The 106,115-nt window shown below is 56.8% G+C and overlaps 5 protein-coding genes and 1 non-coding gene across 8 annotated transcripts; 4 read left to right on the top strand and 2 right to left on the bottom strand.

Annotated features, from left to right (window-relative positions):
- The first annotated feature begins 4,201 nt into the window (after positions 1 to 4,201).
- On the top strand, positions 4,202 to 43,713 carry DGCR8 (DGCR8 microprocessor complex subunit). Its single transcript, XM_055323425.1, has 14 exons — positions 4,202 to 4,402; positions 9,104 to 10,104; positions 10,580 to 10,739; positions 13,057 to 13,199; positions 13,362 to 13,644; positions 16,365 to 16,562; positions 16,821 to 16,922; positions 17,701 to 17,799; positions 19,375 to 19,457; positions 38,237 to 38,337; positions 38,681 to 38,787; positions 39,336 to 39,463; positions 41,062 to 41,175; positions 42,182 to 43,713. Exons 2-14 carry the CDS (start codon positions 9,385 to 9,387, stop codon positions 42,263 to 42,265), a joined length of 2,322 nt encoding a protein of 773 aa, XP_055179400.1. The 5' UTR covers positions 4,202 to 4,402; positions 9,104 to 9,384; the 3' UTR covers positions 42,266 to 43,713.
- Positions 43,714 to 44,557: 844 nt separating this feature from the next.
- Positions 44,558 to 49,162, bottom strand: TRMT2A (tRNA methyltransferase 2 homolog A). Of its 2 annotated transcripts, none has more exons than XM_055323426.1 (12): positions 48,875 to 49,162; positions 48,108 to 48,670; positions 47,737 to 47,845; positions 47,268 to 47,449; positions 46,978 to 47,092; positions 46,770 to 46,885; positions 46,580 to 46,691; positions 45,937 to 46,059; positions 45,691 to 45,766; positions 45,309 to 45,425; positions 45,100 to 45,196; positions 44,558 to 45,022 (listed from the first exon to the last, which is right to left on the bottom strand). In XM_055323426.1, exons 1-12 carry the CDS (start codon positions 48,908 to 48,910, stop codon positions 44,788 to 44,790), a joined length of 1,881 nt encoding a protein of 626 aa, XP_055179401.1. In that variant the 5' UTR covers positions 48,911 to 49,162; the 3' UTR covers positions 44,558 to 44,787. The 2 variants fall into 2 exon arrangements, with proteins under 2 accessions (XP_055179401.1, XP_055179402.1); XM_055323427.1 differs by having other exon boundaries at positions 48,899 to 49,162.
- Positions 49,163 to 49,473: 311 nt separating this feature from the next.
- Positions 49,474 to 57,161, top strand: RANBP1 (RAN binding protein 1). The gene is made up of 6 exons (XM_055323428.1): positions 49,474 to 49,630; positions 50,883 to 51,019; positions 52,914 to 53,071; positions 55,290 to 55,418; positions 56,131 to 56,196; positions 56,738 to 57,161. Exons 1-6 carry the CDS (start codon positions 49,616 to 49,618, stop codon positions 56,857 to 56,859), a joined length of 627 nt encoding a protein of 208 aa, XP_055179403.1. The 5' UTR covers positions 49,474 to 49,615; the 3' UTR covers positions 56,860 to 57,161.
- LOC129508462 (small nucleolar RNA SNORA77) lies at positions 56,229 to 56,354 on the top strand. Its single transcript, XR_008664196.1, has one exon. It is a non-coding gene; the product is annotated as a small nucleolar RNA SNORA77 (small nucleolar RNA).
- A 3,558-nt stretch (positions 57,162 to 60,719) lies between the features above and the next one.
- Positions 60,720 to 75,971, top strand: ZDHHC8 (zinc finger DHHC-type palmitoyltransferase 8). 2 transcript variants are annotated; one of them, XM_055323102.1, is made up of 11 exons: positions 60,720 to 60,884; positions 67,369 to 67,490; positions 67,670 to 67,827; positions 67,921 to 68,093; positions 68,230 to 68,332; positions 68,740 to 68,831; positions 68,998 to 69,139; positions 69,344 to 69,464; positions 69,536 to 69,645; positions 70,959 to 71,959; positions 74,941 to 75,971. In XM_055323102.1, the coding sequence occupies exons 1-11, from the start codon at positions 60,781 to 60,783 to the stop codon at positions 75,164 to 75,166; spliced, it is 2,352 nt and encodes a 783-aa protein (XP_055179077.1). In that variant the 5' UTR covers positions 60,720 to 60,780; the 3' UTR covers positions 75,167 to 75,971. The 2 variants fall into 2 exon arrangements, with proteins under 2 accessions (XP_055179077.1, XP_055179076.1); XM_055323101.1 differs by lacking the exon at positions 74,941 to 75,971 and adding an exon at positions 73,103 to 74,312 and having other exon boundaries at positions 60,722 to 60,884.
- Positions 75,972 to 76,581: 610 nt separating this feature from the next.
- CCDC188 (coiled-coil domain containing 188) lies at positions 76,582 to 78,978 on the bottom strand. Its single transcript, XM_055323100.1, has 9 exons — positions 78,445 to 78,978; positions 78,166 to 78,273; positions 77,923 to 78,027; positions 77,779 to 77,835; positions 77,612 to 77,671; positions 77,407 to 77,471; positions 77,157 to 77,214; positions 76,851 to 76,900; positions 76,582 to 76,768 (listed from the first exon to the last, which is right to left on the bottom strand). The coding sequence occupies exons 1-9, from the start codon at positions 78,976 to 78,978 to the stop codon at positions 76,582 to 76,584; spliced, it is 1,224 nt and encodes a 407-aa protein (XP_055179075.1).
- Positions 78,979 to 106,115: the final 27,137 nt, after the last annotated feature.

Raw genomic sequence — 106,115 nt, 5'->3', positions numbered from 1 at the left:
GGGTTTCAGGGCAAGGGGGCAGGTAGAGTCCGTGTCAACCGCAGGACCCTGGTTTTGGGCAAGCACCTGGGAGTTCTTGTCCCTCGCCCAGGTTGAGCATCAGGGGGTCCCATGTGTGTCTAGTGCTGACCTGCAACTTTGCCTTCTCAGGGCCAGTGACAGCTTGGGGTGGATTGTGGACCTGCACCAGGCCCCACTTGCCTCAACCCTTCTCTCCTCCCACCTGAGTACCCCTCAGGGGCCTGATGCCCTCTCTGGCTCACTTTAAACTCAGAGAAAAATTGCTTGAGCATGGTCAGGTTTGAAGGGGGTCCCCAGTGGTGGCATAGCCCACACCCCCCAGGCCAGGGCAAACTGGCCCCACGTCCCACACTTGTTGGCTGAGCCACACCGGGCCAGGTTTTCAGCCTGGGCACTGCTGATCCCCTTCATCTGCCTCAGTGTCCCACACCAGCACCCACCCTGGCCAGGCATATCTGCCCCCGTGGGGCACCATGGGGCTGGTGTACAGCCATCTGGGGAGCTTTCCCTGATGTCTGTCTTTACCCCAGGGAGAGCCTACACAGGGTTACCCCTGCCCTTAGCCTGCCCTGGGCTCCCCAGGTGCCTGAGCCCTCTGAAGAAGGGGCAGCCCAACATGTAATTCTGTTGTTGTGGGTTGTGTGTCCCCTGAAAGATGTCATCCTGGCCCCCGTATATCAGAATGTGACCTTATTAGGGTATTTACAGAGGTAATGGAGATAAAATGAAGTCATTAGGGTGGGCTCTAATCCAGTATGACTGATGTGCCTATAAAAAAGGGGAAGTTTGAACACAGGGACAGACATGCATGCAGGCCGAATGCCCTATAAAGACTGGAGCTAGGCTATCTCATGCCAAGAAACTACCAGAAGCTGCGAGAGAGACCCGAACAGATCCTTCCTTGGTGCTTTCACAGGGAACGTGGTCCTGCCAACACCTTGACCTCGGACTTCTGGCCTCCAGAACTGTGGGGTGATAAATATCTGTGGTTTAAGCCATTCATTTGCGGTGATTTGTTATGGCAGCTCTAGCTAACTAATACAACTGTGAGCTTCATTTTACAGATGAGGAGATTGAAGCTTGGGGAGATAACATAACTGTGTCTCAGTCCCCAGGCAGATAGGGAGGCAGAGCCATGAGGCCAGGAAGGAGTAGGATGAGGACAGGTGCATCTTGTAGTGTCTTCCCTTGTAGGCTCATGGTCCTCCCACTTTGGTTTCACCGGCTGCCCTACACTGCCCTTCCTCCCATCACCTCATTTATCTTGCCTCTGCCACTGTCCTTGGCAACACTTTCTGCACAGCTTCTGCCCCAGGGTCTTGGCACTTGATGTCCCTTCTGGTTGAAGAACTCTTCTCCCCCATATATCCAAACCTCACTCTCCTTCACATCCTGCAGCTCTTTGGTAAAGTGGGGAGGCATCCCATCTAAAACTGCAATCTGCCCTACCTTGGTCCCTGCTCTATTTTCCGTAGCAGTTAGCACTGTAACATGCTAGGTGTTTTGCTTGATTGTTTCGTGTGTGTCTCTGTCAGAAGGAGAGCTTCAGGAAGGCAAGGCCATCGTTCCTCTTTTGCCCATCACTTTATCCTGATGCCCAGGCCAGGTTGACATTTGAACCAATGATGACATTGCTGCACTTCCCGAGTCCCCGTTTATTTAAGCCTTGAAGTGAGACTCTTGTGTGGTTAGAAGGGACCCTAGGAAGCTGTGCCCTCTAGAAAAGCTTCTGGCGTGCCACACAGGAAGGCCTGAACCTGACCTTGGCATGGTTTAGCTAGTCATCAGATGCATTGGATTCCTGAGTCCCCAACATGGGTTCTCTTTTCCCAAATGGATGGGGAACTCAACTCCTTTTCAGATGCCCCTTCCTAAATGAGCTGCTTCTGCTCTCTGGCTCTAAGACAGCCAGCTGAAGTGTGTTGGCGTGGACGCTGGTATGTGGAGCTGATATGGAAGCCAAGTGTATGAGTAAACAGGACCAGCCCAGGAACGCAGCCTGGCCTTGAGGCTTGTCCTGGCTCCTGGTCTTCTGCCTGCAGAGACACTGCCCCCACCTCCCCACTCATGGCCACCCTTGCCCTGCCACCAACACCTGATCTTTTGGCCTCATCTGCCAGCAGATAGCATCATCCAGGTCCTTTAGCAGAGACTGGGCTCAGGTGGAAACACAGGATTCCAAAGGGAAAAGTTTCCTCCCTCAGCTAGGGCTAGAGTTTCAGCTTCTAGGCATCCACCTGAGGCTGGAGTCGGTTGGGGACTGTGGGGATGTCATGTGGGAAGGCTGTATGGGAGGCCAGCTGTAGTGTGTTGGTCTGAGGCCTCAAGTCTGAGGCAACTCACCAAGCAACAAAATGTGGAGAGTTCGCTAGGGCTGGATGGCGGCATGCCAAGGATTCCCATGAGCTCTAACCACTTAGCCACAGGGAGACTGGCCTCCCCTGGCCCAGTCCAGAAGCCAGAACCTCATGGGGCTTGATCACATTTTTATTGTGAAGTGCCTGGTGCTGACCACTGGGGCAGCCAGGTGAACAGCAAGGGGCAGGAAAGGAGGAAAGGGCCTGGATGGGCCTCCGACTTCCTCACCAGTAACATCTTTTCATTTTGAAATGAATTCAACTTACTAAAAACTTGAAAAAAATAGAACAAAACATTCCAGTGTCCTTTACCCAGTTCCCTCGAGCCACAGTAAAATGACTACAATCAGGAAGTTAGCATTGATACAATACCACCAGCTAATTTACAAACCTGATTTGAATTTTACCAGTTGTCACACTTATATCCCTCTCCTGAGCCAGGTTCCAATCCAGGGTCCAGGTCCCACATCACACGTAGGTGTGTCTCCGGTAGTCAAAGACAGCTCCTCAGTGTATCTTTGACTTGAATGATCTTGACACTTGAAGAGCACGTGCCAGCGTTTTGGTAGAATGTCCGTCATTTGGGTTTGTCTGGTCTTTCTGTATTCAGATTTTGCTTTTTGGGTAGATATAGCCACAGGTGATGCATGTCCTTCTCAGGAGGCCAAACAACAGTTTACTGGAACTGACTATTGTCTTTGTTTTCAGCAAGGTATCATTAGTATACGATATAGTGTACATTTTTAAGGTATAAATCTGATATGTTTGTATCCGTATACGTTTGCTGGTCACCTTGATCACTTGGTTAGGTGGGGTCTTTCAGGGTTTTCTCCACTGCAGTTACTATTTTACGTTTGCAGTTAGCATCTTGGGGAGAAACTTTGCAACTCTGTAAAGCAACAAAAAAACTTGCTGCCAATTCTCATACTTCTGCCTGCTATTTCAGCATCCATGATTTTTGTCCGCAGGTTTGTGCAGGCTGCCAAAAGGGAAATTTTCTACTTCCACCATTCCTTTTGCATTTATTCACTGGATTTCTGGCTTAAGGAAGAGCTGTCTCTGTCCATTTACTCATACCCTCCTTTTCTGAGGTTCTTGAAATGGCATTAGCAAGTGGAAAGATGCGGGACAGTTCAGCCTATTTGTCCTTTTATCCTGATGATTATGCTTAATGCTTTTAACTGGAAACGTGTAATGCCTGGGTGTGTGTGTGTGTGTGTGTGTGTGTGCGCGCCTGTGTGACGGACGTGGTTGTATATGTCTCTGTGTATATGTATGCACATGTACAGCCTCCTGTGTGTGTGGTTTGAGTGTGTATGTGTGTCTGAGTGTCTATCAGTGTATGGATGGTGTGTCTGCACGCACACGGACGGCCTCCGGTGTGAGTGTGTCGGTGTGTGGTGTCTGCACGCACGCGTACGGCCTCCTGTGTGTGTGCACGCACACACGTACGCTCTCGTCCGCACCCACGTAGGCCACAAAGGCGACTTCAGCTCCCGGCGTCCACCGCGCCGCCGGCTTCTCGGCGCCTCCCGCGCTCTCCCGTTCCCGGCATGCCCTGCGCTCCCCCTTCCCGGCATTCCCCGCGCTTCCCGCGCTCTCCTGTTCCCGGCATTCCCCGCGCTCCCCGTTCCCGGCGCTCTTCGCGGCCGCCGCCCCCCGCGCGGCGAGCCCCGCCCCGGCGGCGACCGTTAGCGCGGCCGCGGCCTGAGCGCCTGGTCCCGCCCACGCGGCCGCGCTATTGGGCCGCGTGCCGTGGCCGCGAGCGCCACGCGCCGCCGATTGGCGGCCTCCACAGCCCGCTGCGCGGTTCTCCCAATGCGGGGCGGCCGCGCGCGGGGATTGGCCGCGAGTCGCCAAGGCCCGCCCTCCGCTCGCCCCGCGCGGCAGGCGGGTCCCGCCGACCGGAGAGAGCTTGGTGGCCTTCCTAGATGGCGGCGGCGGCGGCCGTGGCGGCTAGGCCGTGAGGGTCTCCGTGCTTTGGTCGGGCTGCGGGCAGCTCGGGCAGGCCGCGGGCGCCGGAGGTAGGTGCGGGGCGCGAGGGGCGCCCCGCGGGGCGGGCGGGCGGGCGCCGCGGCCTCTGCGCGAGGGCGCGCCCTTCCCCTCCCTCCTTCCCGGGCCGAGGGCTGAGGTTCCCGGGCGGCGGGCTGGGGCGGGGCGGGGCACGGGGGCGCGAGGCGGGGCGGCCACGCGGAGTCCCGGCCTTTGTGAAGCATCATGGCCGCGGGCCTCGGAGGACGCGGGGCGGGGGTCCGGCCGTGGGGGCGGGGGGCGGGCCCCGGGCTCGGGTGGCGCCGACGCCGGTGGCTCTCCGCGGGGATGAGCAGGCCCCTCGCTCTGCGGGCCGGAGCCGTAGCGGCGCTTTCAGGCGGGAAAGGTATGAACGCGGCTAGTGCTCGCCCAGGATCCTGCCGGGCGTAACAGTTTGGGAAATCTGAGAAGTCGCCCAAGTCTTTCTTCCGCCAAATGCTCATGGATTGAACGTCACGTAGGGAAGCGGGATGTGGTTTTGTTGTAACAATGGTCGTAGTAACGAATGGAAGGTTGCAACCTGTTGATAGTAATACCTGTCAAGTATTATTATTCGGTGGACTTGGGTTGCTCGTGGTAGGAGCCTGATTTGCTGTTCTGCATGCTTGCATGTACCTCGTTACCTGATGCACGGCAGTCCAGGCTAGGGCTGGTGACTCTGAGAGGCCAGCCACCCAGCGGAGACCCTGTTTCCTGGCCGAAGCCTGGACTCCCAGTCAGGGGCCTCAGGCACAGTGGCCCAGACCCTGCCGCAGGCTGTCCCTCACCAAAGGGAGTGAATGGCCAGTCAGCAGTGCGCCTGTGAGTACAGGATGTGAGGCCTATTGGAGGATGACAAAAGGAGTGGATGAGGTCATACTGCTGCTGGGTTGGGCGGGAGGCTGCAGTGTGAGAGGCTTGACCGAAAGGCACCAGCCCCAGCCCTGGACATGAACGCCAGGGCCTCGATGCCACCCCAGCTAGTGGACTTGAGTGAAGGGTGCTGTCCAAGCCTGTTGGATTTACCCCACCTACTAGGGATCCAGGGGAGCCTGCTGCGAGTCTGCTGCTGGCTTACAGTCCCCTTGGCAAGCAAGGTTTGCATCCGTGTGTTCAGTCAGCTGAAGCAGCAGTGAGGCTGCTGGTGGAAGAGTCCTTTGAGCCCTTGATGGCCAGGCACTCTGTAGCGCACTTCCTGGGGATTGTTTTATAAAACGACCGTGACCTTGGTGGTAGAAAACAGGAATCTCACTGCATTACCTGGTCTTGGTCCCTCTTAGTAGCTGCCCTTCCCCCTTTGGCGGTCTCATCCAGCTTCCTGGCTTTAATGCCCTCTCTCCTTCACATCTCCAATCACCTTCTCCAACCCTGGCCTCCCGTCTGAGCTGCTGTCTTTTCCATATCTCCATATGTTACTTTGATGCCAAGTATCCATGTCCAAACCTAAAGCCTTATCTTCACCCACCCCACACCACTTCTCATGATGCCTTCACCACCTCAATGCATGACAGCTCTGTTCATGATTTAGGGTCACCCGGATTCCTCTCTTAGGCTTCCGTGCAACACTCAGGACCATTTCTTACCACCTCCAGCTTAATGTACTATTTTGAACTGCCTGGTGAGCCTCTTAATTCCTCTCTTTGCTCTCACCCTTGCTCCTTCCCCCACTCGCCCATGATAGTTTTTTTGGACACAGAATGGTTCTTAACAAACTTAAGATAGTGTAAAACTGGGGAAGTGAGCAGGGGAACCAGCTTGCCTGGGTGATAAAGCAGCTTTACTACTTTATAGCTGTGTGACCTTGAGCAAGTTGCTTAACCTTTCTGTCCTTAACCATTCTCTCAGTGCTCTCTGAGAACCGGTGAGTGAAAATGCGTAACACTCTTAGAGCAGGGCCTGGCAGAAGGCTGGCTGCTATTGCTGTCCTTGGATCATTCAACCTCACTGCTTGGACCCTCCTGTCCAGTGGCCCATCTCTTAAGGGCCACAGTCCTGGTCTCACTCCCCCTCAGCATGTTGCTTTCACCTGCTGCACTACACTTCTACCCCAGGGTCTTTGCTCTTCCGCCACCTGAATGTCTCCTCCTACCCCCCTAGCTTACTCTCTGCTGCCTTCAGATGGACTCTGGCTGTGCAGCCCTTGCCGTCTGCCCTTTCTGAAGCTGCCCCCCCGCCCAACTCCTTGTTTTGTTTTCTCTTGAATACTCCTCAGCTTTTCCTATTTGTTGTTTGTCCATCTCTCCTACTAAAAAAAGAGCTCTGTGGGGCAGGAATTTGTCCATTTTGTGTCCTTAGCCTCTAGAATGGTACGTATGCCACATGGAAAGTGTTCAGCAAACACTTGTTGAATGAGTAGAGTAAGCTTACCAGGGAAAGTAAGGCACTTGCTAAGGAGGGCCCTCCTGCGGAGCTCAGCCTTGAGCTGCTGCCCTCTGGGGCTGGGTGGACTTTCCTGATCTCCCAGGGAGAAGGAACACTCTTTTTCTCTACAGTTCCTGACCCCACCCTCTGCACCTCTTCCAGGCCTCCCTGCATTGTTGTCATTATCATCTTTGCTTTGTGCTTTGATGCTGGCAGCTGCTTGGTCTTTTAATGTGGGTAGCAGGTGTCCCCATCCTGTACCACCCTTTGTTTTTAACACCTCCCCCCCTTCAGCCACCAGAATCACAGATTGGCTCTTCCTAGTATCTCTACAGACCTACCAGAAACTGAAGGTTTTGGTCCTGATTTCTGTCTGTGTTCTGTAGCACTGGACATGCTGACCTGTCTGTCCTTCTCTGAAACGATCTTTGTTGGTTGCCAGGAGACTGGCCTTATTTCACTTAGTGCTCCTCATGCCTGTTCAACTGCAGCCTCCTTAGCGTTTACCTCGGTTCTGAGTCTTGTTATCTGTATGCTTTATTCCCTTGATCTTCAGCACTTTTGACAAATACACCTTTGGGGGAAGTATTGTGTTAAATTCCCATTGAACTTAGGAATCTAGAAAATAGCTCAGTGGTCATTGCCTTTCCAGCTGTGTCCAGGTGGTGGGGACCTTGTTTCTTTTTCATGGTAGTACATCCCTTAGAATAGACCAGTGAATTTGGTTGAATTAATCAAATCTAAACAAGTCTCTGGTTTTTATGTTGTGTCTCCTTGAAAGTGCAACCACCATGCTCTACTCCTTCGCTGTAGACTTCTTAAATGTGTGATGTCTGCTGTCTTCTGTTTTATCCATGCAGCCAGTCAGGCCTGCCTTGTGTGGGCATGGGCATGCATGTGTGTATCTGCACCCATGTGCATGGCATGTTCATGTGTGTGTGTGTCTGCATGGTGTGGGAGTGTGTTTGCATACACATTTGTGTCTGCACGTGCTTCTCCTGCTTTGATGCCCGGCTGTCCTGCAGACCTCTGGGTTTTTGGATTGTCCCTCTGACCTGCCTTTTCATGTCATCCCTTTTTTGTCCTTTCTCTGAAGGGAAGCTTCCCAGAGTTGCATCCTCAACCCTCTTCTTGGTCTGTGTTGCCTCTCTGGGCAGCCTCTCTCCTGTGGTTTTGGTGACTACCACCTCGCTGATGTGTTCTGGCCTTCTGTTTCTGGGCCAGTCACAGCTCCAGAGCTGTGGCCTCAGCACCTGTTGGACAGGTCTGCCTGGAGGCTCCATCCGTTCTCCTCTGCAGGCTCCTGCCTGAATGCTGGAACACGTGTATCCCTCCAGGGGAGAAGCTTCATTCGCCTTCAGTTCCCTCTTGTCTCTGCTCTCCACCTCTACCCGGTCAGCAGTGTGGTCAGTTCTATGTCTTTACTGTTCTTGAGGGCTCCAGCCCTGTCAACAGAGCCTCTTTCACACCTTTGTGCTCTGGCCTGGAGGACTGCCCTCTATGCCTTGGGCTTAGGCACTGGGCCTGGCACAATTGTCAGTCTCCTTTTCTAAATAGGGACTGAATTATGGCATGGGAATCACTTCACCTTTGGTGGCTCCTTATTGCCCCTAGGATGGAGCCAGGCTCCAGATGACCCCCAGGACTTCCTGTGCCTTGGCTCCAGCTGTCTCCTGAGGCTCCCCGTACCAACCCTGGCCAGGTTCCCTTCCCCACAACAACCTCCCCCCTCCTCTACCGGGAACAGAACCACGCCACCTCTGGCGACCTCAGCACGCTGCATCACTGTCCTGGTCCACGTGCCACCTTGTGGGCCCAGGACAGTCCTGGGGTCCCTGGGTAGCAGAGCGCCTGGCTGTACCTCTGAGGCCCTAGTGCTGCAGAGTTGAGCTGAGGGTCTCGCACTCGCCCTCACCCTCTGACTGACCCAGCCCTAGCAGGTGAGTGGATCCATGTCGCTCTGATGGCCAGAGGGAGGCCACACACCTTATGTGTGTTCTGGAAAGGGCAGCCTTGCACCGCGAGCTTGCTTACCGAATAAATTGAGTTAGGGGAATGCTGCGGTGAAGCTTAACCCAGTTTTTAAAAATCTTTTTTGAGCCTTAAGATAATAGTTTTTTTTGTGCTTCTGAAGTAGGAATTACAGTGGACAATTAAGTAATTTAACTTGGGACTAAAATCATAATTCAGGTTCTGAAGGAAGAACGTAGAGTTAGTTTGTTTTGAAGCCTAGAAGTTTGTCTAAGGCAGTATTTTAAGTTCTTTACTGCATTGTTAATGGCACTTGACTCTCAATACCAGGGAAGCAGAAGGTTTCTGTCATTTTGTGACGATGTTTTTAAATCTCTTTGCAGGTGGAAGAAGAAAGGTGCCACTTTGGCATGAAGACAGACTCGCTTAGTCGTCAGTCATTTAAGCTGAGTGCATTGTGATTTCCAATAATTGAGGCAGTGGTTCTAAAAGCTGTCTACATTAATGAAAAGAGCAATGTGGCCAGCTTGACTAAGCCGCCAGCGTGTGCAGCGCGGGCAGGACGGCACCCGGGTCTCAACGGACTTGTGCATGTTAGCTGTATAGATTTATGTAAGGTTTTTTAAAACTCTGGTCTTTTAAAATAGTCTTAACCACTTTTACTATGGAGACATATGAGAGTCCCTCTCCTCTCCCGCGTGAGCCCGCAGGAGAAGCGGTGATGGAGAACCGAGCTTGCCCCCTCCAAGCGCTGCCCCGTGAACAGTCTCCACCACCTCCCCTGCAAACGTCCAGTGATGCAGAGGTAATGGACGTTGGCTCTGGTGGTGATGGACAGGCCGAACCCCCTGCTGAGGACCCACTCAACTTCTACGGAGCTTCTCTTCTCTCCAAAGGATCCTTCTCTAAGGCCCGCCTCCTCATAGACCCGAACTGTAGTGGCCACAGCCCGCGCACCGCCCGGCACGCACCTGCGGTCCGGAAGTTCTCCCCTGACCTTAAGTTGCTTAAGGATGTAAAGATTAGCGTGAGCTTTACCGAGAGCTGCAGGAGTAAGGACAGGAAGGTGCTGTACACAGGAGTGGAGCGCGACGCTCGCGCAGAGTGCGGTCTGGCCCTTAGCCCTGTCAGTGGAGATGTGCATGCTTGTCCCTTTGGCGGGAGTGTTGGGAATGGGGTAGGTGTAGGGGGTGAGAGTGCTGATAAGAAGGATGAGGAGAATGAGCTGGATCAGGAAAAGAGAGTGGAGTACGCAGTGCTCGATGAGTTAGAAGATTTTACTGACAATTTGGAGCTAGATGAAGAAGGAGCAGGCGGGTTCACGGCTAAAGCAATCGTGCAGAGAGACAGAGTGGATGAAGAGGCCTTGAACTTCTCCTATGAGGTATGTCGGCAACCCCTCCTTTGGAGCACTCTTAACAAAACCCAAAGAGAGGTGTTGGGAACTGCAGCATCTTTTGAAAGCTGATGTTGCAGAGGAAAAAAAACCCATATGAGGTGGGATAATGTTAATGTGGAAGAGAAAAGGCTATAAGAAGTCCAGGTGTTTACATTTTTCTAATGAAAGGTTTGGCTGAGCAGTCGACCTTGTACCTTCTATGCAACCTGAGTTGGAAGGTGCTCCTGAGAAACGCTTCCTGGTGGCATGTGCACCTGTACCAAGCATCAAGTGTGTTGGTTGCAGTTGTCAGTTTCTTCCTGTTTGTTTTTCAGATGATCACGCAGCATAAAGGCATACCTAGGCCCCCACTTGAGAGTGCCTCATTTCTGTGTGTGTTCTCACTAATGCTGTTAAGCTTGCCTACGGTACAGGAATGCAGGCTCTGGGGGCCGTGGTGTCTGAACAGCGTGTTTTGCAGGATGATTTTGACAACGATGTCGATGCTCTGTTGGAGGAGGGCCTTTGTGCTCCCAAAAAGAGGCGAATGGAGGAGAAATATGGGGGAGACAGTGACCATCCATCTGACGGAGAGACAAGTGTGCAGCCAATGATGACCAAGATTAAAACCGTGCTAAAAAGTAAGTCAGCCAGTCAGAAAGTAGTGTGTTTGTGGGGTGGCAGAAGTACAGGTTTAAGAGCCCTTGGGTGCCAGGCAGTGGTCTGGGCAGTGGGCACATGTTTGAGGGAGGATGGGCACACGTGATGAGGGGGATACAGACAAGACACAAGGATGCACCAGATGCATGATGACCTGGGTGCAGATTGTAGTGTTTGCTGTGGATACACACCATAGAGCAGCTGGTGTCGTGCAGGAGAGTGGGGAGGGCACTTTGATGGGGTGAGGAGGGGGAATGCTGTTGCTCAGAGATGACAAGATGGGCAACTAGAGGCCAAGGCCAGAGGTGGGTGCAGCATTCCTTTAAAAGTACAACTTCTATGGCTGCAGCTTGGTGTGTGTACTTTAGGTGGGCAGATGGGAGCTCCTGTGGTAGGGATGAAGGTATTCCAAAGCTGCATTTGGATTTTGGGGTGGTGGGTGGAGCAGTTGGGAGGCACCCAGAGCTGTGCCCATGCTACTCCTTTGCCAGTGTGCTGCAGATCTGGGAGCAGTCGGTGTCAGTTTCTATCTTTTCCTGGCCTGGAGTTGCCTGTGAGTGTCCACGTAGAGATGTTGGGCTGGGGATTGGGCAATGGGAAGGGGCTGAACAGATGTGCCAGGGACTCGGGCACATAGTTGAAACCTTAGGCTAAGGTCTGGAGTGCAGAAGGTGGCGTGATGGGAGGAAACCGAGGGGCAGGTGATGTGCAGTGTCCCAACGCAGAGTGGCCAGTTTGGTTGTACTGGGTGCCACATGTGTCTGCCCATGTTAGCTAGTGGTGGGAACAGGATGGGCGTTGGGTTTATCAGCTGTAGATGGGGTAAGTCTGGGGCGCTTCAGCTTCTGGGAAGACACGTGGGGGCAGGCTTTACTTTACCTCCAGAAGGTCTGCTTTGTACTTTTCCTGTGGTTTCAGCCTTCTGAGCAAACAAAGCCTTGTCCATCCTGAGCGGCCCACAGGTTCACCGTATGCCTGGCCATGACTACAGGCATGCCAGTGGGCCTGCCAGCACTGGGCACTGCTGTGTCTTTCCTTCTGCAGCCTTCTGTTCCATCTCACCCACCTGGCAACCTACCCCAGAGTGCTGCCTCCCACGAGCTACAGCATGGGCCTCAGACTCACAGGCTATGTGTGAGCTGCATGTGAGCTTTGACGGCTGGGCCAACTTTCTGACTGCAGTTGTCACAAATGAATGGCTCACGTGCACCTGTGCCCCATGTTGTACTTTGCTTGCATTTTGTTTGCTTCTCCTTGTCCTGACTTAGCCCACAGTTGCTGTAAGGCAGCTCCTTGACTCTACCCTGGGTAGGGGAGAGTGTCTAACATTGTCTATGCACCTCTGACGTGTAGTGCTCCCTCCTCAGGGCCACAGCCAGTATTGTTGTGTTCTGAGGTCAGGCCAGGAGTTAGCACAGCCGGGTAGGGACCTGACCCTGGAATGCTACTCCCTTTTCCGTGAGAGTCACTTAGGCCATTTCATTGTGTGTGTGTTTTTTAGATTTCATTTGCTTGTTTCTTTTGTCCTAAATTCTGCACTTGCTCCCAGTTCCTGTAAGAGCATTAAGTTTCAGTTAAATCTTTGTGTTTTTCCTAGTCACCAGGCCTGCCAGTGGCAGGTGTCAAGTGAGTAACAAGTCTTGAGCTTTTTCTCTATGACTGCCTGTAAAGGATTGGGAGTAGTGTCTTAAAACTGATTTAGAAATGTAGAAATTGGAGGTAGTGTTTCACGGGCTGGTGAGAGTGTGCAGCTTGGGTACAATGAACACTTGTTATCTAGTCACAGGGAACAGTGGACAGCAGACCTGCAATGTATTAGCAAAGCTTACTCAGCCCCTGGGGTGCCTCTGGCCACAGCCAAGGCAGCCAGTGAGGGATTGATGTTCGTCATGTCTGTAGCTATGCAGATAACAGCTGAGGCTGGAACTCATGTCTTGCAGACCCTTTCCCAGGCACTTTCGTGCACCACATATTGTTCTAGGCCTGAAAGTACAGCAGTGAACAAGATAGCTTTCTGCTGTTGAGGGGGAACTTTTCTCTGGGTTGGAGCCATATAAATAAGCACAACAATTGAGAGCAGAGTTTCATGCATGGGAGGTCTGAGTCGTAGGCGGGGCTGGCAGAAGCTCTGGTGGAGGGTGGGGTACTTCCCTACTCTTCTAGTTCTTAGAGGTTCGTTCTTTTTAGTTCTTGGTTGACTTTACTATTTTTATCTGCCATGTGTCATAAGTTTGAAGACCTCTCTACAACTCAGTGTGCTTTTGAAGTGATTGGGGGATGGTCTTGTCTTCTGTGCAGGTCGTGGCCGTCCTCCTACAGAACCATTGCCCGACGGGTGGATCATGACATTCCATAACTCTGGAGTCCCCGTGTACCTACACAGAGAGTCTCGGGTGGTCACCTGGTCCAGGCCGTACTTCCTGGGAACGGGAAGCATACGGGTAGGGGATGCATCAGTCATGAATTTAGTCTTGTAAGTTTGCAGACTGAACATGCACATGTTGTGTTTGCATGGTAGCCAGGCAGAGGCGAGTGGAAGGCTTCAGATATTCAGAGCTTTGGGGTCATCCTTTTAATCTTTGTTGCAATTTCACTATCCACAGAAACATGATCCTCCTCTGAGCAGCATTCCTTGTCTGCATTATAAGAAAATGAAGGACAATGAGGAAAGAGAGCAAAACAGTGAACTCGCCCCCAGTGGGGAAGTGTCTCCTGTCAAGCCCCTGAGCCGATCTGCAGAGTTGGAGTTCCCTCTGGAAGAGCCTGACTCCATGGGAGCTGACTCAGGGGCCCTGGATGAGAAGGACCCACTGGGGGCTGAGGCTGCCCCTGGGGCCCTGGGGCAAGTGAAGGCCAAGGTTGAGGTGTGCAAAGATGAATCGGTTGGTAAGTTTCTGGGGTGAACTTTCTTCCTTGCTGGCTGGGATCCATCTGCAGGGATTTGGCTGCACTCCACACCTTCCCTGGCATCACGTTTCTTCTGCTGAAGGCCACCTATTCCTGGTTTTGTCTGTGAGGAAGGGACTTCTAGAGACCTTTTCCACTCATGTGGTTGGAAACGTCTGCCTCCCTGATCTTAGAACCTGCCTAGGTCTGCAGGCCCTACATGGCTGGTTGTGCCATAAAGATGGCTACTGTCAACGCAGAATGGCATTTTTCTCTGGTTACTTATGTGACCTTTCCTGAAATCTTGGTTTTTCAGTAGGAGGTGCTCATGTGGCATTGTTTTGATCTGCTTTTTTTTTTTTTTTTTAAAGATTTTATTTATTCATGAGAAACACAAAGAGACACACACAGGCAGAGGGAGAAGCAGGCTCTATGCAGGGAGCCCGACGTGGGACTCGATCTCGGGACTCCGGGATCACGCCCTGGGCTGAAGGCAAGCGCTAAACCGCTGAGCCACCTGGGGGGTCCCCTGAGCTGTTTTGATACGCTCAGAATGAGCTGCTTTGATCCACAGACTCAGTACTGGGAGACAGCCACCATTCTGCAGACATTTCCCACTTCAACCCCACAATTGCTTTTGGCTGTGTGTCGGTGTTTCTCCTTTCTCCTGTGTCTTTTATTTATTTATTTTTATTTTTATTTATTTTTTATTTACGACAGTCAGAGAGGGGGGGGGGCAGAGACACAGGCAGAGGGAGAAGCAGGCTCCATGCACCGGGAACCCGATGTGGGACTCGATCCGGGGTCTCCAGGATCGCGCCCTGGGCCAAAGGCAGGCGCCAAACCGCTGCGCCACCCAGGGATCCCTCTCCTGTGTCTTTTAGCTTAGGCCTACCCATACAAGTCTCAGTTATCTCTACAGTGGTGGCATGGTAGCAGACCTCTCTCAGCCCACCTGCTGAATCTCTTTCAAAGAGGACTTTGTGTTTTCAGGATTTTTGGTTATTGCTATTTGGATATTGTCTGAATGTTGCTGCCCAGCCTTCCTCATAACTCATAGGGGTGAGGAGCCTAGAAAAGCTGGAGAGGGGATTGGAGTGACACCACTGCTGAGAGTGGGGAAGGTGCCTCAGAGAGGGACGGCCTCTGTGGAGAGGGCCGGTTGGAACCTCAGGCATCTGGGGAAAGGCAGGGTCTGACACTGGCCCTCAGCTTCCCCCACAGACAGACTGTCGTCTCCTCCTGACCTGCCTGCCTGCCTGTTGCCTCCCTCGGCATCCACATCAGCTTCCCCTGTCTTCTGTCAGTGTGTCAGTCAGGGCTTTTCTCAGGACCCAGCTGGAAGGGAGCTTTTGCTTTTAAGACTTCAACGTATTGGTTTTTGTCCAAATTCATCTTTTATGCACATGGAACACCTGAATGAGTTCCTGTTTTTCTGAAAACATCTGCTTTTCACTTCTAACTTTACTCCCTTGGGAGAAGTGACAGCTTGTTTCTAGATTCACTTCCCTGCATTAATGTGTAAAGAAATACGAGGTTTTAGTGTATTATTATTATTTTTAAATATTTTAGTTATTTATTCATGAGAGCTACAGAGAGAGAGCAAGAGAGAGGCAGAGACGTAGGCGGAGGAAGAAGCAGGCTCTATGCAGGAAGCCCAATGTGAGACTCAATCCTGGGACTCCGGGATCACACCCTGAGCCCCAATGTGAGACTCAATCCTGGGACTCCGGGATCACGCCCTGAGCCTGATCACGCCCTCAGCTCAACTACTGAGCCACCCAGGCATCCCTGGTTTTGGTGTATTAAGTGGGTGCAGATTTCACAGCCTTGAGTTTTAACTACGTATTCCTCAGTCTTACACATGAACCACCCCCTCCACATCCACAGGTGCTGCTCTTAGGGCTGGGCGTAAGCCACAAGCGTCCCTGCCTCAGGGCTGACACTTGAGTCAAAAACCAGTGAGGGTGATGTGGCCGTCTAGGATATCCTGGGAGAGAGAAGGCTATAGTGCACAACATTAAAAGCTGGAGGACCCTTGGAAATTCATTGAATTAGAGATGGGTGGTGAGCTGTGGGGCTGGGCCAGGAGCTGTTGCGAAGAGGCATGACAGGTATGAGGCCCCCCAGCTTCCTGGGTGTGTTGCTGAGTGTGCAGGCAGCCAGCTAGCTGGAGGGGAGAGCGCAGGGTACACAGTACTTCCACTGCTGTGGTACTTGTTTTGATAGAAAAGTCTTGAAGGCCATCCTGAGTTTTGTGGAGTTTTTTAAAGCTTTTTTCTTTTTTCTTCTTTTTGTTTCAAAAAAATTAAAAGCATTGCAGAAATTTGTCCATAGGGACCTGCCTGAGTAATTTGAGTGAAAGAACGTGATTCTTTGCTTTCTTTGCCCTTCAAAAGGAAAAGGGGAATGGGGATGGCATGGGTGGGACCTGTTTGATGGGCAGCCCATCACCATCCTACTCCCTGGACAGAGGAAACATAACTCTTTTTTTTTTTTCTTTAAGATTTTATTTATTCATGAGAAACACAAAGAGACACACACAGGCAGAGGGAGAAGCAGGCTCCACACAGGGAGCCTGACGTGGGACTTGATCCCGGGTCCTCAGGATCACACCCCAGGCTGCAGGTGGCGCTAAACTGCTGCGCCACTGGGGCTGCCTGGAAACATAACTCTTATGTTGGACGTTAGCAATTTTGTTCTCTGATAAATCCACACAGATCTTGAGGAATTTCGGAACTACCTGGAAAAGCGTTTTGATTTTGAGCAAGTCACTGTGAAGAAATTCAGGACTTGGGCCGAGCGGCGTCAGTTTAACCGAGAAATGAAACGGAAACAGGCAGAGTCTGAGAGGCCCATCCTGCCGGCCAATCAGAAGCTCATCACTCTGTCTGTTCAGGATGCACCCACAAAGAAAGGTGAGTTGGGGCATGTAGATTTTATCTTTGGCAGATTGGTTATACCGTTGTTTTACTTGGTGGTCATAGAATGTATGATTTGTGTGTAAGTTGTATTTATCTCAGAGCTTACGTTTACCTTATGAATGCAGAGGTGTACTCCGTTCACGGTCGTGAGCCCCTAATTCAGTGAGTCGCTAACTTGGATGGTGCCAGGTCCCAAGTGCTAGCTTGCGGCAGGTCCTCACGCTGTTGCTGAGTTAGGCCTTCTTGTCACAGAGTTTGTCATTAATCCCAATGGGAAGTCCGAGGTCTGCATCCTGCACGAGTACATGCAGCGCGTCCTCAAGGTCCGCCCTGTTTATAATTTCTTTGAATGTGGTAAGTTTGACCTCCCCTCCCTCAGCCCTGAAGAATCCTACACCTCGCTGGGGTCATGGCTGGGGAGGCGGGAACTGACCAGTAACCACACTGTGCTGGGTTAAGAGGTGAAAGGGCAGGGCAGGGAGAAGCATGCTGTAGGTGGGGGGTCGTTTTCAACAGCAGTGTGTCCCATCTGAGGGCAAATGCCCCTGCCTCCCTCTTCCTCTGTCCATATTCCCCCACACACACACTGTCCTCTCTTCCCTTGCTCTGAGAAAGGACCCCCTGCTGTGTCTCCACCTGTTCCCCCCTCCACCTCCCTCCCAGTGGATGAAGGGGCCTCAGGCCTGTGCTTCCCACCAGCCGTCTCCTGTGGCCTTCCTCATCACACTTTTGTGAAAACCAGTTTGTCTTCCCCTTGTAATCCTGAACCTAAGAGTCACTCGTTTGTATGTCGTTTCCTTGGCTTCCTGCATTTGCGGTCTCTGCTATTCATTATCCTGTGTCCACCTTTCACAGACACGCTCCCTGTCCCTGGTAGCTTGGCCTCTGACCTCTTATTTTCTTCCATCTTACTAACCCGTGCTCCCCATTTTTCACAATTTTCCTGGCAAGCTCTCTGTCTGCTGACCAACTCTTGACCCTATCTCCAAGCCTCAGAGAGCCCTCATCTCTGCCTTCCAGCAGTAGCCCTTACCCTGCCTTGTCTGTTGGTGCTAGCAGATTGTATGTGTGCATGTGTGCACGCTTTTAATGTCTTGGCAAGTATTTTTAAAACCGTAATTTTAATTTTAAGAGAACCCAAGTGAGCCTTTTGGTGCCTCGGTGACCATTGATGGTGTGACCTATGGATCTGGAACTGCAAGCAGCAAAAAACTTGCGAAGAATAAAGCTGGTAATGTGCCTGCTTGTGTGTGTCAGACCCATGCTGCCCACTGTCTGCCTCTCCCCTTGGCTAGGGAGGGCTGGGGATGGGGCAGATCCATTCGAGTTATGTAATCATCTAACTTGGTTTTTTAAAAGTATGTGCTCATTGGAAAAGACTCCTAGAGGAAGTAAAACGTGAGGGGAAAAAAAACTAGGAAACTCCAACCTTCTCTGCTCTCTGGCAGCTGGGCCAGAATCTCTTGCCCTTGTCCCCACCGCCCACAGCTGACTGGGTCATGCTAGCGTGTTCTGGAGTGGGCTTGGTAAAAACTGAGCAAAACGTGGACATGCTAGGAGGTGACAAAGAGGTAGATCCTTACATTGTTGGCATTCTTAAGTGGTTTTTACACGTTTGAGGATGATTTCCTGAGTTCTTCAATCTCTAGATTTGGGACTGCCATTCACAGAGCCTGCGAAGGCCTGTGTTTTCCAGTTAAAATGGAAGCTTCTCTGCCTCACCATCAGGGTTACTTGGCCTCTTTTTGGGAGTGGAGTACATTTTAGGGTGGGTGTTGGGTGCACCCAAAGCTCTGGTGCCCACAGTTCGATTCTTACGGTTTCTACCTCTGCTATGGTGTCTTCCAAAGCAGCTCTGCCCTGTACAAAGCATGAAGTCTATCAGTTTTATCACATTCTTACCATGTTTTGGGATTGGTAACGGTGCTTTTGTTCACAAGACTCAAGAGTTTACGTTGGTGTTGCTTTTTGTGGTGTATGCTGAGGATGATCGGGAGGATATGTTACTTTCTGGCCTGCCTTCTCTGAGGCTGTACTGGGCTCACATGCTCCACCTCTCTCCAAGAAGGCCTGCTGTCCATACTAGAGAGATTGTACCAAAAGGCTTTTAGCTTAACACATTGGTACTACTAAGGTCATGGGGCAGATAGCTCACGTGGGGCCCACTGTGAGAGTGGAAAAGTCCTGGCAGTAGGCTCTGCTCTCCCCATGTGTGAGGATCTACTTCCTCTGTCTAGACCCCAGTTACTCTTTAGATACCTCACTTGGATGTCTTGCCAGCACCTACGACTCTATAGGGTCAGACTGCTGCCCCTCCCCTGTTCCCCAGCGCCCCACACTGCCCCACCGCAATGGTGAGTGGCAGCCCTGCTCAGAAATCTGTACTCAGCATTGAGCCATCCTTCTGCTCTGTCCTGCAGACTCTTTTTCAAGAGTATCTGTCCAGTCTCTACTTTTCCCTCCCACACTCAGAGCAGCCTGCTCAGTGCTCAGGCCTCACTGTGTGGCCTGGGTCCTGGTGAGCCATTTACCTGCACACCATCACCGTGATTTCTCTGAAGCAGATTTCTCCTGCCTTGTCTGCTACAAGTACCTCAGGGCAAGAGTACGTATAACCTGGTGTGGCTTATAAGGCTGCTCAAAGCCTAACACTTGCCCCACTGCATCCTTTGCTCAGGATGTGCTCCTCCATCTTCTACTCTCCCTGCCTCTGAAGTCCTGCACAGGAGCCGACGTGCAGCTTGCTCTGGAGTTGGGAAGCGAGCTGGGCCCAAGCCCTCACCCTTGGAGTTTTTCTTTTTCATAGCCCGAGCTACGCTGGAGATCCTTATCCCTGACTTTGTCAAACAGACCTCTGAGGAGAAGCCCAAAGACAGTGAGGAGCTTGAGGTGAGTGTCAATCCTGCCCTGTCTGGAGCTGTGGCTCCAGTGTCTGCTCCCTGTCCCCCCTCCCCGTCCCCACCCACCCACCAGCCTATGCAGGTTATAGATTTAACCATCCAAACTCCAGGTGGTTTCATTTGTTCATATTTCATAAAAGGGTAAACTTGTTTTAGTTCCGGCAGGGGGAGATGTCGCTTTTGTCAGATTTTTGTGTTCTGTGTCTTGTAATTGGTAGTGAAGAACGTGCAGAATAAGTGTATTTGGAATGAAGGCTGGCTGTCTCAAAGACTGGCTCCCACCACAGATCTATAGAGTCTCTAAGTTACATTGTTTTTTGTATTAAGAACTGTTTAAAATTACTTGTAAATCCTTCTGGGAAATATGACTCTATGGTTACTTGTAGTGAGGGCTTTTCAAACTCTGAAGATGGTATTCTTTTTTATGCCGGCTTTCTTGATCTCTATATACCATAAATTTTGCTCCTTTAAAAAACCAGACTGTTGAGTGAATTTTTGTATATTCAGAGTTGTGTAATCATCACAATGGTCTAATCTTAGAATATTTTCATCTCTCTAAAAGGAAACATCATACCAGTTAGCAGTAACTCTAATTTTCCCTGTCTCCCAGCCCCTCAACCCCTGGCAACCACTAATCTCCTTTCTGTCTTGCTGGATTTGCTAGCTTGGGACACTTCACATCAATGGAATTAAATGCGACATGTGGTCCTTCATTGACTGGCTTTTTTCACTTAAAACATGCTGTGTTAGCTGTGGGTTTTATCTGATTGAGGAAGTTTCCTTCTGTTTTGCTTAGTCTTCTTTTTTTTCAGGAATGGATGTTGGATGTTGTCCAATGTTTTTTCCTGCTTCTATTTAGATGATTGGTTTTTGTCTTTTACTTTCCTCATAATGGTGGTATATTGCATGGGTTTCTGAATATTAAACCAACCGTGGATTTGGGAAATAAATCCCACTTGGTCACGGTGTACGTAAGTTTTATGTATTCCTGGATATAGCATGCTGGTGATTTATTAAAGACTTTTGCAGGTATATAAGGGATACTCACTTGTCTGTAGTTTTTCTTGTGGTGTGTGGTGTTGGTGTTGAGGGAGTCTGTCTTTACAGAATGAGGTGGAAAGTTGTTTCTCTTCTTTTGCGTGGAATAGTTTGTGAAATGTCGGTATTGATCTTTAAACATTTGGTAGAATCCACCAGGGAAGCCATCTGAGTCTAGACTTGACTTTGAGGTTAATTACCAATTCTGTTTTTTCACATTACTTCTCTCAGATTTCCGGCTCCTTTTTGAACTTATTTGGGGACTTTGTGTCTTTATAGGAATTTTTCCATTTGCTCTAGGTTATCTCATTCATTGGGATACATTTGTTCATAGTATATTCCCTCATGACTTGCTGCATTTTGGTAAGCTTGTGCTGCTCCTGCCTTTATTCCTGATTTTAGTAGTTTGGTCTCTTTTCTCTTGGTTAGTCTAAAAGTTTGTTACTGTCTTTGATCTTTCAAAGATCCAACTTCTGGTTTTGTTTGTTCCTATTGGCTTTTTAATTTTCTGTTTGATTTCTTACTGCTGTTTCATTTATTTCTGTATTTCCTTTCTTTGGCCAGCCTTAGGTTTGGTTTGTTCTTCTTTTCTAGTATTTTCAGGTCAGAGTATTGATTTGAGGTGTTCTTTTTAAATACTGGAATTTATGGCTATAAATTTTCTTCTGTGTACTACATTAACTGCAGCCCATAAGCTTTAGTGTGTTTTCCTGTTTTCGTTCATCTCAGAGTGTTTTTCTTTTCTTTTTTTTTAAAGATTTTATTTATTTATTCATCAGAGACACAGGCAGAGGGCCAAAGGCAGGCGCTAAACTGCTGAGCCACCCAGGGATCCCCATCTCAAAGTATTTTTCTACTTTTCCTTGTGATTTCTACCTTGAATCATTGGAGTCATTTTAGGAGCATTTGTTTTTCATATATTTGTGAATTTCCCAAATTTCCTTTAGTTTTTTTTTTTTTAAGATTTTATTCATTTATTCATAAGAGACACACAGAGAGAGGGAGAGAGGGAGAGGCAGAGACACAGGCAGAAGGCAGGCCCCATGCAAGTCCATGGGACTCGATCTCGGGACTCCAGGATCATGCCCTGGACAGAAGGCAGGCGCCAAACTGCTGAGCCACCCAGGGATTCCCTTTTTTTTTTCCCCCTTTAGTTGTTGATCTTTAATTCCAGTGTGGTTTGAAAACATAGTTTGTATGATTTCAAACCTTTTTTTTTTTTTTAAAGATTTTATTTATTTATTAATGAGAGACACACAGAGAGAGAGAGAGAGAGGCAGAGACACAGGCAAAGGGAGAAGCAGGCTCCATGCAGGGAGCCTGACGTGGGACTCGATCCCAGGTCTCCAGGATCACATCCTGGGCTGCAGGTGGCGCTAAACCGCTGCGCCACCGGGCCTGCCCGATTTCAAACCTTTTAAGTCCTTTTAAGTTCATTGAGACTTGTCTGATGACCTGTCTGCCCTGGAGAATGTTACATGTGTGCATGAGGCGAGTGTACTTCCTGCTGTTACTGGGTGAAGCAGATGTCAGTTAGATCTAGTTGATGTATGGTGTTTGGTCTACATCTTTATTGGTCTTCTGCCTAGTTCTTCTGTGGTGTTTTTTTTTTTTTTCCTAGAGAAAGCGCATGTGTGCCCATGGTGGGGGGGAGGGGGCTGGGGGCAGAAGGAAAGAGAATCCTAAGGAGGCTCCACACCCAGCTCACTTGATCTCACGACCCTGAGATTACAACCTGAGCCGAATTCAAGAGTCAGATGCCACCCAGGTGCCTTGTCTTCCCTGTTACTGAGAGTGGGTATTGGAGTCTCCAACTGTTACTCTTGAATTATTTCTCCCTTCAGTTCTGTCCATTTTTGTTTCATGTATTTTGGGGTTGTTAGGTACATATATGTTTGTGGTATTGCGATATAATAAGAAATGTGTGGTCTTTGTTCTTGGTTCCTGGTACAGAGCATCTACAATATATTAGTATTTGCTTTTTGTTCCTAGTGTTTGTTATTGTTGTTGTTGTTTAGATTTTATTCATTTATTCATGAGAGACACAGAGAAAGAAGCAGGCTCCCCACAGGGAGTCTGATGTGGGAGTTGATCCCCGGACCCAGGATCATGCCCTGAGCCAAATGCAGATAGACGCTCAAGCACTGAGCCACCCAGGTATCCCTGGCCCTAATTCTTTAAAAAGCTGCAGGCTGATAAAGTAAATGGAAGGGTTTTTAAAAAAGATTTTATTTATTTATTTGAAAGAAAGAGAGCAGAGTTGGGGGAGAGGCAAAAGGAGAGGGAGAAGCAGACTCCTTGCTGAGCACGGAGCCCAACATTGGGCTGGATCCCAGGACTCAGAGATCATGACCTGAGCTGAAACATGCTTCACTGATTGAGCCATCCAAGCATCTGGAATGTCTTGTTATTTTTAACACACTCCTTTCTTTCCTCCTCCTCCTTCTTAATTTTATGTATTTAGTTAATCTCTGTACCCAGTGTGGGGCTCAAACACAAGACCCCAAGATCAAAAGTTGCATGTTCCACCAACTTAGCCAGGCCCCTTTCACACATGCCTTTCAGCCACACCTGAGTTTAGGATAATGAAGTGACTTTGGACCATCCCTTTAAATGGAAGCTGGTTGCCCATGGAATCTACCATAAAATTAGAGGGTTAGAGGTTTCAGGCTGCTGCCACCAACACCACTTCCCCCTACCCCCCCATATGTGTGGTGGGGAGGGCACTGGAGATTGAGCTAATCGCTAATGGCCAATTATGTAATCAGTCATGGCTATGTAGTGAAGTCTTCATAAAAAAACAACCCTAACTGTGAAGGGGTTCGGAGAGCTTCTGAGTTGATGAGCACATTGAGGTGCTAAAAAAGATAGCATACTCAGGAAAGGCACGGAAGCTCTGTACCCCTTCCTTTATACTTCACCCTATTTATCTTTTTAATCTGGCTGTTTCTGAGTTATATCCTTTTGTGATAAACTGGTGCTCCAGTAAATAAACTGTTGTCCTTGAGCTCTGTGAGCTGTTGTGGGAAATTATTGAAGCCGAGGTAGGTTTGGGAACCGCCGTTGTACAGCTGCTGTACAATGAAACACAGGAGAGGGGTGCCTGGGTGGCTCAGCAGTTGAGTGTCTGCCTTCAGCTCAGGACATCATCCCAGGGTCTGGAGATCGAGTCCCATATTGGGCTCCCAGCGAGGAACCTGCTTCTCCCTCTATCTCTGCCAATCTCTCTGTGTCTCTCAGTAAATAAATTTTTAAAATCTTTAAAAAAAAATAAAAGACACAAACATAGGCGACAACCTGGACTTGAAGTTATTTAGCGTCAGGTGGTGGCAGCAGTCTTGTGGGACTGAGCCCTTGAGTCTGCTCCAACTCCTGGCAGTTAGTGTTTAGAACTGCTTGTGGAAGCCCACACATTTGGTGTCACAAATGTTGAAACTAGAAGTCAGTTTTTTGTTGTTGTAGTTGTTAAAGATTTTATTTATTTATTCATGAGAGAGAGAGAGAGAGAGAGGCAGAGACACAGGTAGAGGGAGAAGCAGGCTCCATGCAGGGAGCCCGATACGGGTTCGATCCCGGGTCTCCAGGGTCACGCCCTGGGCTGAAGGCTGAAGGGCTAAACCGCTGAGCCACCCGGGCTGCCCCAGAAGTCAGTTCTGTTTAATGTTCATATAGTTAGGTCATTTTGATGGATAGACCCTTTATCATTATTAAATATCCTTTATAGTAACATTTTTTGTTTTAAAGTCAGTTTTGTCTGATATGGTCACTCAAACTCTCTTATTCTTTGCCATGTCTTTCCTTTTTACTTTTAGCCTAATAGTGACTTTGAATCTAAATCATGTCTTTTATAGGCAGCATATAATTGAGTTTTGTTTTTATCCTCTGTCAATCTCTGCCTTTTGAGCAGAGGGCTTAGGCAATTTTTTAAAAAAAGATTGCATTTTATTTTATTTTTAAAGATTTTATTTATTCATGAGAAACACAGAGAGGCAGGAACATAGGCAAAGGGAGAAGCAGGCTGCATGCAGGAAGCCTGATGTGGGCCTCGATCCCAGGACTCTGGGGTCACACCCTGAGCCAAAAGCAGATGCTCAACTGCTGAGCCACCCAGGTGTGTCTTTAAAGATTTGTTTGAGAGACGGTGTGAAGGAGAGTGGGGGGAGCGGCAGAAGGAAGGAATCCCCACACACACTTCCCCACTGAACCCAGACCTGCCCTGCTGGATCCCACCATCCATGAGACCATGACCTGAGCCAAAACCGAGTCAGATGCTTAACCAGTTGAGCCACCCTGGTGTCCCTAAAGATTTTATTTTTAAGTACTCTCTGCACCCAGTGGGGACCTCGAACTCAACAATTCTGAGATCAGGAGTTGCCTGCTCCACTGATTGAGCCAGGCAGGCATCCTTTTGAATTCAGTTTATCAATTTTTTTTTTTTTTTCCCAGGAGGGTTGGGGTGCTTAGTCCATTGAAATGTAATTTCTGGGCAGCCTGGGTGGTTCAGCAGTTTAGCGCCACCTTCAGCCCAGGGCGGGATCCTGGAGACCCCGGATCAAGTCCCACGTTAGGCTCCCTGCATGGAGCCTGCTTCTTCTCCCTCTGCCTGTGTCTCTGCCTCCCTCTCTCTCCCCCCTCTCTGTGTTTCTCATGAATAAATAAAATCTTAACCAAATATTTTAAATTAAAAAAAATGTAATTTCTGATAAGGTAGAGTTGGTATATGCAATTACACGGTTTGTGTTCTGTTTTGTGTCTTTGTTCCTCAGGTTCTCCATTATTGTATTCTTTGCCTTAAGTTCTTCAGTTCTTTTCTCAGAGGCTGCCCTAGGGAATTTCAGTCACATCTAAACTGAAAACAGTCTAGTTTGGACTGATGCCAACTGCAGTTACATACAGAAACTTTGTTCCTATATGTGTCTGTTAATCCTCACTCTTTTTTTTTTTTTTTTTTTTTAAGGTGGAGGGGAGGTAGGGAGGGGGAAAGACAGGCAGAGGGAGAAGCAGGCTCCATGCAGGAAGACAGAAGTGGGACTCCATCTGCGTCTCTCCAGGATCATGCCCTGGGCCAAAGGTGGCGCTAAACTGCTGAGCCACCCAGGCTGCCCTATCCTCACTTCTATGCTTTGTCACAAATGACCTCTCCATTATGTTGTATGTCCATAAACGTGGATTTATAATTATTGCTTTATGTAGTTCTATTTTAATTCAGATAGAAAAAAAAGTTAGAAATAATGTGTGTTTATATTATCTTTTATTTACTGTAGTTAACTACCTTTTGTAATATCCTCAATTTGTTAACAATCTGTAGTGTCCTTTTACTTCAGCCTGAAGGCTTTTAGTATTTCTTGGAGGGCAGTTCTACTACCAGTGGATTCTCCCAGTTTTTATCTGAGAATGTCTTAATGCCCTTTTTGAAGCATAGTTCTGCTGGATATAGAATTCTCGGTTGACATTCTTTTTCTTCATGGGAATTTGTCATCTTATGCGTTCTGGCCTCTACAATGAATGAGAAGTCAGCTGTTTATTGTAATGAGACTCGTGTTATTTCTCTTAATGTTTTCAGGGTTTCCTCTTTGTCTTTGGCCTTTGACAGAAATGTGTAGGTGTAGATTTCCTTAATTTATTCTTTTTGGAATTCGTTGAACTTCTTGAATATGTAATATTTTTCATCCTTGAGAAGTTTTAGCCTTTATTTCCTCAATTTTTTTTCCCCTTCTTCTTTCTGGGCCTCCCATTATTATGTAAGCTGATACATTCCCATGGTATCCCACAGGTCTCATAGACACATAGACCTCATAGACACTGGCCTGTTTTTGTTTTTTTGTTGATGTTTTTTTAAAATATTTTTCAGACTGGGTATTTTCGATTTGCCTGTCTTCCCCCCTCCCCACCATCCCCCCTCCCCCAAGTAGGCTCTGCGTCTAGAGTAAAGCCTAATAAATTTGGGGCTTGAACTCACCACTCTGAGATCAAGAGTCAGAATACTCAACCAATTGAGCCACCCAGGCATCCCTTCAATTTGCCTAAGTTTGCTGATTTTTCTTCTGACTGTTTGAATCTACTTTTGAACCCTCTGGTGCATTTTTAATAGTTTTTATGTGTTTATTGATATTCTGTTTGGTGAGATATTGTTCTTGTGCTTTCTTTTAATTCTTTCAACATGATATTCTGTTTGTTTCTTTAGTTCTTTGAGCATATTTATTATAGTGGATTTAAAGTCTTAGTAAGTCCAGTTTCCTCAGGGATGGTTTGTATTGACTGCTTTTCCCTATCTTGTAGGGAGGGCATATACATTTGTGTTTCATTTCATGTCTCATAAATTCTTTTGTTGAAACCTAGACATTTTAAATAATGTGGCAACTGGATAACAGGTTACCTCCCTTTCCCAAGATTTGTTGGCTTTGCTATTTTTGCTGTCTATTTAGTGATTTTGTTAGTTTGCTAGGACTGGCATAATGGCTATCACAACCTGGGTGATCTAAACAACAGAATTTTTTGGCCTCATGATTCTGGAGGCTAGACATCTAAAATCAAAGTTGTCAGTAGGTTTGGTTCTTTCTGGGGCTGGGAGGAAAGGAAGTCTTTTAGGCCTCTCTCTGTCATTTGGAGATAGCTGTTGGAGATAACTGGTTTTGTCTCTGTGTGTGTTTCTAGATCTCCTCTTTATGAGAATAGTCAGATTAGGGCCTACCCTAATGACCTCATTTTAACTTGATTGTCTCTGTAAGGACCCTGTCTGCAAAAAACGTCACATAATGATGTACTGGGAATTAGAATTTCAACATATGAATTTGTTGGAGGGACATATTTCAACCCATAGCAGTGACTCTCCTAGACTATTCTGTGAAATCCAGATCAGAGATTTCCTGACCTAAACCAATATGTCTCCTAGCCTTTCCCAGTGGCCTCTAGCGCTGTAGTAGTGGACAGCTATATTTTAGCCTTTATTTCCCACTTGCACAGAGCTTCTGAGTCGATCGTGTGAGAGATTTGGGCCTTCTTGGGTCTTTCCTGGGCATGCATGTGGCCATCTAGATCCCCAGATAAGTTGGAGCTTTTCAGTGTCCTTTATGGGCATCACATTCTCTAGCTTTCCCCATTTATGTTTTCTGACCTGCCTCTTGCCTACCAGCTGGTATCCCAGCCTCAGGCAATTGCAATATGAAACAATTGCCACTGATTATTTTTGACAAATTTCCTGGGGAATTGGGCTGTTCTGAGTGAGCTCTGAGTTGGGTCATGCAAAGGCAAGTTTTAAAATGGGGCTTTTCAGGTGTGCCTGGGTAGCTCATTTGGTTGGATGTCTGCCTTCGGCTCAAGTCATGATCCCAGGGGCCTGGGATTGAGCCCCATGTCAGGCTCCCTGCTCAACAGGGAGTCCACTTCTCCCTCTTCTTCTGCTCCTGACCCCCCTCATGCTTGTTCTCTTGCATTCTCTCTCTCAAATAAATAAATAAAACCTAAAAAAAAAAATGGGACTTTTCTATAGAGCTGCCAGCGCCTGGGCCAGATAGCAATGGTTCTTTGGGGTTGGATTGTTGGGGAACCTTCGTGACTTTTTCAGTGGCTGTGAGGCTGCGGGTTCCTCAGGCTACCACAGAGCTGGGAAGAGGAGACAGGAATGGGTCAAGTTAAAATGCTACAAAGCTCATTGACTTGCCAAGATTCAGCCATTTTTCTTGAATAAATGCTTCTCAGATTGCCTTTTAATTTCCAGAATTTTGAAAAAGTTGATTCTGACAATTTTAGTCAGCATTCTTGTTGATTCTATGGAGGAACAAATTTTAGAGGTCCCTTATTCTGTCCCTCTGTAAGTGCTTCAGGATGCATTAAAATTTTTTTCTAATCTTTTTACACAGATGCTGTTATAAAATATGGTAAAGTGCCCATCACAGTGTTAAATGTGTTCCATGCTTCATTGTTGTAGATGAGCGACAGGTCACAAAGCCCATTCAGCAGACATAATCTCAAAAGGATTAGCTCCTCCAGGAAAAATCACATTTTCAGCCTAATTTCTAAATAACCCAACTGTGGAACAGTGGTGTTCAGGGAGGCTTCCAAGGCATGTTGGAGAACCTGTTACCAAGACCCCTCCTCACAGCCTGCCAGGGCCCTTAGGGTCTGTTGTCGTGCTTGATGATACGTGGGCTCTGTTGGTTGCACTGCACTGTCCTCTGATACAAGGTAGCAGAAGCTGGAAGGGTAACTGTGGTTCTGGTGCAAGGAGTCCACCTGTCCTGGGCCGAGGCCGCCTTTTAGGAGGATGGAATTTTGCTTTGTCCCAGCAGCTGATCTGAGCAGGCTTTGCTGTTGATCCCTGGTCGGGAGGGGGACAGGGGTGGGGGGACAAGGTTCTGACTAGTCTCAGCTTACCGGACCCACACCCCCTCACCTGTGGCTATTATTGGCTTGAGAAAGTTTTGACATGTTGAGATAATAGTAAATTCTCCAGGGTTAGTAGAACAGCAAGGGTTAGGAATGCCTTCCCTTGGCTTCAAGATAACATCCAAGACAGTCTCTATTTAGTGTTTTGGCTTCTAAGGTACCAGCATCTTGTTTGGTTGGTGGTTGAATCAATAAGCAGTTCAGTCCAGTTTTTAATCTAGAAGTCTCTGCTTGCTCTGTCTATGGTTACTTTAGTGTTTGGCACCATTGTATTTCCCTAAGCAGGGACCACCCAGTTTCATTCTGGTCAGCACGAGGACCCAGGGGTGCGTTCCATGCTCTCCCACCCTTGACAGGACATGTGTGTTGCAGAGTGGCCTGTTGCTCCAGTTCCTGCTCTGTCCTAGCTGCCCTTTGTAGTCCTTCCACCTGCATTGTGGCCTCCTCATATGTGACCATGCAGTGAGATGTGCACCTGGAGGGCTTCAGCCTTGCCCCAGACTGTACCACCAACCCTGTCGCTGCCTCACACTTGGTGATCAGAGGACACTTGGTGATTAGAGGCTGGTAGTTCCCTCATTTGTTGGAGGCGCATGGTTTTGATGATGACCGGCTGGCAGTCTTTGTGCTTGGTTCTTTCATCGTCCGCCTTTCTTCCTGCCCTGAATCTGTGAGGTCACTGGGGCTACAGCCTCTTCCTTGGAGCCTTTCCCATCTGGGCCTCTAATGAGGCATTTGCCTTAGGCATCTGCCATGACAAATGCTGTGGGTTTCTGGAATTTGTGCCTCAGGTTGTACTGAATAGTAGTTAAAATTCAGGCTCTGGCCATGTACTCTGGGGCTCTTCTGAAAAGTGAGGGATCTTTCCAGAAATTATCTCAGAATGTAGCCTGAGAAAGAATTTCCCAGGTGGAGGAGGCCACATGGGCAGCTTGGAAATCCCAGGTAAAAGTTCCCTCGTACATATAAGGGGCTTTTCAGTGCTGGTTCTCCAGTTCTCTAACACTAGTGAGGTATCTACAACTCTGCTCAGTTCTCACAATGTCTACGTGGTACTGGCTTAGTCCCACAAGACTGCACACACTTCACATTCCAGCCACAGATGGGGTGCCCAGGCCAACCACATTACCCAGCCTACTGCAGATTCATGGGTTCCCATGATTTCCCTCAGGCTCATTAATTTGCTTGAACTAGAACTTTTTTAGAATTTGCTCTCAGAACTCAGGGAAACACCTTATATTTACTGGTTTACTATAAAGGATACAAATGGACAGTCAGGTGAACAAGTCCTTAATCGTGTTTGGTCTTTCTAATGACCAGTCCCATCATAAAGGTCCCATCCTGAAACTACCAGGGTTCCCCACCTGCCCCTGCCCCTAGCCTTCTCATTGCCATAAACTCAGGTGAGGTCCAGAGGCTCTCTTAAATAACCAGAGCTATTCTTGTCTTTCAGGAAATTCTAAGGGTTTTTAGGAGCTCCATGCCAGGAACTCGATACAAGTACCAAATAAGAGTCCAGTGACCCAAAAATGTCCTCATCCTCTTTTTTCTCACTTGGAATTTAATTGTATATGTGCACGTATACACACACATTGTCTTTTTCCCTTGTTTAAAATTTTTAAAGATTTTATTTATCTATTCACGAGAGACACAGCTGCAGAGACTCAGGTGGAGGGAGAAGCAGGCTCCATGCAGGGAGCCTGATGTGGGACTTGATCCTGGGATTGCCAGGCAGACGTTCAACCGCTGAGCCACTCAGCTGTCCCCCTTGTTTTAAAATTTGTCAGAGAAAAAAGTAGCTTCTCTGTCAGGTTGGATGAGTTACAGCAGCACAATCCTGACTGATACGAATTGCTGTCTTGCTCCTAAAGAATTGTGACAGTGTTTGTATCACACTCTTCTGAGTAGCTCAGCAGGTGGTGACTTATCTCCCCCATGATGCTTCTCTGGAGGTGGGGGCAGCTTTTCCTTCTTGTGTGAGCTCCAGGTGTGGATGCTGGTTCTTTGGGAGTTCTTGCTGTGCACTGCTGTCCTTGAGACACAGTGACACAACGTCCACGCACAGTGGTGGCATGAATATAGAATGTCTGGAGTTTGAGAGCTGCCATGGAAGCAGAGGCTCAGGGCAAGGCGTGTTTGGTGTTCATTGAAAAGGCAAAAGCAGATGACCAGAACTGGCACCATGCCTCTTCATAAGATCTGGGGTGATTTCTTCTCAGTATGTTATTGCTTTTCAGATAGCTGTTGGAGGTGGTTGGTTCATGGTTATTCTAGAATTTACTTGTGAGTGATCTGTTGTTTTTGCCTTTTTATTTTTTTCCCCAATTTATTTTTTAATTTATAGAGAGTTACAGGTACTTTTTAGGAGTTTTGAAACGTGTATAGTTTTGTCACATAACCCACAGTACAGTCAAGCAGAACATTTTCAGATCTTCTCCCATCCCAGTTCTCTTCTTTTCACCTGGTAGGCGCTGAGCTGCCTCCCTAGGTTAGCCAGTTCCCAAATGTCTTAACAGTGGAGTTACAGGGCAGATGGCCTTAGAACCAGGCTCCAACTCAGTGATGCACCAACTGTTTTGGTGCCTGTGTCAGTGTTTGGGTCATTTTTGCTGCTGAGCATGCCCACCACAGGGCAGTGCTGGGTGTGTTCTTCCTTCTTGACTGAGGGGTGTTGGATGCATTTCCAGTTTTGGGTGGTTAGCGCTTGTTTGCTATGAGGCTGTCCAGGTTTCCATGTGAGCATAGATAAGCACCCAGGATGGCTTTGCTGGGCTATTCGGTAGCTGTGTGTTCAACTGGATGCCTTCGCACATCTGTAGGGAGCAGCATGTATGTGTGGGTCTGTCTCTGTGCTCAGTTCTGCCTCCTTGATCTGTGTCCTTTTTTTTTTTTTTTTTATAAATTAATTTTTATTGGTGTTCAATTTACCAACATACAGAATAACACCCAGTGCTCATCCCGTCAAGTGTACCCCTCAGTGCCCGTCACCCATTCACCCCCACCCCCCACCCTCCTCCCCCTCCACCACCCCTAGTTCATTTCCCAGAGTTAGAAGTCTTTATGTTCTGTCTCCCTTTCTGATATTTCTCACACATTTCTTCTCCCTTCCCTTATATTCCCTTTCGCTATTATTCATATTCCCCAAATGAATGAGAACATACACTGTTTGTCCTTCTCCGGTTACTGTGGCCAAGTTCAAAAAGGGTGTTGCCTGAGTTCTTCTCTGGGATTTTGATGGAATCTTGTCTCACATTTAGATCTTTCATCCATTTTGAGTTTATCTTTGTGTATGGTGCATGAGAGTGGTCCAGTTTCATTCTTCTGCATGTGGATGTCCAATTTTCCCAGCACCATTTATTGAAGAGACTGTCTTTCTTCTAGTGGATCGTCTTTCCTCCTTTATTGTATATTAGTTGAGCATAAAGTTCAGGGTCCACTTCTGGGTTCTCTGTTCTGTTCCATTGATCTATATGTCTGTTTTTGTGCCAGTACCACACTGTCTTGATGAACACAGCTTTGTAGTACAACCTGAAATCTGGCATTGTGATGCCCCCAGATATGGTTTTCTTTTTTTAAAATTCCCCTGGCTGTTTGGGGTCTTTTCTGATTCCACACAAATCTTAAAATAATTTGTTCTAAGTCTCTGAAGAAAGTCCATGGTATTTTGATAGGGATTGCATTATACGTGTAAATTGCCCTGGGTAACATTGACATTTTCACAATATTAATTCTGCCAATCCATGAGCATGGAATATTTTTCCATCTCTTTGTGTCTTCCTCAATTTCTTTCAGAAGTGTTCTGTAGTTTTTAGGGTATATTTTGAGAACCATTTGAATGGTAAATGGTTCTCCAACCTTTTATTTTCAGGTTGTAGGTGTCCTTCTGTCTAAAATGAGTCTCTTGTAGACAGCAAATAGATGGGTCCTGTTTTTTTATCCAGTCTGAAACTCTGCGCCTTTTGATGGGGTCATTAAGTCCATTCACGTTCAGAGTTACTTGAACTTCTTCTTAAAGGGGAGTTTTAAGAGTCCCCCTTAAAATTTCTTGCAGAGCTGGTTTGGAGGTCACATATTCTTTCAGTTCCTGCCTGTCTTGGAAGCTCTTTATCTCTCCTTCCATTTTGAATGAGAGCCTTGCTGGATAAAGTATTCTTGGTTGCATGTTCTTCTCATTTAGGACCCTGAATATATCCTGCCAGCCCTTTCTGGCCTGCCAGGTCTCTGTGGAGAGGTCTGCTGTTACCCTAATATTCCTCCCCATGAAAGTCAGGGACTTCTTGTCTCTTGCTGCTTTAAGGATCTTCTCTTTATCTTTGGAATTTGCAAGCTTCACTATTAGATGTCGAGGTGTTGAACGGTTTTTATTGATTTTAGGGGGGGATCTCTCTATTTCCTGGATCTGAATGCCTGTTTCCCTTCCCAGATTGGGAAAGTTTTCAGCTAGGATTTGTTCAAATACATATTCTGGCCCTCTGTCCCTTTCGGCGCCCTCGGGAACCCCAATTAAACGTAGGTTTTTCTTCCTTAGAGTGTCGTTCATTTCCCTTAATCTGTCTTCATGGTTCTTTAATTGTTTAATCTCTTTTTTCCTCAGTTTCCCTCTTTGCCATTAACTTGTCTTCTATGTCACTCACTCGTTCTTCCACCTCGTTAACCCTCGTCGTTAGGACTTCTAGTTTGGATTGCATCTCATTCAATTGATTTTTAATTTCTGCCTGATTGGATCTAAATTCTGCAGTCATGAAGTCTCGTGAGGCCTTAATGCTTTTTTCTAGAGCCACCAGTAGCTGTATAATGGTGCTTCTGAATTGGCTTTCTGACATTGAAGTGTAATCCAGATTTTGTAACTCTGTGGGAAAGAGGGCTGTTTCTGATTCTTTCTTTTGAAGTGAGGTTTTCCTTCTAGTCATTTTGCTCAGTGCAGAGTGGCCAAAAACAAGTTGTATTGGAACACGGGGGAGTATCACTGGTCCGTCCAGCTGGTCTTCTGGGGGAGGGGCCTGCTGTGCTGATTTTCAGGTGTCAGCACTTGGGGGAGCTGCTCTGCCCCTGCCTGCTGCAGGGCTCAGCGGGGGTTGTTTACCCCGTGGGACCCAGGGAGGAACAGCCGCAGTTGCTATGGCAACTCTGGAAGCCTGGATTCAGCCTCCGCAGGAACTACGGGGCTCTCGGCTCTCTATCCGCAGGGCCTGGAGGCTCCGGGGCGGGGCCGCTGATCTGCTCAGCTCGGGGCAGGAGCGTCCTTGCTGTCCTGGGCCCTCCCGGCCTCTGCCTGTCCCAGGGGGAGGCCGGATCCTGGGCTGTGTCCCGGCGCCCTGTGCTCCGGGGCCTGTGTTGTTGGATTCGCGCTCCCGCCCCGCAGCTCCCTCCCTGGAGCCGCTCCCGAGCCCCTCCGAGCTGCTCCGGCCCGCCTGCTCCGGCCCCGCCGTGCGCGCTGCAGCCCTTAGGGAGCTCGGTGCACTCTCCTGCGCTCGCAGGTGTCTGTTAGTGTCCCCGGGAGCCCGAGGGCATCCCCGCTCTCCTGGGTCCTGCTCCACCTCCCTGCGAGCCCCTTTCCGCCCGCCCGGGAAGGTTGGTGCAGCTCCTGCTCCTCCGGGACGGGGCTCTCCTGTCCTGGGGACACTCGCCCCGGCCTCAGCCCGGCTCCTCGCGGGGCCCCTCCCCCTCGGAGGCCTTTTGTTCCTTTATTTCTTTTTCCCCGTCTTCCTACCTTGATAGAAGCGCGAACTCTTCTCACTGTAGCATTCCAGCTGGTCTCTCTTTACATCTCAGGCCGAATTCGTAGATTTTCAGGATGGTTTGAAGGTTATCTAGGTAATTTGGTGGGGACAGGTGACTCGGGGACCCTACTCTTCCACCATCTTGCCCCTCCCTCCTTGATCTGTGTCCTTTCACCAATGTCACATCTTCTTGAGGACATAATTTTTTTTTTTTTTTAAAGATTGGTTTATTTAAGAGAGAGCAAGCCAGTGAGTGTGGTGGGGCAGAGGGAGAGAATCCCAAGCAGATTCCATTGAGTGTGTAGCCTTGTGTGGGGTCGATCTCAAGACCCTGAGATCATAAACCCAGGAGTCAAACGCTTAACCGACTGTGCCACCCAGGTGGCCCCGCTGACATGAAATCTTGAAATCAGTTAGTGTAAACCCTCTAACTTTGTTCTTTTTCAAAACTACTTTCCGTTATTCATGTTGCTTTGCCCTTCCATACAGAAACAGTATGTCAGTATGGAAAGTTCTGTTGGGATTCTGATTGGAATTGTGTTACATCTGTAGATAAATTCGGGGAAGATGGACTTCTAACAGTATTGCATCTTTCAGCTCACAAGCCCGGTATGTCTCCCCATTTAAAAAAAAATACTTATTTATTCATTCATGAAAGACACACAGAGAGAGGTAGAGATATAAGAGGGAGAAGCAAGCTCCCTGTGGGGAGCCTGATGCGGGACTTGATTCCAGTACCCCGGGATCACGCCCTGGGCGAAAGCAGACACTCAACCACTAAGCCACCCAGGCGTCCCTGTCTCCCCATTTATTGAGGTTTTCTTTCATGTCTTGTATTGCTGCTTGGTCATTTCCAGTGTGTAGATCCTGCACTCATTTCCTTAGATTTAGATGTAAGTATTTCCATACAGGTTTTGGAGCTATTGTGGGAAGCACTTTAGTTTCAGTCTTGACTGTGGATTGCTAATATAGAGAGATGGAATGTTCTGTCTGTATGTTGACTGTGTGTCTTCCAGCTTTGCAAACTGTGTTACTAGTTAATAGCCAGTAGTTTTTCTGGAGATTTCTTTGGAATTTCTGTGTACAGACCAGGTTGACTATGATTAAAGATGGTTTCCAATCTAGATGCCTTTTATTTCTTTTTCTTGGATGATGCTCTTACTGCAAGCTCCATTACACATTGAGCAGCATTGGGGAGAGTAGACATCCTAGTCTTGTTCCTGATCTTTGGCAGGAAGCACCCAGCCTCTGACCACTGAGTGTGAAGTCAGTTGTTGGTTTTTTGTCAGTACCTCTTAGGTCAAGGAAAGGTTCTTTTTCTGTTCTTGGTTTGTTGAGAGTTTTTATCATGGAAAGGGTGTTGCAGTGTGTCAAGTGTATCTGTATCTCTTGATATGATAAGGGTTTTTCAAACTTTTAAGTTGTTGATAATGAATTATGTTAATTGGTTTTTAGAAACTGCATTTCTGGGGTAAGTCCTCCTTGGGGACAGCATATATTTGCTTTTATGTATTGCTGGTTGTGAATTGCTAATATCATTGAGGATTTTGACACCTGTGTTCAAGGGAAGTCAGTTTGTTGTTTTCTTTTTGTCTGATATTAATAATGTGTTGCTACTAACATAAGATAAATTGGCAATTGTCTCTTCTTGAGGTTTTTGAAAGATTCTCTATAAGTGGTGTCATTTTTTTTCCCCCTTAAATGGTTGGCAGTTATCACCAATGAGGCAGGCCATCTGCACGTGGAGTTTTCTCTACAGGGAAGTTTTTTTTTTTTTCCTAGATTTATTTATTTATTTATGAGAGAGAGAGAGAGAGAGGCAGAGACACAGGAGGAGGGAGAAGCAGGCTCCATGCCGGGAGCCTGACGTGGGACTTGATCCCGGGACTCCAGGATTGCGCCCTGGGCCAAAGGCAGGCACCAAACCGCTGAGCCACCCAGGGATCCCCTACAGGGAAGTTTTAACTACAAATTCAACTTCCTGAATAGGGCAATTTGAGTAGTTTGCATTTTTCAAGGAATAGGTCCATTTTCTCTAAATTGTTGAATTTATGGGTGCTGGGCTGTCTGTGGTACTCCCTCAGGTTCCTTCAGTGTCTTAAGCACCGAGTATCCGGGCTTCTGCTGTACTGTCGTCTGTGGGTCATTTCTACCTTTTGTGCGGTGGTTCCTATATGCCCCTCGCAGGTTAACCATCAGCAACATGTGGCTGTGGCACCAGCGCAGGTAGTTGTGGTGTGGGTGTTTGCCAGCAGCTGTTGGATGTCTTTGGCTTCTGAGTGTGTGTGTGCCTCTGCTCTTTCAAGGAGGATCCTGGGCACACAGGTGGTTCTCCACCTCTCAGCTTGACCACAGGTCCACAGCCCAGGAGCTGGCTGCTGGTTAGAGACTGGGTTCTCATAGATTGGGTGAGAGAGCCAGTCACTGCCGATGCGTCAGCTACCGGCCAGCCATTGAGGACGGGTCTAGGACCTGACGTCTTGGTGAATAACTTTCCCTGGAAACTGATCCACGCTGGTATAGATATTTGGAAATGGAGGTATCTTGTGTGGACCTATTGGAAGACAATAACCAAATGAGGGCAGTTAGCTTTTCAGCTCACTAAAGTCTGCAATCTTCCTCAGAAATAGCACCTTGCTTTCCTTGACTCAGTCACAGTGAGTCTCTGCTGGAGAGAGAAGAACCCCTGCCTCCCTGCTCTGAGCAGCAGTGTTGTGTTCTTACAAGAAGAGGGAGGGAGATAGAAATAAAGGCCATGTGGAGATAGGAGTGATGCTGCCACAAACCAAGGAAAGCTTGGGGCCATCAGAACCTGAGAAAGTCAAGGAAGGATCTCCCTAAGAGGTTTCAAGGCGGGGATGCAGCCCCTTGACTCCTTGCTTTTGGACTTCTGGCCTCCAGAATTGTGAGAAAATAAGCCACCCACTTTGTGATACCTTGTTACAGTAGCCCCAGAAGCTCAGCAGGTGCCACCAGGGAGGTGGGCTATGCTGAGTGGGCTAGGCCGCCTCCATTCACTGGCGTGGCTTGGCAGAGGCCCAAGCATGGTTGGGGTCACAGCCACTTCCTGGCTGCTGCCTGCCTGCCTCTGTTGTATAGAATTTCCCTTTTTTCCCCCTAAATGGGTTATGTGGTTTCTCATGAATGCTTCTTAGTTGTTCTGTTCTCTGGTTGTAGTGACTGGTCTCAGAGCCAGGACAGGACAACTTTGTGTTTGAAACAGGAGCCAGACCAGGCCCTTTGCAGCCTTTAGGGAGCTTGCCATTTTTAGAGTCGTTTCTGTCTGACTTACCTTCTTTCCTATAATCTCACGATGATCTTCAATTTTTTTTTTCTAAGGTTGTCTGTCTTTAGATTTCTAATTGTCTGATCAGACTCAGATTCAGAAAAGGCTTCCCGGCAGCACCAGGCTCTGCCACCGTCACAACATGTTCTCTCCAACCTAGCACAGTGCTGCTCGTCCTGTCTCAGGGGGGCAGCTGAACACTGAGGTGGGGGTATGAGGTGCTCCTTGAGGCAATAAAGAGGACAGGAAATTTCTGGAGGAAGCAGACAGCATGGGGAACAGCTCCGCGCGGCCAGTGGGCTAGGTCTAGCACTTAGGAATGGCTGCTTTGTTTTGTAGTATTTTAACCACATCAGTATCGAGGACTCACGGGTCTACGAGCTGACCAGCAAGGCCGGACTGTTGTCTCCCTATCAGATCCTCCACGAGTGCCTTAAAAGGTAGGGTGGGTGCTTCCCCTTCTGAGTAGGGGTGATGGGGGCTTCTCTTTTGGTACCCAGTGTCTTTATTAGCCATTTATCCTAGCTTAAGAGCTAGGAGGTTAAAGTCTGAGCCATTGCAATTGTTCCATGTGTGCACAGAAGCCCCTCGTGTCTGGTGGTCAGTCAGAGCCTGTGAGATCAGATGAGGTACACAAAAAATGTCCTCCCCTCTTCAGCTGAGAAGCAGTTTGGGGAGAGGGTTGGCACTGTCTTCAAAGGGCCTTTCAAGGACTTTCCTGAAGCTGCCATTTCCTCCTCCTCCTCAGCCAATGTCACCTGTTGTCTATACTTTTTCTTAAAGAAACCATGGAATGGGTGACACATCCATCAAGTTTGAAGTGGTTCCTGGTAAAAACCAGAAGAGTGAATATGTCATGGCGTGCGGCAAACACACAGTGCGCGGCTGGTGTAAGGACTGCCTCCTCCACTTCCTGCCACCCCACCACAATTTCCAATGACTGCTGGGGAGGTGGCACCCTGCCGTGTGGCCTCTCTGGGAGCCCTGAGCCTCTGTGGCTTGGTCTTGGGCCACTGCTCTGGTGTCACCCGAGCTCCTGCTTTGTGTGCTAACCGCCTGCGATGGTGTCCACTAGCATCTCCTCCTGACCTCTGAAAGCCCGTCAGCCTAAGGCAGGACTGTGGTAGTCCTGCCTGCACCATCCCCGTCCTCCTAGTCTGGGCTTGGGCTGGTTATTTGGGTTAGACCGTGTTCCCTTCCTGCCACCTGTGCCCCCATCCAACCCATGGTCCCTGTGGCTAGAGGAGGGGTGTCCTGGAATGGCAGCAGAGTTGTTGCCCTGCCACACTCTCTGTGTTGTCCTTCCCCCTCTTGTTGAACATGCCCTCAGCTTGGGGGGTGGGAGGACAGCAGGTGTGTTCCTGTTTAGGAAAGGTGGCCATGTTGACAGCTGTATGTTAGGGACTCCCTTTCCACATTTCATCTTCCTTCCTCACAGGTAAGAATAAGAGAGTTGGAAAACAGTTAGCCTCTCAGAAAATCCTTCAGCTGCTGCACCCACATGTCAAAAACTGGGGGTCTTTGCTGCGCATGTATGGCCGTGAAAGCAGCAAGATGGTCAAACAGGTAATGGGGCCCCTCTCCTGGGCCTAGGGCAGCCTCTGTTTCTCATCCTCCTCCCACCCCGGAGCACCTGTCTGGGGTTCCGCTGTCACAGGGACAAAGTTGGGCAGCTGTGCTCTTGTTCAGCACCACCTCTTAGGCTCTGCTGGGCCCTCATTGTGACCTCTGGGAGGTGGCAGGTCGGTGCTGTTTCTTACTCCCTGAGAAGCCTGGGCCTGGCACTGGCTGTGTGGGGATGGCCCATCCTGCAAGAGGTGTAGGTGGTGAGTGATGCCAGCCCCAGTGGAGAGGAAGCTTCTGAGCTGAGTCCTGCTGTTGTGCCTTCACGGTGCTGGGAGCCCTGGGTTTAATTTGAGGACCCCTAGGAGCTTGAGGGAGAGTAAGAGCTGCAGGGCAGCTTTTCTTGACTATGAATACTGGTTTACCTTTGCTAAACTGTACAGGTCATGTTTGGTATTTGCTGTTTTGCCGAGATCGTGAGATTTAAACCAATACCCTTAGGTTTGTGTGCTTTGTAGAGGGAAGTACTGTGAGGCATTTATGTTTTGTTTTGTTTTTTTTTTAAGATTTTATTTATTTATTCATGAGAGACACAGAGGGAGAGAGAGAGAGAGAGGCAGAGAGACAGGCAGAGGGAGAAATGGGCTCCATGCAGGGAGCCTGATGTGGGACTCAATCCCAGGTCTCCAGGATTGCATCCTGGGCCGAAGGCAGGCACCAAACTGCTGAGCCACCCGGGGATCCTGTGCGTTTATGGTTTTTAATTTTTCCCCTGGTTTCCAGAAACAGTCTGAATTATTGGCACCCCAGTAGGAGGAGGGGTGGTCATTGTGGCATCCCTGAAGAGGCCCTTGTTTTGGACTTGACAAGAGAGGGTGAAGGAGGTGACACTGGGCCCTTAGGGTGTGCTTCAAGGAACTTCAAGATAGGTGTTACTGAGAAAACTTGGATGCAGTGCAGATGAGGTTGACTTCTGCCTCTGTGTGCCTTACTTTTGTGCAGCATCTTGCTTGGGCTAAGATTGAGAGAGAGAAAGCCTGCTTTTTCTCTTTCTCTTTCTCTCCCCATGAATGGAAACCTTCCCTCGGTTGTAGGGCTAGGGTCCAGTCTAGGCACAGCCCAGCATGCATCTTTTGGAAGGCAGGTGGTGTCTGACACTCCAAGGCATGGCAGGCGTCCTTAGAGATGGCTTCTTACCCGAGGAAGGGTCTCGGGAAAGCTTGGTCCTGCGCTGGAAGCCATAGGGCATGCAGACACGTAGAGAGTGTGTGTCTAGGTTGATGGGCTTCCAGCTGGGCCCCAGTGCCAGGGTGTGTCCCATCTGGCAGTGTGCCGTTCTGCTGGCTGAGGCTGTGCTGTGGTCATTACATCCTGAGTGCCCAGTGCCGATGGCAGGAGTGGCGGCAGGTGGGTGCCAGGGTAGGTCGTGGCTGCTGCTTCCTGCTGAGGGGGAGGCAAAAATGAGGATGGCATGGTCAGAAGGTGAGCTGGGCAGCCATGGACTGGTTTATGTTCTCTGCGGTGCGTCAGCCTGCTGGCCACAATGTGTTGATGAGGCCTGCCCTGGGCACTCCTGAGAGTGAGGCACTGTGCTCCCCCAGGAGACCTCGGACAAGAGTGTGATTGAGCTGCAGCAGTATGCCAAGAAGAACAAGCCAAACCTGCACATCCTGAGCAAGCTGCAGGAGGAGATGAAGAGGCTGGCCGAGGAGAGGGTGAGCATGCAGGCTTGGCCGGCACCACAGGCCACGGCTCCTCCATGCCCTCATCACCTTGCCCTCAGTGGAGGGGGGGCCGTTGAGTTAAAGGCCAAAGGGGAAAAGTGGGGGCGGGGGCAGGTGCGGGGGGAATCAGCCTCCAGGAACCCATTTCTGGCTCCTCAGTACCTTGGTAGTGCTCCTCTTTCCCAGTGAGTCCTCAGCACTTCAGAGTAGATTTCCTTTTTCTTGGATTTCAGCATTCATGACACTTCATCTTTTAGTAATTATTATATAGCTCTCTGCCTGCAGTTGTGAAAGGCCCAGGCTTCTGGCCATTTCCATTCAGTATCAGCTATATGAAGGCAGAGATAGTGCACCCACCAGGCCTCCCTTATTCAGGGTCCTGTGGGCAACAGATTGCCATCCTGGACCTCTTCCTTGGGTTCTTGGCATTTCTGGGAGGAAGGAGCATGTTTCACAGAACAGTTGAACCCAGGTAAGGCTCCGTCCTGGTGAAGCTTCCTAACGCCACCAGCCTGAGTGGTTGGAGGCTAGGATCTCTTTAAGCTGTAGGATTTGCCAGGGCCTGTGTAAAACCCTGAGAAAGGGGTATCTGCTGTCTGTTTGGTCTGTCTGGCCCAGAAGATGCCACACTCTTGCCCTCGAGTTGGAGTGGGGAGAGACCCACCCATGTGGCTTGTTCCCAGTGGCTGTAACTTCCTTGGCCTTTTACTTCTGGGTGTGTGTTCTGATTCCCAGGGAAGTAGTCCTCTGAGACGTCATCCAGGGAGACCCAGCCAGCCCCCCCATCCGGTCCACTCCTCAGGCCTCCCTTCCCTCCACCTGGCACTGCAGAGCCGTGGTGCCCTCCTGCTTCAGAGGCTACCTGGCACCAGTGCGCTGAACTCCCCGTCCCCCACCGACACACCTCTACCCCCTGCCTCGGGAGCCTCTTGCCTGAGGTTGGGCTGGATCACGTGTTCCACATTGTTGGCATCCCTGACCTTTGTTGTTCTTCCAGGAGGAAACCCGGAAGAAGCCCAAGATGTCTATTGTGGCATCTGCGCAGCCTGGCGGCGAACCCCTGTGCACTGTGGACGTGTGAGGGAGGCGGCAGGGCCAGGCGCGGGGACTGGCAGCTCTGCCGCTGGGGACACCACGCGCCGCTCACTCTGCAGCCTCAGGCCTCTGATCCGAGATCCCCCCCTGCGGCCAGGCATCCGAGGCCCAGGCCAGAGGGGTGGGGCTCTGTGTGCGGGGACAGCAGGGCCATGCAGCTCTTCTTTGGGGGCTGCCCACAGGTCTGAGTGGACGTGTTCAAGGACGGACTCCGCTTGCCCACACAGGTGGAAGCCAGGAGCTTGGCATGGCTGTGGATGACCTCTGCCTCTGTGGACTTGCTGCAGACTGGTTTATGAAGGTTTCCATGAGTGTCAGTATGTTACCTGCACAGACAAGAAGCGACAGACTGAGAAGGCGGTGGCCGAGTCCTGTGGCGCCCACCTGTGCCCAGGGCCCCCGCCGGCCACCGCAGCGGTCTGGCATCCCCTCCCCTTCCCTACCTCCTGTGTTTTCCATTTTTCTCTGAAAAGGTTATAACAGGAAGGAGTAATTTAGACCTTTTTGGCTTAAAATAAACATAATTTTAGAATCAATTATTTTTCAGAGACTATAGGCGAGCCCTCAAGGTGATTCTTTTCCATCCTTGAAACATGTTGCCAGTGTATGAAGTCTGCAGGTCCCCGCCTGGCTGCCGGCCCTGGCCCTGGGCTGGCATGTGGTCCATTTTTTCTGAGTAAGTCTTAATGTCCTAAAAACACGTCTTCTTAGACACGGAGGTCCCTCACCCTCACTGGCCTCTGGCAACTTTTTACTCAAGATTTTTGCACAGTCAAGTCCATCTGTCCACCCATCAATTTTTAAAGCTTTTATGATATTTTAGCATTTGAGAAGAAACTTTTACAGTGAGAGTAGAAGGTAGATTTGGAATCACGTAGCAGATATAAAAAGTTAAGCATTTTAGCACGAGGATTTTAGAAGAAACAAGGACCCTCTGTGCAATCCATCCGTGATCACAAAGTGGCGCTCCTCTCCAGAGCTGGCACAAGCACACGGAGGGTAGCGGGCTTCCCTGTGACGATGGCTTCACTGGATTTCAAGGGCAGCTGCCCTGTGCAGCCAGGCCTCATGGCCACCTGGTCTGACCAGCAGGCTGTGCTCTCCCAGTGGCTTCTGTGGACAGGTGTTGGGTAGGTGTGTCCCTGCCTTGGGGCCCTGGGTTGTCTGCCTGTGCAAGGTAGTTACGGTAGCCATCCCCTCCCTGTCTGGAGGGCCTGTTCAGGGTGCCGTGCACTCCTGGTGCAGTGGGCTGCAGGGTCCCATCCCACGGGTGTGCCTGTTGTCCATCACGTCCCCCATGGTTGGTGTTGATGGCATTTGTTTTCAGGAAGACAAACCATCAGTCTTGTGTGCCACCCACAGTGTATCCCTCCCTTACCACTGATGTGACTGAGGTTGGCTTCTGTGTTGACCTTTATAAAACCCTCAAATCAAGTTGCTGTAATTAGACACTTGCTTCTGTCTTGCCTCCTGTCTGCAGCTGTGAATAATCATTTGACTGTGACCGTTTGCCCTCACAACAGCCAGATGCGCCATCGTGAACCAAAGCTTCGTGCACACGTGTTAGCTAGAGGCAGCGAGCCCTGCTGCAGCCTTCCCCTGTCCTTCCTTTGTACCCCCCCCCACCCGTGTGGGTACGAGTGTTGTGTGCGCACAGCCATGCTGTGGGGGCAGAGGGCAGGGAGAGCCTGTGCTGATGCCACCCACCTCGCCACTGGCCATGGTGTAACTTCCAGGTGGTGGCTAAACTATGGCTGTAAGGGTGAGCCTTGATTGTCTGAATGCATAAAGCAAAACTGTCCCAAAAGGGAATGACTGGTGTTTGTTTCTCATAACCTTACGAGGCTCTGGGGCTTCTAGATCCTCTTCTGGCCAGAACTACCCACTCCGGTCTGCCCTGCAGAGCTGAGGCATTTGGACACAGTGCTCCTGCAGCAGCTGGGCAGTGTCTGTCCTGTTCTCCCTGGCCCAGCTCCAGTGGCCTCCCTTGGGGTGCAGGGAACTTGGGACAGACCATGGGGCCCTACCCCTGCCATTGCTCCAGCCCACCTGTACAACTGGCCCTGGGCCATGAGATCCACATCTCTGCCTCCCTGTTGCTGTGGGCACACTGCTGTGACCTGCAGCTGTGCCAGAGGGTGGTAGTGGGCTAGTGGGAGCTGGGGGCCCAGACTTGGGCTGCTCCAGGTGCTTTGAGAGCCTTGTCCCTGACACCTGCAGTGGGGGGCAGGAGGGAACCCACATGCTGGAACTCTGAAGCTCTCATCACAATAACAGCAACGGTTCAGCAATTGTTTATTCTTGCTCTGTACCCCAGTTAACCCAAAAGGCACCTTGGGGTGGTTGGAGGGAACAGGTTCCAGATGGACCCTGAGTGGGTCAGCCAGGTTTTGTGTTCTCTTGGTGCTGCCCGAGCGTCCTGAGGCAAGGCAAGGACTTGAAGAACCCCTTGGCTCCCACTCCAGTGATACAGATGGCCCCATTCTGAAAGGGTCTCTAGCCAGGGACCTAGCAAGAGGCAGCAGCCCTGCTTTCCTCCTGCACAGTGTCCTCTGGGGGCCCCGGTGGGGGCTGGGCTGGAGAGTCCTGGAGTGCCAGGGCACCTGTGCCATTGGGGTGCTCCACCCTCTCAAACAGGATGAGCATCTCACAATGCGGGGTCTGCGGGAACAGGTCCACAGCCACAGCCTTGACCGGCCGGAAGGGAACACCCTTCACCCGGTTAGATGGGGCCCTGCAAAGGCTGTGGTGAGAGAGGAGGGTCAAGGTCAGCCACATGGATCCAGCAGGGCCACCCCAGGCCGCCCACCTCACACTCACTCCACAAAGTTGCCCATGGCCGCTCGGGGATTGCAAGAGACATAGAGGAGCCGCTTGAGGTTCTCAGCTCTTCGGACGGCCAGGATCACTTTAGAATCTGAGGAAGTCCAAACGGGATGGGCCTCAGGCCCAAGGCTGCGTGGCCTGGTGTGCCACCCAGACATCCCTGCCCCCCTCTTCCCCATAAGGCTCCGATGGAGGCCACTTACGCAGGCCAGCACGGGGCGGGTCCAGGATGGCAATGAGCTGCTGGGAGGCCAGTCTGTTCACCAAAGCGGGCACCAGGTCCTCAGCTCTCCCACAGTGGAACTCCACGTTGCTCAACTCTGTACAGGACACCATAGTCCTGTCACAGGGGACCCAGGACGCCTTCCCCCCACAAGGCCTGCCCGGCCAGAGGTGCATTTTACGAAAAGCCGCCTAAGGAACCTGTTCATCCTTGCTCAGCTCCGGTGTCCTGGACACACAGTGGGTGCCCTCCTGCACCCTCTGCCCTCACCCCACCACGGGCCCTAAGAACCACCCGGTGAGTCCCAGGTCCCAGGCAGGAGCATCTGCTGCCCGCCCACTGTGTGGAGGGCTGGCTTTCACCATTATCTCGGGCGTTCACCCGGGCATCTTCCACGGCTTCCTGGCACAGCTCGATTCCCACAACTCTCTTCACCCTCTGAAACCAAGAAAGGACATACTTGTGGCACCCTGCCCCATCCCACAGGCTTTTAAGACCGTGGTACAACAGGAGGCATTGGGAGTGACAAAGGATCTGGAAGGGCTGGAGGTCACTAGGGGTCACAGGGCAGGTGACAACATGGGTGGGGTGAGGCAGGGGGCACTCACGGGGGCCAGTGCCAGGCCGATGGTGCCAGTGCCACAACACACGTCCAGCACCGTGCTCCCTGTGTCCAGCTGGGCCCAGTCCTGGATGACCGTGTAGAGCACCTCGGCCGCCAGGGTGTTTACCTGCAGGGCGGGCAGGCAGCGTCCAGGAGGGCAGGGCAGCCTCCCCACCCAAGCAGCATGCCCTCCTGTACAGCCCCCGGCTCCCATCCCCAGCCCACTCGCCCTCTTCCCAGGGGTCCCGATCCCTCCCGCACATCTAGCTGTTTGACTGCCCGAGGCCCAATCCTTGGACTGACCCTCAATCCCATCATGCTGGCAACCTCACCTAGTCTCCTGGCTTTAAAAGCAACTTGATGCTGATACCCTATCCCTTACCTCTTTTCTGGGTGCCAGAGCCCTAGCATCATCCCAACTCCTTTCTATACCCCACATAGGTCCCTCTAAGAGGGTTGTCAACCTAACAGCAAATAACTGTTTTCCTACCTTACGATCCTTGTGGCTCCCCTGCTTTGACATTCTCCCCAGGTCTCCCCAGGCTAACCTGCTGTCACTGCCCTAGCCCCCTATCCCCATTCATCACTGACATCCTGACATCGTGTGAGGCCTCCATGTGTCATGATCCCCCGAGACTTGGGGCTACCTGGAAGAAAGCATGAGGAGAGATCCGGAAGGTCAACCCCAGCAGGTCCTCATGGATGCACCGGTCTCCAGCCACGTGCTCCAGGGGCAGGCCCTCCTGGCTGGGCGTCTTTCTGTTGGGTGGCAGAGTAAGTCCATCAGTGTCACCAGCCCTTGCAGGGACCCGCCCCACCCCTACCCAGGCTCCTCACCGCTGTCCCTCCTCTACAAAGTAGAGGCAGGTCACCCCAGTGGCCTTGCCTGGCCCCGCCATGAAGTGCTGTGCCAAGGAGGCCTTCAGCCCGGCCAGTTCCTCAGGGCCCAGTTTCTAGGTAAGCAGCAGAAAATGCCCTGTAAGGCTGTGTCACAGTTCACCGTGGCCCAGACACCCTCCCCCAGCAGGGCCACCCCTCCTGAGACCTGGGGGTGGAAGTAGACAATGGCCATGGCTTGGCCACGGCGGCTGGTGCGCACAGTCAGCTGCTTCCAGTGTCCTGAGTACGTCTCTGGGTTGTACGCGGAGTACGGAGTGGACCTGTGGCAGCCATGAGTGGCCCTGAGTCCCTCAGCATCGGCCAACCAGGACTGAGTGAGCGCCTCCCCACTCTACCAGCCATACCCGCCAGATCACAATCCCAGGACCCCCCCAGGCAGATCCTCTGCTCCCACCTCAGAACTTCTGGGCCTCCAGCCCAGCCATAAGCCCTCACCGAATGAATTCCTGGAAGGCCTTCACCACCTGCTTGGTGGCTCCAGGGATGTGCACGGTGTCAAAGGGGGCGGCCACAGCACATGTCCCACCCTTATACTTGCCAAGCCGACAGCCGACTGTGTTGTCCTCCCCGTCCACCCCGACGCCAACCAGAAACTCACACTTATTACGATACTCGGTCTGCAGGGAGGGTGGAGGGAGGCAGAGAGACACACCTGACCTTACTCTGGCCGTCCAGCACTTGTGAGCGGCCAAAAGAGCTCATCAAGTGAGAGATGGTGGTGAGCGAGAGGCACCAGTTTCCCCACGGGGCCTGGCAGTCCAGGGGATGGGGCTGACAACAAGTAATAGTCACGTGACGAACACCAGAAAGAGACAGAAAACAAGGAAAGCTATGGTAGAGGTAAGAGAGAAGAGCTCCTCTTAGAACACAAGGTGGATTTCTGGTTGCAGCAGCCGGGCCTGACCTGCTGGGGTGACGGCCTAACCCCCTCCAGTGGGCAGCAGGCCTTGTTGTGCTTGTGCCTCTGTGAGAGCAGCCAGGGCAGCAGGGCGCGGTTGGTGCTCCCAATTTCCCTACAGGACGAGGTGAGGCCAAGGTTGGACTCAGCCCGCTGCCCCCCAGCCCACCACCCCCAGCCATTCTCCAAATGCCCAGGTGCCTGGGCTCCTCCCTCCGGACCTCACCAGCCCCCCTGATTATACACGGGGCTTCCTGGCTTACTGCCCACGAGACTGTGCAGCCGTGAGGATGTCTGCACGGCGCACGGTGGGGGCTGGATGAGCATGCAGCCGAGCAGAGCTTCGGGGCCACCGGGTGATCTGCACCCACGCTCACTTGGCAAGCTTCTGTAGCACCTGCTCGCACTCCAGCCGCTTCCGCTCGAGCTGCTCAGCATAGGGCACGGTCCAAAGAGGGGTCACTACATCTGCGATGCAGGTGGCTGTGGGCTCACCCTCATCCTCGCGCCGCCTCTTCCTGGCCATGGGATCCGCCTTGGGCCTGGCGGGGCGCACGCTGAGTGGGCGGCCCTTCCAGAGGGCACCGTGCAGCACACGCAAGGCCTTGTCCCGCTCAGCGGCGCTGCGGAAGGTCACAAAGGCGCAGGGAGGCTGCCCAAAGAGTTTGGTCTTATGAGGCTGCAGGCCGAAGCGGCCCAGAAAGCGCCGGACGTCACTGAAGCTGGCGTGGCGGGGCACGTTCTGCAGCTCCAACTTGAAGATCTCCGAGGTGAACAAGTCGTCCCTGATGTAGCTGTAGAGGCCGGGCTGAGGCGCGGCCTCTGCGGACGCCCCGGGCGCCCCTTCCTGCTCCTGCGCTTCCTCCCGGGGGGCCGGGGCCGCAGGGCTGCCCTGGGCACCGCCGCCGTCCGGGCCGCAGCCGTCCACGGGCACAGGGCGCTGTGCAGGGGGAGACGGGCCTCGGGGTGAGGACTGGCCCCAGGGCCTGGGCGCCGCCCACGAGCCCTCCGTTAAGGCACCCGGCGCCCCGGCTCGCCCCTCCGCCGGGCTCCCAACTTGCCCCCGTCCCACGTTTTCTCCTAGCGGCTTCCCGCCCCCCCCCCACCCCGCCCGGCCTCCCGTCACGATCTCCCTTCACTTTACCTCGTTGTCGAGCTCGTCACTCACCGTCCGGTCCATCCGGTCCCGTCCGGGGCCCCCGCGAGGGCCACCTCCGCCTCCGGGCCCTGGGCCTGGCAGAAGAGAGGCAGGCGCTCGCAGGGCGGCCGCAACGCCGCGAGGCCGCTTCCCGGCTCCGCCCAGGGCGGGGGCGGGACTCGAACCCTCGCCGCTCGGGTTCGCGTCCCCGACGTGGGGTACGCCGCCCGCCCGCCAGGGGCCCGTGCCGGCCGCTCGCCTGGTTGGCCGCTCTCCCGTGAGCCAGCGCGTGCCGCCGAGGCCGCGCGTCTCTATCATCTCGACTTCCGGTGATGTCATCGCCACGCGCCAGCTCGGATTCCCAGGCCCTTAGCGAGCCCGAGGGGCGCGCGCCACCGCGGGGCGGAAGTGCGCGCGAGGGCCGCCGGGAGTGCACGTCCCCTGGCTGCCGGGCTGGCCGGGCATGCGCCGGGGGCGTTTTGGCGGGAAGCGCGGGGCGGGCAGGACAATGAGACTGTCCGCCGTGTGAGCCAATAAAGCTGCGCTGGTTTTGAATCGCGTCGCGTTTCCCGCCGCCGAGGTCAGGGGTCGGGGTTCGGGTCGCGGGGCGGAGGGAAGAGCGGGAGGGCGGGAGGCGCCGGCGCCAGACGCGGAGGGAAGGAGCTACGACGACCAGCCGCCGAGAGGCCGCGGAGCCAGCGACGACCGAGCCAGCCGAGCCGCCGCCGCCGCCGCCGCCGCGCCCCCATGGCGGCCGCCAAGGTGCGGCCGGGCTCGGGCGGGGACCGGGTGGGGGCCGGGAGGCCGAGGCCGCTACCGGCGGCCACGTGGGCGGCCCGCGCCTCCGCCGCCAACCCCCGCCGGCTTGCGGGCTCCGTGCCTTAAGGAGCCTCGGCGGCGCGTGGTCGAGCTTCGGGGAGCGCGGCCTGGGGCCCGCGGGGCCTGGGGGCGCGGGCTTGGGGGCTGCCGGGCGCCCGCGTGACCTTGGGGCGGGCCCCGCCGAGGCCAGGGCGCTCCATCCGGGCGGGGGGCGGCCCGCCGCCCAGGCTCCGTGGTCTCCGCTCGCTGTGCTGCTCGCCTGAGACCCAGGCGGGGGCCCGGCTTCCGCGGCTTCCCACCGGAACCGAGCGTCCCTCCCGCCGCCGCCTGCGCAGCGCTTCATTCATTCTGTGCTCACGTCCTGAACGGCCGCAGGCCGCGGAGGCGGAAGGTCTGGTTCCAGCCGGGTGGACGGGCCGGGCCGCGCGACCCGCGGCGGCGGCTGCTCCGGGGACCGCGGGCCTCTGCCCGGGCGAGCTGGCCGACCGCGAAAGGCAGCTTTTCGTATTTGCTGTTCCGGCTCGGGACGGGTAGTAAAGCCCCCCGGGTTCTTACGGACTGCAGATCGCCAAGCCACGTGTTTTGTGAGACTTGAACCTAAAACAGGCTCTTCTGTGGCCTGTAGTTTTCTATTTGTATGATTTCTGTCGACGCATCAACTTTGGGATGTAAGATAAAACTGCCGGCAGGACGTGCATTTCATGTAAACTCTAGGAGTTGGTGGCCACTTTCACCCCTTTCTGCTAAACAAGAGCACGGGGTGTTTTTTTTTTTTTTTTTTTTTCCCTTCAACCAGTAAACGTTGGTGAAAAGGTGACAGGCTCCATGAGGCTCTCTTCCACCATTGTGCCTTTTAATCTTCACCTAGCGCTGTCCTTACCCAGATTTTACAGGTGAGGAGACAGGTGCGAAGTGATGAGGCAGTGCGTCTGGCCAGTAGGCCGCCCACCTTGAGGGGCCCCAGCCACACTGCACACACGTGCCTGATGCCTCTGCGGAGGGCATGGAAGTTCAGCATCTTTGTGCACTCTTGAATGGGGGTGCCAGCCTTGTGTGAAAGACTGTGGGCTTAACCTCTTGCTTTGGGATGAGGCCATTCACTAGGAGGGATTGCCCACTGCGGGCACAGCTGAGCTCTGGGTGGGGGCCAGGCTCTGGAGCCAGCCGAGTCACTTCTCTGCACCTCCCTCCACAGGACACCCATGAGGACCATGACACCTCCACCGAGAATGCAGATGAGTCCAACCACGACCCCCAGTTCGAACCTATAGTTTCTCTTCCTGAGCAAGAAATTAAAACGCTGGAAGAAGATGAAGAAGAGCTTTTTAAGATGTAAGTAAGCTCACGTTGCCCCAGACCTTGGTATCTTTAGTGTAAGATTGAGGTTATGGTTTTTATGGCCATCAGGGTCTTGGCCTGGCTTGCAATTGGACTGAGACTGAGGAAAGGGCTTGGTTGGGATTGTGCAATAACTAATCCTATGTGGAAATCAAAAAGCTATTGGACGACTCTTTACTTGGTGCCCCTTCTTCTGGTGGCCAGTCCTGTGGAGAGCACAGGTGCTCCCTGGTGTCCTGTTCCTGCTGCTCTGTCCCCAGTGGGCATCGCCACAGTCCTCTGTCCTTGCCACCTTAGAGGCTTGCTGCCTTTAGAGGTTTCCAACTGCACCTTTCATCTGGTTGAACAGGGAGACTCTGCCATTGTTATCATTTCTTTTGTGCTACAGACTTTGGCATCCTGAAGTTTGTGAACTCCCAAATCAGTGTTTTTAATGCCCAAAATAACACTTGGGATTACAAATGAAAGGGGATGGTGTTACACTTACCAAAATCACTTTCTAAAAAATCATTGTACATGTGTTTTTTGGTGCCTTCAGTGAGAACCTACAAAGGCAGGTGTCATTTTTAAGTAGCACTGGCACCAGCCATTTGTTGAGATGTCTGTGACAAAATCAGCGCGCTGCCGAGACTGACCTGTTGCCTGTGCTCAGCATCACAGGGAACGCTAGGTTCTGTTTCAAGTTAACGGAAATAGGCTGGAGTGCTTTTCCTGTCCAAGCTTACGGAACTCCCCCACTCTTCAGATTCTATCCAAAAAGCCAGTTGAGGGTTCGAGTGCTTTCCTGACTCCTCCCTCTAAGGAAGGCAGATTGGGAAGACAAGCCTCTTCCCACTACTCTGAAAGGCCTGGGGGAGGAGAGTCACATATATCCCTTTGATCTCAAGAGAGTGGTGGGTCTGTCCCAGAAGATACTGGATCTCCACATGTGTGCTTTGCCCAGAAATGGTGCCACAGCCAGGGACTGTTCCCTCCCAGGAGTGAGGACTTCTGCTGGTGCTGTCACACACACACTCACCCCCCGCTCTGGCCCTCCTGCCCACACTGGACTGAGAACTGCTCTTGGCAGTCCTGAACATAGGCTCTTCCTGAGGGAGGTGAGGCCAGCAGGTCAGGCCTTTACGTCTGGGCCCTTGGGCGTCAGGTGAAAGCTCCGGTGGCATCCTTTTGAGGGCAGTTATCTCCCTTAACAGAATTGAGTTTGGGAAAGAGAGCAGGGTGTTGTGCAGGAAATGGACCAGCAAGGCTGGGGTCCTAGGGGGAAGGAAATGGAGCCTGAAGTCCTAAGGGCAGGACTGTTGGGCTCACCACGGGGGCTTTGCTGCCCGGTGGGACGGGGCTTTGGCTGGGCCCAATGTGAGGTACTATTCTGGGCAGGAGGGCAGGGTGTTGGGCCAGAGCTTGGTGGCCTGAGTAGAGGTCTACAGCTCCCTCTCTGTGTTGGGGGGCCAGGGAAAGAGGGCATCTCACAGCAGGGGGAAGGGCTGGCCCTGTGGAGGACAGGGGTCCTCGACCTCTCTCTGTTTCAGTGCTACCCCTGTGGCCCTATGGGACACCAGGGGCTGCCCTACTGTGTGATCACAGGCAAGCCTAGCGTACTTGGGGAGGGGGGTGTCTTTGCTGAGAAATTGGGTCTTTCTGTTAGAAATCTCTTTTCTCTTTGATTATTCCAAGTAAAACTTGGGATTTGGTTGTTGACTTGCTCTTTTGGTAGTTTTTTAACTAACAGTCCTAGAGGTACCAAGAAAGGAAAGGGTGTCTATGGAGGTGCTAGAAACAGCCATTTGTTCAATGCACAGAAAACAAGTGTTCTTTCCCAGCAAACATTTGGCTGTGTATTCCCCTCTCTGTGCACATCTAAGCCCTCTCTTAATGGCTTTTCTTGAAGGCGGGCAAAGCTATTCCGATTCGCTTCAGAGAACGATCTCCCAGAATGGAAGGAACGAGGCACTGGTGACGTCAAGCTTCTGAAGCATAAGGAGAAAGGGACCATTCGTCTCCTTATGAGGAGGGACAAGACCCTGAAGATATGCGCCAACCACTACAGTAGGTGACCTTTTTGGGGAGAGTTTTCACTCTGAGTCCCACATAAGGACGCCTTCAAGTCTAAGGGCAGGCTGCCTTCGGTGCCACACGGGAGCCTGGGGGCACACTGTGACATGGGGCACATATTCGCATTGTGTTCAGGACTTAAAGTGGGAAATGAGGTGTTCCAACACTCTCTGAACTCAGAGCAGAGCAGACCTACAGAAAAACTTAAGGCATACACGCTGTGGAGCCCAGGCAGATAGGACATGGTGGGGTGGACACAGCCCCATTGTGGGCTCGGGACCATGGAGGGTCTGCCCCAGGAATGGGTGGCGTGAGGACAGCTGTTGCTGTATTTGACATGCCCCATAGGAAGCTTTCCCACTCTTTGTTTTTAAAGTTCTTATTCATTTACTTGACAGAGCATGCTCACACAAGCAGGGGGAGAGGGAGAAGCAGCTCTCCACTGAGCAGGGAGCTTGACATCAGGCCCGGACCTGGACCCGAAGGCAGGCTTAACCGACTGAGCCTCCCAGGGGCCCTTACCTTCCCACTCATTGATGTGTTTTGTCCCTGCAGGGTGTCCCCGGAGGAGGACACAGAAGGGAAAAGGGGTGAGGGGAGGAGGTGGCTACCTTATCCTTAGGTGCCTGTGAGACCGAGCAGGTAGGGGGTGGTGACAGGTTGAGGCATTTGGACAGGTGTGATGCATCAGCCCTGGACTCCTCATGGTGGGGGTGGGTTCTGGGAAAAGCCACACCAGGCCTGGCCTGTGAAGAGATGACAGTAAGTTCTGGCCATATCAGTCACTTGGCTGCTGGGTTGTCCTGCAGTGCCCTGTGTCTTTGGAAGCAGTCACGTTTTGGGCTCCATTGCTGATTCAGTGCCATGTCTGCGTTACTGGGGAGAATGCGTGTCTGGCAGGGCAGGGCCCCTCATTTGGGCATACAGGGTGACCAGGCGGGAACCGGAGCAAAACCGCCCTTGAGGATGATGTGGAAGGATGAGCGGGTTTACAGAGACCCGAGGGATGGTGGGAAGGGGCCTTTGTGCCCTTCCCTTTTTTTTTTTTTTTTTTTTAATGAATATTTTATTTGTTTGAGAGAAAGCACAAGCGGCAGAGGGGCAGAGGGAGGGAGAAGTGGAGTCCCCGCTGAGCAGGGGCCTGATGTGGTGCTTGATTCCAGGACCCTGGGATCATGACCTGAGCTGCAGGCAGACGCTTAATAGCCTAAGCCACCCAGGCGCCTCTTTTATGCTGCTTGGGCCGCTTGGATGTCCTCTAATGAACCCCACCGCCCCTGCCTGTCTGCCCTGGCCCTTGACTTCCATTTCAATTTGAATTTCTCCCCAGGGGTCTTCGGACACCCTGTGCTTTCAGAGCCTCATCAGGTCACTAGGTTGTTTCCGCATTGTAGGTGGGAGTTCTGGACCCGATACATACCATAGACCCTTGATGTAGCAGGTGGGTAGTGGCAGGAGGAGGCAGTGGCACTTCTGAGCTCTCTACAGCTCAAGGGCTCTCCAGATATCTACATGGAGATGGTGTGACTTCCCGGTTAGGTGGTCTGTGTGCTTGGGGCTGGGCAGGGGCACACCTGTGGGTGCGGCATTGGGGGTGCTCTTGTTCTTCACTCAGTCTGTCTCCCCTTTCCTCCTTGGGGCTGTGCAAAGCCTGAGGACACTGGGGTGGCTGTGCTTATTCCAGGTCACAGCTTTGATTTCCATGATGTATGAGCATGTCACAAGGCCCACGGTGTCCACTTCTGGGTGCCTCATCCCCCAAGGTCCCTCGACAACGTCAGAGTGGTTTCCCTGGTCCAACCCCAACCCCTTACCACCCTGCGTACAGTTTTTGTCCCCCATCTCCCATTGGGCCAGTTGGTGCGACTGAGCGTGGACACAGTCACAGGATGGGTGCTCCACAGGAAGGGCTAAGTGTGAGTGGCTCTGTTGGTGTTAGAGCCTTGTTCTAATGGAATTAGAGACCCTTGCTGAGGTGTTTCTGTGTCAGGGAGCAGGCCACCCCGTTTCCAGATCAGGAGAGTCCTGGTTCTAAGTGAATATGAGGTGTTTGCAAAGAAACTTGTTTGAATAAGATCCATATCCCATGGGACTTTGTTTAAGCCTGGTTGGTGGACCCCAAAGCAGGACCTTGCATTGGCAACCAGGGCCTTTTGTGGTGGGGTGACCTTGAGGCAGTTGACAGGATCCTCACACGGCTCCTCTTCTCCAGTCACACCGATGATGGAACTGAAGCCGAACGCGGGCAGCGACCGTGCCTGGGTCTGGAACACCCACGCTGACTTTGCCGACGAGTGCCCCAAGCCAGAGCTGCTGGCCATCCGCTTCCTAAATGCTGAGAGTAAGCAGAAGGGCACCAGGCCCCGGGGACAGTCTGACTGCGGCTGCCTGTCTGTCCGCATAGCTTTGTGGGGAGAACTGATAGCACCTGGGAGGTGTGTGGTAAGGACTGGTCCCACCTTGCTGTCTTGTGCTGCCTCGGAGGAGGGACATAAGCCCTGCAGTTGAGCCGTGTGTTGTCAAGGCCTCACCCAGGCTCTGAGGCCACGAGCAGGGTCTTTTCCCTTTTAACCTCAGGTCTTTCCCCTGACTGCCATCCCTGGGCATCCAGTCTACCTGGGGCAGGCGTCCCCTTCCCAGAGTCTGCTGGCAGCATGGGTCCAGGCTGACCTCTCCTCGGCTTAGCCGTCTTTCCAGCCCTGGATCATCAGAGGTGCACAGTGGGCCTTGTCTAGCAGCTACTCTGTCATGAGTGGAGAGTTGAGTGTTGGGCAGGGCCCTGTCCCATGGTTGTGCACGGCCATCAGAACCGTGTGTTGCTCTGCCCAAATTGTCACGGAGTCAGATGGAGGGAGACAACCCAATATAGCCACCAGTCTCAGGAGGGACTGGAGAATATTACTGCTTGGTCCGGGTAAGAGTGAGCCTAGGGCTATGTCCTTAAGTCAGAATTGGCTATGGGATGAGCCGTGTGTGACTTTTGATGCTTCATACCCCCCAGGACCTATTCACTGTTTAGGGATCTTAGGAAGTCTCGTCTCTTCTTTCTGCAGATGCACAGAAATTCAAAACAAAGTTTGAAGAATGCAGGAAAGAGATAGAAGAGAGAGAAAAGAAAGGTGACATGGTGTCGTGGGTAGGGGACTTCCTTGCAGACTCACTCTGCATCCGGCTGCAGCCCCAGGCGGGTGCTTTTTCTGTCTGCCACAGAAACATCCCGGGGTGCTGTGACCATCTCGTCCTGTCAAGGGTGATACAGCCGTCTGGGAACACAGGGTGCCTCTTGGGAGTGAGCTGGCCATCAGGGCCCCAAGCATGTGCTCCCCGGCCTGGCCTCACAGCCCCCAGGCTGGCAGCTGAGTCACGATGTCTGGCTGGCTAGAGCCTGTGGCCAGAGGGGCCTCAAGAGGTCCTCACAGTCGCCTGGTCACTTGGGGCCCAACGATGGCTGCCGTAGCTGGTGACCCAACATAACTGAGCTCCCTGACTGCCGTCCCAGGCATGAGCTCTTCCTCGTTAGTGTGACCCTGGAGGCTGGCTTGGCTGGCACACTGTGAAGTGACCTGTCCTGCGGCCTCTGCCCAGGACCACAGGAGGTGGGCGGGCTGGGCCGGGCACTGCTTCTCCGTCTTCTTACTGCGTCCCCCTATGTCTTAGCAGGGTCGGGCAAAAATGACGATGCCGAGAAGGTGACTGAGAAGCTAGAAGCTCTCTCGGTGAAGGAGGAGAGCAAGGAGTCAGAAGATGCCGAGAGCAAGGCTGGAGCGGAGGAGGAGCAATAAGCCACCTCCCCTTGTTTTCTCTTCCTTCCGTTCTTTTCCTCCTTTTTTCTTTTTTTAAATTTTGCCCTGCCCCTTCTTTTCAGTTTGTTTTTATTCTGTTTTGTTTTTACAAGGGACTTTATATAAAGAACTGAATTCCAAAATTCAGGTTGTTTTTTTCTAAGTTTTTGCCCTATTGAAGAAGACTTCAGAAAATCCATTCCCCAGTCATGAAAATGTACTGTGCTCACTTTCTTTTCCATAGTGGAAACACTTATTTATAGTCATCAAAAATAGCGAATAAACGACACATTTGAAACCTGCACGGAGGGGAGGACCATGTGTGCGCCGGCCTGTCCTGGGAGTAGCAGTGTGGGTGCCCCCTGGCTCTGGCCCGTGAGGGCAGCAGCGCGGGTCCCACCCTCTGCCACTGGCTCCTCTGCCATGGGCTTGGGGGTTGGCCCCTGGGGCCGTGCTGTGTCTGAGGTGGGGCACGTGTGCTTGTGGCCAGGAATAGGTAGGCATTTTGGTTTTTGCCTCTGGGGGAGGGAAAGGAAGACCATCAGAGTACCCTCTGGCGGAGGGAAAGGCTGGTCCTGTAGCACACTTGTCTGGTGGAGTGCATGAGTGCAGGATTGGCCCACGGCCCTCCTTGGATACCCTGCTGCCATCCTCAGAGGAAACTCCTGCCCGCTCACTCGTGGCATCTCCATATGGGTGGAATTGTGGCCATCTACAATAGCTTTAAATAAAGGGACGTTTTCAAGAACGCAAATGGGTTACCACCATTTGGAGGTTCGTCTTGTAAAACAAACTGTGTCTCAGTGTTGTCCTAAGTGGGGGAGAAGCGTTTTTGGTGCACCGACACGCTTCTCAAGGCGCATGGTGACACATGGTAACTTGTCCTGGGAGGCCAAAGGAGCAGCGGAATGTGGCCATGCTGCCCTCCAGTGGGAGGACTAGCAAGTTATGACCTGGCCCTGGAGTTTTGGGGTACTCCTCTCGCTTGGCTGCTGGCCATTAACACCTGCTGGGGGTACTTTACAGTGTGGCCAGTTTACCCGCCAGCCCCTACTCTGTCCGACCTCCCAGTGTGCTGGGTCCTGGGACCTGGGTCTGGTTCTATCCCTTGGGTCGTTGTTCCCTCTGGGGGATGTACTTCGAAAGGAAGCGGCTCTTTTTTTAAAAAGCCACACTGAAGAGTTCACTGGCCAGCATTGTGTCCTGGCAGCCTTAGTCCTCTAGAGGCACAGGTCTGGGTCCTCTCAAAGTCCCAGTGGGCACAGGGGCTCTTCCCACCAAGAAAGTACATTGAAGCTCGTGCACCTCCCCTATCTTCTGGGGAATTTTGATGTAAAGAACAGTTGCTTCCCCGTGGGCTTCCTTTAGATGCACTGATGTATGAAAGGCCGGCCCAGGCTTGATCCTTCAGGGAAGGACACTCCCTTTTAGCATAGAATGGTTGTTGAACATTCTGTTTTTTTGCTTTGGGCTCCCATACAAGATAAATTCTTGATGTAAAAGCCCAGGCTGACTTCCTCTTGGGTGATGAATTGTGTCTCCCCTTTCCTCCAGGGGGGAAAACCCTGACCGCAGGGTAGGCCCCTCAGAACGGCTGGGGAGCAGGGCTGTGCTGTGACCAGGCCACATTACAGGGTGCATGTAAAGGTGTGGATTGCTGACACTGCAGTGCTGCAGAAAGGGAGGCGTGCGGTCCTGACGGTCCCACTGGGATGAGCAGGGATGCCAGCGGGGCCTCTCCCGTGCCCCTCAGCCAGTGTGTTCTTATGTGGGTTCCTCCCTGTGGCACAGTGGCAATGGCAAGCTACAACTGAGGTGCTGATGGTACTGGGGAAGGAGTGAGAAGGGACATGAACCTTTCCGTTCCAGGTCAGTCCACTGGGCTGCAGGTTGGGCAAGCCTGCTGTGCTTTCCTTTTCCTGGGGATCTTAACTCCTTAGGGGGAGGACTCCCAGGTCAGAAGCCTCCCTAGGTCTCTGTCCTCTTCCCTCCCCCCATCCAGGACTCCCCTCTGCCCAGAGAGTCTGCAGGGACCTCACCAAGGAGATTCCAAGCACCCTTTACTGTGACCAGTGCTTGGCACACTCCACAGCTCTCAGCTCTCAGCTGTCCTGGTGCCGCATCTGCACGACCTGGAGTCAGACCTGACTGGGCCTGGGCTACCAGTTGGGAGCCTGTGGGGAAGAGCCTCTCACAAGTGGGCCTGCATCCAGAGGCTTCCAGAGGCCTGGGGTCCCAGGGCTGGCTCGCAGAAGGACAGGAACAAGGGCAAAGCTTGGGTGGGGCATGCTTTGGCTGGAGTCTTCGTGAGGACCCTGGACCTTGCAGCTCCAGGCGCTGAGGCTATCGGAGGGCTGGGGTGCTGTGGGCAGAAGTAAGGAGGTGTCTGCTCTTGGCTCACTTTTGTGCCCTGAGCCTCCCACTCAGTGCAAGGGTGCTCCCCTAACCCTATGTGGGGCCCCTGAAGTGGGCTCCCCGCAGGGCAGAGGCTAAAACTGCAGTGTTATGGGGAAAAGCCCATCACCATCTTTGCTGTCAGGCAGCTGTATTAATGCCCCAGGTCTTTTCTAATGGCACACAGCCGGCAGCCTGCTCGCTGGGACTGGTGCCTTCATAAGGCCCACCTACAGGCAGGAAGGGGCTTCCAGGCCGACGATCCCCAGGGCCTGTGGCAGCATGGCCTGGGGAGGTGGCCCCTGAGCAGCAAGGGATTCTGGCCATAGAGGACCAGGTGCTCAGGGCCAAGGAGGGTGAGGACCCCTCACACGGATTCCCACCTGGGGAGGATGCTGATGGGTCTTGATTTCTGAGCAGAGGGCCCTGGGGGTGTGTTAGAGGGAACAGAGACTTCCTGGCCCTAACTGTGGAGGGTTCGGAGCATGACCCAGGTCCTACCCTCCCAGCGGTTGGGCACTGCTCTGCCCGCCTGCTGAGCCTGCTCGTCCGCACCGCAGCCGCAGCCGGGCACTGCAAGGGTGCAGGTCCACCTTAAACGGGCAGCGGCAGCCGGGCTGGAGGGTGGGATTTCCTGCAGGAGGAGGGCCTGGCCGCTGGCCTATCCCAGGCAGGGCAGGATGCCCGCTTCCCGAGGGGCGAGGGGCGAGGGCCGAAGGGCTCACCCGGCCCTAGCTCTCCCACCTACGCACACTCCCAAACCAGCAGCTGGGGCCAGGAGGCCTCTCCCTGAGAGTCCAGCGCCCCCTGCCCCCTTACCCCGCTCACCAGCTGGGCTCTGCATCCTTGTGGCCCGAGGGCTGGGAGGTGGGCCAGAGGTAAACAATGAGGGTGCCCCCCCAGTGTCAGGGGTTCCCCAGCCCGGTGAATGCCAGGCGGCTCCAGACGAGGGGTCTGGCCCTCCTCGGCAATGGCGTGGAGCAGGGACGTCACGGGGACCGCACGCACGGGCTCCCGCGGTGCTCGGGGCACACCGAGGCCCAGGAGGGCCCGACCGGCCGCCGCGCCACGGCCTGCGGGCGGGGCACCGGGAGCCCGGCGTGGTCCGCGGCGGCCTGGGCTGGGCCGGGGCTGCAGGTGCCTGACGGCGGCTGCGCGGCTCCGGAGCGCGGCGGGGCGGGGCGCGGTGGCTCCCGGGGCGGGGCGGGGCGGGGCGGGGCGGGGGGCGGGCGCGGCCGCGGGGCGAGGGTCCTGGCTCCGCCCCCCGCCCGCCCCGCCCCGCCCCGCGCCCCCCCGCCCCCCCGCCCGCCGCCCGGTCCACCTTAAGGCCCGCGCTGACATCAGCGCGCCGCCGCCGCCGCTCCCCGCGGGGTGGGATTTCCTCCGCCGCCGCCGCCGCCGCCGCCGCCGCCGCCGCCGCCGCCGCCGGTCCTGCGCCGCGTCCACCGCCCCGCCCGCCCCCGGCCCGACCCCGGCCGGCCCCGCCCGCCCGGCCCCGGGGAGGGATGCGGCGGCGCGGCGCCCAGGATGCCCCGCAGCCCCGGGACGCGCCTCAAACCCGCCAAGTACATCCCGGTGGCCACGGCCGCCGCGCTGCTGGTCGGCTCCAGCACCCTGTTCTTCGTGTTCACGTGAGTCCCCGCGTCACCGGGGCACAGGCGGGCGGCAGGGGCCGTGCGGCGGGGGGGGGCCGGCGCCGGGCCCGGGGACCTGAGCCCCCCCGCCCCGGCCGAGGCAGCAGTGTGCGCCGTGCGGGCCGCCGGGACGGGGGAGCCCCGCGGGGACCGGGTGCCGGGGCCCCTCACGACGGCGCCGGCCCTGCCGCGCGGGGCCGGGCCCTGAGGGGAGTGTGAGCAGGCCGCCCGGGCTGTGGCTGCAGCCCCCTCCCACCCTCCCACGGCCGCCAGCCCCCGGCCAGGAGCCCAGGGCGGCTCGTGCAGCCCCCTCCCACGGCCCCCTCCCGCCGGCCGGGGCCGGGGCCGGGGCCGGGGCCGGGGCCGGGGCCGGGCCGGGGCCGGGGCCGGGGCCGGGGCCAAGCTGTTCCCGCGTAGGTGTGGCCTGGCCCGGCCGCCACGTGCCTGCCCCAGAGCCACCCTCGATGCCGGCCTGGCAGTGCCCTGCACCCTCCCTTGCCCTTCCCGGGAGGGCCCGGCCGTGTTGGGCACCGGGACCCCCGAGGCAGAGGCCAGGCAGGCCCGCGCAGCCCTAACTTCTTCACCTGGGACAGGCTGCTGGTGCCCCCAGCGGGCCCCCACCGCCCCGCGCTCCCGCTCCCGTAGGGACAGGGAGGGCTTGGGGGCTCCAGGCCTTCACCATGGGGGCCGGGACCGACACCGCCCAGGTGACCAGAGGGACCACACTGACATCCTCCCTGGGGCCTCTGTTCCAGGGCAGGTCAGCCCCGGGGTGCGAAGGAGCCCGGGCCAGGCCGAGTGGGAGCCGGCTTGGCCCCCTGCGCCTTAGCCAGAGTGAGGGTGGCGGCGACGAGGACTGGGAGTCTGCACTGGGTGCCCGTGGAGGCGCACGAGCCCTACCTGGAGGCCGAGGCTGGGTGGGCGCCACAGGCTGCCAAGAGCGTGTTTAAAAAAGGCCTGTGTGGACGGGCTTATTTCTGGCTTTGGCAGGCAGCATGTTCCTGTTCCTCAGATGCCGCCGGCCGCGGGGCGGTGGGGAGAGGGGCAGGGGCAGTGGGCGCAGGGCTTCCGCAGGTGCAGGGGGCTCCCGGGGCCGGGCTCTGGGACTTGGAGGAGTCTCAGGTGTACTTCCTGGGAGCCTGGCCTCCACTTGCTGATCCTGGTTTCTCACTTCCGAAGTGCAATTCAGTGTCTGTCCTCCCCTGACATTAAAGGTAATACACGTTCTCCTCTAAGGACTTGGGAAACGCAGGGAAATCCTTAAAGGTACTGAAATCAGCCATACCCCGGAGAGCCCTGCCTCCCTTCCTCCTAGCTCGTCCCAAGCCCTTCCCGTGATGTCAGAGGGCCCTTGCACAGCAGTCTGGTGAACTTGGCCGTCCCAAGATGTGGGCGCTGAGGCTCCTGCACCTGCCAAGTTCTTCCTACCTCAGTTCCCAGAGCCAGGGTTGTGCGTCCAGGCCTCCAGCCCAGCAAGGCACCGCAGGCCTTTCCCTGGCTCCCGCCTTGTGTGGACCCACTCTGCCTGACGGAAGGTGGCATGTGCCTCTGCAGCAAGATGGAGGTGCAGGGGCAGAGCTGCAGTCCAGGCACAACGACCGCCCAGCCAAGGCAGCCCTGATCGCCCTTAGGACAGGGCTCCCATGGACCACCGAGGACACATTCCCTGGGGCCAAAAGCCCACTGGGGACCCTGGCCCGCCCCATCCCTGGCTCTACCTGACTCATCCCTGGTCTTTCAGGGCAACTGGGTTCCTAAAAAGGGGTTCTGCGGGGTGAACCGGGCCTAGTGACCCCCCTCACAGCATGCTGAATTCCAGGCAAGCAGGGGTCCCGGTGGTCCTCTCCTTGGGACAGGCCGCTGGTCGCCCTAGTAGCAGCCACACTTTTACCCTTTTGCTGGGTCCAGGCCTGCTGCAGACCTAGACATGGGCTGAGGAGGGCGCAGCCCACCCCTGTGTCTTCCCCACCCTGCCCCTGGGCCCCCACAGGTTTCTCTCTTCTCTGCCTTTACCCCTTGAACTTCACTGGACGCTGCACAAGTTGGCCCCTTTGGGGCAGGTCTCCACAGGCAGCAGCTCCTGACATCATGCAGGGTGGGGAGCCAGGAGCCTGCAAGACCAAGGACCCCTCCCTTGGGCCAGCTCACTGAGAGGGCTGGGACGAAGAACAGGATGTTTAGCTATGTTACCAGGAGAGGCTGGGGTGCGGGTGGGATCAGCAGAGGCCGGGGCCTCTCCCTCAGAAGATGGGGAGCACCCTGAGGGGCAGGTTCCTAGAGGCCCTTTTCCAGGAAGGCTTCCTGGGTTCCTGGTCCAGTTGTGTCCCCTCGGTCCCCAGAAGCCCTTCCCATCGTGGCTCGGTGCCAGGCCCGGTCAGGTGCTGGGGGTGCTTTCTAAGAGCCCCCAGGTCAGGTCTCCACCTCAACCCCTTCCTCCTCCCATTGCCACTTTGCAGAATGACAGGGAACCTGTAGACATCAGGGAACTAGAGCTGCTTTTGTGTTACTAACACCTGGAACCAGGCTGGGCCATCTTGTCTCTGTCCAGGACCAGGGGGCTGACTTCTGGGAGGCCACAGTCTGTCCCCAGGATGGGCCTGAGCCCTCCCCAGACGCTGAGGCCCAGAGGGGCCAGAAGACCCAGCATGGGACGGGGGAAGGGCAGGCCCAGGTGGATAGAGCCCCTGGCAGGGGCCCCAGGGGAAGGAAGGGAACGCGGGTTGAGTCTCACCACCAGGCCTCACTGCCTGTGGCCTAGGGTATCCTTGGTCCCCTGAGCCTTAGTTTCCCCATCTGCTCAGGTGTCTGCAGGGATCAGATGGGTGTGCGAGGATAGGGGCCCTGCCTAGCCTGACCAGGGCAGAGTGGCCACAGACCCTCCGGTCCCAGGTACCCCCATGTGGGAGCATCACTCTTAAACACAAACAGTGTTAACGAAGAACCCGATTTAAATGAAAACGTCTGAGTTAAAATTTTCCATTCCACATTTAGCTGTGGCGCGCATACTGGCCCTGCAGAACCCCCCACCCCCACTGGGTGGTGTCTCCCTGCCGGGCTAGGCGGACTTGGGGCCTCCATCCGGGTGGGGCCTATGGCAGTGGCGTGTGTGGCCCTAATACTCAGGAGGCGGGGGCTAGTTAGGGAGCCGAGCCGCCCCCAACCCAGGCATGCCCTGGGCCCCACAGCGGGGCTGCAGCCAGCAAGGGCTGGCCAGGCCCTGCCTAGGGTGTCCTGTCCCCTGGGTGGGAACCGAGTATTGTCCTCATGGGCAGAGGGGCCCTCTGGGAGCTGAGGACAGATGCAAGGTGGACTGAGCCGCACTGGCTGCCAGGCTTGCTTGCCCACCGAGTTCGCACGTCCTCATGTGTCCTCATGCTTGCCTGGTCCGTGGAAAGTGTAGCAAGGGGCACAGTTTGAGGCAGGGTTTGTCTGCGTTCCTGTGGGCTCATATGTGCATCTGAGTGTGTTTGTGCACAAACGAGGGTGCTGGTGTGCCCGGGTGGCCGTGTCCGTATTTGTGCCAGCATGTGCACAAGCGGGCATATCTATTCTCACAAATATTTATGCATGTGTGTCTTGCTGGTCAACACACGTTGGTGTGTGCTCCTGCACATGGGCCTTCTGAACGTGGCTATGGATGCAGTGTGTCTGTGTACATGCATGTACAGGTGTGTGTTCACACATGTGTGTCTCGGAGCATATTTGTGTATCTGTGTGTGCATTGCATGTGTGTGCATGCATGCGTCCCCGCGTGTTCATGAGGACGTGTGTTTGTGTCAATTCATGTGCCTGTCGGCATTGGCCAGGGAGCCAGTCCTCATTAGGCGTGACCCAGGCTTGGACCCTCTTTATGGCCTGCCTGGGGGTAAAGGCGCCCTGTGGGAGGGTGAAGGGGGCAGGACCGCATGGGAGTGCTTGATGCTGGGTGTGAGCCAAGCTGGGGGCCGGGTGTTGAGGGGGCAGTGGCCCAGGTCCCTGTTAGAGAACCTGTCTGCCCCCCACACCGCTGCTACTGCCCAGGCGCCAGCCTGCCCAACACCAGCTAGGGCCCCAGCCCTCTGTCCCCGGTATCCATGGCCCAGGCACGCAGACGGCTGGTGCCCGTAATGGACGGAGCCTGCCCACCACCTCGGTGCACAGGTTGCCCTGTCACATTGCGGATGCCCAGACACAGCCCCAGGCATCTCACTCAGGGCAGCTGTCTAGCCCGTGCAGCCTGGGGGTGGTCGCGGAGGCTCAGGGAGGACCAAGGAGGCCACCTGGGCCAGGGGAGACTCTGGTCAATGCGGCTGCGGGGGCTGCCCGTGGGATCCGGGCCCTGGCTGCCTGCATAATATTTTGAATCCCAGCCCAGACGTAGGCTCACCCCAAGGCCCTGGTATGTGACAAGCCGTCCTATACCCACTCCTTGTCTGTAAAATAGGGAAAACAGCAGTGCCCACTCCCCGAGGCCGGAAGGGTGGGTTTCGTGGTCCGCCGCACTGGGCGGGCAGCAGGCTCTCGGTATCCGCTGTGAAACCTGACAGCAGGGCCGCAGGGGCTCTTGTCCTGGCCTCTGCACCTCCCCTCCAGCCGGGTCCTCTTGCCGGGGTGCCCACCCGCCTGCCGCGCCTCCCGTGTGCACCTCTGCCGGCCCCAGCGCACCCCAGGACCTCCCAGCCCCCTCCTCCTCTGGTGCGGGCAGCACAGGTGCGCGAGAGCCCGCACTCGCCTTTGACGTTTCGCTGTCTCTGTCTTGAAATTCTTGATACTTTTTAAACAAGGGGCCCGCGTTTTCATTTTGTGCAGACTACAGAGCCAGCCCTTCCTGGAAGGCGCCGTGGGGAGCTGGCTCGTGCCACCCGAGTGGGGCCTGCGGTCCCCCCACTTCTCCGCGGCCCCCCCCCCCCCGGCGGGCCTGCTTCCCTTCAGCCCCCAGCCCCTGCTTGCCTGGGCAGCCCGTCCCCGCTGGCGCTTTGGCTTCTGCCTGCCCCCCACCCCGCCTTGCGGGGCAGACCATGCCTCGGGGGCCCGCTGTCACCTTGCTCCATGGGATCGGATCAGGGACCACCACATACATTGAGCACTGTCTGTATGCCAGGCTTTAGCACGCAGGGCCGGGGAATGTGGTAGGCACCTACTGGTGGGTTGCTCGGGCCGCCCGGGCAAGGGGAGGCAGAGGAGGGCCCTCCCCGCAGAGGCCCTCCCCGCCTGTGTCCCCAAGGAGACACCTCCACCTCCACAGCAGGTCCCAGGGAAGAGGAAGGGGTAACGTGCGGCTCCTGGCCCGCTGAGCCTGCTGCCGTGGGAAGTGGAATCTTTAAATAGCCTCTCGCTTTCCGCTAAAAATAGCGAAGTTCTGCTGCCATGGAGGTGGCTGCTGGGGTGGCGGGGCTGGCTCCTGGCCAAGACAGGCGTGGGCGCAGCCGTGTGGCCGGCGTGCGCTGGGTGGTGGGCAGGGCCATGGACGCTGCTCACCCTGCTGGAGGCCACGATGCCCTGTTCTCTCCGTCAGGGCTTCTGAGGGGGATCCCCACTGGCCTCCAAGTGCACAGGGGGTGAGGTATGGGGGGGAAACCCCCCCCAGGTGCCCCCCACTTGTCAAAGCAGCCAGCAGCCACGGGACAGATCAGGAGCCTGAGGCCAGAGGAGCCAAGTGGGTGGACGCAGGGACCCGCTGCAGGGTTGGGGCAGGGTCATAGGTCCTGAGCCCAAAGACCGGTGCATCTCCACAGAGAGGGCTCTGGTCAGGTCCCAAGAGGGCTGACGAGGACGCTTGCTGTCTGTGACTGAGCCCCATGGGGGGAATCTGGGAAGGCTTCCTGGAGAGGGCACAGCCTTGGAGGCAAGGGCTAGGGGGTAGCAAGAGATGGTGAGTGGGGGCTATCGTGCTTTTTTATTCTCCGGGTGTTGTGCGTTGTCATAAGGACAGTAAAATGAGAAACTAAAAAGAAGGGACTGCCTAGATGGGGATGTGCCCGGGAGCCCAGACCCTGAGACTGCACCCCTCAGGGACAGACGGGTGACACCTGCCGTGCATTGGAGCTCCCCATGTCCCGGATGTTCCCTGGCGGTGGGGTCTCGCTGGGCTGGGGGCTGGGCTGGGTGAGGTCGGGGCTGGCCTCTGGCTGTCATGGCACATAGGCAGAGTGGGCCCAGACCTCATCCTGGACTCCTGCCTCCTAAAAGTGGGAGCCCAGGCCCCCAAGGGCCTCTCTCGACTGTGACTTGAACTCCTAATGGGCACACCTGGGGGTTCTGGAGTCGGTGTTGGCCTGTGGGCAGCTTGCGTGCCGTACTGTGGGCCCAGCCCCAGTGGTCTAGCAGAGGAGCTGCGGGCTGATGTGCAGGGGTCTCTCCACAGCCACGCCGAGCGTGGACGGTGGCCTTCTGTGGCCTGGCCTGCCTGTGTGTGGATGTGCCTAAGGTGTCTGTCCCCACATCCTGTCCCCGCCCATCTGCTGCACCCCCAGACTCAGCTCTGCCCTGCTGTCCAACTCAGGTGCCCATGGTTGACTCGAGCTGTGTCCCCAGCTGTTCCCGTCTACAATGGCATCATCTTCCTCTTTGTCCTGGCCAACTTCAGCATGGCCACCTTCATGGACCCTGGCGTCTTCCCCCGAGGTAGGGCCCTGTGCTGGGGCACGGCATCTGTTCGCTTACACTAGAGTGTGAGTGGCTGATCCGAGAGAGCCTGTGTGTGTGAGCGGGGGTCGTGGCGGGTGGGCTGGCAGAGGTCCGGGAAGGACTCTTCCGCCCGGGAAGTCACCGTCCCGCTGCCCCCCTCTGGCCCTGGCTCGCAGCGGATGAGGACGAGGATAAGGAGGACGACTTCCGGGCACCGCTGTACAAGAACGTGGACGTGCGGGGCATCCAGGTCCGTATGAAGTGGTGCGCGACCTGCCATTTCTACCGCCCACCCCGCTGCTCCCACTGCAGCGTCTGCGACAACTGCGTAGAGGTGACGGTCCCGCCGCCCCGCCCGCCCGGCCGTGACCCCCCACCCCCCCCCCGCCCCCACCCCGCACGGCCCTGACTCGCTGCTCCTGCCCAGGACTTCGACCACCACTGCCCCTGGGTGAACAACTGTATCGGGCGCCGCAATTACCGCTACTTCTTCCTGTTCCTGCTGTCACTCAGCGCGCACATGGTGGGCGTCGTGGCCTTCGGGCTGGTCTATGTGCTGAACCACGCCGAGGGGCTGGGGGCCGCCCACACCACCATCACGTATCCTTGGCCTGGCCGCGGGCTGCCTGGGATGCCCCGGGGTGGGTGGCCGCCCGCCGGCTTACAGAGGGAGCGGCGCGTCCCCAGGCCCCCGCCCCGCGTGTTTGCCCCACGGCCGTTGGCCTTAACGGGCCAGCATGGCCGTTATGTGTGTGGCTGGCCTCTTCTTCATCCCTGTCATCGGCCTCACTGGCTTCCACGTGGTGCTGGTCACTCGAGGGCGTACCACCAATGAGCAGGTGCTGACCCCGGGAGGGCCCACGCCGTGACGGGCAGGGGGCGCCCCTGTGGGCTGAGAGGGCCGTGTGGGGGCGGTATGAGGGCAGGGCCGCCGGAGTCCTCAGCTGAGGCAGCCTGCGCAGCTTCCGGGATGGGGGGGGACCCGGCCCCGGGGTCCCTGGGGGCGCCTGGAGTGCGGGCTGTGCCTGCGCTGCCCCCCCGCTCACTCCCACCTGTGGACGCCGCTGGATCTCCCCAGAGATCCTACAGCTTCCCACCGGGGCGGTCGGGGTGAATGGGGGGGCACCCATGGGCTGACCCTGCCCAGCCTGCCTCTGAGGAACCCCAGCTGTCCCTGCCTGTCCCCCCGTCCCCCTGGGCCAGGACCTTGGGTGGCCAGGCTGGCTGAGGGGTCCCATGTCCACAGGTGACGGGGAAGTTCCGTGGGGGCGTGAACCCCTTCACCCGAGGCTGCTATGGGAATGTGGAGCACGTGCTGTGCAGCCCTCTGGCGCCCCGGTGAGGCCTGGACGGGGTGTCGAGGGGCCTCTGCCGGGTTCGGGGCGGGCAGGTGCGGCCCCTCAGCCTGGTTGACCTCTGCCCTTGGCAGGTGTGGCCGGCCTTGCCTCTGGTGAGCGCTCGGGCCAGGTCACCCTGGCCATTGACCCCTCCGCCCCTGGTGCAGGTACGTGGTGGAGCCTCCCCGGCTGCCGCTGGCCGCCCGCCTGAAGCCGCCCTTCCTTCGGCCCGAGCTCCTGGAGCGAGCCGCCCCCCTCAAGGTCAAGCTTAGTGACAACGGGCTGAAGGCTGGCCTGGGCCGCAGCAAGGTGGGGGCCCTGGGGGCAGGTAGGGTGTGGGGATGAGGGCAGACCCTCGAAGGCAGGAAGCGGCTCTGCTGGAGGAGGCCTAGAAACGGAAGGGGGAGGAATCCCGTAGGTTCTGGAGAACGGTATAGGGCCCAGGGCAGAGACCCCAGTTATGGCCCACCCCTGGCCCACGCCCTACCCACCACTGACCACGCCCCCTCCCAGTCCAAGGGCAGCCTGGACCGACTGGATGAGAAGCCGCTGGACCTGGGACCGCCACTGCCCCCCAAGGCAGAGGCTGGCACATTTGGAGGTGACCTGCAGACGCCACGCCCGAGCAGTGCTGGTGAGGTGGGGGTGGCCAGACAGAGGGAGGGACATGGATTGAGCCCAGGTGACCATGGTCCATCTCCACAGAGAGCGCTCTGTCGGCACAGAGGACCAGCCCCCCGACACCTGCCATGTACAAGTTCCGGCCTGCCTTCCCCTCGGGTCCCAAGGCGCCCTTCTGCGGGCCTGGTGAGCAGGTGAGGAGGCCTGGCCCCGCCCCAGGAAGTCCTGCGCGACCCCTCCTGGAGACCCTGCCCCCGGAGGTCCCGCTCCTCGGGCCTCGCCCCAGGAGGCCCTGACCCTGGGGCCGTGGGGTCATAGCCTGCTGGGCGCCGGCAGAACCTCACCCTGTGGGCACCCCAGCTGGGCCCAAAGGAAGCGCTGGCACAGGCAGTCCTGGCTGGCCCCTTCTTGACCAGCATGGCCCGCCGGCCTGGTAGGTGGCTGCCCCCAGGAACAGCGTGTGCCAGGATGCCTGGAATTCCACTCTTCGTCCCTCTATAAGGCCCACGGGAAGGCTTCAGAAGAATTTGAGATTGTTTAAGAAGGCACATTTATTTTTTTCTGACTCTACAATCACTGTGGAGCAGTTGGCAACCCTGGGCAGCCTGAGGAATGATCCAGAACCCTAAGCAATCCCAGGCTGCCCACCCTCCTTCATGGCCACCTGAGAGGCAAGCCCGTGCCTGGGCTGGTACGCCTGGACTGGTCGCCTCCCCTCAGGGCCGATGCCCCGCTCCACCCTGCATCTCATGAGGGCCCTTCTGGGCTGGGCAGGGAGCCTGGGCCTCCTGGGCGGGTATCGATCAGCCCTTCTTGGGAACAGGGGGCTCTAGGTGCCTTCACCTGCCCCACCTCCTGGTTCTGTCCTGGATCCCACGAGGGTTCTGGTTGGTTGGCCAAGTACCGTGAGGCCACATTTGTCCCTACCAGCACCCACTCCGGGGTGTGAGGTCCTGTAGGCTCTCGTCCCCAGCCCAAGCCTGAGCCCGCAGCCCTCAGTCCACGGAGCCTCCTTGTTGCTGTGGCTGGTCCCTTGCCCCTGCCCCAAGGTCCCCTCCCGTGTCGGCTCTGAGGGCACTGCCGTGGGTTGATGCAGCAGGCGGCAGTGCTCTGCTGCGGCAGCAACCGCAACCCTCAGCCACAAGGTGCCCAGGACAGGGCTCTGGGTCTCTGTGTGCTTATTACGTCTCCCTAAGGTCCAACTCCTGAGGCTGTCCCTGCGCCAGCCCCCTTCCGTGGGGAAGTAGAGGCAGGAGCAGTGTGCCCAGCCTTCCCTGGGGGGGTGGCATCTGGGGGCTCTGTTCTAGCCTGTCCCTACTTCCCTCTGTGGCGAGCAAGGGAGATGTGGTCAGGGGATGGGCAACTTCCAGAAACAGCTTGTCGGGTACACGGGAGGCTGCCTCTGATGTGCTGAGGTCGTAGCCTCCGTGGGGCACGGAGCACCTGGCGGCTGGGGCAGGGCGTGACGGCAGGGCGGTGGTAGGACATGCGCCCTCTCTCCCCGCAGGTCCCGGGCCCTGACTCCCTGACCCTGGGGGAGGACAGCATCCACAGCCTGGACTTTGCGTCCGAGCCCAGCCTGGACCTCCCTGACTACACGCCCGGAGGCCTGCACGCAGCCTACCCGCCATCCCCGCCGCTCAGCGCTGCGGACACCTTCTCCGGCGCCTTGCGCTCCCTGAGCCTCAAGGCAGCGGGCCGGCGGGGTGGGGACCATGTGGCCCTGCAGCCTCTGCGCTCCGAGGGCGGGCCCCCCACGCCGCACCGCGGCATCTTCGCCCCCCACGCGCTGCCCAACCGCAACGGCAGCCTGTCCTACGACAGTCTGCTTAACCCCGGCTCTCCCGGTGGCCACACGTGCCCAGCCCACCCCTCGGCCGGCGTGGCCAGCTACCGCTCGCCCTACCTGCACCCGGGGGCAGTGGGTGAGCCGCCCCGGCCCCCGCCCCGCAGCTTCAGCCCGGTGCTGGGCCCCCGGCCCCGGGAGCCCTCACCTGTGCGCTACGACAACCTGTCCAGGACCATCATGGCCTCCATCCAGGAGCGCAAGGACAGAGAGGAGCGGGAACGGCTGCTGCGCTCTCAGGCCGACTCGCTCTTCGGCGACTCAGGCGTCTACGACGCGCCCAGCTCCTACAGCCTGCAGCAGGCCAGCGCGCTGGCCGACGGCGCCCGCGGCCCTGCCCTGCGCTACGGCTCCAGGGACGACCTGGTGGCTGGGCCCGGCTTTGGCGGCGCGCGCAACCCCGCGCTGCAGACTTCCGTGTCTTCGCTGTCCAGTGCCGTGAGCCGGGCGCCGCGGACCTCGTCCTCCTCCCTCCAGGCCGACCTGGCCAACAACAACGCCCCCGGGCCTCGGCCCGGCAGCGGCTCGCACAGGTCCCCCGTGCGCCAGGGCCCCCCCTCCCCGCCCAGCACGCCCCGCTCACCCTCCTATGCAGGCCCCAAAGCTGTCGCCTTCATCCACACGGACCTCCCGGAGTCGCCACCCTCGCTGGCCGTGCAAAGGTAGGTCCCGGGGGGGGGGGGGCTGGGGGGGGCTTTCCGCCACAGGTCAGGTGTCCGGCCACCTCGTGGAGCCTCTTGGCCGAGCACGCAGAGGTCGTCAGGGAGGCCAATGGCTGCCTACGGGGGTGGGCCTCACCCTCCTTGGAGGCTCCTGGCCAGACTGTGAGGGGCGAGGGTCACCCAGCTCCAGGGATGCTGGGCACGTCGGTGGGGCGGGTACCAACTGAGCTGCATGTTCTCCTGCAGCTGGTACAACCGAGTGTCGGGGGGACCCTGGGGCTTCCTCTGGAGACAGTGTCCGTCCAGGAGGCTGAGTCCAGGGGGCATAAGCCCACAGCAGAACATGCTGCCCTGGGTGCCCATAGCCCCAGGAAGTAAGGGTCTCCTTGCTCAGAGATGGGGAAACTGAGACCCAGAGGGGCAGGCTGGTTCCAGGCCCCCAGCAGGTGGGTAACTGGAAGCTGGGCTGGCTGCCTGCCTCATGGAGTCAGGCCCAAGGAGAGTAGCTGGTGTGTGCTGGGCCCCGCCGTGAGTGCGGGGGTATTGTCTCGGTATCGCCCCTGGAGCACTGGCTCAGTTGGTGAGGACGTCCCTGTGGCGAATGTAACTGGCCCAGTGGGTGACAGCTACCTGGGCAGGTGGGGGACGGCAGGTGAAGGACGGGGCGGGAGGTGGAGTGGAGGCTCCCAGGCTCGTGAATGTTTGGGCGGCAATGTCAGAGCTGCTGTTGGTCGGTCCTGGGCAGGCTGGAGGGCAGGAAGACAGGCTCTCATCTTCCTAGGAGGGAGCAGGGAAGGAGCCACCCAGTCCCCGCTGGGCTCCCCAGCTCGGGGCACTAGGACGACGCGGGGCCTTGGGGCCTCCCTGTGCTCCGGTGTCTGTGCCGGTGGGAGGGACCAAGCGCCCTGGAGGGAAAAGGTGGCCATTCTGACATCTGTGTGTCCTGTGACAACATAGCCCCCTCCCTCCACAGGCGGTGTGCCCCCCACCCAGGGTCTGGGTGGGACTGGCTGAGCTCAGAGGCAGGGGCCGCCCCGGGCTTTGTGTGCGTCTGCGTCATCTGTCGTGCTGCCTCCGCTGGCCCGTCATGCCGTGGTCCCGTGTTCACTGTGTGTGTGCGTGTATGTGCTTGTTTTGATGCAGGGACCACCCTCAGCTGAAGACCCCCCCAAGTAAGCTTAACGGGCAGTCCCCGGGCCTGGCCCGCCTGGGGCCTGCCGCTGGCCCCCCGGGGCCCTCCGCCAGCCCTGCCCGGCACACGCTCGTTAAGAAGGTGTCCGGCGTGGGTGGGACCACGTACGAGATCTCAGTGTGAGGACTGACTGCCATCCATCCGCCGTGGAGCCCCGGGGACCAGGACCCCCAGCGGCTGCCCTCCCCTCCTGACTTCACTGCCCTGGGAGACCAGGAGGCCCAGGCCTGGTGGACACGTCAGCGGAAGAGACCACACCTCCACAAGCTGTCCCTCTTTCTCCGCCTGTCCATCCACCCATCTGCTCACCAGGGCGCGGCTGGGCCAGTGGCCGCCGGGCTGCAGGATCTGTGTGTCGGTGCCCCTGTTCCCACAGGTGGGGGCCGCGAGGGGTGTGGCACCTGCACCCTTGCACCCGTGCCCCTGAGGTCGTCCCCAGGCTGGTCCCTGCCTGCTCTCCTCACAGACGGGGCCACTGTGGCCCAGAGATGGACAGAGAGGCCTGGGTCCCTGGCCGTACTGGACCGAGGCCCCACCACCCAGCTGCTCCTAACTCGTTGCCTTTCAGGGACCCGCTGGAAGCTTGTAGCTTGGCAAGGCCAGTTCTTCTTCGGGGAGTCCAGCCCCAGCCCACAGGCACCCCGCTCTGGGATTGCTCTGGGTTCTGACAGAAAGGTGGACGATGGACAGACAGCCAGCTGTGGGTGGGGTCTTGGCTCTGTGTGTCCTGTCTCGCCCAGCTGGTGGGTGCGTCCCCGTGTCTGTGCGCTGAGCTGCCATGCCACGTCCCATGTGTTAACGCTCGGGCCCCCGCTGCCCCCACTGCCGGGAAACTCGCTTTCATTGAAGCCTTAACCAATGCTTTATGCTCTTGTGGGAGGTGACGGGGGGCAGGTGGGAGCAGGCCCGGGCCGGACGCTGCCACCGGGGCCCATGAGACCAGAAGCCCCCCCCTCCCTGCCAAACTGGAGATCCCCCACCCCAAGGCATGCAAAGTCCAGGCCCTCATGGGAAGCACATCGGGGAGGGGGTCAGAGTTTCGCCTGGCGCCAGGGACCCGAGAGTAAGCACACGGCAGCGTCTGCTTGCGTTGTGTCTGTTTTATGTTTTTATATCTACATCTATATATCTATAATTTTATTAAAAAAAGAAAAAGAGTCATTTCGATCCTTTCCTTGAGCAAGGCTAGGGCTGTTGGTGCAATGCGGGGGCTCCGGGGGCGGGGAGCAGAGTGGGTCAGGCTCTGGGAGAGGTGTTGGCCAGAGGTACGGGCGGCCTTCATGGGTGTTTCCACTGACTTAAGCTGAGCTGGAAGCTTGGGAGGTGGGGGCTGGCCGATGGGTCTTTGGCTGACGAGCATGAGGCTCCCACGGATCTGCGTCATCCCTGGTAGCAACAGGGCATTTGGAGAGAGGTTGGGGCTGCAGCTGCCCCAGGGCCCCCGAAAGCCAATCCCAGGGGCTTTTGCAGGAGACTGAGGTCCCAGGGGTTGCACTGGGGCTGCGGGTCGGCTGAGGGCCCTGTGGGGGCCGTTGCCGCCTCCTGCAGCTACATCGCTGGAACTCGCCCTCCTGGCAACCTGAGCCTCCCACTGCCAAGTGTTGGGGGTGAGGGCGTTGGGAATCCACGGTGTCTTGGGGCTGAGACAGCCAGGGCAAAGGCGGGGCCTGGGGCAGGGGCTGGCCCAATGTGGGAGGCTGGCTGGGCCTCGGACCCTGCCCTGGGCACCTCTGCCCCATGCTGACCTCCACCTTTCTGCTTCTCTCTCACGGGACGCTGCGGCCCACAGGGGGCGGATCGGCACCTGCAGCCGTGGATGGGGCCGGCGTGGCCAGCCCAGGGTGCCTCCCGGCCTGCACCTGTGCCACCTTGGCCTCCCTGAGGACCGGCCGCCGCTGCGGGCCCCCTGGAGCCTGGCCGCCCGGGCACCCCCCCGAGGGGCTATGTGCCGCCTGCACTCAGCCGCCTCCAGCCTTTTCCCCGGTCTCTCGGGGCCTGAGCGGGACGCCAAGTAGGCAGCTTTGGCGCCCGAGAGGACTGCCCGGGAAGCCAGGCAGCCACACAGCCCCTGGGCCGTGGGCTGGGGGTCCCCTCTCCACCAGCCGCACCTTGACTGACTCCCAGCTCACTGGGGCTTGTGACCCTGTGCCCACCCACCTCAGGAAGTCCCCACCTGCCGCAGGGCGTCCCACCCCCCAGGCAGGGGCCCTGGAGCTGCTGGGGCCAGCACGGCCTTCCCCGGGGGGTCGCACCAGCGCCCCGACCTCCCTGCCTGACCGAGCACTTTAGACGCCACTTCCTTCCCAGGGAGCCCAGGCCTCTGCTGGTTGGGCTGGGGCGGGGGTCTCAGGTTGTCCCTGCAGGTCACTGCACTCCCTCCTCCCCACACCCAGCACATGAACAGATGCCTTAACCTCTTGGAGCCCCCAGCCTGGTGAGCTATCCGGGCCCTGCCGGGGCGGGGAGGAGACCCTGCCAGTCCAGTGTGTTCCTGGTGACTGCTCTGCCCAGCCCTGCCCGGCAGTCTTCACTCTTTCACTCCGAGATGTGGCACCTGGGGGAGCTCAGAGGGCCCCGCTGCCCACAGCCCTGCAGGCCCTGCCAGCCAGCCAGCCAGCCAGCCAGCCAGCCAGCCAGCCAGCCAGCCAGCCGGGGCCCTGGCCATCCCCAGGGGCAGGGCGGGGCTCCGGCCAGTCCTTTTCCTGCCTGGGTGGTGCCTCTAATCCTCCCACTTGGGGATGAGCAAGCTACAAAGCTATTGTCTATTGTTCTAAAAGGTATTCCTTCCCCCCCCACCCCAATTTAATGCCCTAAATAAAATTTCTGGTGTTTACCTCCACAGCTCTGTCCACCAACGTGGTCCCCCTGTCCTCCGAGCCTTGGGGCAGTGCCAGGAGGCTGGACTGGACAGGGACCCTAGTTGGGGAGGGGACAGGAGTGGGAGGTGGGGAGGTGGTGGCCGGTCAAGTGTGGGGAGGGTGGGGTGGCAGGTGTGAAGTCAGCCGAGCAGAGCAGCCGGTCACTGAGGTCTGCTGGTTGGGCCTAGCCCCAGGGAGGAGGCCCGAGGGCCCCCAGGTCCTCACTCTGCAGAGACCCTCCCTGGTGGCCGGGGTGGGCTGGGGGCTTCTGGCGGAGGGGCTGCCCCCCAGCAGGCAGGCGGGGCCAGGGTGCCCCCCACCCCCGGAGCCCTCGGTGTGAGATGGGCCTCAAGAGCAGCGAGACCTCCTGCCCACCCCCCGTTTCCATGGAAACAGGCTCACATGCCGCGTGTGTCACGACTATATGTCCAGCAGCAGCCCCAGCCCTCAGGACAGACCCGCCGCCCCCCTTCTCCGCGGCTCCTGGCGGGACGCTGCGCGGCAGTGCTGTGGGCACCCGGGGGCTGGCCGACCGCCTGGCCTCCTCTCGCTGGGGCCGCTGGGCCTCCGGCCTAGAAGGGCAGGAAGTCGTCCACCTCCAGGCGCAGGAACGGGCCCAGCAGGGCCCGGAGCTTCCAGACGGCAGCGCGGCTCAGCAGAGGCGGCACCAGCCCCTCGAAGGGCGCGGGGTCCACCACGTACACGTAGGCGGCGGTGCAGGCCAGCAGGGCGCCCAGCAGCAGCCTCAGCGCCAGCAGCCTGCGGGCGGCGGCGGTCAGGGGCGGGGGTGCCCTCGGGCCCTGCCGGGGACTGGGCGCTGCCCGGGCACGCCGCCACCTACCAGAGCTGGCCTTTGAGGCCCTCGGAACATCCCAGCTGCGGCCTGGCCTTCTGCGGGGTGGGGGACGAGGGGTGGGGTCGGAGCCTGCGCCTGGGGTGCGTCCCTGTGCCCTCAACCACCCCCCCACCCCTCCCCACCTGGGACAGGCGCCCGTAGCCAGCCTGGTCTCAGGGATGGCCAGCCACCCCGCTCCTGCTGGGGCTCCCGCCCTGGGGTCTCTACACTGAAGCCCACAGCTCCCTGCCCAGAGGGGCCTCCAGGGTGAGGCCACCGGGAGAGGGTGAGGGTGTGCGGCGAGGGGCTTACCGCTACACACGCCATCTGCTGCTCCTTCCTGGCCTGGGTGCGGCACTGGGCACGCTCCCTGGATGGAGGGGGGTGCTGCGTAGTCAGGGCCAGGTGCGCACCCCCCTCAGCCTGCACCACCCCTTGGTCTGGTGCCCTGGAGCTGGGGAAGGGTTAGGGCTTGATCCACCCCATCCTGGCCAGGACACCTGCCCCTTCCCGGGCTCAGCCAAGCGCCCCCCCCCCCCGAGACCTTGACCCTGCACATCACCCCAGAATCTCCTGCTGAATGTCCTCCATCTGGTCTAGTACTCCCCGGATATCCTTCTTGAGGTTCTGGGGGGCAGAGGAGGTAAAACAGGCCCCCTAACCCTGACTTCTCTGCCGGATTCCCCTGCTTCCCAGTGCTCCCCTGACCCCACGCCCTCTGCCTCCTGTTCCTGTCACCCCCCGGGTGTCACCCTCTGGGGACCTACCAGGAGCCCAGTAGCCTGGTTGTTCAGGGCCATGTGTACCTCAGCCACGCCGTCCCACACCTGGTGGCGGAGGAGAGGCCGGGTCATGCTCTGAGCAGCAGGACCCCCGAATGCGTCCCACCGGGTGGCTCCCCCGGGCGGCCCTCCCACCCCGGCCAGGCGGGCACCTCGGTAATGGCCATCTTCTTCCTCTCAAAGGACAGTCGGATCTGCTGCAGCTCGTTCTGGGGAGGGGCACAGTGGGCACAAGCAGGGTCACCGAGGAGTGTTGCACGGAGGACCCCTCCCATGGCCCAGCTCCTGGGACCCACCTGAGACTGCTGCACGAAGGACTCCTCCCCCCGGCACAGCTCCTGCCGCAGCAGCTGCAGGGGCGCCCTGTCCTCCAGGGGCCGAGTGCTGGCCTGCTCCGGGGCCTGTGGGAGAGCCCTGGGGTCAGCGCCAAGGCTGGGGGCGGCGTGGGAGGTCAGGGGCTGCTTGAGAGCTGGGCGAGGCTGTGGTGCCCGAGGCCCGGGGTCATTCCCCTCGGCGGCCCTCTGTCCCCCCGTACTTACCCAGGCCAGGGCCGTACAGCTTGAGTGCTCCGTGCACAGGGGCAGGAACTGCTGCCCTGGCCCCAGGAAGGCCCCCAGCTGCTCCCGCAGATCTTGGTTCTGTCTTTTCTGAGAGTGGGGGACACAGATGGGACTGCTCATCATAGAGCTCCTTGGGCAGGAGACTGAGGCGGGGGGGCGGGGGGCTAAGGGCAGAAGCCGTGAGCCCATTGCACGGATGGGCTTGGACCCGGGGCCACCACCACCCCCCACCCCCGCCTCAGTGGGCTCTTCACTCACCAGGTTCTGGTTCTCCTGCTCCAGCTGGAGGAAGGACTGCTCTGCAGGCCCCAGGACCACGCTCTGGAGCGGGGAGGCGGCTGCCCTGGGCGAGGCCGGGGTTCCTGACCCCGAGGGCATGGGGGGGCACGGGCAGGGTCTGGGCCCCGAGCTGGGGGGCACCCCCTGCCTGGGTGCCCCTTGTTCTCGTCCTGAGTGCAGGGGCCAGCCCCACCCCAGCCTCGCCTCCACGTGTCCTTGCCTCACCCCCGCCGGGTCTCTGGGTCTCTGGCGCTGCATCTCCCTGTCTTCGCTGGCCATAAAGCCCCCGGGTACCTCGGCCCCGACCCTGGGCCCCCCGCCCCCCACCCCCGGAGGTGGGAAGGGCCTGGCAGATTCTATGGAGTGAGTGGAGCTGAGAGGCACCAGGCAGGGCCACCTTACAAAGCCCTGGCAGGGTGGATCCAGGCATCCTCCGTGGCTGCTCGAAGCTTGAGCCTGGGGGCACTGGGGGTGGGAGTGGCCACAGGGGCCTAGGGTTTTGGGCCCCTCCATGCCTCCCTGTAACCCCTTCCTAGCCCTGGGTCCGGGCTCTAGCCTGGCCCGACCTGCCACCCTCCTATCGAGGGCCCTCTAGGTGTCATGGCTCGCAGGTCTGCCTCAAGGGTGCCTGTCACAAAGGCCTGGGCACAGCCGGGGAGGTCACAATGGGCCAGGTGGTGGCCAGAGCGGGGCTGGGGGCTGGCTGGGCCCCTCCCACCAGCTCGCTGGTCCCCCCTGGGCACCTTGCCCTCCCCGGCTTCCCCACCAGCCTGAGCTATTTTCTGAAAATGGAAAACAGATAATGCAGACACAAGTTTCAAACAAAATCAAAAGCCAACAAAGGTATCCAGTGTGATCCTTCCCACCAGCCACCACCCCCTCGCCCGGTCTTTGCACTCCTTCTGGGGTGGGCTGCACATTCCGCAGGCAGGGCGTCAAGCACCCCCACCTCCTCTGCACACAGAAGAGCTCATCCCACAGTCTGGCTTTTTTACCTCACCGAACTTTGGGATTTGATTTTTTTTTAAAATCATTTATTGAACATTAATGGTTCTATAAGGACGGTTTATCCTCTTTATGGGTGGGGGCACTGAGGCACGAAGACATTGACCTGCCCGAGGTCGCACACTGTTGAGGGATAGAACCAGATGCAAGACTGCTTTTCAGTGTTTCAGAGGTCTTTTTTTTTTTTCTATTTTAAGTCCAGTATGGTTAACATACAGGTGTACGATATGATGATTCGACAATTCTGTCCTTTGCTCAGTGCTCCCCATGAGAAATGTCCTCTTGATCCCCTGCACCTAGTCCACCCATAACCCCACCGCCCACCCCCGCTCTGGTAACCAACTCTTTGTAGTTTAGAGTGTTTTTTGGCTTCTTTGTTCATTTGTTTTGTTTCTCTGATTCCACGTATGGGTGCAATCATATGTCATTTGTCTTTCTCTGACTGGCTTCTTTCACTTACCATTATACCCATTAGCTCCATCCACGTTGATGCAAATGGCAAGGCTTCACTCTTTTTTCTTTTTCTTTTTTTTATGGCTGAAGTAATCTTCTGTTGTATACACAGAAGACACCTTCTCTATCCATCTGTCTGCTGATGGACACTGGGCTGCTTCCCCATGTTGGCTATTGTAAGCAAGGCCACGATAAACACAAGGGTGCATGAATCTTTTCGAATTGGTGTTTTTGTATTCTTTGGGTACGTACTCAGTAGTGGAATTCCTGGATCAGAAGGTATTTCTATTTTTACGTTTTTAAGGAATCTCCACACTGGTTTCCACAGGGGCTGCACCAGTTTGCATTCCTACTAACAGTGCACAAGAGTTCCTTTTTCTTTTTAAAAAATAAAATCTATTTATTAGAGAGGGAGAGTGCATAGGTGAGAGTGAGCGAGCAAGAGAGAGATAGCGAGAGAGACACGTGGAGCCAGGGCAGGGGCAGAGGGAGAGGGAGAAGCAGACTCCCCGATGAGTGGGGACCCCAACCCCAGGGCTCAATCTCAGGACCCCGGGATCATGACCTGAGCTGAAGGCAGACGCTTCGCTGACTGAGCCATCCCGGGGCCCCACAAAGGTTCCTTTTTCCCAACCCTCTCCAACACCTGTTGTTCCTTGTGTTGTCAGTTAGCCGTTCTGACAGGTGTGAGAAGGTTTCTCATAGTTTTGATTTACATTTCCCTGCTGATGAGTGATGTTCAGCATCATTTCACGTGCATCTGATGGCCTCTGCGTGTCTTTGGAGAAATGTCTGTTCATGTCTTCTGCCCATTTTTATTTTTTACTTTTTTTAAAGATTTTATTTATTTATTCATGAGAGACACAGAGAAAGAGAGAGAGGGGCAGAGACACAGGCAGAGGGAGAGGCAGGCTCCATGCAGGGAGCCCGATGTGGGACTCGATCCCGGGACCCCAGGATCACACCCTGGGCCGAAGGCAGACGCCAAACCGCTGAGCCATCCAGGTGTCGCTTCTGCTCATTTTTAAATCAGATTATTTGGTTTCCAGGTATTGAGTTTTGTAAGTTCTCTCTATATTTTAGATGTTAACCGTTCATCAGAGATGTCATTTGCAAGTATCTTCTCCCGTTCAGCAGGTCATCTTCTGGTTGGTCGTGTCTTTCGCTGAGCAGAAGGTTTTTACTTTGAAGTAGTCTCAATAGTTTATTTTTGCTTTTGTTCCCCTTGCCTCAAGAGACCTATCTAGAAAAGTGTTGCTATGGCCAGTGTCAGAGAAATTACGGTGAGGGCTCTTCTAGGGTTTTTATGGTTTCAGGCTTCACATTTAAATCCTTATTCTCTGAGTTTATTTTTGAGTATGTTGAATTTGAGTTAAGAAAGCAGTCCCATTTCACTCTCCTGTATGTGTCCATCCAGTTTGCCCAGCACCCTCTGTTGAAGAGACTGCCTTTTCCCATTGCATCTTCTCACCTGCTTTGTCCAAGATTAATTGGCCATATAACCATGGCCTTTATCCCTGGGTTTTCTATTCTATTCCATTCATCTGTGTCTATTTTTATGCCAGTGCCATACTGTTTCCTTTACTTAGCTTACATAGCTTTTTTTAAAAGATTTTTAAAATTTATTTATTCATGAGAGACAGAGAGAGAGAGAGGCAGAGACACAGGCAGAGGGAGAAGCAGGCTCCATGCAGGAAGCCTGATGTGGGACTCAATCCCAGGTCTCCAGGATCATGCCCCGGGCTGAAGGCAGGCACTAAACTACTGAGCCACCCCGGGATCCCTCCTTTACTATAGTTTTGTAGGAAATCTTGAAATCGGAGACTGTGGTACCTCCAGTTATATTCTTTTTCAAGATTGCTTTGGCTTATTCAGGCTCTTTTGCAGTCCATGCAAGTTGAGGATTATCTGTTCTAGTTCTGTGACAGGTCTCTTCAATGCCTACTGAGCGCACATCCACTGCTGGAGCATTTGTTGCTCCTCCACTCTGTGGCCTGTGCTACTCAGCCCTTCCCACTGCTCCTGGAAGTCCCGGCCGCATCTTCCTTTTTCAGTACCCTCCTTGTTCTGTGGAAGCCTATCCTCAAGTAACATCCTCAGAAAGGTGCATCGGGTGAAACTCGAGTCCTTGCATGGCAGAGATGGCCACGAATCCCTTTTCTCCTGGTGCCCTTGTCTCTCTACGATGTGACTTTGCCCTCTTCACATCGAGAGACAGGGTCCCTCTCTTCAGCCTGGACTCAGGACTAACCTTGTGCATTGCCTGGGTGCGTGTGCCGGGCCCGGACCCTCTCTCGCTGCCCTGCAGACCCTCTGCCCTTGAGGAGGCACGGTCTTGCCACCAGGTGAGAGGTCATGGGGACCGAGGTTTCTGTCATTCCAGCCCATCCCCGGTGGCCCGAAGGGGCTGAAAGCCCAGTGCGACCCCAGAGCACTGTCACCAAGCTGTAGGCTACGTTGTGATTGCTCTAGCCACTGAGTTGTAGTGGCCTGTCACATGGGAATAATGGGACACCTCAGGTCTCGAGGGAGCACCATGCTCTGACCTCAGGCTTGTTGGATGTGGGGCTGGGGAGAGAATCAGCTCAGAGAGCGTTTCCCCACAGGGTGTGGGGAGGGCCTCCAGGGCCGCAGTGCTGCTGGGGGCAGGCCAGGCAAGGCTGCCAGTCTTTCAAATGTCAGCAGGCATGTTTTAAGTTTCCGAGACATCGTTATTGTTCTTTGGATGCCCCTTATTCTTTTCTAGAACATCCTGTCCCGTTTTAGGGGTACCGGTGGTTTGGAAGGGAGGGAAACTTTTTGCTTCCTGTATTTTTCCTTAATCCTCTTTGCAGCTCCTTTTTTCTTTTTGGTCTTGGGACCTCCTTTGAGACACTGGCTTTCTCTTTATTCTACTCCTATGTATAAGGGAGACAGGAAAGAGCTGACTGGCATGTTCTCTCCCCATTAACTTTAAGAGCTGCTGGAGCATCTTGATGTCAGGCCCCAGGAAGGCGGTCCTCCTGCCTCTGAGCACACATCCACCCGCTGCATTGCTGTGGTCTGGAGTAGGAGACGGGGAGGCCCCGAGTCACCTGCTGTCCTGACATCGCGGTCAGTGGAGCACTGTTGGCCTCACTTCAGTGTTGGAGGGTCATCCCAAGCTGTCCCCTTGCAAGGCCTGTTTTTCTGCTTGTTCCCCCAGGCTGTTCCACTAAGCTCGTCCTCACTTCCTGTCTGAAGAAGTCAGTCAAACCCCTTGTCTGGAGATGTCTTCCTCCGGCCCTCTTTGTCATGTGGGGTGGATGTGCTGCAGGAGCTGCTGGCAGGTGGCTCACTGACAGAGGAGCGGTGTGCACAGTGCCCAGGTGCCAGGCTGGACCCATGTGGCCCTGGCCCCAGGAGGCCCCTCTGTGTTTCTAGGGTGGCAGTGGCATCTCTGCAGCCTGTAACAACAGGTTTTGCCGAGGATGAGCTGGGAAGGAGGCTCCTCGAGCTCAGCTCAGGCATCAGTCCCCCCACCCCCCGAACTAACACCCCCCAAACTGCCCAGCCACCAGAGGGAGGAAGGAGCCTCTCTCCCACAATCCTGCTTCGGAATCTCATGAGTCAGGATGTGCTCGGTTCAGAGTACCCTTCTGGGGGCAATTCCAGCTTAGAGCTCAGGGAGGCTTCTTGGAAGACCTTGGAGGCAAGGCAGCCATGGAGAAGGAGTCCAGGCAAAGGCCCCCAGTGGCTGCTTTGTGGCTGCTTTGGGGGAGGGATGGTGGGGTGCGGGGGGCCCAGGTGGGAGCTGTGTCCCTCAGTGTCCAGCCAACCAGGTGCCAGCAGGTGCTCAGGAATGTTAAGTGGGGAACAGAGAAGAGGTCCTCATGGACACTGGTGATCCCAGCAATGACCGTGGCTGTCACGTACAGAAATGTGACTGCAGGTGGGGTCCTCATGATCTCACTGTGGGCACCCTGGCTAGGCTGTCAGACCCAGAGGCAGTGGCAATCCCTGGAGTGGGTTTGAGGAGGTCTCGGAGCACCCTGATGACACAGGAGCTCTGCTCTGGCTCTGTCTGTGACCCTGAGGCACCTCCCTTCCCAGCCTGGGGACCCCGTTCCCTGAGGCACCCGTACCTTTACTCATGCTGTGCCTCTGCTCACTGGAGGCTCAAAGCCTCGCCCTGCAGACCCCAACTCCCTGAAACCTTTCTCACCTCCTCCCTGTGGTCCTGGCAATGTGGCCCTGAGCTGGAGAACACGTAAGTGCTGGGGGTGCTCTCAGGGGGAGATCCATAGTTGTGAGAGCATTCCCATGAATGGGGACAGATATGCTAATGTGCTCAAGGAGCCCTGCAAGTCAGTGTCCTGGATTCGGGGGTGGGGGTTCTGCGCCTTGTCTGGGCTTCAGGATGGCCCCCAGGAGGGTGGCTCCGGTACTGGCCGGAATTCCTGTCCATGGGCGGGAATTGTGGCTCTCCTGCATTGTAGCAAGTACCAGGCCGCGGCCCCTGTTGCCAGGCAGCGCACCTCCCTGGACGCCAGTTGCCATGGCAGCCGCTTCCTGCCCAAATTGCCATGATGCCCAATGGCCTCAGGGAGCCTGGAGCCTGTGAGCAGGGGTTGGCTAGGGAGGAAGAGGAGGTGTGGGGTTCCCTGCCCTTCCTGCCTGGACTCACTGTGACTTCAGCATTCAATGCCCCATGTCCATATCAAAAGGTGGGAAAGAGGCCTGGAGCAGATGGAACTCAGGGTACCTAGGGCCAGCTCAGCGCCTCGGGAGGAGCCCCATCTCTCTTCTAACCCCGGGCTCCTGGCCCAAAGCCTCCCTTTCCAGGCCTCAGAGCCACCCTACTTGTCCCTCAGGCTCCGCGGGCTTCCTGAAGCAGCCCATGCTGGGGGTTATCCTCTTACCTGGGGCATCAGGTCACTTTGAGCCCTTCCTTTCCTTCCCATGGCCTGGGAGGAGGTGAGTTCTCCTTTGCTCTGAGTGTGTCACAGAAGGTGGCCCGTGGCTGGGGCCCCACGTGGCTCTGAGGGTGGTCTTGCACTGGGTGTGGTTGTGTGAAGGGTGGGCAGCCTGGGGAATGACCACCCACCCCGGGGCCGGCAGGTACACTCCAGGCATGGGCACGCAGTTTGCTGAAGAGATAGGTGCCTCCCCTCCCTTCTCCAACCTGTGGGGGCAGCCTTGCTGGACATAGAACAGACTGGGGGCAGGCCCTAGGATAGGGGATGCAGGGGAAGGGCGGGAAGGGCAGGGAAGGCACGGGGGGTCCTATGAAGCCCTCCTAGGGTGCTCCCATTTAAGAAGCCTACGCTTAGGGATAGAAGGGGATGCTCCTGTGTCTGTCCTGTCCCTGGGCGGCGGCAGGCCATTTGTCTTCCCTTCCAGGGTGACTCTCTGGACACCCACTGCTCACATTTTTTATTTAAGAATCAGAGGGATAATAAGAATGTCAAGGAAAATCCTCAGGGATGCACAGCCCCAATAAATTACTATCAGCCAAGGCATTGAAGGCTCTGGCTTGGGGAGATGGTCATTGTGGGGCTGCTGGGCCCCTGGGCTCCAGGGTGAGTGAACTGGATGTGCCTACCCCCTGCCTGTACCCAGAGACCACCCCCCAGAAGATCCCACCCAGCGAGGCTCTCCCCTTTCCTATTCCTCCCATGACCATCTGCCCCACTCAGCTGGACAGTGGTGCCCGGGGAGTCAGCCCAGCCTGAGTGCCTGACGCTTGGTGCCAGGGTCACCTTGCCAGGGCCCTACCAGGGCCAGGATCTAGGGTGCTCGCCCACCTTGCTGTCCACCCTCTGCGTCACCCTGGCTCTTGCTGGGAGTGGACGCTGCTGGCCATGGGCTCCTGGAGCCCATCACTGCACCCAGGCAATGTGCCCACAGGAGTTAGTGAGAAACGGGGGGCTGAGTGAAGTGGGGAGACCTGGAGTGGTCACAGGTTTGCTGGTATCCCTGGGGGTGTCAGGGTGCTCCCTCTCTCTGAAGGACACCCTATCCTCTACCAACCGGCCAATGTGTGGGGCCCGGAGCCCACCACCAGATGGCGCCACGACCCTGCAGACGGGCTGAAGGTTTCAGGGGCCCCCAGGAGGGGGCGCGGGGGGCTGGCGGGGGTGGGGGTGGGGGTGGGGGGTGGGGTGGGGGTGGTGGTGGCGTGGAGCAGGGACGGGCTGGGCCCGACACCTCCTCCCCACTTGAATCCCGCTTTCTGCTTGGTCTGGGGTAGCGGCTGGCTGGCCATTGGGGTCAGAATGTCCCTTGCGAGTTCTACTATGTACATCACGTGGGGCGCTCACCACCCTTAGCTCGGGGGTCCCTCACCTGCTTCCCCCAAAGAGCTGGGGGCTCCCACCTGTGGGCCTTCCCAGGAGAAGGGCTGGCCCCATGTAGCCTGTTTGTTAGTGGGCAGCTGGGCAGCCGTGGTCGGTGTGAGGACGCCCCAGGTTCACAGGAACCCCTGTGCTTGGGAGCTTGGTCAGAACTGGCACAGGTGAGAGCCCGTGAGGGCGTCTGGACAGGGGTCGCCCACCAGACCCAAGCTACAGGGAGGAGTTGCCTTGGGCCGCAGAGCAGCGGTCCTGGTTTGTGGGGGTAGGACGCCAGAGAGGCCACCCTGGGCCTCGGCCTGGGGGAGGGCTGGCCAGGTGCCCGGGCACTGACGCTGTTTTGGCATGACCTCCTGGTACCTGGCCCAGAGAGCATGCCCTGAAGCCCCCCGCCCACCCCCTTAATATCTCAAGGTGGACGCACCAGGTGTTTACCTGTGTGCTGGGGACAGAGTTTGGGGGGCAATTCTCCGAGCAGATCTGGGTCTGGACCCTCAAGGCTGCCACCTCCCAGGTGACCCAGCCCTTATCAAGGCTTTCTGGCCCCTGGGCAGCCCCACGGGTCCACAAGCCAGGTTCTTAGTGCCGGGGCCGGGGATCTGGGCTTGGCCTGGTGTGACGGGCTCTGGGCTGTGGGGCTGAGAGCTGAGGTGGTGAGTTTGGCCTGAGGGCTCTTGGCTGGGCCTGTGACGTTGGAGGGAAGTGGGCAGGGCCTGGGGACGGGCTAGGGGCTCCTGGGTTGGGGCTGGGGCGCTGCAGGCCAAAGAAGGTGGGGGACACAGGCTCCCTCAACCTTGGGTTTTTGGGGGCCTGAGCCTGGCCTTGCTGCCCCTGGCAGCCCCAGGCAGACTGTCCCTTCAGTGAAAATCCCACTTGGCTGGGAGGGTGTGAGAAGGGGGCGTTAGGACTGCCCTCACTCAGGCCCAGGACGCTCGGCTGGAAAGTGCACCGAGGTCACGCTGCCACCCGACTGACCGTGGGGTTTCCAGATCCGTCTGCAGGGCTGTATAGAGAGATGGTGGGTGCGTAGTCGTGGGGTGCAGGGCATCTGGTCCTTTCCTGGGACTGTCCGTCATCCTCCCAGCCTGCTCCATTCCAGTCCCCTTGGTGGCTCTGTCGGAGGACTCAGCCCCAAGGCCACCTAGCATCCCAGTCCTCTGGTGATGCCAGGTTCTTGCCCTTGGCCCAAGTACACCCAGATTTCCTCAGTGGAAAGCTGCTCTTTGGGCCTTACCCTTCCTGTCCCCAGAGAGCAGAGACCGGCCAACCATGTCCTCCCCGCCCCAACTCGGCTCTCTCATGTGAGTGGTCTCCCTGCGGGGTCTGCTGTCTTGAGGTGTGTCTGCGGGGTGCAGCCTGCACACACTTGCAGCAAACTCAATCCACAGTCTGGAGGCTTCGACTTTCCCGCCACCCAAAAGGCCACCCACCCACCTAGGCAGCAAGAGCTTAGCTCACCCGCTGGCTAACTGGGACCACCAGACACAGCAAAGAACTAGCTTAGGAGCCTACTGACCATTCAGCCAACTGGTCCTCCCTGTTGCCACTGCACCTGCACCCTCTGTCCATGCCTCTCCGGTGCCTGACTTTGAGGTGCCATGGGACCCCTGGGTGCCCGGCGCAGCCCCGTGGGTAGTTGGCTCCCTGGGGTCAGCAACAGGAGGAGGCAGCCTTGCCTGCTGCGGCCCCTCCCTCCCCTCCTCTCTGCCTCCGGCCTCGGGCCTGGCTTTCCGGGGAGCCTGGGCTGAGACCGCGCCAGCCCCCCACCGACCACCCACACCACGGAGCCGGCTCTCCAGCGACGGGGCCAGCTGCCCGCGGGGGGCTGTGCGGTGGAGCCCTGGCTTCTCCCGGAGGCGGCGTGAGGCCTTCTTCTTAATAAGGCCCCACATCGATGATAAAGGGCAGTATCACCCCTCGACGATGGGCCGCGAGCGGGCTTGCCATACAAGGGAGACGTTTAATTTATCTCAGAAACTGGGAGCAAGTTATAAAAATGGTAATTTCTTGGAGATTCAATTACGTGTTTTCATTGTTACCCTCGGTAATCAAGGAAAAGATTTTAAAGGAAAGGGTTGCGGGATGAATCTCTGGAGGAGGATCGGGGCCAGCGGTGGTTTGGGGACCAGGAGAAGGGCAGGGTCAGGTGGGGGCAGGCTGCGGAGGCTGAGCGGCCCGGCCTCAGTCTTCCCCCCCCCAAGGTGGGTCCATCTGGACTCTGCCGGCTGGCGGGTGAGGGAGACGAGGTGATCCTGTGGCTCCCGGGGACACTGGTTCCCTGCCCAGCGGCCCCCTGGGTGTCGTTCATCTCCCAAGTCTCTGTGGGGGCCAGAGTGGGGCTCCGTGCAGGGCTCGGACCTGATTGTTCCCCGAGTGATGTCTTGGCTCTAAATGACATTTCTGGGATTAACGGGGCTGGCAACCGACGGCACCAGGTGATTGGAAGGGGGGTTTATGGCCCCGCGGGTGACATTGAACTGGCATTGGACGTGCATTTCTGGGATGGGATTTTCCTCCCCGGCAAAGGCAGCGCGCTGCGCGCTAATTGCCCGGCAGCTCCGTGCAGCTCAGGGCCGCTGCTGAGCCCGCGTGCCGGGGCGTCGTGGGGCTGGCCCCTTGGCCTGGGGTCACTGCCAGGCCCCCTCCTCTCAGAAGCCCCTGGCCTTGGTTCCGAGGTGGTGACCTTGTGCAGTCAGGGGCCGCGGAGCCGGAGGAAGCAGCATCTCGGGAGAGTGAGGAGGCCTGGCCGGGTCACACTGGGGGGTGGGGGGGGGAGCACCCGCAGGCCCCACAAGCAGACTTGGGGCGGGGGCTGGCCTGTCCCAGAGCCATTGGTTCTGAAAACCAGATCATCCCTGAAAACCCTTTTGTCCCCGGCTCCAGGCTGCCCAGGGCACAGGCAAGTGGGGAGCTACTATCCTGCTTGGGGGGGCTCCGGGGCTTGGGGCTCTGGGGACACCTGAGGGGAGGGCTCAGCCGAACCTCTTGGGCGGGGTTGGGCTTGGGGAAGGGAAAGCAAGGCTCCACTGTCTACACAGCAGACAGGTCATTGCCACAGACCAGAGGCTCCTGCGTCCTGCCACAAGGACCGGCCCCTGACGGGGGAAGCGGCCTCATCACCTATCTTCCAAGGGAGGACGCGGGCTCAGAGAGGTGCACGGCTGTCTGCGGCTGCACAACAGGTGAGCGATGAGTGGGTGAGTCAAAGGCCTGGGGATGTCCCCTGAGGGACCGAGGGCAGGGATGCACCCCTGCGGAGAGGTGGGGCGATCCTGCCCTGCTCCTTCCCATCAAGCTCACGAACCCACCCCACCTGACACTTGTGACCCCGACGGGAGGGGGATGGTGCCCAGAATCCGTAAAGGGGATTTTTCCCAGAGTAATTACCTTTGATTCACTTGCAGTAAATACTAGGCTATTTTTTCCTTTTCCAATAATTGAACTTATTTATTTTTAACTAAGATTAAATGTTCTCTGTGAGCTCAAGATATATCGCTGTCCTGTCAGGCCTGGTCAAAGTGCTCTCTCTTCCTGCCTCCCCGGGGGTAGCCCACCAGGCAGAAAAAGGGCCGGTGGCCGGGAAGGGGTTGAGGGCGAGACACGACTTGTTGGAAAAGCTCGGGACTGTGGAGAATCGGTTTTCATCAGTGAGCGCTGTCACCAGGAGCACGGTCACATTCCTTACCTTCTTCGACACCATCACCTGCACCTTTGCCACCACCACCACCACCACCTTTGCCACCACCACCCCATCTCTACTTTCACTGCCACCGTCACCACCGTCACCACATCTACCTTCACCACCACCACCATCACCAGGGGGGCTCCTGGTAGCTACTCCAGCATCTGCTGACCATGGGGCCAAAGCCAGAGCTCCTGGGGATACCGCAGACTGTAGTGGGGCTGGGTGGTCAGTGAAGCCTGTGGGGGCACACGGGTCTGGAGTGGGGAGTTGTGGGCTGACCTGGGGACATCAGGCTCATTGGTGGGCATCTTCCATGCGGGGGGCACCTTGCAGTATCCCCGATGCAATCTCCCTAGTAGGTCTGGGTGCCAGGGCACGTCCCAACTTGTGGGCCTCATGGAGGCTGACGGTTGTGCGGCTGGGTGTGGATGCGGGAGAGTGGGCCATGCTCCTTGGCTGGTGTTTGGGGACCCCATAGATCTCTAGAGAGAAGGTTGGGTCACACCCAGGGCTGGGGTGCACTCCTAGGAGAGCAGCCTGCCTGGCAGTGCCGGTGAGGACTGGGCATCTCCCTGCACCAGGGAGAGCGCCTTCTGAGGCCCAAGGGGACCCTCCCTGCCTCACCGCAGGCAGAGGGACAATATACGAAGGTGTATTAAAGCTCCCTTGTGTTTGGGAAATGTTATTAACAATTAAAAATCTTAAATCTTGATGACATTCCCAATGGCCAGATAATTAATACAAGAGCAGATATAATTACTTAATGATTAATAACTACACTTAATAGTTTTCAAAGTAATTGTGATAAAGTTAAATTGCTGATGTCCTGAACAGTTCAGACACCTTGGGGCTGGGCGTGGCCAAGTTGCATGGGCCAGGATGTGGTTCTGCTGGACTCCTGGGTCCCCACCTGGGGTCTACATACCAGGGCTGGGGATTATCCCTACAGGGAAGGTAGGGACTCCCATACCCACTTGCAGAGGCAGGGTCTTGCCCAATCACTGGGCCAGGTGGGTGGAGCCTGTCTCCTTCCCTGGAGTGACCACAGGATTGCCTCACTGGGCCCAGAATTCACCACCCCATACCTGCAGCTATTCTGGGTCTCAGGGCTTGTAGGCGGGGGCATCCTCTTCCCTGCTGGGCTAGTCCCATTGATCCTCCCATTGCCCGCAGCCCCTTTAGGCCCTGGGAATACACCTCCACCATCAGACTTAGCCTGTCATGCTCCTGGAGTCTGGTCCAGGGCTGCTCCATCAATTCTCACTAAAGTGTGAGAGGCTGCTTGGTGCTGCCCTAATTCTCTAGGTCTATAGTTTCATGCATTTAACAATGGGAAGCCTTCAACTGCAGGAAGAGGAGAAAGGCAATTCCAAGCAAAGGAGGCCTGGCCCTGGGTGCCATGAGACTATGGACCCTGTCATCCCTGGACAGCAGCTTGGAGGAGCCCTGGTAGGGGCAGGACCCGAAGACCCACTTCCCCTTCCACCAGTCATTTTGTCTGTTCTGGTTCTGGGCCCACCCGGCCAGAGTCCTGGCTGACATTGCTGTGCAGTCCCTTCACCTGGGCCTCCAAGGGGGACCCTGCATAGTCTGCTACAAGGTGACGGGACAGAGTGGCGTCCGGTGCCTGATGGTGGGCCAGGGGCTGGCAGGTGGCCACTTAAACTCTTCTTGCAGCGTTTTTGGGTAGTTTACAGTTTTTCAGAGCAGCAGGAGAAACAAAGGGATGACAGGCAGCAGTTGGAGAAACAAAAGGGTGACGATGGCAGTCCCTCGGGGGAGGGCTTGCGTGGGGGACCTCCTGTGGCTTGGCACAGATGGCCCTCACGGTTAAGGAGCCAGGCAGGTGCAGTCCTGGCCTCGGTTTCCCCACACCCCACTTTAGAAAGCAGGAAGGTGCCACCTCGCTCATCACCCCTGTTCCAAGGACACACCTGGATGGGTGTGGGGAACTGGATGGGTAAACTGAGGCCCCATGTCCTGAGCCCCTGCTCCCCCAAGCCAGGCCCTCAGGTCCAGCCCCTGTCAACCTCCGGCTGGCCCGCGCTCCCTCATTAGCCCGTCACACTTTTCTGTTCCAAGGCCAGAGGCTCTGAGACCATTAGCGGATGCGGCTCCGCTGAGCCTGATTGCTCATTAGGCCTCTTCCCCGGGCCCACTGCTCTTCTCCTGTGCCCGGCACACGTCCTTTCCAGCTCAGGGATTGGCTTCCCACCCCTGCGAAGACCCAGGGGCCGTGGCCCTGACCCCATGGGTGACGCAGGAGGCTGAGCCGCTCTGCCCACTGCTCTCCATCCTTCCGTGGGCCTGGGAGGGCTGATGGTCTTGGGGGATTGCCTCCAGGACGCACCGTAACCACAGGAGCCCGGAGGTGCATGGAAACAGGCTTTCTGGGTCCCTGGAGGGGCCTGGCCCAGTCTCTGCTCTGTACATGGGCCTCAATTTCTCATCTGTAAAGTGGGTTTGGGTGACAGATGAGGCCGGTCCTGTGGCAGGCTCCATGTGGTCCTGGAATGGGGCTGCTGGGTGGGCACATCTTCTGGAGCCCCAGCGTGGGGCCCATGGGGCCCATGGTTGCTAAGCCAGCTTTATTCCTGGGGGCTCTCCCTTCTCAGAAGTGGGGGGTGGGACAGAGGGACACAGGGGAGAGCCCTGAGGGTCTTACTCAGACACCCTTGGCCTGGGCGACGACTGTCCCACCGACTCTGACTCAACTCCCACTGTGGGATCAGGCCCAGGGAGGTGCTGCCCATGACCGTCCCCTGAACCAGTGGCAGCTGCGCAGCAGGTGGGGTGACCGGGTTCTCTGGGGGCACTTGGGCTCGGCCAGTGGCAGGAGTTGGAGCATCCCCAGGGCCGTGGCCTTGATCATCCTTGAGCTCCTGCCTAGGGCCTGGGCCCTCCTGGTGTCTTCAGCACCCAGGGCCCACCCACCAGCAGTTGGCAGCTGCTCCAGAGGGCTTGACTACTCCCCATTAGTCCTCAGGGATTCAGGGTGAGACCGAGTGATTTAGTGGTCTGCTTAATTAGGCCTCCTCATTAATAATACATTCCTGCTAATGACCTTCTCTCCTCTGTGGCATGAGACCTGTGGTGGGTGGTGGGAGGTTGCCGGGGCAGCCGGGGAGGCACGGGCTCCCCAGGAGTGAGCAGGCCGGGTGGGGGGCCATGGGCAGGGTCCCCTGGTCCTGGCACTGTCACGAGAAGCCCTGGAGGGTCAGCAAGGGCAGTGGCCTGGCCCAGAAGACAGCTGGTGGGGGTGGGGGTGCCAGGCGAGGAACCCTCCGTGTCCTGTGGTCAGTGTGTGTGATGCTAGGGTGGCTCCCACCTGGGGGCAGGAACCTGGGGATTGTGGAGATGTTAGAAGCTGAGGTGTGGGCAGAAGGAGGCTTGGGCATGTTCTGTTTGGACAATCCCATCAGGGGACAGAAGAGAAACCAGGTGGTGATGCTCCTTGGGGGGTGGGGACTGGGTCACTGGTCTGGGGGGTGAGGGCATGATGGCTTCACTTTACATTTGAGGAAACTGAGGTCAGGGAGGAGAGGGACCCAGCACCGGCACGAGGCACTGTCCAAGATCCAGCTGTGGGAGCGGGCCTGGCCCCACCTTATAGGCCCTTTCCCCAGAACTCACCCCAGCCAGCCCTGGCCCTTGGGCTGAGACTCAGACGGGCTGGAGTGAGAGACAGGGTTGATGTTGAGGGGCCAGTGGGGGAGTCTCAGGCCAGGGCCCAAGGACACCCCAGGAGGCAGCCCTGCACCCCACCCCCTTAGAGTCAGACAGACCAGGGTCCCGTTCCCACGGCTCCCTCCGCAGCCGCCAGGAAGGAGTCCTCTAAGGCACGGTCACAAAACTTCTAAGACTTAATTAAAATCAATCTCCAATTACTCAAATGCCATTGATTCAGGTCTCGACCAATGGGGAAAATATGATCATCATTATGGGAAATGTCGATATTAGAGCGGGGAGCATTTATCTCGGCGTAGAGCAGGCTGGACCCTGCCATGGCGAGAAGGCCAGGCTCCGGACCTCCGTGCAGGCCCTCTGGGAGGGCTGGCTCGGCCCCCTCCTGGCCAGGTGTCCCCGGATTGTCGCCTCCTGGCTGAGCTCCAGTTACTCCCAGAAACGCGGTTGTTAGCAGGCTGTCTCGGGGTGGCTGAAGGGAGCGCTCCCTGGAGGTGGCTGGCATCCTCTTGCTGTTGCAGTGGGGACCCCTGGCTGAGTCCCGCTGAGGTCCACAGCTCCTGCCCAGTCAGCCACCCGAAGATCCAGTGCAGGGGGGAAGGGCCCTGTGGCCTTGACATAATTCCCTCTAACTTTCAGGGCCTGGACTCAGCCCAGGGGCGCATCAGGCAGCAGGTGTCGGTGAGCAGCATCAGACACCTGGACCACTTAGACCTCTCAGTTCAGCTGCCACAGGAGAGTGAGGATGGAGAGCAGGACCCATCAATAGAGGTAGAACATCTGGGAAGAAGGAGGTGATGCCAAGCTGGGGCGGGGGTGGGGGGGAGAAGTGGCTTAACTAGAGGACCTTGGGCTGTAGTCTGGCCTTGGAGCCTGGAGCCTCTCCTGGGGCCAAGGAGGGTGTGTGCAGCCACACCTATGAGGCCCTGAGGGCAGGCCAAGGGCGGAGGGAAACGCTGGGAGTTAGGGCGGGCGAGGAGGAACTGGGTCACATTGTAAGCCATCTCATCTAGTTTCTGTTTTCTCCTTAGAGAAAGAAACATAAAACCCTCAACTCCCCTGCCCTTAAAAGAAAAAGTTGCCTCAAGCACGTCCCATAAATGTGGCAAATTCCGTGTGGTTGGAAACCCTCGTGTGGTTCTCGATCCCAGCTGTGGGGGCGCCGGGCCCAGCAAGCCTAAGAGCTGGGGAAGGGGCGGGAGGTCGTTGCAGTTCCCTGTGCTGGCTGTGGCGCTGGGGCTCGGTCCCCGTGTCCTCTGCTCTGGGCCACCGTCCCTGCTGCCCTGGGGCCCGAGCCCCTTTGCCTGTCCTGATCGATCAGTCGGGAGGAGGGGGTGATGAGGGTGGGCCGTGCACAGGGAGGTCGGGCTTCCCCTGGGTGGGGCTGTGGGGCTGCGGGGAGGGGGCTTGGGCCAGAGTCCCCAGGGCCGCCCAGGGCCTGGAGAGCGTCGGGGTGGGGGTGGGGGGGCTCTACCGAACTCCTCTCTTCCGGGGCTGGTGGCACGTGAAGCCCAGAGAGGCCCAGGCCCAGGCGCGCTTGGCCTGGCAGGTCAGGGTGCAAGGCCCCGTGCAGCCTTCGGTGCTTGGGCCTGAGGGGTGGGTGGTGATAGAAGATTCGGGGCAGCCCCGGTGGCACAGCGGTTTAGCGCCGCCTTCAGCCAGGACATGATCCTGGAGACCCGGGATGGAGTCCCACGTCGGGCTCCTGGCGTGGAGCCTGCTTCTCCCTCGGCCTGTGTCTCTGCCTCTCTCTCTCTCTCTCTCTCTGTCTCTCATGAATAAATAAATAAAATCTTTAAAAAAAAAAAAAGAAAAGAAGATTCGCAGCCGGGCCAGCGGGGCGGGCAGCCCTTGGGACGGGTGAGGGCCTGTCCTGCAGATCCCACTGCAGCCTTTCCCAAAAGGCCCGGCCCACTTTGTGCTGAGGCTTTTGTTACTTTAATTAATGCCCAGCTTCCCGAGGCCTAATTAAACTGGAATCACTCCACGTCCAACGGCCAAGCGTGCCATTACACACAAGTTAATGTCACTATCGCAGTGGCCATGCGATAAGGGTGGCACGTCCCTGGGGAGGGGCGCCGAGCTGCCCTCACGCCCCCTGGAGGACACCCGGCCATGCGGGGGTGGTCCCCCACCTGCACCCTGGAGGGGGCTCTTCCCGGGTCCTCCCTGTGCACGCTCTGCGGCGACTACCTGAGAAAGGTGTGCCTGTGTCAAGATTGGAAAATGCAGAAACATCAGAGAAAGGAAGGTGAGGACCCCCCCCACCGCCCCATCCTGCTCCGGAAATGGGTGTCTCTTGTCCAGCATTGTCCTCCTGGGGGCCTGCCTTGGGCTCGGAGGGGCGTCAGAGGCCTGCGGTGAGGATCGCTGCCCCGGGATCTAGCTGTTCCAGGAGGACCCCTGGGGCACAGTGGGGGGGGGCGTGCAGCGGGGCTGGGATCCAGCTGGGGGTGGCGGGGGGCTCTTACCCACATGGCCCCACTGTCCCGGGCAGCCCTGAGGCAGGGGGTCAATCCTGGCTGGCCTGTCACTTCAGCATCTGGGGAGCCCCATGGAGGCCACCCCAGGGGTGCTGACTACCCCACAGGCTCCAGGGCGGGGGTCAGGGAGGGGCTGGCCATGCTGGTGGTGGGCACAGGGGCGGGATCCAGGGCAGGTTTCTGGTTGCAGGTGCCACCTGGCCCAGCACTTCCTCTACAGCCTGTATGTACGCTGCTCAGTCCCCACTTGAAGCTGAGACTGTGTCACCCTGCCCCCAGGGCCCCCCCAATGACCAGCTCAGTGCTCCTGCGTGGCTGGGCAAACGAATGTCTTAGGAGATGGCCGGGGGTCCCCTGCCTCCCCCGGGGAATGCCCTGTACTGCAGGAATCAAGCGGTCACCTCCCCTATTCCAGCCTCAAAGGACACAGCCCTCCTCGGCCCATTGTCATTCAGTTGTTCTCTGAGCCCCTTGTTTGTGGTGCAGCAGTTCTTGCTGTTTGCACAGAGTGAATCCGAATCCAGTGCGTGTTTGTTCAGTGAGATTGCCTCTGCCAGAAACACCCCACAGGACAGGCTCAGCGCAGTGGGGGGAACGTGAGCGCACACCGAGCATGGCGTGTCCGCTGTGGCCACTCTGGAGGTGGCATTGCTGCAGCCAGTCCCTAGGGCTGGACGGCACCGTTGTGAGGCGGCCACCCGCAGTGGGGTGCTGGACCCCTGCACAGTGGCCCCATCCTACTTAGGGGCCGCCCTTCCCTTTGGCTAACCTTCTGGGTCTCTGAGCGCCCATGCAGGGGACCACCCTGTGCCCTAGGTCAGGAGGGGCAGTGGTCGCCTGGGGAGGGGGCATGCAGAGAGAGTGAGAGGTGGCGGGAGTGGACGGTGGATGTGGATGTGGACGCTGGGGGCTGGGCTGGGGGCTGGGCTGGGGGCCGTGGCCGCAACATGGCCTGGGAGCCAAGGACACCAGGGTTCGTGTCCTTGTGCTACCATTTGTCAGTTGGGTGACACTGGGCAGGTGAGTCTCTCGTTTCAAGCAGGTGGGCTGGAGATGAGGGGAATCTGTCGCCCTGTGGGGAGATGAACAACATGCTGGCTATGCCTGGGCTGACCCAGAGTGTCCTTGGCAAACAGCGGCCAGGGAGCCAGTCGGGGGAGTCATTCTGGTGATGGGACCCTTGGAGGGCTTCGAAGACAGCCAGCCGGCCTGCGGAACCCAGACCCCCTTCAGCTCCGAGACCCTGCCTTGGCGAGGGTCCCTTAGCCTGTGAGGGCCTGTCCTGGGTTCCGCACAGCCTTATCTACTCAGGATGGAGGCCACCCTGGGGGGGGGTTCTAGCTCCCCTCAACCGGCCCCAAGTAAAATCATGGGGTCACTCCCTGTTCGTTTATTTCTGGAAATAATACCCATGAGGGGGATCTGCCTGGAGCTCCAGGTGCCTCAGTTGGGGTCGTGTTGGTGCCTGTGGGCTCCTGGCTGGGGCCTCACTTTGCTTCTGCTCCTTCGCTTCCCCCAGCATTCTCTCCTAGGCAGAACCTGCTCCGAGGCAACCCGGGACGGCTTTGACCATTGATATCAGATGGACTTGACGCTGTGCCACACCTGGGCCCTGAGAACCTAGAGGGTCCCCCTCCTGCTCTGGGCTCTGATGCCACCAAAGTCGTCTGAGCCCTGGAGAGGCCATGTGGAGGGCAACCCGCTGAGCCTGGCCTTGCACTTGGCCAGCCAAGGTCAGGCACGTCCTCCGTCCTGCCCAGGGACCCTGTGGCTGGGCACCACCCAGAGCAGAACCTCATCCCCGTGGTTCTTCCCAGATTCCGACCCACAGACTGCACATTGAAGCAATTAGGCCAGTGTGTCACCTGTGGCAGGTAAGTGGGGACTGGCTTCCTCGTCACCCCGCCCTCCCCTTGCAGACCGAGAGGGGGGTAACTCTTGTCCAAGGGCTGGAGCCCTGGAAAGGACCTTAGCCAGGCCAGTACGGGAAGGGGGCGTCCAGTGGGGTTGGGGTCACAGTCTGACTCAGGGTCCCTTTCTAACCTGAGTCCGGAGCCCATCTAGTGCTGGCGGCACAGAGGACGGTGACGGCCGTTCTCACATTGGTGAGCTCCTACCTATGCCTCAAAGCCTGGCTCTGCGAGGCCCCTGCGTTCCCCCAGTGGGGCATTGTGGCACCCATGCCTTCCTCTGTTACACCACCAACCACTGGATGTTATTTGTGGTGTTATGCGTGTTTTAGAAAAGGCCCGGGTGAGGTTTAGTTGATGGCCTCTGCCCGGGGAGGCCCTGAGTGGCTCAGGGCAGGGTGGCTTGGGCTTTTCTCTGGGGCTTAGTGTCTTGCCAGGCACTCGGGGCACACAGATGGGATGGCAGAGCTCATGGGGAATGGCCCAGCGGGGGCCAGGGGGGCTCCAAGGGGCTCGCCCCCCCCCCTCCGGCACTTCCCCAGCAGCCCAGGAGAGAACCAGGGCTCCACGGCTGTCGCAGACAGGTCATCCAGCACACCTCGCCGTCCACGGCCGCTGCGAAAGCAGGACTCCTGTTGGACCAGGACTCGTAAAACGCATGTGAATTTTGATGTTCTGTTATCTCAGGTCCCCCGACCCCCCTCCTGCCCCTGCAGGGCCCCAGCCCAGCCCAGCTTCCCAGGCCTCCCCCTGCCACCCCCGTCCACACATCCACCCACTTCAGCGGCTTCCGCTTCGTCCTGGGGACACAGCGGCTCTGGCCGTGCCCCCGCCTCGAAGGCTGCTCCCCCACCTGCCAGGGTGGTGAGCACCCCTCAGTCTACCAGAGGCCTTGCCAGAGGCTCGCTGCGTGGGTGAAGCCTTCTCGAGCAGGACAGCCCAAGAGGCTGGAGGGCCCCGTGCTCCTACCGCCTGGCCCGGGGAGCCTAGAGTCCTGGGGTGCCCGGGGTGGGGGGCATCCATGTGCCTGCCAGGACTCGGCACCGGCCCTCAGCTTCCCTGTGCTGCAGCTTCCTCCCCTGGAATACGGGCTTCTGGCTAAGGCCGCTGCTGAGAAAATCCATGTCAAGAGCCTGGCCCTCAGGCCCGGTACTCCAGGCCTGGGGTGGGCGGCGGGGCGGCTTGGGGTCTGGCCATGCAGGGGGGCGGCCGCCAGGGCCGGGGAGCGGGGCGCAGCGGAGCGCAGCGGGGAGCGGCTCATCAGTTGCGGCCTCACGTCCCTTCATTACGGCGCCTGCAGAAGATGTTCTCTGATTAGTCTGCTGAATTATGAATTAGGTTCCGGGTCCCCGTGCAGCTGTTCCCGGCTTGTCATCCCCACCACTTTATTTCCCCATCTGCTTATAAAACCAGGAGCGCCGTCCTGCAATAAACACTTCAAACGCTTTTTTTAGGGGCTAATTAATTGTGTTGCATTTCTCCGACACAGCATGCAGGCTGGACCTGCCCGGAATTCCCAATACGGGTGCAGCTCCCGCCCGAGCGCCTGGGGAGAGGCTGGGGTGTCTGCAGGGCCCAGAGCCTGGGGCTGCGTGTGGCCTCCCCGGCGCCTGGCCTCAAGGGCAGCTACGCAGCCTCTGTTCCCGCAGGCTCGGCGGGCGTGGGCCCGAGCCACGCCGGAGCACTTCTGCTCCGGAGGTCCCCTCTTGGCACCCTCTGGTTGCAGGACTCCAGCCAGGACCGCTGGACTCCCCTCAACTCGGTGACACATCCAAGGTCAAGTTCATGCTTCTCCCCTGCCTCTGCCTCCTTGCTGGTCTCCCCAGGGCCTAACCTTCACCAAACCTCCCTCAGCAGCCCCTTAGGCCTCCCTGCCTTGGCCTAGGCTCTTCCCCTGCCCGGATACGGTGGGCCCTCATCCACCTGCTGGGCCTCCCCTTGTACCCGAGGTCCCGCTCCCTTGCTCCCCCGCAGCAACAGCCTGGCGGGGTGGGCACTTGTGGCACAGCAGTCTCTTTGGAATACCCGCCTCTTTGGAGGAAGCCTCTGGGAGCCCCGCCTCTGCTCTGCACCCCAGGGCCCAGCAGAGAAAGTGGTAGAGGAGGTTTAAAACAATGACATTAATAAGAAAACAGAATCACAATTATCGAGTTACAAAACAGAGAGCTCAGAGACAATTAAGTTACAGCAGCCATTTGACTGTTCCCAATGCGAGGCAAGTGGCTTTTTATTAAGTTGATTTTTAAAGTGGGCTCTGCATCAAGTCAGTAAGAGTTTTTGGTGTTGAACCTCTGGCCAGGCCTTGGGGTCCCCACGCAGCCCCCTGTGGGGCCCGGGCCCTCTGGCCCCGACAGCAGCGCAGCTCCCCTGGGCTCCCCTGGGTGGCCGTCACGCCGTCGGAGCTGGCCGGGCCGGGTCTCTGACTGCTCGGCCTCATCTCCACGCCAGGCAGGGTGGAGTCTTGGCCTGGCTCCCAACGGAGCCTCCAGCTCTGTCTGGCGCCTCAGCGCCTGCTCTCCCCCGTGGTGTGCTGCAGAGGGGCCTCCCACAGAGCCCGCAGCCCCCATCCCCGTGCACGAGGGCCTGGGGGACGGCTGAGGCCGAGGACCAGCTCAGCTGTTGGGCCTCCCCAGCCTCAGGGACCTGGCTCTCCAGCTGAGCCCTTGCACCGGACATGCTGGGGGAGCCGTGGAGCAGGCTTTGCCCTCCAGGGCCTGAGCGCCTTGACTCCTGGAGGTGCCCTGCAGCCCCAGTGGAGGGAGCAGAGGCCGGGGGAGGCCGGGCCCCCTCCTCGTGAGCCTTGGACTCCTCAGGCTGAGGGCACAAGAGGATGGTACTCGGCCTGTGAGGTGTGGGCCCGTGGGAGACCCAGGGGAAGGGTGAGCACGGGGTGACACCCGGATGAGCGAGCCTCAGACACGGGGAGGAGACACTAACCACTATATTAGCATGGACCCTGCTCGCCCCCACCCGCCTCCCCCGGCTGGGAGTGGGGGCTTGTCTGGGAGGGGAAGCCAGGGGCAGAGAGGTAGGGACCTGGAGCAGAGGAGGCCACTTGGGTGCACCAGGAGGTGGGCTGCTGGGGCTGGGTCCATTGGGGTGCCGGCGGGAGCCCTGTGGGTCACACACCTTTCTGAGGGCTGCAGGGTAGGGCCGCAGCACCCCCAGGACCAGAGGGGAGGTAGGCAGACCCTCAGACCTGTATGGGGGCACCTGCAAGAGTGGAGGAGGAGGTGAGCCAGGCCCCTGGAGCTCAGGGACTTGGGATTGTGCTGCACACGCCCCCCGCCGCCCCCAACCTCCTGCCGGCCCAGGGGGCCCACGGGATCCCACCCGGAGAATATGGAGATGCACTTCCCCAGTTGGCGGGGCTCTGCTCAGAACATTTTTATGGGCTGTTAATTGTTATGCTTCCATTTAATTCTGGGTGTCATTCCATGTCAGCCAAGCCCGACAGGCTGGGATTTATGCCTCCAAATTATGGGGCTCGGGCTGTTCAGAGGTAAAACAATTACCCATCAATCAGGGACCAACTGGCTCACACTCGGGGCTGGCAGCTCTGTTAATGGGTGCGTGTGGCCACGGCCTCAGCGGGACCCCTTGTGGGGCAGGGCTTCCCTCCAGGGCCAGGGGAGGCAGGGCAGGAATCCCACCCCATTTGGCCCTGTCCTGTGTCAGGGCTCAGCTTTTTGGGAAAGCAGCCCCTGGAAGGGAGGAGCCCAGCGCCTGTGCTTGGGGTCCTCCCACATGTCTGCTGTGCCCTGGGAGGGTGGGACCCAGGTGGGCCGAGGGGCCCCGTGCTCTCAGCTGCTGCACGCCCGCACGTCCTGTGTGCTGCAGGGCATGGCCAACCCTGGTCACGGTCCCCTGACTCAGGTATCCCACCCCCAGCGCGAGGGGTGGCTTCGTCCCACGTTGCAAAGAGGGAAGCTCGGCCCTCTGTGGGAATGCCCAGGGCTCCAATATAGGGGCCAGCCAGCCCAGACCTACGAACACAGACACGTGCCGTGAGCTCATCTACGACCAGCAGTGGCCTAGGGCAGAGGTTCTGGGCCTGGGTTTCCCTCCGGTGACCTGTGAGCACTGACTCTGGAGTACTGAGAGGGAGGACCGTGGTGCTCCTGTGGGGGTAGGCCGTGCACATGCCCCAGGCCAAGTCTTGGAGGGCTCTCCTTGGGGAGGTGAGATGGGTAGTTTCCTGGGAGGTGTAGGGAGATATGTGATGGGGGGGTAAGGGGAGGTGGAGGGGAGGTGGAAGGGGTAGGGTTGAGGATGATAGGCAGGATCCGGGGGACAGTCCCAGAGGGCATGGCCAGCCCCAGGGAACCCAAATGGTGGAGTAGACCCTGACCCAGCCTCATCTTAGTGTGGTTTGGAGTCCATCTGGGGGGAGGCAGGGCTTCATGGTCCCACCTGTCTTGCAGGGGTTGGGGGAGAGCGGCAGGGGGTGCTGAGCCCTCAGAAAGTGGGCTCCTCTTGGTCCTGAGCCCGCCGGGCTCCACCTCCTTCCCTTGATGACACGGCCCCTCTGCACAGCAGGTCCCTGGAACCTCAGCCAGTTGGGGAGGCTCCCTTGCCAAGGATCAGGCTGGGGTCTCCGGGAGCATGTGGAGCATGTGAGGGGCTCTCGTGATTCACCCAGCGCTGCTGGCCCCGTGTGGGCCGGGATCTCCCCCACTCACACCTGCAGCCTGCGGGTGCTCACGTCCTCCCTGCGCACCCTCCGCCCACCCGGCTCCTCTGCCTTCTGACGCTCTCTTCCTGCCCCATCCCCTGCATCTTCCATCTGGCAGGGGAAAGGCTGGAGGCAGCCCTGGCTGGTGCCCACCCTGGAGGCCCAAACTTGGCTCCTCCAAGCTCTCACTCCCGTTCCCCCACGCTGTGCGGTCAGCGTGCAGCTTCCTGCCCTTGGTAGGTGGGGGCTGAGGTACCTGGCTGGCTTCCCTGGCACCCCTTATCCTGGCCTCCCCGCTGGCGCCTGCCAGGCCTGTGCCTCCCACAGGGACCGAGTGCCGTCCCCCGGCTCTTGGTCTGTTAAGGTTTTGAGACCCTGGTATAGAGAGACCCTTGGCTGCCTGTCCCTGGACAAGGAGCGTGGACCAAGTCCCAGGCTGGGGGTCTCCCCGGGTGCCCCAGGCCCTTGTCCTCTCCTGTCCTACTGGGAAAACTGCTCCCAAACCAGCTGCTGGAGCCTCTTGGGGTGGAAGTGCCTTTGATTCTCAGACCACGTGGCACCCTGGAGGAGCCGGTCCGGGCTCCATGCACAGGGGTGGGGAGGAGCAGAGCGAGGCCTGGCCGCACGGCCCCCGCCCCTGTTCCCAGCTGCACCCAGATGCTTGCCGGGGGTGGGGGTGGGGGGAAGCTCTTGGCCAGGAGGAAAGGCTCACCCTTGCACTTGGCAGAGACTGGAGCTTGCCCTCCGTCCCCAGGGTGGTGTCAAGAAGCCCAGCTCTAGGGCCCCACAGCCCCCCCCCCCCGCTGCCATGGCCTTGCTGGGTTGCCTGCCCCCCGTGGGGTTGCCGGGCCTCTCCCTGCCATGCCTGGGCAGCCACGCTGGCATTTGGAGCCTGGGGAGCCGCTGACAGCGCTTGTTCTGCTTGCTGAGGAAGCGCTGCCAGCCTGTCTGGAAATGTCAGGCTGGTGGGGCGGCGGGCACTGCCCCCACCCTCCACCTCCTACTCCTGCCAGATGATGCTGGACCTTGGGCTGCGGCCCCACTGCCGAGCGTGGGAGGGCTCGCTGGGGGCTCCAGGGCTGCGCCGGGCAGGGCAGGGGAGGCCGGCCTCCCAGGGGAGGCTGACGGACAAGGGCCTGTCCTGCCTGGCTTCGCAGCCCTGGTGGGCTGGTCGATGCGGAAGAGCGATGGTGCACTTGGGACCGAGGGGTGTCTGAAGCAGGTTTATTGGCATTGGCTGATTTCCCCGGGGACCCCTTGCTGGCAGTGGTCACCACACTCCCCACGATCTAGCTGTGGCCGGCTGGAAGGGCGGCAGGGAGGCCTGGCGGGCTGATGGAGGAACTCTGTGATGGTCGGGTCGTTGGCACCAAGGGGCCGGGGGTGGGACAGGGGCCAGGGGGCTGAAGGGAGGGTCCCAGAGGGAAGGAAGACAGACTCCCAGGGTGAGGGTGCCTGGTGACAGTGACAGGACCACTGAGAGACCCGGGGGAGGAGCCAGGTGGGCCAGGAAGGGACACGGGCTGGGGCACTTGGAGAGGCCTCCAGCTTGGGGCTTGGTCCACCCTCCTTGTCCTTCACAGCCCAGCCTGGCGGTCCTGTGCTGCTCCCCCGCCTGCCTCGGGCCCCCACAGCCTCGTCTGTGGCTACCGCCCTCCTGTATCCTGGCCACCCTCGCCCGAGTTCCTCCCGGGAGGCGACTCCCCTGGTGCCCGACATTGGTGAGGGCTGCTGAGCTGCCCATCCCAGGCTCTGGCCTTAACTGCGGGGAGGCCTTGCCCTGGCCGGTGGCTCTGAAATAGGATTCACTCTGGGGCATGACAAGTTAATGAACGACAAGTGGCATCATCACACAGTCAATGGAACTTCCTGTTTGTCGTGCTCCCAGCCTGTGACCAGGCCCCGCCCCAAGTACCTGAGCTTCTCTGGCTTCACTGGCTCCCACACTTCTCCCACTGGCTTCCTCTCCATCTCATCCTCGCCGTCTCCGCTCTTTCACCATTTCTCATCGTGGTGTTACCAGCCCAGGTGACAACACCCCTACTTCCCTGGGCGCGCGTCTCCACCTTGAAGCCGGAGCTGCCTCTTCCAGCCCTCAGGCCACCTGGGGTCAGGGACACCACAGTCATGCTGATCTGGGCCCAGTCCCGGCTCAGTGTGCATCCTGTGCACCCTGGCCCTGTCTGTTCCTCACGGACCGAGGGCACCTGCCTTGTGTGTGGCAGTCAGCCCGCTGGGGTCCCACAGAGGTGTGTCCTCCACTCCCTCGGATCTGACTGCTCCAAGATGTGCTCAATGATGCCCATGTCTGTCCCATCAGCCCCGGGCACGTGTCCCCAGCAAGCCTGTCTGCAGAGAGGGCACCCACACCCCCTGGCAGGTACCTTCCTATGCTGTTCTTACGCGCCCTGAAGACGCGCAGCGTGCACACAGAGTTTCAGGCAACGTCCACCCACCTCGTCCACATCCTAAGCTGGTCCACCCTCTGCCCAAAGCCAGACTTGAGGGTTCCTTAGGGCAGTGACCGGCTCCGAGCTGAGCTGAGCGTGGTCAGCCGGGGCCTGACGGCTCTGTGCGGTGCCTCCGGGAGCCCCCTGCCCTAAGAGGGCTCGGGGTTGGTAAGGCAGAGACAGGTGGCCGTTTTGAAGTCCCTGGCGGGGGAGCCTGCCTGGGGCGCCTGATGCACAGTGGGAACAGATGGCTCTTGGCAGGACACGTGCCCCCACCCTGTGGGGCCAGCTGCCCCAAGCTGGCATGGAGCAAATCTTCCGACAAACACAGAAGGGCCAGGTCTGGTGGTGGCCAGGGCACCAGGGACTATTTGGAGCCCACACTTGGGAATTGAGATACATGGTGGGGTTGGGTCCCAGGAATGCGAGTGACTACTGTCCTGTCCAGCCTTAACTTTCCATGTGTGTTTTTTTTTTTTTTTGTCATGATGAATGGATGAATTTCTGTGGAAATTAGGACATAATAAATCTGAAAATGTTGAACACCAGCTAGATGGCGTGTCCCATGGGCCTGCCCCTCTTGGGGTGGATTTCCTGTGCATCTCGGTTGGCCCGGTCCCGGTGCCTGGGCCTTGCCTTTCCATTAACACAACCTCACACTCCCTGCATTTAGAGATTCTCCAGAAACACAGGTACGCTGGCTGCCAGTGTGCAGGTCCATCATTCACGGAGCTGTCTTCCCCTGGTTGGGCATGTGGGTTGTTTATGACTTCTCTGCGTTATGAACGAGGCTCAGACAAAAGTCCCAGAACGCACGTGCATCTCTATTTTTTCCTTAGGGTCAATTCCAGACAGTGGCTCACAGGCCACAGTGGACCTGGCTGTCCTCTCAGTCTTCCAACGCTGCGACTGGGAAGTGGGACTTCACTGCCTCGTGGGCCATCTGCCGACACCGCGGCCCACCACAGGCCTGGCCCCCAGTGCCCCAGCCCGG

Source organism: Nyctereutes procyonoides, unplaced genomic scaffold (genome assembly GCF_905146905.1).
Source record: "Nyctereutes procyonoides isolate TBG_1078 unplaced genomic scaffold, NYPRO_anot_genome, whole genome shotgun sequence".
Classification (NCBI taxonomy): domain Eukaryota; kingdom Metazoa; phylum Chordata; class Mammalia; order Carnivora; family Canidae; genus Nyctereutes; species Nyctereutes procyonoides.
The sequence above is the reverse complement of the archived record's forward strand: the minus strand, read 5'-3'. Positions and strand labels throughout refer to the sequence as shown.

Bases quoted from the DNA above. Each gene is read 5' to 3' on its own strand.
- CCDC188 (XM_055323100.1), bottom strand. From the start codon at position 78,978: ATGGAGGGGCCCAAAACCCTAGGCCCCTGTGGCCACTCCCACCCCCAG. The intron at 78,028-78,165 runs GTAAGTACGGGG...GCTCTCCCACAG, and splicing joins GCTGTACGGCCCTGGCCTGG to GCCCCGGAGCAGGCCAGCAC. The intron at 77,836-77,922 runs GTGGGTCCCAGG...GCCCCTCCCCAG, and splicing joins CCTTCGTGCAGCAGTCTCAG to AACGAGCTGCAGCAGATCCG.
- RANBP1 (XM_055323428.1), top strand. The intron at 51,020-52,913 runs GTAAGTAAGCTC...CTTTTCTTGAAG, and splicing joins GAAGAAGAGCTTTTTAAGAT to GCGGGCAAAGCTATTCCGAT. The intron at 55,419-56,130 runs GTAAGCAGAAGG...TTCTTTCTGCAG, and splicing joins CCGCTTCCTAAATGCTGAGA to ATGCACAGAAATTCAAAACA.
- DGCR8 (XM_055323425.1), top strand. From the start codon at position 9,385: ATGGAGACATATGAGAGTCCCTCTCCTCTCCCGCGTGAGCCCGCAGGA. The intron at 19,458-38,236 runs GTGAGTGTCAAT...TTTGTTTTGTAG, and splicing joins AAGACAGTGAGGAGCTTGAG to TATTTTAACCACATCAGTAT. The intron at 41,176-42,181 runs GTGAGCATGCAG...TTGTTCTTCCAG, and splicing joins AGAGGCTGGCCGAGGAGAGG to GAGGAAACCCGGAAGAAGCC.
- ZDHHC8 (XM_055323102.1), top strand. From the start codon at position 60,781: ATGCCCCGCAGCCCCGGGACGCGCCTCAAACCCGCCAAGTACATCCCG. The intron at 68,094-68,229 runs GTATCCTTGGCC...TTAACGGGCCAG, and splicing joins GCCGCCCACACCACCATCAC to CATGGCCGTTATGTGTGTGG. The intron at 71,960-74,940 runs GTAGGTCCCGGG...TGCGGCCCACAG, and splicing joins CCCTCGCTGGCCGTGCAAAG to GGGGCGGATCGGCACCTGCA.
- TRMT2A (XM_055323426.1), bottom strand. From the start codon at position 48,910: ATGGACCGGACGGTGAGTGACGAGCTCGACAACGAG. The intron at 47,846-48,107 runs GTGAGCGTGGGT...CTCGTCCTGTAG, and splicing joins GTGCTACAGAAGCTTGCCAA to GGAAATTGGGAGCACCAACC. The intron at 45,767-45,936 runs GTGAGTGCCCCC...TCTTGGTTTCAG, and splicing joins TCGGCCTGGCACTGGCCCCC to AGGGTGAAGAGAGTTGTGGG.